A 108,359-nucleotide genomic window follows, 5' to 3' on the forward strand; every position below is an offset into this window, starting at 1 on the left:
ACAGAACAGGTACCCTGGGTCACCACATTCTTACTGAGGCATGAGTAGCAGTGCCAGTGAAAAGTCTCTTGTTCCAGCCATCCTTCAGAAATCTCTAGGATTTCGGTGCCCTCTGCATTGCCTTTCCTGCAGGTGCTGGGGGTGGTTAAAGTCTCCATGTTAACCTGGAATTGTCAAGTTTCATCTCATTCTTTAAAGGAGGCTTCCTGACTTCCTGCTTAGAGGTTCCATAACAGATACCCATGATGTCTCCCTTAGTGGGGACATCAGTTTGATCCCAGTGGCTCTCTAAATGCCTGGAAAATCCCAATTCCTCCTGCCTGTTTATCTCTGTGTATGACTTTGTGTTTTGCAACTTCTTGTTGTGAAATTGCAATGTCAGGTACAGCTACCAGAACTCAGTCTCATGTGGCACAGCATTCCACCCTCCCCATGGAAGGGAATCATGGGCAGGCTCTAACATGGATATCTTCCAAATTGTGGTATAAGCAAGCTGTGGGTGAGCTGCAGACGTTGGTGTTTGCTGTAAGCTGGTGGAGAATGTGTTGCTAAATCTCTGAGTGAGATCCATGGCAACGCTGCCAAGGAACAATTGGCTTCCAAACCAGAATTAGGGTCCGTGGGAGCGGATCTGGAAAAGCCTCATGAGGGCTGCGTGGCCAAAACTGAGTAATTGCATTTTGTTGTAACTAAGCTCCTTCTTAATCACAGTCAAGAGAAATCTGTGGAACCAATTTTCAGTTGTTTTTCAAATGAAGACCTGAAGTTTAGCCGTGTCCAGCCCAAACAATGGGTGCTGAGGATTGCACTGTGCCTCCTATAGACATGATTTGTTTTATCCATGAGGATTGTCATTTGTGTTTATGTGGTAGTAGCAATTACTACAGCTCTGTTCAGATGAGGTCTTGTACAAGTGCAGTGGGTGTAAAGAAGTGGGCAGTCAATGACAGCTACAGATTTCTGAATCATTTTGTTAAGGCCAGTAGTCTTCACAGAAGTAAACTGATAAAAGTGAGACATTAGAGATACCGCTGTGATGAAAGAAAGTTGTGGTAAAACTTGGTGTAGGATCCATTTCCAGAGCAATACCCTGCTAAAATAATGATTAGGATGGAAAAGTGCTTTTTTGAAAAAAATACCTTTCCTAGTTTTTAAAATGCTCCTAAGACTGTAATTTTAAAATATAAATCAGTCCCTAAGGGGATAGTCAGCTTTGGGCTTATAATTTTGTGATAACTAGAGCTTGTGTCTAGATTTGTGTTGGTTGAAAAGTTGACATAGTTGTTTGGGAATAAGAGTAAGATGCTCTTAGAAAACAGAGGAGGGTTCTTTGAGGATGCTTTAGTAGTATTCCCAGGTTTGGTAAGGTATTGGAGAACTGAAAATACAGCAGTAAAAAGAAATTGTGCAGCAGTACAAAACAATAAATAAGTCACAAGCTATTAAAAAAAAAGGCAAGTAAGGCAAGTATGCTGAGAGTATTTCAGAGATAACACAGTGGCCTCAAAAAAGAATATTTTGAGTAGCTGCCTTTTCGATCATCTTAGGCAAATGGTGTAATTGTAAATGGGATGGTATCAAAAATCAGGTTCAATAAATATTATTAGTTTGATTTATGAAGTGTGTTGGTGACTGTTAATACATGGTGTTTGTTGTGAGGACTCAGGTCTGTGAGGTCTGACTGCAGGTCAGAGTATAAAATTCCGTTGCTGCAACTGCATGTCATGATATGATGAGAGGAACACTTCTGCCTTGGGGAAAAGCCCAGTTTTAGGGTACTCTTAGAATTAAGTCCTTTCTAGAAGGAAAAGACTCAATTATGATGAAGTTATGCTGTTTATCAGAATAACCCATGTTCTTTGGTGCCTCTGGGCTCACAGTGATCATGAGTGGAATCCTGTGAGATTTGTGGTCCCACCCCACGGCGGGTGAGCAGCGCAGCGAGCAGAGAGCTCTGGCCAGCCAGCAGCCATGGAGGTAGGTGTCACCTACAGCAGCACAGCCATGGGCATTTTGCCCTGGACCAGCACCTAGGCTGAGCTTTCCCACATGACAGCAGCGTACAGTAGGCAGCTGAGCTCAGCCTGAAGGCATGTGTTTGACGTGCCTCCCGCTCCTCCGACCACCTGGCGCTGCAACCTGATACCATAATGCGTGACAGCCAGGTGTTCGCTCTGCTGCTTCGGGGATGGCAGCGCTGCCGGGTTGAGGGATAGCAACGGGGGAAAATGATGGGGAAAACGTTAGTAGGAGAGATGATTGCTGTTTGGAATCAGAATAAACCTCCTCTTCAAATGCACAGATGCTCAAGAGTAAAGAAAATCTTTGCTCTTCATGCTGCTTAAGAATGCCTAATTGGATGCCACAAAGTGCCCTGAAATAATGCTCAGTCCCTGATACTATGGCTTGGTTGGGAGAGCAGTTGCTCCTCTCCTAGGTGAAAAACTAATAAGGATTTCTGCAGAAAGAGTGCATGAATTGTGAGCCTTAACTGCAAGCTATTAGCCAAGTCATGAATAACCATATTTTGGATAGCTACATATTCAAATTATGATGCAACAGATTATACTTAAGTTATATTTGCTGTGAAACATCTTTTAATTTTGGCAAAGAGCAGACCTTTTCATGTTAAGCATTCTTAAGATAGAGGAGTAAAAGTTTAGCAAATGCCTTCAATATCATCCTGGATTTGGGAAGATAAAATCTTTCTTGCTGCCTTGGTTACATCCCTTAAATTATTTAACTGCTTTAAATTTCACTTTTTTTATTGTACTCAGCTCCTTGAAATACATAGAAGCAGACCACTGTTAGCACATGACTGCTTTACAATGACTGTTACACCTTACATGATTTCAGTATATTGTCCTGTCTGTGTTGCAGCTGTCTCCCAAACTGCTTTTTTTTTAAACTTAATGGAAGCTGTTTAGGATCCATAATGCTTTCCCAGGTATTCCTCCCTTACCATGATAACCTTTAAGTGCTTCTGGTAATTTTACTGGTGAAACATGAAACATAATGCCCAAACCAAGCCTTTTTATTCTTTCCTAAGTAGTTGCTAACAAGATCTCACCCAAGGCCATACAGGCTTCATCAGGAGTGACAGGAAAGGAAGTGCTGAGCCAGGGCTTGTTCCTCTGCCTTTCCACAGGTGGGATTCATTCAAGGTGAATGCTCTCAACTCTTGAGGGATTCTCTAGGACAGAGGTAGTATGATAAATATAGTGGAAAAGCTACAGTTTTGAAATCTTACTTGATTATTGACTTGTAGGTGAAAGGCATTTCTATGGGGAGAAATTGTTACAGCTTTTAGGACCACTGACTACTTTTGATTCATAATAAGGTTTAGAGCACAGAGTCTCTAAGTTAAGAGCACAAATTCAAGATCACAAGCTGACTCATGGACACTAAGCTATTTTGTATTTTCTGAAAGCACTGTTTTGAAAGCATGTACAGTGTGAGAGTTATGTCCACTTGTAAAAGAAGGAACAGTTTTTCCTGTAGCCTCAGAGAGCCTTAGTGGCTAAGGCTGGTGAGAATTAGCCAGACTTACACCCAAAATGCTGCAAGGCTTGTTGCTGATCTTGACACCTCATCTACAGAGGGCTTCATTACTTGTTCTCATCTATATTCTGGAGCAATATAAACAGGCACTTTTTTGGTTTATAGTCACTGTAGTAGTATTTCATCCCTCAAATTCACTGTCTAGCCACCAAAGAGAATAATTCTGTTTAATTTATCAATACACCTAGTAATTAATTGGAGTCATTCACTGGTAAATGAGCTGTACATTTGCACTTCTCCATTTTCTTTTTTGTTTTGCAAGATTGCTACAGCAGATGTTAGCACTATCACTTTTTTTTTTGAGATTATTTAGAAGTGGCCAAGAGTGAGCAGAGCTGTACTTCTTGCCTATTCAAATTCAGAAATTGGCCTGTAGCCCTTTTTCCTTTGAATTTTGTCAGGGCTTTTATAAACTAAATGGGAGAATTGGAGCTTTAGTGTTTCCAGAGTTTGTTAACATTTTATTTTTTATGGATTCAAACATGTTACACTTGCATTTCAAGCCAGAGTTTGTAGTCTTACTTCTTGCAGGGGAAGCCTTGACAGAAAAGCAGATGCAGTTGCATTACTGGTTTCATTGCTGGTGTTAAGTCAATGTATAGATACCTACTTGCTGCAGTTAACCTTGTTGGGAGCAAGCTCAAGTGGAAGCACAGAGCTAACCTGAGTCAGTTAAAACACATCCCTAAGGTTCTTCCTGACAATTTTGCTGAGTTACATAGGTGCAGCATTGTTTGTAAAGCTCTAGCTTGTGCCTCCCATAATGTACTTATTCCTAACTTATTTTTATTGAAAGGTACTAACTTTTTACGTTGAGGTAGGATATTTTGCTTTTGAAGTGTGTCCATCAGTGCTTCAGATTATAATAACCTGCTTTGTTATACTGCAGCTTTAACAAAATCTATCTGCCTGGACTGAGCTGTCCAAACCTAATCTCAAGCAGATTTATTTTTTGAGACGTTTAGCCAAAATAGGTCATTCGCATCCAAGGTCTGATTAAAAAAGAAACCACACATAAAAACCTTCAAAAACCCCCAATTTCCCAATGAACAACCACAAACCCCAAACCTAAACTCCACAGAATTGAGGAAAAGCTACCTAAAGCTATGAATGGATTTGGCCTTTAGTTCTTCCTTTGAAATCTGCTCATATTTAGCTAAACAGTCCATCTGTGAAAAATTGCAGTGCATTTATGCTTAGTGGTGATGACTTCTGTGTTCAGCTGTTAAATTCCCCACAGGCTCTGTTGAGCACATTGGAAGCTTTCTCCCCTAACCACAGCTTCCAGCAGGAGCAGGATGCACTGGATCTGCTTAAGGGACAGGAGGGCAGTGCTGCTGGGGGCTGTTCCCCCTGCAAAAGGGGCTGCAGGGCAAGAGTCTGGGGAGGGATGGGATGGGATGGGAGATGCTGTGTGAAATGGGAGGGGAACTGCTACTCGAGTTACACTGTAACTGAAGCTGGGTAGGAGGTAGGAATCAAACGGCACTGGAAAAGGACTGGCTCATGTTGGGAGGGAAAGGGCTGGGCAGTAGAGCCAAGAGGAAGAACTGGAGCAGTATAGAGATGAGGAACTGCCCTGTTTCAGGTGTGCACGTGCATCTTGGGGCACTTGGACACTGGGCACTTGGACACTGCTGGACTCTACCTGGTTCATTCCTGTTGGGATTCTTGGCATGCCAAGGAAATGATGCTGTTCCTCACACATCATCCCTCACTGGATATTTTCATTATTCTGAATATACAGCTTAACAGTGAGGTTTGAGAGCTGTACAAAGTATTCAGAAAAGCTGCTGAAGTCTCTCAGACCTGAGCCTTGCAAATAAAATGATGTAACAATAAGAACAGAAGGAATCATTGAGATCTTAAATTGATTGTCAATAAACACATTGATAATTAACTATTCAGCAGCTAAAATAAAGATCAAAGCATGTTCCATGAGGAGCCACTTATCTCTAAGGTCAATATTAAATCACAGGAGCCATAATTGCTCTATGATCGTTTCAAGTTTGGCAAAATATAAAAGATGCATACTGCATAAAATTTGCAAGGCATTAAATTTGTCTGAGTGTCAAGATGGGATGCTGGTTGGAGTAGATGCTTTCTGGAATTCATGCTACTTATTTTCTTGCTTTAATTTTGCTTTCATTGATTCCAAGAATAAAAAAATTCCATCACTTCTGTACTGCCTTTGTGCAGGGTACAGTTATTACCAGGCAGCCAATGGTGTCACTTGTGTGGAGATAAATGAATTGACATTAGCTTTACCTATCATGAGTAAAAACAATCCTGCAGGTGTTGTAACTGGACGTTGGTGGAGACTGGGAATATATTTTGTTCCCTATCTGCAGAATCCATGGTGCTGCATCTCTGCAGCTGTTGCTATATGAACTGGCCCAATTAAAGCAGTGAATGTTTAGCTACAGGGTATATGGAAGTTAATTGGAAGTCTCTGAATGGTTTAAGAGCCTCATGCAAGGAGATGCTATTGATAGTTCACATGAGCAGGATGGCACTGCTTGGTGCCTGAATGTCACGAGTTAAAAGTCAGAGGGCAAAAGGTTGGTGAAAGCCAGTGGTCTGTGAAAGCCAGTGGAGGTTTTGCCATTGACTTTAACAAACAGAGGATTTCTCCCTTAATTCTGTGACTTTGTTTAGGAGGGGGAATTGTGTTGTACTTCTAATTCTTTTGGCTTCACTGAGAGTCTGTATTCCAAAAGCTTTCAGATTTTTTATTTAGTCTGATGGTGTTTTGTGGGAAACTAAATTGAAAGTGTATTTAAGGGCCCCAGGGACCTGCTCTGGTGAACTGTAGCGGGAGAAGCTGAACATCTGCTTGATGCCTGGATACAGCTTTAGCAGAACTCCTAATCATTCAAAAGAAATTGCAGAAAATCTGTTTGCTTTTAAATTTCAAACCTCATCACTCAAACTTTAAGTTTTAATGTCCTTACATACAAATTTTTTAAAAAAGTAAAAAAAGAATCAGTACAAAATATTTACCACCGAGGCAGAAAACATATAAAAGAGGAAGGGAAGAAAATCAAGCAGTTTTGCAATTTAAGGGTGGTTTTACACAAAGGAAAATTCAAAACTGATTTCTGAAATATAACAAAAACGTGCATAATACTAACATGAAGATGTTTTAACAGTGATTGTGTTGTCTTAAACACCTGGTTTATCAGTTCTATTTCACATGTGAAATAAAATGGACTTTATAGTAAATAGATCTTTTTAATTTCAATTAACAATTTTTTACTATAAGGAAAATGTACAGAATTTGTGTGAAAATCCATGTACTATGTTTACTCAAATACAGGAAATACTTTGCTGCAAACTTTTAAATATAATAAAATGCATTTAATAGCAATCTTTTGTGATATCATTATTATTTATGAACATAACATTCAAAATATGGAAATTCAGTTGTGGATCAAAATGACCATAAAAACAGTAACCCAAAGAACCTTATAAACATGTCAACAGCCATCATTTATGCTAGATGGCTCATACCAATGTAAAAAACATACAAAATGTAGAATAATTCTCAACATATGGTTTACTTTGTTGCATTGTTCCTACATATTATTTGTGTTAAAATCCAGAAAATTTATTATGAAGAGAATATTGGGGTTTGTTTATTAAACTAAAGTACAGGTTAAAGCCATTCTTTTTTGTGATGAACATATACCAACAGTGATTAAAAAATAAACATTTATTTACAAAATATTGATGCATACATATTACACAAGTCAGTTATATCAAAGTGGTTTTTAAACAATATCTGTAGCAACCAACTATTTGCATTGGTTTACCATAGTGCAAACGGTAATGTTGCAAAGGCAGGTTAAAATGTGGGATTGCAATTTGAATGTTGGATTTCTTTGCTGCCTTCTGTTTTTCTATGTCTAGAAAACTATTTCTTTTCATTTAAAAAATATCTATTTCTTGAGAATGTTGAATAGTGTACCTGAGGATAGGGCAAATTCATTATTAAGCCTAAATTCCTTCACTTATATAACTATCTTTCTATTTACTCAGCCTGCTTACGTAGCACCATTGCCATTGATTACTAACATACTAATGAGAAAAAGGAATGGAAACACGCTAAATACACTATGCCATCCCTAATTTCAGGGTTTGTCCATTTATGTGGAATTTCATCTGATACGTTTCACAAGTCTGCACTATATATTCAAGTGTTTAAGGAAGATTCTGGTGGTATTGTGTAGTGGTATATATGTTCCTGTAAATATGATATTAAGTGAAGCTGTGAAGAAAGGAACCTAAAAGCCTGCTCCTTCTGTCCTCAGGTGAGAAGGAGCTTGCTTTTGATTACCAATGTGTACTGAAACCTGCATATAAATTTGCATCCAAATGACTGAATATTGATTCCCTCATAATGTAAGAACTTTGTGGATTAAATCCAGTGATTTTGATTGTAGCTTTTCTCTTTTACTGGCTCACAAGCAGCCATCAGGTATATTGTCCTTTAGTTCATGTTCTGTAACTGCTGCTGGTAGCACGCAGGAGGTCAGCAATGCCTTGTGTACGTAACTTCACAGTTTGAGAGACTGGTGAGGGGGTATAACTTTTTCTGGTTTTTCTTTTTTTTTTTTCCTTATTTTTTTTTTATTTTTTCTTTTGGTAGCTTCCACGACGTGTGAAGTGGTGGATCCAGCGAGGATCTCAGGAGCACCCACAGCGATCCACAACCATGGCTGGTATCTTGCCGTAGATGATTTGTTCTTTGCCGTTGAAGTACAGCATGTTGATGGGGGACATCTTGGTGGGTGTGCAGCAGGGGCCTGCCGAGCCCCTGGGGTTGGCTTGGTGCACCAGGTGGGTGTGGGGGTACTTTTGTAAAAACACAAATTCACATTCTCCGGAGCAGTAGTTGGCTTTGTATCGTTTAGGAGCGATAATCCAATCCCAGCCGAAAGCCTCGAAATCCACCGTCAGCGGGTAGCGGCAACACCGGGATTCTGTCGAGTGCTCGTCGCAGTCGAGACCGAAATCTCTGCGGGACCGTTTTGGTGTGTCTGTAACTCTGACCTCTAAAAATGGGTTCTGTGAGAAGAGGAGAAGCAGTTGGAATAATTTCTGAGGTAAGCCCAAGTTCACTAAAAACATGCAAACAATATTTCAGATGTAGATGTATCAAATTGATATTCTGAAGTGATGGTTGCAAACAAACTTTGACCTGCAATTCTGTTATAGTTCTCTGCATTTCCCTGCTGTTTCTCTATACAGAGCTTTAATACCTGAGTATTTGTCCCTGAAATCACCACTGTCTCAGTGCTAACATTCTTTAACTGCTGTAAGAACATTTCAGAAATTTGGAGGATGCTAGATTTTTACTTTTGATGTGGATTTTTTTTTACTTTGTTTTAAACTCCATAATAAGAGCTTTTGTGAGTCCTTCTGAAATTCCCTTCCTGAAAATCGTATTGAATTCAGGCTTTCTGGATATCAAGGAAAGTTTTTGTCCAGACCAAGGAGGACAAAAGTTGCTCCTCTCTTGCTGCCATACTTGAATGACTCTATGACTGAATGAGTTTGGAGGGGCAGCTAAATATTTTTACTCTTGGAAGAGTCCTGTGGCCAGGAATGTACTTTTGGCAGATCCCTGAGCCACATGCCTCCTACGGAAGGTGTGTTTCCACAGTCACCAACTGGGACTAGAAGGAAATTGCAGCCCCCACAATTGCGACTTCAGTTCCCAAAGTTGCTGCCTTCCACACAATGATTTCTGCCCTGTGAGTTGGTTTGGCACTGATGGGGCCATCCCATGGAGATCATTCCTCAGGAATAACAGCCCAGCTAACTTTGTTATGCAGGTTTCCCTCTCAAGCTGTTTTCCTGCAAGCTGTGGAGCTGCTGGAAGGGCCCTTTCCAAAGGTAAATTATATGGGGAGGTGTTTGGTAAGAGGAGCACCCCTATACTGGGAGCTGGGGGAAGAGAGATTTCCTCTCCCATTATTAGATTGCCTCTAACCCTGCTCTGCCATTGAAATGTTCACTTATAAATGATGATAGCCATGGGTTATCTGTATGTATCATCATTTGTATGGATGGAGGTGGTGAGGACATTCCTGATCATGATATCCAGCTGGCCTATTTCAAATACAGGAGATCCACATTTATACTGGATGTACAATTAGGATATCTCAAGAGTTTTTCTTTTAAACACTTATTATATTATACTGCTGTGAAGTTAAATGTTGCATAAATATAGTTGGAGACCATGGTCTTCTCCAACCTAAATTTTTCTGTTTCTATGATCAACAGATTCATCTACTACATAGAAGTAAAAGTAGAATAATATTCTTCATACTTTATGCAAAAGAAGGTATCACTTGGTTGTGGTAAGTATAGAAATTTGTATAGGTTGTAAATGAATAGTGATTACAGAAATGAAAAGCAATGGAAATGCTGTAGTTTCACTTCAGGTTTATTTCAGGTGTACTTGTAGGTACATTTCAGATTTAATTTGTTCATATCTTCTTATAAAAACAAACCAGTTACTTTGTGCACTTTCTTATCATGACTCAATAATTGTATCAAGCAGAATTTTTCTATTCAGATGCTTCTAATTGGTAGAATGATACACTCTACCAAATACTGAAAGGTAAAGAACTTAATATTATGAAGAAGATATGTTCTCACCTTCATAAAGAGATATTTTTTGTTGCTAATAGAAAATACATGCATAGAGTGTATGTAGGAACTCCCTTGCCTCTCAGCAATATTGGAGGCACTTTCCTAACCAGTGAAAGACTCTAAAGACTTTTCTTTATGTGAAATAGCTGCTCATCAAGCTGTATTTGCTCTCAAAATTGGAAACAATGTTACTTTGATAGCATCATCTATCAGTAATTGCCAAAACCTTTTCTAGTTAATGCTTTGCAATGTCTCTCTGAAATACTGCAATTCTCTCAATTTTTTAGATAGGGAAATGGAGGCAGAGGAAAGCTATTGATTTGTTGGCATGATCAGAGAGCAAAGAATGAAAGAATTGGATACACAGAACTTTTATCTTCCATTCACTAAACAATGCATCCATTTTATCTTTAAAACAGAGCTTAAATGCTTTTCAATGAAATGGGATTTTTCTAAATAGACTTACCAATCCATCTTCCCCCGGTCCTGGGAAAGTTACAGCAAGATTCCGTCCGTTCTCATCAAAAGCTTTTATTTCGATGCCTAAATTGGATTCAGGCTGTTTGAGCCAATTTTGCAACACTGTCTTCACATCAATACTCTGCCAAATACCGGTGCCTGGGTTCATGTCAAGTTTCAAAGATCGAATTCCAGTATATCTTGTGCCATCTTTCATGGGCTTAATAAGTCTCAGGATCTGCACAAACACCGTTGTAGGTTTTTGGACTTGCCTCAAGTATATCCACAATTGTGCCTTTACTACTTTGTTATATTGTATTTTAGAGCTAAACTTAAAGAAGCAACATTTTGGTTTTCCCTCCATTTGTACAAGAAAATCAGCTATAAATGAATGGAAAGAACAGATTACTGAACAGGGAACAAGAAAAAACGCGTATATAAACCTGACTATTTTTTCAGACTGTATAAAAAATATTACAATATGTTATAAAGATTACCAGTAACAAAGTGGATTTAAGTTAATTCATTTTCTATGGTTTACACTCTACAGCAACTTTAGTGGATGTCAACAAAAATACTCTAGCACCTACTACCAATTCACTTCTGCTGGTCACCTCCCGAGGACCCGCATAAAGCATGCAGAATAGCAATTTTGCATAAGCTGACTCAACACGTGTGTGGTGATCCAGCTATTTCTAATTTACTCCAAAGCCTCAGCCTGCTGCAGACCATACAGCCCTGGGCAAACTGCACAAACACTTGCATTTCTTTTCTCAGTGGGAAGAAAATAATTGAGGGGATTAATATAAGGATCATTTTGTTTTGATTTGAGTATTATTAGAGGAAAGTCACGTGCAGTGCTGCGTTCCTCCTTCCTGTAGCCTACGATGCAGCTGTCATACCTAGTCATGGCAAGATCTTTCCATGCCAGGATAAAATGGGTAGTACTAATCCTAAATGGTACAGGACTTTAACGTTCATAAATCTCATCACTTAAGATACCTGTCTCTTTAGTGCATTTAAAATAGCTCAAGGGCTTTTTATAAGTAGGAAATGAACTCAGAGCAGTGAAATACAATGACTTTTCTTCAGTCACTGTAAACGTGTAGCAGTTTGATTAAAAATAGTTATAAACTCTTGAACATAAAAGTCTGGAATGAAAATGCAGGCAGACCTCATCTTTGTTATAAGGCTGCAGTAAAATAATGGTATTAAGTGCCCATCTTAGTAATTATTAAGTTGAAACATTTCACTGAAATTTTTTTTTTTAATCTGTGGGTTCATTTTTAGCTGGTGAGAGCAGCAGATATTATTCTAGTCTGCATATCATAATGATATCTCTAACTGCTAACATGCCTTATATGTCCTGTCATATTTTTCCTTTTTGATGACATATTCATAAGTGTTATTTAAAAAAACAGCTGCCATAGTCGAATAACTTAAGCTGATGAAGAACATAAGATACTACAGTATTAGCTGTGCAAAAGATACTTGATAGGAGGCATAGCAGATGTTTAGCTCTCAGAAGATAACTCAGAATCTGCTCATTCAGTAAATGCCTTCATTCTTCCTTGGCACGATTACATGAGCTGATTGCTGTGGGACGGACATTTTTACATTTAATCTGTTACACACATATTTGCTTTAAATATATAGTTTTAACTCCGAGGTGGGTGGTGCTAGTTTATGGGATCAGCAAAGAGGCAAGAATTTAACTCTCTGCTTGCACTTGCTGTAGCATGTTGCAGTTAGGTAGGTGTAGTGCTCTAAGCTGCATTTCTGTTGATTTCTATTCCTTCTGAAAATACTGGCCACTGAAACTTCCCTCACAAAAATTTAGTTATCTCGTTATCTGCACTTGTACTTTATATTTGTGAGAGGAAATGCCCCGAGTGCTGCAGATAACGAAGTTGACTGAACTGCAGATCTCCCTTTGCTTTCTAAGGCAATGGGCAAATCCTAAGTGCTACAGGGCACACACATTATAAGGAGCTGAAAACCGAACAGTAAAACAAAGGATCGCCACACAGTCATCTGAACCTGGCTCAAATTCTTTAGAAATAACGCTCTCCTCCCTCCCTCCAGCAGACTTCAGCCAGCAGCCTGTTGGGAGAGCCTGAGGAGCAGTTGTGTGGCTCTACAGCAGGGAGACAACTCTCTCAGAGGGGCAGTGGGAGGCGAAAGAAGCAGGGTTACTTACACTCTGTAGGCATTGTGATAATCGTTTCGGTGGTGGCATGATAGTCATCATCTTCCAAAGAGCCATCGCTACTGTCATCTCTCTGCACATCGTACTGATCAATCAGTTCCTGCAGCGGAGGAGCCTTGGGTAAAAGTTGTTTAATAACATCCCTGCTAATGTTAGGAGCTTGTTCCAGACGCAGTTTGCTGAGGATTTGAATTTTTATGGCTTCTATTCTGGAAGATTTTGTATTCTGTCTCCACGTACAAGCATTGCACAGTCCGTCCTTTTCAGCGTTCTCTGTGGGCTGACTACTGTCATCAAGAGCCACCGGATCAACTGCAATCAGCATGAACAGGTAAATAGAAGCATAGAGCACTAGCTTTTGCATGATCTCACATTCAGTGCAGCACTTTTGTCTTCTTTTTTTTTTCCCCCTCCCCCTTTCCCTTTCAGTACTAAACAGATCCGTGAAAGCAAATGCAATCTGAGAGACAGCTTGCCACACTGGTGTACCTTATATATTCCAAGGGGGCTTTTTATACTCCAACTTTGATTAGGCTCATGTCGTCAAACCCGACGATTGGTTGCTGTCCCAACAATGAATCTGGCTGTCAGAGGGTAAAGCCCTGTCGATCACAAGTCACTAGACAGCGTTTAGTTACAGCCAAGGGTGAACTGATTTATCTGGGTACTTCGCAGAGGATATGCCTTCACATTCTGAAAGGATATATTTCCAAGTATTGTGGGCAGCAGTACTGAAAGACAGCACTGTCATTCTTAAATATTATACTAACTGTGTACTTATACTATGAATCAAGAGTAACCTTGCTCTAAACTTGCTTTAGGCTTCTACCAATCTTTCTAAGTTGAAAGTTTGTTCTATTTACAAGGAAATCCTGAGGTTACTTTTAGCAGGCAGCAAAATTATACTTCAGAAATGGATTGCAGTGAGTACTAATTTATGTAGTTCAACAACTGAGATATATTCAGCAGTTCCTATTTCAGAAAACCTTACTAGGACGCTTTCCAGGACACTAGCTAAAGCAATATTGGAAGTTTTGTGCATATGTGACACTATGCAAATGTCTGTCTTATTTGTTTACCCCTTTAGCATATATCAAAACCCACAGAACAAATCCTTTACTGAATTAACAGTCAGTAATGAAAAATCATTCTGTCTCCTCCTCATGCTGTCACCAGAATTCTGGGCAGTAAATTAAGTATCTTTAGTAGCAAAGGTATTTTTAAGGAATATCTTTAGCTACTCACTCTAATATTACATGGGAATAGTTTGACTTGTTTTTTTCATTATTAGTGAAAGTATTAAAAGGCTTAAAATATTTAAATCCCTACTGGTTATTTATCTTCTTTTTCCATGTAACCTTTTATTTCTCTTCAAAATGTCTCTGTATTATGTCAGCTTAAGTGATATCTCTGTGATTTATTACTTTCTACTCAAATACTTAGAAATTCTCTTATATCCTGCTTAGATGTTAAAAAATACAGTTTTAATATGCTTTCTGCATAAGAGACATATATCTCTGTGTGATTGCATATGTTACGGCTTACAAAATCTTAGATTTGATGTTAAAATCAAATGTAACTCACATTTGATGAGCTGTTAGCAATAATTATGGAACTCACACTTAGTGAGGGGGGGTTAGGGGGTTACTGCTCAACGCAGGCTGCATGTCCCAGCCAACAGAAACCCTGGAATTGGTATGTATTGTATATATTGGAATATTTGGAATCTGTATTACAGCAAAGGGAAATCCTGGAATTTCATGCAATATGCCAAAGTTTGCCTAAGTTAGGACTGAATTTTCAGTTTCTCACAGAGTTTCTTTCCTATTCTGAGTACTCCTAAAAATATGTCAGACAATGGGTTTTGCAGGTGTTCATATAGGAAAAATATTGGTACAAGTAAAGATGTGGACAGAACTCTTGAAAAATTTTTTTTCTGCCTGGTCATTCATACTCTTTGTATCACCTCTCCAGGGCATGCAAGTTCACTGTATACCACAGAACTGAGCCTAATATTCAGCTTATAACCAGTGCTATAAATCACAAATATTCAATTAAAATTGGTTGTCCTGCCCTGATGTAAAGTTGATGCAAGTGATCTGTGTGTCATGCTCACACGTGGCAGGCACATAGCTTTAGGGTCAGACTCTGATATTCTGATTTTAAACAAAACTCACGTTTAAAGCAAGCAGTTTGCTGTCTTAGCTCCTGAGCATTTGGTTTTTACACAGAGACAAGGCAGCTACTTTAAGCATGTGGTAACACAAATGGGCCACGGTTCACTGGAACAAGAAACTGCCTGCCATGTCTATAACATCTTTAAAACACTCTTACTGCATTTCAAGTGATGGAAATGTGTTTTTGTGAAAGAAGCATAGGATGATTTACACTAAGAATCTTTCTGAAAAGCGCTGAATTTGGGGGGGGAGATTTAAGTTGGGAATTGTTTACTATTTCTACAGTTAATGTCATAATGAAATTATTTTTAATTATTTCTGTATTTTAAAATTAACCATATGGCTATAGAAGGGAAGCTACCCCAAGTGGAAAGTTTGACAGGTACCAGGTTTCACACCAGAAACAGTTTAAGATATGATCCATCAATAATGATGGAAATAATGATGCAGTCATTGATATGAAAGTAATTCAATGTTCTGGCAGACCATGGCTAAAAAATCATGGCTAAAAACCTTTCTTGCCCTTCTCATGAGGGAGAGGGGCAAGAGAGGTGCTCAGCAAAGCAGTGCCTCAGCACTGTGACCCTCTCGGGCTGTGCTCTGCAGCCACACTGGGACTTTGCCTGCTCTGGCTGGCCAGCATGAACATGCAGAGCTTCGAGGTTCTTTTCCCAGCAGAGTCCATTAATCTGCAAGCAAGAGTGCCTTTGCTCCTTTCTGTGCAGCATTTAGTTATGGCTGCAGGGCCAAGGCCCTCTCCTGTAAGCCCAAATCCCCAGGGAGCTCAGAGCAAGGGCTCAGGTGACACGTGGTGACAAACAGACCCTGCTGAGCACCGCTGTTTAGGAGGCAGCAATAGCAGCTGGAGTGGTGGCACAGGGACTGGGGGTGACAAAAGCACCCCAGAATTCCCCAGCAGCTGCATAACAGAGAGCAATATTTCCATCTCCCTCATAAAATGCATTTCATATTTACTCTGAATAACTGTAGGCTGTTAGTAAAATATTTTTCATCTTTTTTGGTTGCTGGCTTATTCTTTTTTTCTCTGAAATTTTGAGAATTTAGGAAAGAGCATAAAGAGTTGCACTTGATCAGGAGCTATTGAAGGATCTTATTTATTTGATGATAATAATAATAGAATGTGTGATTTATCTTTCTGTCTGACTGGCATTGTAGTGGTTTTGGAAAAACTTTGATGACTACAAGTGATGAAAAGTGATGACTACAGAAGTAGGTGATAGAAGGGAAAAAAAAATAAGTGATGAAAAGACCAGGTAAAAGTTGTTCTAAAATTAATTAGGCAAAAAAATTTTTTTAAAAACCCCATCAACGAAACCCTAAGACATTTCACTAGCAAAACTAAAGAAGAGTTAAAAATGAAATGCACATCTTACTGAACTTTATGGCATTTTAATATTATCTTTGGGATTTGTGTCATTCTACCCGTTGTGCCTGCCAATAGTGAATAGTATTCCCAATCCTGACTATGCGAAGATCATGGCTCAGGCCCCCAAAATCAAGCACTGCAAGAATGTTCCTTTGTAAAGGAAAAAGGCATACATCTGTCTACCTGGCAACTTCTCCTCTACTTTCCCCATTCCACCATGAGCTTTTGGAAAATCTTAAAAAAAAAAATTTAAAAAAAAGTTGAAAAAAGGGAAAAGAAACCAAACCCACCCCTACAAATTTGATAAAGAGGTTTCAAAGACATGCTGTAACTGCAAGTTATGTGGAAAAACAGTGACTGTGCAGAGGAAAAGGAGATTACTAATGGCCTCCCTGAGGAGAAGGCGAGCAGAGCCCAAGCATTACCCATCCTTTTTGGCAGGCTCTCGTTAGGCTGGGAGCTCGTGCTCCCCCGGCAGCGCTCAGCACGCTGCTCGCCAGCCCCGAGCATCCGCAGCCTGTCACCCCTGCCCGGCCAGCAGCGCCCAGGGACGGCCAGCTGAGAGCTCTGCTTGTTTTGGGGGAGGACCAAGCGGACATGGAAGGCAACCAGGACATTTCTGAGAAAAGGGAGACTTACAGGAGGACGAGCTGCTTTCCTGGCAGGGGAGGAAAGGGACATGTGTTATAACCCTGCCAGTAACTGGACGACTTCATCTTGCTATGGGCTACATTTTCAAACATTTCCTTACAGCCTGCAGGACCAGAAATTCACTTTTCTTTATTCTGCTGTTCAAGTTAAATGAAATAGTTCTCATAATTGATTCACCTCAGAAGGCAGAACTGGAAGAAACAAAGCAGGTGTTACAAAATGCACTGTTAATCTGTGATTGCTATTTACGTTGATGTCAAGTCCTACCTCTGAACCAGTTGGCTTCTCTCCCTGATTTGCTTATAAGGAAGAGATAACATTCCTCCTGAGCTGCTGAGGAAGGTACTAATTGAGTATGCTTTTCTCTCCCTTTTGTCAGCACAAAGCCTAAATTCAAGAATAGCAAAATGAAATAGATAGAAAACTCCATTTTAAATCTTATTGGACTCATCTCTCTCTTTGCTGCTAAAAGCTGGAAATAATGTTTGTGCAGTTATTTTGTTTGGAACAGTTAAATTTGAATAGAAAAATTCAGACATATCATAAAATATATTGGAGTTAGGGTATTTCAAGTGCTTAACTATGAATCCAGCTCACCAGGTGTTTTCTCTTTGCCCTCTGAATCACAAGATAAATGCATTATTTTGAACCAAAACAGAGACATAAGACCATGCCTATAAAACACCTAGAAAGAGCTCTTGCAATAACAAAATGCCTATGGAAACATCATCCCAATTACATTATGTAAATGCATCGTCTGTAAGGCAAACACAGCCACTTTTAAACTTATTACCATGAAGTGAAATACGAAAGCTGTAATTCATGTGAGTTCTTGCTCTGGAACAAATGGCCTGAAAGAGTTTGTCCTTTGCTATAGTTCTTTTTTTCCCCTAAAAAAGCAGTCATACATAACCTCCTAAACATTCTGCTGTATCAGCTACTGGAAGTCAACTTCACAGATGTTGATGGTATGAATATTTAACTCCCTCAGCTTACCAAGAAAGAAATCCACATTGGTTTTATCAGCTCTGAGTTTTAGATAGCTGTTTCACACAGGAGAAGAGCAGGTGTGGCTCAGGATATGGATGCCCAAGACATTCAGCGATTTGGGATTTTGAGTGGTCTCCCCTGAGGTGTACTTGGGTCCGTGGTTTGAGTACCAGGACAAAATGGCAGCTGATTTCCTCCACTCAAGAGCTGTGGGTGTTGCACTGGTGAGTCCTGCCTCCTAAGGAGTGTCTCACAAGCCATGGTATGCAATTGTGCCAGGGATAAAATGGGGGAAATAGGTAAAACTGGTGGCAAAGGGCTGCTGTGGCCATTCCAGCCCATGATGCACCTCTCAGTTTGCCCAAGAGATGCTGCTGAATGTAGGCTTTGGGGAAGTTGTACAGGGTTACCTTCAGCTTCTGGCCATCTCCCTCCTCCCTGCAGCTTTTGTGTTGCCATGCATAATTGTGCCTGTGGAATCAGGCCAAAAATGTCCTGTTGCTTTTTCCTCTCCTGTGTGTTCCAGTACACTTTGCTCCAGAACCAACCTGATACAATAGTTGAAATGAAACCTAGAAACAGATAGGGAAGTACATTAAGTTCATTCAAAGCTTTTAAGGGAGGATGCAGTTATAGTGAAAGCTTTGAGTTTTTCTGAATTCTTTTGTATTCAGGATTTTATTGTGCTTTCTTTACTATGGTGCCTATATATCTTATATCTTGTAAAAGAGCCCTGTCAAACATCTACTTAATTTTAAGGGTTCTGCCCTTTTTGAAGGATGCTGTCTTTTCTTGCTTTTCTTTACAGTTGTAGGTTTTCTGCTTTTACCCAAAATTCCTGACATTCATTCTGACTTTCATCTTCAATATCTTTTAAAATAGCTGCATCAGCCGCTGCATCGCTGATGGGAAACCTTGGATTCCTCTCCGGAGTTGTTACCGTGCTTGGAGAGGTTCCGCTTGTGCCTTTACACAATCAAAGTGCTTGAAATACCACAATACTTTGTCTCAGCATCACTAGCTACAAGAATGCTTGTATTTTCTCCGGGGCACAGCTCTTCAGAAGGGATTTTCACCGCAGGAGGTCAGTGATTTTGTGTGAGTGGCCTGTCCTCTGCTGGGTTCTTCTGGAACAGCAGCTCTGGGAAGCGAGGGCTGCTGCTCTGAAGTCTTTTTGCTTTTTCTGTTTCTTTTTCCTTTCCTGTTTTCTTTTTTTTTTTTTCTTTTTTAATACATAAGGGGTTTAAACTCTCTGGTGTTCCCATCCTCGCTCAAATCACCTCACAGTCCCCTGGCTCATCTCTGTAGATTTCAAGTGAGCTCCAGCACAGCCAGTGTGTCCTGTAGCCACCAACTCAAGGCTCTTCACTTGCATGCCAACCCTCTAACCCTGGCACGTCATCCCACAACTTGTTATTGCCAATCCTGATGTTATCCCCTCTCCCTTCAAGTCTAGTTCAAAGCTCCTTCAATCAGCCCTGCTGGCTTATTAGCAAAGACCTTTGAGGAAGGTGAATTCCATCAATAGGATGAAGTTAGGGCAGAATTAAGTTTCTTTCCTTTCTGCCATGTGCTGGTCTATGGTCAGCTTTAGACAGGCTAATTTGAGGCAAATGTCACTAGGATTGAATAAAAAGTTGTGGTAACATTCTCCAAGAAATCAAGCAACGTTCAGATCTGCAGTCATCCAAGAAGGCCTTTGAATTTGGCATACTCATCAGCAAAGGTCAAATTTGCAACTTAGAGCTGGCCTACCTGATTCAACCCTGGTAATGTAAATTTTTAATAACCTTGTAGAAAAAAATTAATCAGCTATTTTCTTATGAAATATAACATATTACAAACATATAACCCTACAAAGTCATTTAATGTCCTAAGTGTATCATGGGAAAAAGCAGGCACAAAAGGCTGTGGTTTCTGAGGAAGCTGCTTCTGTTAAAGTAGACCCCAAAGAATCAGGTATTTATGAAAACTCCTGTACAGAATAATGCAGAGACAGGAAATCACATAAGCTGCTTTAGGGTTTTTGAAGACAAAGAGCAGATCAGAGACTGCGTAAAATTTCTTGATGTATTTGATTCTCATTTGGAGGAAAAGAACATAAATGCTGAGGTTTTGAAATAAATTAGGTACCTTTGAAGGATTTTCACATGACTAGTACAACTGTTTAAAGGTATTGGGGCATCCAAGAAGAAACTCAGCTTTTCCTCCTCCTGATTTATATCTTTTTTTATTTGTTGTTCACTCTCTGCTGATGCAGTAAAGATGTTCCCATTTATGAGCTCCATTATGAAGCATCACATAAGAGTATCAACTGAAGGAAAGCTGCCCATACTGGCTAAAGCTTTTTCTTTGCTGCCCTTTTCTCTTGGGAATTGCCTCTGGCTGCTCTAGCAGATACTTCCAATTCCTAACAATTTTAAAGGCTGATGCTTTAAAAATTTATGAGTTTGCTTTTGGTTTTTGTTTTTTATCGTTGGGATTTCGGGTTTTTCTCTCCCACCAGCCTTTCAGTTGGCATCATTAACTAACAGGTTGATAGGAAACAAGGATAAACCACAAGGGAATTGCCTGTTGGGGGATTTTTTACCTTCAGTAACAGACTTTCAAACCCCCTCCACCATTCTGCAGAGATATAAAACAGCTTAAGAATTAACTCTTCACAGCAACTATTGCTGTATCCATGGCTATGTGCCCTACACTCGTGGAAATCATGTGAAGATTTTATACTGTGTTGATTATGCAAATCATTGAAAGGATGCTTAAAGATTGGAATTCACATAGGAAATCTGAAAGTGTTACAGTGGCTGTTGCTTCAAAGTTTAGTTTTAAGATGTCCCAGCATAATGAAGACTGGAGAATGGCTTTTAGTGAGTAGATCTGGAAGAGTTAATGGAGAAAAATATTCCATGGATACCCAGATTAACGGATACAGAGTTATTTGTTTGCTACTGACTTTGTGATAACTACACAAAGCTTTTTTTATGTTGAGTGAACTTTGTACCAGGGTTTTTCCAGTACATAAATCTGAGGAACTTCACAACTGCTTCTGAAGTTTTGAGAAGATAAAAAGACTTGCTGCATACAAAGCTGAGGTTATGATCAATTAAAAATACAACCCCTTGGCTAACCTTAAGGCTATCCAGAGCATACAAGTAAAAAAGATTGATGGTACAATTAGGAATGCAATGCAAAATGGAAATAAAATTGACTACATCAAATTACTTTCTACAATTTACTGAAGTAGCTCAACATTAAGAAATGGAAGCATTTTGTCATTTTGTCCAAAGCCTCTAGAACAAAGGAAAATTAATGAATAACTATTGAATTGTGCAGTTGCCTGCTTTGCTAATTCTAAACCTTAATTGATGTATCTAATGATTTATATTAATAACTCTGAGAAAGCAGTGTGGTAAATTTCAACATCCCTGTAATAACTTGGTAGAGAGAAATTGCTGCACTAGATCCTAAATTGTGTTAAAAGTTACTTGTTGGTGTACCTGTAGTTATAGGTTTGTGTGCATATATTCCACATAGATATGTTTAATTAGACATTCAGGGGAAAGAGCACTTTGTGCTCAAAAGCTTTCTCATTGCACTGGCTGGTTTGAGAAATGAGATTTCCTTTCTGTACAGCCCTTTCTTCACATCAGTCAATCAGGCATTAGCTAGGGGATCATAATGGCCCAAAATATTTTCCACAGCTGTGCTACCTGACAAATTCTGTATGTTTCTTACAGAAACAAAATAATGTGAAGGAATTACTTATCTCATTATGGATATGGAATGACATTAAATGTTTATTTACAGTTCATAAAGGAATAATGCTGTGCTTAGAAACGCTAATTATTCAGTGATAGGAACATATTGCAGTTTGGGCTAACATTTAGAGTCAGCTGACATTGATATAAATTAATAATATTTAATAACAACTCAGATTAACAGGTTCTGTGGTTTTTTTTAAATTTCAACATCACTGTTGAAATAGGGCTAAATTTCATGTTCTTTCAGCTATTTAGAATTAATAAAGAGTAATAAGAAGAGGAAAGCTGGTAAGCAGTCTTGTAGCCTCTCCTGTGAGTAATTTTGAAACAAGCATATTACACGGGAAAGGATGTTAGTTTTGCATTATGATGTGCTGTGTTTCAAGAAGCTCTTTGAATGCCCCCAAGCTGTTAGCCCAGAGTGAAACAGAATAGCAGCAAATCCCACTGCATAGCACAGAATTTAATTTTTATTTTCTTGAGAGAATCTAACTGAAAAGTGTTTTTCACTATAATGGTGCAATTTGTGGTTTGCAGACAGTGAGAAAGTCACATGTGTCAGTAATTTCTCCATACAGCAAGGTATGAGGTGTGTTCTTTTTAGTTAGCTTATAAATTATTAGAGCCCCAGAATGCTCTGAGTGTTTGCAGCATTTGGAAAGGGTTTTAATGCCTGAAAACAGCCATCTTCCTGAGCTGGAGCATTGGAGCCAGGCATTGGGGCTGAGCTGCTCTTTGGGAGCTGGCATTAGAATGCAGTTGCTACAACACACCCGTCATGCTTTATGCACCTCTTCCCTCTCAAATGAGTGTGTTTGCCATCTGCAGTGTATCAATCACAGTCAACCTTTCCCATATCCTTCTTCCTTGGGAAAATACCAGGCACTGGGAGCAGAACGTGGCTGGCTGGATGCTTGTGCTGGAAAGAAGGCCAATCAGGGAACGCACACCCTTACCAGAAACACACCAAAGGATCACCCCACACAAGAAGGGTTGTGGTGGCCTTGCCAAAACTTTCTTCTTTCTGTGCAGAATAAGAAAAATCAGCCTATGGTGCAGGGGGGTGTTTCCACCTCAGTTTTCTCACAGAACTGCCTCCATGGAGTTTCTCTTTCAGTATAAAAACAGACAGCCCAAGAAAACACAGCACAAGCATTCCCAGGCCTGGTTTGTGAAGTAACAGCTATGGAGCATGGGAATAGTGGCTCCCCTTCTCCCAGCTGCAGGTTGTGGTGATGCTAGACAAATATTTTTCCATCTTCCAGCAGTGAATGGAGCTTGGAGTGTATTATTTGGGCTTTAATTTGGAGGAAGTCAGTTTTTATTGAAGGACAAGTACATTTTCCAGCTTTGCCTTGAGAGACACTTCCTCACATTTTTTTTATTCCTGAGAAGTGCCAAGAAGGGAACCAAAGGCAAGGGCAAAAATGAGGACCTGGAACCAGCTTGCCCAAATACACTGGCACTGGCTCATCTCAGCTGGTGATGAAGGCTGATCTGAGACATGGCTAAAGAACTGAAATAATTTTTGTCTTACCTACGCTGATTCATTTGACCCTCACAGCACAGGGGAAATATCCATGACCATTTCCATCCAAGTACTCCATTCTCAAATTTCCAGTAGCCATTATAAAATAGAGTGGATTTGGTTTGGGGTTCTCCTGGAAAATCACTTTTGGCACTCTACAAAAGAGTAAGAGCAGGTGTTTAAATAGAGAACCACAATAAAACACAAATCTTCTTAATGAGTTGTACTCAAACAAAAAGCTAATGGGGCTGGGGCAGTTCTTGCGAGTGTCTGTGGAGTCTCAGGCCTGCAGAGCAGTCTTTGCATCCACATGATAAAATCCTTGGGAGCCAGGAATTCAGATTGCTTTCATTCTCCTTCAGACAAGCCTGGTAGGGTTTCTCTGCTTTTGTAATGATATGCTGCAAACATCTTTTCAGTATTTCATTGCTGACTCTCAGGGTTGTATTCTTTGATCTAATTCAGCCATTTAGAGTCCTAAGCATTAACATTCAGTTGATTTATATTTCTGTGCTTACTAATTGCTAATTCCCTAAAATTTATAGGCTTCTTTTTCATCACATTTAAGAGGCCTTATCCAGATGTATGAAGGGAAACATGGCTACAGGGAATGTAGACTTTGTTACTTGAGCTGCTGTTCCCCCTTCACCTTTCCATTCTCTCTTCTGGTTTTCACCAGTGTCTTTTGTTTTCCATGGAAACTGTCTTTAAGCTGTATGTTCTAAGAGATATGTACTTTTCTGTTTTCTGCTGTTTAGTTAATACCTCATGAGTTTTGGCTGAAGCTGTGAAATCAGAGATAACCTGTGCTTGTTTGAGTATAACCAGGTCCTTTTTTATATTACCAAAACCATGGGTGCTAGGAAACTGCACAATCCTCAAGGAATCTCAGCAAGCCTGCACAAGAATCTGCCACCTCACACCTTGAGCTCTGCTAAAGGCTGGCTTTAGTGTCAAAGCATGAGATCAAAACCCCTTTCCAAGCTCTGAGGTGTACACTGCAGTAAATCTGGGTGCTCTAAATCCATTATAATGGTGGCATCTCCTATGAGCTCATTATGTATTAGGTATTGTTTTTTTAACCCCTAGAGAGTTTCTTTTCTTTCTATTCCATTATATGGTCTATTATACCCTTTTTAAAAATTTACTTATTTTTATGAGAAATCAGTGATTTTTTTATATCCTCCTTCTCTGCATAACTTTAGATAATTTATTTTGTTGGGTTTTTTTTTCTGTAGTAAATAGCTCTGCTTTTTAGGTATTGGTGCTTCAGCTCTGTATCATTTTTGTCTCCCTTGTCTAGGGTTACACTGCAAGGAGTTTCTTTCTCTGAAGATGGAGTAATCAACAATATTCTGCAAAAGTCTACAGTATTTCTGGCAAGGTAAGATAGGTTATACAGATGTAGATAAACCAGAGCTGTCCTATATTTACTCATTCTACACACCACTATTTGGAAGTTAAAAAAAAAAGCACCTGCATGTTGAAGAGAAGTTTTTAATTAAGCTATCCACAGTGGTATGCTCATGAAATAATAACGGTTTTTTAAAAGAATTATTAACACGAAACCCTGTAAGCTTTGCAGGTAGTTCAGTTGTTCCTTTGGCTGACTGAGTACTCCCAGCTGAGCAGTTTGCTCCACAGGTTTGTCTGACTGGAAGGCAGAATGAAAGCATTTTTCTGAAAGTGCTTCCCATTTAGCTATGGCCAAACTTCATGAGAACTGTGGCTCTTAAAAAGCAGCACTAAATTATTCCACTTTGGGTGGTTCTGGCTACTTCTGTAACATGGACATGTCTTGAATGTGAAACCAGATTTGCATAGGTTAGATTCATGCAAACAATGTAATACTAATTTTTTTTAAGTCATGTAATAGTTTTAAATGCTGCACTTAAGTTTACTGGGGTGATAATTAGAATTCTAAATACTTCTATCAGTGACATCCCTTAAATGTAATTTAACAGCTGATAAGAACGAAAAATTTTTCAGAGACAAGATTTTATTTTCTCTAGAAGATCTGAAATGTACTTTTCCTCATGGGGTAAAAGTAAAATGTAACATTATTTTTACTACTACCCAGTGGTGTATCATGCAGCCAGTGTATACTCCACCACCTGTGATTTTGCCTGCTGCATGCTCAGTGTTCAGGAAATAAGCCAGAATAAATTTATTTTCCATCTGCTGTATGCTTGAGTGTAGGAGCAGCATGGCTATATTTAAAGGAAATTCATGAGGAAAAAGAAGTGTGTCAGAGCTTAAATAAACAGACTTTGTTCACTTGACTGATGCACAGTGATGACTTCTGGAATTGGCTGAGAATCTTCCAAAATGGGTTTTCATGGCTGTAGGACTGAGCTTGGAGGAGTTTGATTTTGGGGAGAATTGTAGGGCATGGATACAATTGCAGTGCAATGGTGTCACCATCAATGTGCCTATGTAAACATTTCCAACACCATCAAATTCACTGCAGGGGGGAGCACAGAACCTTGCTTGAAGTTTTCTGCTAGGGAGAACTGAGAAACTGTATCAATACACAAAAGGATGCAGACAGCTTTTCACTAAATTCTTTATTCATTCTTATAATACAGACAGAGTCCAAGACAGAGGTGTAACAACATGAAGTGGCTCTCTTCTTTCTAAAGATGAAATAACAGTACATTTGAAGCATGGTAAAGGTACAAGAAAGTCACAATGTTGGTTGTAGAGATCAAGTCTTGTGTGCAGTTCTGTTCTTTAAGAAGCACATACACAAAGCCATGAGTAAATACCAATGAAACCTGGCAAAATATCACAGAGGACAAAATATTCCAAAGGCGATGTTATCAAAATCCTTTGAAACTTAATTAAAAGATCACATGGACTTGCAAAAGCTGTGTGGATCAGGGCCCAAGAGAAGTCAACTCTAGACTTTAGTTTCCAGTGTCCTTTGCCCTTTTGCATCAAGCAGGAGCTTCTTCCAAAAATAATTTCCTGAATGCAAATGACCTGTTATAGCACTTATTACTTGGGGTATAATGTTCGAAGCAGGAGTGACCCTTAAATTAGTTGAGGAACACATATGAAACTTGCAACTTCTAATAATAGTGAGGCAAGTCTCCCATATGTTGTTATAAATTTCAGTCCAAGATGATTAACGTGGCTCACAGGCTACTCTTGTAAGATGATAGAAGAGATATTTTTGCTGCCTCTCCTGAGAGGGCTAGTGTTTCAAATTATTTCCAAACAAGCTTCTTCCAAGTGAGAGATGGTTCTCATTTTTTTGTCACCTTAATAAAAAGGTGATGAACACTCTCTTCTTAACTGTGCCCTTATATGAACATCAAACAAATATTATGACAGTATGATGTGATAACAGCATGTATGTGCCAGCCATGAAATAATGTCATATTCATAAATACAAGTCATTAATTTATTGTGCCTGTCATTTTCTTTGGAGTGGAGTGCCTGTATTGTAAGCCTACAGGGAATCTCAGAAGTGAATTCAGCAGCGACATCTTTGTTCAAAATTATTTTTACTTATAGCAGGTCTTTATCTAATATATTTTACATCAATTCTGTCCAAAGACTTCAGAAGAAAAAAATCTTGTGAACTCCTTTATTAATTAAAATCAAGGCAATAATAAATAGGTAAGAAATTGTTCACAGCCATAAACAAGATGGAGTGGCCTAGGATCTTTTTTTTTTTGGTATAGAAAAAGGTGACTGATGAAGCTCAAAGGATCATATTTGGTCATTTATTTATTTATTTATTTGTGGATTAGTTATTTATTTATTTACTTGTACTATGTGATGCTGTTCCTAGTTGAGATACATAAAACCTCTAAATGTTCTTGTTTGCCTGGAACTGTTCATCCTGATTCATCCTCTGTGATTCAGAAGAAGTGAGGCTTGAAATGCCTGTCTGTCTGTGGATACTGTTGACGCTGGCTGAAAAGAATTTGTCAGACTGTGTGTGTTTGTGAGCTCTTAGCTGTGCCACTGAACAACTCCTTTAGTTCACTAAATGCAGGCTTGTTTTGAAGCTAAGTGACACAAGTTTTGCTGTGGAAACTGCATCCAATTGTTGGCCTCTCATCACAAAGCCTGTATTTGAGTAAAGTTTTCCAGCTAGTAAGAGGTCATGCCACAGACAAGCGGGATCTTGAACATTGAACTGTGTTGAGATGAACAATCTTTCATTCAGACATCAAAAAGCAGGCTTCTGACTTGAGGGAAAGGGGAGAAAGGGACAGCCAGAAGGAGAAGGAGAAATTATTCAAGTTAATATTAAGCTATAGGGTTGTTGAGAGATTACCTGGGATCTAATGGTCTTCCTGGAGTTTTTGTAAATTTGTCTCTCAGAGATTACTTTATTTTCTTACGTTAACTACTTTATTAAAACATAACTATATAATCATGCTGAAAACCCCTGCAAGGTATGTTCTAGTTTTAGGAGCTACTGGATTATAGATTATTAGGGAACAAAACTCCGTGTGTGTGTATGTGTTTGTCTGTGCATATCTGCCCTTGTTAAAACTTAGAGCCACATTCCAAACCAAATTGATACAGGATATCTGCACCCTAAAACAGCCAGAGGCTTATCCAAAGAGATTTAATTCTCATGTAATACTCATGACATTTTTCTCACGTACACTTCTGCTTGGATAACAAAACCAGGCATCAGTTCATACTGCCCAAGGTATGCTCTTTTGTAAGCCAGACATGGCAGGAAAATGGATGGATGTTGGAGCTCCTGCCATTCAACTTCCATGGATAAATTTTGTAACCTTGGTGGTTTTTGGCAGGCTTCTATAAACAAGATTTTGCCTTAGATCCAAGTTTCCTTCCAGCCTAAACCCTATTTGTCTTTGCCCAACCCAATGCTTAGGCATCACTTCTCTGGGCACACTGGCAGTGTACTTGTGGATGTTTATTTTTGCTGTAGGTCTGACCTGCCCCAAGCTCCAGCCCTGGCTTAGCTCAGCAGCCTCTGCCAGTCCCAAAGCTATAGGTGCACCCACCACCTGTCAAAGGTGAGCACTGGATCTCCATTAACACTGAAACTGAGGTACTCATCCTGGTGTTATTCCATCCCAAAGCTTATTCTGCAAACCCTTTACTATTCAATCATGCTTTCTCAATTTTTAGATCTTTTTAGCAATAGATGATCTTAAGCTTCAATGGCCTGTTTAGAATGATGCATATTAACAGATCAAATACTTGGAGTCTTTTTAGTCATAAATTTTTTTTACATGCACTCAAGATTAGCTTTTCTTCAAAGCCCTGACTTAATGAAGTAAATGTGTAGCAATCTTTTGCCATCTAGCTCCATATTCCAACTGAAATAGTCTTTCCACTGCTGTACTTGAGGTAGGAATAGACATCATAAAATTAACGAGAAATTGGGAAAAACAAGACTTGAAGCAGAACTCCTGTCCAAAAGGTCTCCTGAAATGTAAACTCATGTTCTATTGAATCTCTGTTGAACATTGAGTAAGTGTCCATAACTAACATTATTTCAGCAGAGTTGTTCTACTTGCTTATGTTGTCCTCAAGATAGTTTTGTTACCCTAAATAAATTACTTTACCCCTGTTAAAAGTTATTTTTTTCTCTTGAAATAAGATTGCAAAGTTATGTGTATAGGCATCTACCTATGATGCATTGTTATTTTCTTCTTTGCCATTATGTGGTTATAGGTAATATTTCTAGTTATGACCTCCAACAACAATTATTGCACCTTTCTATTTGATTTATATAACGTCATAAATTTCCCTGTGTACAAGAGCTCTGATATGAAGATGATGCAGCTGAAAAACCTCATGATAGAGAGGAAAGGACATTTAATATTAGATGGTATCTCAGATAAGATAATTAGATCAGTTGGGTATTGAATAATGTGTAGAGATATCAAAATATTTATTATGTGAGGTAATCATTATGACATTGTTGGTAAATTAGACTCTTCTGAAAATTAATTTCAAATTTATCTTCTCATTTCAGTGACAGTTTAAGTAATTTTGTGACTTTATAAAGGAATTTATTTGCCATTAGCACTGCAAAAGGTGGTGTTGGTGTATGAGAAAAAGTACAGAGGGCTTGAGTTCAGCCTGCAAGGCAATTTAAGGAAATGGAAGTTTTCAGCAGCAGCAGCAGCAATAGCTCAGATTCAGTCACCCATAAATCTCCCCAAGGGATGCAATTCCTCAGCATCTGTATCCTTGAGTCCCCTGTCTTTGCTTTAATGTATCCTCTGAGAGAGTCACTACCCCAGCTTCTTTCTAAGGCATCCTCTGGCTCATTTCTTCTGGCTCATTGGAAAATCCATTTGCCCTGTGCTCAAAGGGAGCCAGTTTTATTTTATTGCCCACCTCCTGAGCACACTGCCCACTTCTGCATGGCAGAACAGTCTTTGGTGCTCCCTCCACGGGCTGCCTGTGATATGATATCCCTGAGAGCCAGGGGGGATGCAGGCCTGCCCTGCAGGAGCATTGACAGAAGTGGGCCAGGCTCTTAAAGCAGCAAAAGCCATCCCCACTGCTCTCATGGCAGTGAAACCCTTCCACATGTTTGTAATCTTTCAAGATGGAGAAACTGATGTGATAGAGAAAGGTGGTTTGGGGACTTAATGTAGGTACTAGGAAAAACTCTGCCTTTCACCCATTCATCATCTTTGGCCTTGTCCTTAAAAACACTTGAAGAACTAGTTCTTAGGGGCAGGATGCCTTACTCTGAGCCAAGCTGGGATAAAATAATGTGGTGGGTTAAGCTCAGTTAACAGCCACACACCCACCTGGCTGCTCATGCCCTCCCCTCTCCTGCTGGATCTGAAGGAAGGAGGAGGAAGGAAAGATTTATGGATGGACAAAAAGATAGGCAGGTGCAGCCAAAGCAAGCTGTGAAAGCAAAGCAGAGGAGGAGGAAAAGGAAGGAGTTGTTGCTCATAATAATGTTGATCTCAGTGTGAAAATTGGAGATGCAGACGTGGGTACAACATTGCTCTGAAACACATGGCTTCCCTACATTAAGTACATTAATGTCCACAGATGTCACAAAATTGGTAGGAGCAGGGTTTTAGTGTCACTGCTCTGCTGATCCACAACCTCGCCTGCAGTGATGTCTGTCTTTATCTCTGCTGGGAGGCCATTTCCTGTTTAATAATTAATTTTAGTATCATTTTGGAGTGGGAACACCAACAGTGATTTTTATTTTGGAGAAGGAATTGTTATGGCAAGATTAAGCCTTAAGTTCCTCTTACTTCTCTGTATTGTTTCCTTTTGTATGGCAGTTTTGGTTCAGCTACTGCTTTGTTGCTGCCCTCAGGGCTCTTTGTTTTAGGCATGCCAGCGACCATATTTCAGTGTGATTCTTGCCTTTTTCCAGTTAATATCTGACTGTCACAAAGCTCTGATTTTCAGTGCAGAAAGAAGGGGGCTTTGTTTGCAGCTCCCTGTTGCAGGGGAGCCTGATCTGGTGTTGTATTGCAGTGCACATCCTAAAGTTTAAGTTTATTCTAGGAGACATCTAAATGCAAAACATTTACCCACTTTCTCTCAGACCAGCTTCTCAGCTGACTGTAATTCTGGTGGGTGGCTTTTCAGTCACAAATCTCTTTTGATCCTCTTTGCAATATTCTAATGCCTCATGTTTGGTTAATCCTCTTGCTGTGCTGCTGCCTAGGTTTTCCAGGGCTGCAGTTTGCATGTCTGCCTAGGCTTCATGCCTTAGTGCTGTTAGGTACTGATAAAAAATGAAGTAAAAGAGGACTTGCATATAAATTAGGAATATTCTGTGGCTGATATACTTCCTTATTTGAAAAAAAAAAAAAAGTGAATAAGATTTGGTATTTATTCTATCTATTTCTGTTTTCCAGCCCTGCCCATGGGATAGGGATGGTCTCTGCTGAGCCGGAGGTAAGTGCCTGAGTTTGTACCACAGGCTGGTGCAAAGCACAGCATGGCTGCTGCTGGGCCCTGGGTGTGCACTTTGCCTCTCATAGCCACTGCATGCTCAGGCTCACTGCTGACCTCCTGCCAAACACAATCTGCAGCTCCAGAAACAGACTGAACAAAAGCTGTAGCTGCCTCTTCCCCAGACAGAGCTCCCAGGGAGGGAGGTTATTGCTGCTCTTTCTGTTTTGCTCCACAATGAAGGTGCAGGGCTGCTGTGGTGATTTAGCACCTGGTTTCTGTGGACAGCACAGAAGGAGCCATCATGCAGAAAGGTTTCTTAGGGAAAAACAACCCCAGTTCTTGCTGTGGCCTCGAGATCAGCCCTGGACTCGAGGCCAGTGTGAGCACGGGAGCAGGCTGCACTCCTCTGGTAGGGCAGAGCCCAGGTCACTGCAATCTCCCCCTGCTGGAAGAAATTCCCTTCTTCTGGAAAACTGTCATCTCCAGTCAGAATTAATTCCCAATTTCTTGTCTGCTTCTGGATTCCTTGGGTGTCTTTGCTCTGGGTTTACTCAGAGACACTGACCTCACTGCCCTTGGGGAGAGTTTGGAGAGTCCCACTGAGTCAGCACCACTATCCATTCCAGGACACAAAATCTTGAAAGCCCCAAGAGCAAAAATTTCATTTTAAAGATTCCTAAATTTGCCCAAGTAGATTTCCATTAAAAATTTTCTAAGAATTTCTAGATTAATTACACAAATTGAAGCAACGGGATCTAACAACTATTACATTCAGTTGGATAAACATTTGTGCTGTGTAGAAATGTGTCATTTATTTTAATCCTCTTCTTGATTAGCTTAGAAGCTTCCCAGCCTAAATCATTCTGTGATTCTGGTTTCTTCTTTTTTACTTTGATGCTAATTATAGGTTATTCTATGGGAGAATATGTGGGCATTTTTTTCTATCTCATTTTTTTGAGCAGAGTGCCTTTATAGTGCAACTTTGCCATAATTCTCTTCTTAGCACATTTTTAAGCATCTAAGCATCTGAGATAAATTCTAAGTAGATAATGTTGGGGTTTTTTTCCTGGAAAATTTTGCAAATGTGGTGACTTAAGCAGTTCTAAATATCTTTGTACAGGTGTTGCTGACTGGATGAAATTAATTTCTGCAACTCAGCCCCTATCCAATGAAGTTTTGCAGGACACACTGAAGTGTAAGTACATGAGTGAAACTGAGCATGTTCTTCAAATTCTGCTGCTAAATGAGGTATTTTATCATTAAAAAAAAACAAAACAAAAGCAAACAAAGTCCTTCCCCAAATGACTCATTGTGATAATCACAAAGTACTGGTAGTTCTTTAATGGGTACAGAGTTCAGTGCACACACTGATTTTGTGTTTTTCCTTTGAGTTATAGCAGTATATGCACATCCAGCTAACACCCAAAGAAGTAAAACTAATAGCAAATGTGTTAAACCTATTTTAAATATTCAGGATCTCTTCATACAAGAAAGTGTAATTAGACTTTACCTTTATATTCTATTGTATTTTAACTTAAATGTAAAAGCTATCAAACCTTTTTTGAGAGCAGGAGGAGCAGACATTCCAAAAATAACCATGATCTAGAAATCAATGTTGTGCCCTAAGGTTTGGAGCAGTCGTGCAATCCCCACTGTCATGTACTTTTGGTAGTAACAGAGTTGAAAACTAGGGCAGCACTGAGGGACTGCCATGGCATGTGCTGGGACTTCCTGCAATCATATTTGTCCTTACTTTTCATCAACCTGGTTGCAAGGAAATATTTAAGAGAATAAAAGCTCTGAGAAAAGGCTTTGGTAAACCTTGGTTGTGTGTGGAACAGCAAGAGCAGCTGAGAGTGGTGTATAATGAAAGAAGAATTAGGCAACAAAAGACAAATCCATAGCTGAGGAAAAGAACACCTTTCCCATGCACAAAGTTTTTGAAAATAGAGCCTTTATTTACATAGTGGTTCCTTAGTCTATAATGCTGTGTTGCAGTGACCTTCTTTGCATCATGGGCTTGATTCTGAAACTCTACCAAAGTGCTTATTAGAAGGTATTCACAGCACATCAGGTACAACTTCAAGACTTTTGGATTATTAGGAGGTTTTAGTCAATAACAAAAATTTTCAGGGCTTTATACCTCTTTATACTTTACATTGATTCTTGTCAGACTGTGCAACATTTTCCAACCCATGCAGTTAGTGGATTACTGCATGTAAAAATAGATTGGGTAAAGTCACCACGTGGGATGCTGTGGGCATGCTGGGGGAGCTCCTGGGGCAGAGTGTGCTTGTCATGGCTTCCTTTAACTCCTCATCTGAATTAGAAATATGTGCCTCAGTAGTTAAAAAATGAACTGAGAAACAGAGCAAGTGCTTCAACCAGTGACCTCTGACTAAGGATTGAATTGGTGGTTGGATTTGGATGAATTCATGGAGTTTTGTAGTCCTTTTTTGAATGCCACATCAGTGGGCTGTCAGTGGGTTCTTAAATGAACTTAAGCACTGCTTGGGAAAAATGATTGTGTTTTCTCTGATTTCTGTTGGAAAGGCAGGGAGAATCTGACCCAGCATCTATGGTGAGCAGGACTGATGGACTGAGCATCTCAGCAGCACCTTAGCAAAACCTGAGCAGGTGCTACTGCTGCCAACCACACAGCTCAGGTCAGAAGGTGTGGAAGAAAGCTGGGGTTACTGGAAATTGGGCACAATTTACAGGTGATATGGGAGGGAGATGAGGCAGAAGTGCATGTGAGTAGTCCAGAAATCAGAGTAGGGTATTGTGGGTGTGTGAGACAGAGAAGAGGAATTGAAGGCTTGGAGAGGGTTTCACAGATGTGGAGGAACTGTGAAGGGTAGCAAGGGCAGGAACTGTGAAATTGTGTCAGAGGGATGGAGAAACCAGATTTCATTTATCCTGTTACCCTTGGACAAACTCATTAAAACGTTGCCATCTGGTGCAGAGGTTGTTAAGTGACAAATTTTGACCCAAAAGAAGTAGGTTAGCAGTTTCTTACCCAGGTTCCTCTGAAGCTTCAGCACAGCTGAACCATTCAGTCTGGGTACCATTGCAGCAGTTCCAGTGCTAACACCATTCCCTGACTTCTGTGGTTCAGTTTGCACCAGTTTCCCTCATTGCAGCTGGATTGGTGCTGCATCCACATCACTCTGGGGTGAACATGTGCACACAGAGCAGGGCATGCCAAGAATTTAGAGGGTTTGGGCAATATTATAGGAAAAACTAGCAAACTTCAATAAGCAAATAACGAATAAAAATAGCTAATAAAATAAATACCAGGTCTTATGACAGCGAAAAGTCAAACTTGCTTTAAAACTATTTCTTCTGAAGGGGAGAGTGCCTTCCTAACCCCTACAGGAAAATGCTTCCACTGGACTTTGGGAGAAGGGTGCAAGAGGCAGCATTATCTGGCAAGTTGTGTTGCAGGAAAGGCTTTGATGCCTGTGCCCTCCCAAGCCTAATCCATGCCCAGCAGGGATTCCTGCACCCTGGTGCAGGGTGGGGACCTTGAAGCCACATAGCCCCACTCCCTGGGCAACTGCTGCACCTCTGAGGCTCCATCTTGAGGGCTGGGGCACCTCAGATTTGGGTATTGTGGTTTTCACCATCACAGCACCCATGTCTAGCCTCAGCCTTGCACACTGAAATGTTTTACCAGCTAAATATTTCATTGACTGCCTAGCCTGTGCCTGGCTGTAGTCATTTCAAATGGATGCTCTGCATTTAAAAACACTGACTGCTTTGCCTCAGCCCAACATAATCAGCTGTCTTGCAAACTCCACAGCTAATGAAATATTAAATCTGTTTTGGCACCCAGAAATAAATATGGGCTTGAGATTCTTGTCACATGTATCTCCCTCTCCTTAGGTCCCTGTCCCTGCCACATGACACTGAGGTGCTGCTGCTCAGGCCAAGGCTTGTTGTTGGGTGGTGGCACAGGAGATGAGCAGTGCTCTAGACCAGACTGTTATCTACTGGGATGCAGTGAAGTGATCCAGGCAGGCAGCAGCTGTGCCTGCAGCCTGTGGAATGTCTGCCCCACGGCACCAAGTTGCTCAGTGGGAGCTGCATTCATTTAAAAGCTGAAGATAAAAGTAGAAACTTGCATTAGAAACCAGGCTAGAATAATAAAGAGCACAGTAGGCATAAGCCTATACAAAGATATTTATAATTTAGTTACAAAATTCTTGTTTAAAAAACAGGATGTAGTTTAAAAGTCAGTGTTGTAGCAATACCACTGTGTTAATGCAAGGTGACCGTGCCTTTCCAGTACTTGGTCTTGTTTTAATTCTCATGGCCAGGAGTTTGATTTTCTCCTCTGGCCACCTGTAGATGAGCTAAAACAGTAATAAAACATTTGCACAAGATCTGCCCAGGTCCCAAGTCAATGCTCCTTGAAATGAGAGGGCACAGTGTCACCAAATTTAACAGATTTTGGGTCGAGCTCCTCAGACCTGCCCCTGCAAACCCTTGCAGCCCCTGCTGAGTGCCCAAGGGGCTTAATCCTGTCTGGGGAACTTGTCACTTAAAAATCACACCTCTGAGGACCTGGGGTTTCCTGCCCTGGGAACTGCTGCTAAGGGTTGAGCTTTGGTCTTCTGTTGCACCCCAGCCCCAGAAACTCTGGTCTCTGAGGGAGCAGGGCTCCCATTAAAACTGGATGAAATGACGCAGCACACACAGTGTGTACAAACCCTGTACCCAGCACTTGGCAGCACAACGCTTTCTCCAGGCCCCAAGGCAGTAATTAGTGAAAGATGAGGGGTTTTTAATTCACAGGTGGACTGTTTGCAAGTAATGAGTGCAATATTGTGTGCTGTTGTTGGGTGGTCACAACAGCTGCAGCAGCAGTGCTTTTGTACAAGGAGCTGCTGGATCTTGTGGTGTGTGCAGGGGTGGCTGCCTGCTCCTTGTCCCCCAGCTTTCCGGGCTAGGGAGGGTTTCCCAGCCACTGGAGGAGCAGAGGGATGATGTTCTTATTTTTGTGTACCTGCCCATCCCCTGGCTCTGCCTGCCCTGCACAGCCCCTCCAGCATGCAATGGATAATCTGTGAGCAGCAGCTACAGTTACAGTGGTGCTTCTCTTGATGAATGTTACCAGTGCAGTGTTTTCTTTGGCTTTGAAAGCACTGCAAGAAATTCCTTGGCAAGGCAATGACTGACTGGAAATGTGTTAGAAACCTACTTGACAGCTGGAGAGCTGCTTGGCAATGATCATTGAGGTGCTGCAGTGTGCCCAGGAGCAGGCAACAGAGCTGGGTGAAGGGGCTGAGGGTCAGTCATGTGAGGAGGGGCTGAGGGAGCTGGGGGTGTCCAGCCTGGAGAAAAACAGGCTCAGAGGAGATCTTATTGCTCCCTAGAACTACCTGAAAGTAGGGTGTAGTGAGATGGCTTGGCCTCTTCTCCCAAATAACAGCAACAGATCCAGGGGAAATGGCCTCAGGTTGTGCCAGGAGAGGTTTAGGTTGGATATTAGAAAAAAATTCTTCATCAAAGGGATGGCCAAGCATTGTAACAATCTGCCCAGGGCAGTGGTGGAGGCACCATCCCTGGAGGTATTGAAAAGCTGCATAGGTGTGGCACTAAGGGACATGTTTTAGTGGTGTAGTGGACTTGGCAGTGCCAGTTATCAGTTGGACTTGATGACCCTGGAGGTCTTTTCCAATCTAAATGATTCCCTGATTCTCTAAAACCTGCCTAAATAGATGGGAGACCTAGCCAGAGCCCAGCACAGGCACTGAAAGTGAATGCTGACTGCAGTGAGGGCTCGAGCACAGTGCCCAGCCCTGCAGCACCCCTGGCTTTTAGCTTGTTGCTGTAGCACAAGCCAGGCCCAGCATAAGCCTTGTGTCCCCAGGCTTGTCCCCATGAGGGCCAGGGGGGACTCCTGTGAGTCCTGGGGTGCTGTTTGCCAGCCCCAGCCACGTGTGAGCTCTGTGACAGCCTCCCAGAGGGGATGCCCAGGCATGCTCGTGTGTATTGTACAGTAGTTTGGGTGTCAAGAACTCCCCCAAAGCAGGAATGCATTACCCAGGGTGTCTGTGCGCAGCCTCTCTTACGAAACAGTTTTCATTTTTAGCATAGCTTTTATTTTTGAAAAATTGAAAATGCTATTTTAGTTTGCTCAGCTTTCATTCTGGAAGCTTTCCTTTGGAATGGGGGTGTTTCCTAAAAAACTTTGGTATAATTATTACTTCTCTGTGGTGGTACATGATTTGATGCTGCCTGACAGGATAAAATCAGAGAAGCATTACCCAGGCCTCTCCCCCAGTCTTTTCCACTGTTTTCTTTGCTTTAAATCTCGCCAGTCCTTGGTGCTCAGTGTGTTCTGGCACCTCAGAGCTGTCCCAGGGCTGAGGGGAACACACAGTGGTGATGGCCCCAACTTTCTATATGGCAACTCCATTCTTTGAACATCTTTTCCACAGAACTGTTAGGGTTGTTGGAAGGGGCCTCTGGAGAGCACCCAGCCTCCTGCCAAGGCAGGGTCACCTGGAGCAGGGGCACAGGAATGCACGCAGATGGGTTTGGAATGTCTCTGGAGAAGCAGACTCTGCAGCCTCGCTGGGAAACTGTTCCAGTGCTCTGACACCCTCAGTATAAAGTTCTCCCTCATGTTGAGGTGGAACTTGTTGTGTTTTAGTTTGTGGCCACTGCTTCTCACCCTGTTGCTGGGCATCACTGGAAAGAGTCTGGCACCATCCTCTTGGCACCTGCCTTTGAGTTATTTATATGCATTAATGAGATCCCCTCTCCATCTCTTCTCCTCTAGACTAAACTGGTCCAGCTCCCGCGGTCTCTCCTTGTAAGAGAGTGCTCCAGATCCCTCATCGTCTCTGTGCCCTCTGCTGGACCCTCTCCAGCAGCTCCTGGTGTTTTCTGTACCGAGGAGCCCAGACCTGGACACAGCGCTCCAGATGTGCCTCACTAGGGCCGAGTAGAGAGGGAGGAGGATTTAAAGGAGGAGAAGCCAATGAGCGGCGCCTTTCCTGCCTGGGTGATTTTCCCCTTTTCCCTTATTCTAAATGGCAGGGCCGGTGCCGGCGCTGGGGCGGGGCGGCAGCTCCGAGGCCGGGGGCGCTCGGGGGCTGCGGGCCGGGCTCAGGTGCCGGCGGGGGCCGGGTCGGGGCCGCGGCACCGCCGCTCCGGGCTCGGCTGCGCTCCCGCCCCCGGCCCCGCCCGGCCCCGCCGCCGCCGCCCCGGGGAGGGCGGGGAGCGCCCGGCGGAGCGGCGGGAGCGGCGGCGGGCGCGGGGCCCTCCCGGCGCTACCTGTGCGAGCGCCGCGGGGCCGGGCGGGGCCGGGCGGGGCCGGGAGCGCTCCAGCATGGACTTTGACGGTGGGTTTGCGTCTTTGCCGCGCAGGAGCCCGCAGGAGGCGGCGGCGTCGGTGGGACGAGGGCCGGATCCCGCGGGCACCGCCGGAGGAAGGGGCAGCCCGGCGGCCGGGGACCGTGCGCGGCGGGGCCACGCTTCCAGCACGCTGCTCGCACGGACACCGCCCCGCCGCGCCGGTATGTGCCCGGCTCCATCGGCCCGAGCCGCGCCGGGGCCGGGAGGGAGGGAGGGAGCGGGGATGCGCGGCCGCACCGCGGGGCCGTGGGCAGCGCTGGCCTCGGGGAGCGGGGAGGGAGACAGAGCCGGGCTCTGAGCCGGGGTCTGCCAGGACAGCCGGCGGTGCTGCTGCCCTGCTCCTCCCGTCCTCTCGCTGCGAGCAGCCGCCCGCCGACTCCTCCGAACTGGGCAAAGCGGAGGTGCCGCTCCCGCTGGGCACCCTGAGGAAAGGTGGTGCTACGGACAGCGGTGAGAGATGCGGAGTGGGAAGGTGAACGGCGTGCCTGGTTCTCTCCAAGCGCTGTTCCGGCTGCTGTGTTTGCCGGCCGAGGTGATGTGAGGGTCTGTCAGCCCCTGCTTTGCCACGAGCATCTTTCCAGGCTTCCACACTGACTCTTATACAGAGCAGGTTACGTTCGTCTGGCGTGTTATAAAATACAGATTTAATAATGCAAGACCCATCATGGCAAAAATTCTTAAACGTTTAGAAATATTTTATGCTTTCTCATAGTTCAGTAAGTAGCAGTCCAAATTAGGTTTCTAAATATAGTCATTTTAAAAAAGGAAGAAATGCAGAGATTTATCCTGTAGGCTTAACAAAGTGGCATTTTTAACCTTTTAGTACATACAAATTAGTTTTCTTGTGAACATCACGTTCTGCTGGGCACATTCTTGCTTTAAAATCACCTTGGTTGGTACAAGTTGCCCGAGGGGTTGGGCAGAGCCTCGGGACGCTCCTGTCCCTGGGGACAAGGCGTTTCCGTGGGCAGGGTCCGGGGGACAGGGCTGGCAGCGGTGCCAGGCTGTGCGGGCACGGCTGCCTCGCCTGGCTCCCGGCCCTTCCCGCTGCCAGGCGCGAAGGCGGCAATGCTGGGAGCAGGAGCTGGCACATCAGGAGGGGTGGAATTCAAGGAAACAAATACCGGGGGAGAGCCGTGAGACAGAGTGGTTTTTAAGGCTGACATAGTTCTTTGTTGCAATTCGGGGCAGCTTTTGTGCAGCTGGAGCATCTGGTTGTTTGCTCCTCACTTTGTCCTCTTACTCCTTAGTTTGTGTGAGTCAGTGGTAACATAGTTGTGATTTAAAATGTGGGGCTGTGTTTTCCTGTGCCTTCCTATGTGAGATGTGGAAAGATGGCTTTCCTGGTGCTTTACTAATTCCCATTTCCCTTTTAATAATGGGCTTCTGGAGATTAAAGAACAGAATGGGCTTGTGTGCTGCCTTTATTGTGCTCTTCTGTGGTTCATCATTCTGTGGGCAGATCTTGACCGTCTCCTTCCTTCTGACTTTCATTTGTGTTACTCCAGTGGAGCCTTCAGCTTCCTGAGGCTGTCACAAAGGCAGGCAGTGTCCCTCATTCATACCTTATGCTCTGCAGCTCCATATGTTGGTGGTTGAATCTTGTGACAGCCACTACAATAAAGCCCGACCCTGTCAGCCTGAGACACCGATCGGCTGCTCTCGCTGCTGCTGCTGCTCCTCAGCTCCTGCTGGCAGGATCCCCAGGCTGGGCAGCAGCCAGCAAGAGCTGCAGGAGGGGCTTTTCTTGCCCGTAAGGATTTGTGCATCCCTTTTCATTGTCTGCAGCTCTGGCTCTGCCAGGCACCTGTGGAGGACAGTAATGCACCTTTACAAACCAGGCTGGATCCTGAGCCTTAGTCTCGGAGTTAGCAGCTCAATGTCTCAATGTGGTCCTGAAGAGGACTGTTGGTAGGGAGGCTGTGACTGCATAATGGAGTTGTTGGGATGAAGTTTTGTGGTATATGTAGGAAAATTCCTGTTTCCACTCTAGTTGGTTACAGTGTTGCAGCATTGTAATAAACCAAGAGGCTGCTCTGCCTGGGCCCAGGGCTGTGCCTTACAGCAGTCTGCCCTCAGTGTAGGACTTGGCCAGTGTCTCTGACACCTTTGCTGGTGTGCTTTGTGTTTTCCCCTGCCGTGGGGATGGTCTCTAGACCGTGGATTTGCAGCTAGAACAGATAGGAAGGGCTGATAATTACAAGAGCTGTGGGCTTTGCTGAAAGAAATGTTGGACCTGCATCGTTTGGTGTGATGCAGGGCAAGGAAAAAGCTGTACATATAGATCAAAAACTTTGTTTCTGGTATTTTTTTCTGTTCACTTACCAGTTTTGAGCATTATTTTGTATTTGGGATCTTGGAGAACTTTGGATCTCCTCTATCACTATTAGCTTTCCCTTCCAAAGGCATTCCTCTATAGTTTCTGTAGTTGGGTTCCTTAAACCTTGACTTAATTTCCTGCAGATGGAGTTTCTGAGAAGCCTTGAATCTTCTTCATACCCTTTCTTCTCCAGCCTCACTCCAAGGCCTTTCTTGCTAAGGAAATCCATTGGTTCACTGTTGCCCATCTAGAAAACAGGCTTCCATCAATGGTAGGCATCCTTCTCCTGCTCCTGTGGGGGTAGTTAAATTAATGTTCCCTCTTGTCCATGGCAGAGTCTGTACTGGTACATGCACGTGTTCTGAGACATTGGGGGAAATCCATCCATACATTGTAAGCATTTCTGTCCAAATTTGGACTAACAGCAGCCTATACAGCTGTTTGGACAAGCAGCTGAGGTAAAATATGAACAGAACCTGTAAGAGGTTTTTAGCATCTGCTCTCCCATGGCCTTTGGGCTGCCCCCTGAGCTGTGTTGTTGGGCAGGGGCACTCACACAGTGTGTGCAGCTCTGGTGAATAAACTGCTGCACTGGAGGGAGGATTTCAGGACAGGCCGACTGGGTACAGTTTTACTTTCATGAAATTAGACAGCTACCAAGCACACAGTGTTCTTTGCTTTTAACAAGACTTCTTCTTCCTGCATGAGGAATAACACTGTGGCTGCTGAGGGCTGTACCTACTGGCATTGCTGTTCTCTGAACTACTGGTATTTTCACTCAAAGGCTTCTTCTGGTATTTCATCTTGGTTTGCTGCTTCCCAAAGCTTGGGTAAGATTTCTAGAACAGTGCAGAAAGCACTTGTTTTTGTTCCTGCTTTCTGTGGTTGTGTGTCTTGGGGACGGGTCAGACTGTTTCTTGATTTTATGGGGGCTTTTGCCTTTTTTAATTTTTATTTTAAGTCAGTGCTACTTTTAGAGTTCCAGAGTTTGTCAACATAAAAACTCACATTGACACAGCTGTACTATTTAGCAGCAAAAACACCTCACTTGCGCTGTGCATGTAAATCATAAAGTGAAATAAAAAGAAACATTTTATTCTCTCTTGTTTTTCCCTCTAGTTTGAAGATTTTCATGTTCCTTAACTGCATTGCTAAAGTGCTTGAGAGATGAAATTTGACATGGAAATTGCTTCCATTAAATAACTCAGTACTCTGACAAAGGAGGTTGTAGGCAGGTGGGGCTCAGTCTCTTCTCTCAGGTAACAAGCAATAGATCCAGACAAAATTACCTCAGGTTGTGCCAGGAGATGTTTAGGTTGGGTATTAGCAAAGATTCTTCACTGAGAGGATGCCCAGGATGTGCAGATGTGGCCCTTAGGGACGAGTTTTAGCTGTGGATGTGGCACTGCTGGGATAATGATAGGACTTGATCTGAAAGGCCTTTTCCAACCAAACCAAATTTATGATTCTGTGATCAGCTGTGCTCTTATTGAAAAACCTGTTAAAGTAAATTAGACGTCTGCCTGATTTGGAAAAGCAAATGTATTATTCTCCCATTCATTTAGAAACTGGCTTAGAAGCCTGGAAAGGCTTTATCAATTCTGGCCATGGAGAGGGAAAAACCCAAGCCTTTGAAATTCCAGGACTTTCCTTGAGATAACCAGGAGACTTTCCCTTCCATGCTAATCCTGCACAGCAGTTGTTTGCAGTTGCTGCATGCAGCCTTTTCCAATCTGTAGCTCTTATCTCTAGTTGGCACTAAGCGACAGGAGAGGGAGGGGATGGCTCTGAGAGCAGTGAGAGCTCCATTTGTGCTTTTCATGTCCTGAGCTGTTTTGGGATATTTGGGTATCAGTGATTGCCTGAGGCAGCAGAATCTTTGGTATTGTGCTTGTCTTAAAGCAACTGTAGCTGTTTAAAACTTCCTTTTCCTATGATGAGTTGTTCTAATAAATGTCAGGCAGTGCATCTCCTGTGTAGGATTTGCAGGAAGCTGGATGTTCAGGAGAGAAGAACTGAAGGCCTGGTGGGTTGGACTGCTCTGGGAGCCTCTGCCTGGGGCTGCTTTGCACAGGGAGCTCAGAGTCCTGCAGGGATGGAGGGGATGCTGAGCCCTGAGTGAATGATTCATGCCTTTGCCAGTTATGAGCTGCTGCTCTGCTCACAGCTGAGAGGATCCAAGGGCCAGTGCCACGAGTGCTCCTGAGCCCACCTTGGTAGGGAGAAGGGGTGTTCTGGGTTCCCTCTCTGTTATACATGGAGAGTGTGAATATTTATAGTGTTTGGGTGCAGTTCAGAGGTGCAGATGCCCGAGTGCTGTTTGGTTATCTCTGCAGGTAGGTCACCTGCCCAAACTCCAGGTTTGAATACCTTCATTCTAGAGTTTATTGTTTCCATGCTAATGGCAGCACTGGCATTGTCTGACTGTTCTCCCTGAGTCCTTGGATGATCCAGGTCTCAGTAGAAACTTTGAGAGGGAGAAGGGAAAACAAGAGAGAACTTTTGAGGTTAGGCAACAGATGGGGCACAATACCCTTCCCATATCCTTGCTGAAATCCCCCTGACCTGGCCTTGCTGTGGGCAGAGGTTGGCGTCCTAGATATGGTCAGGAGCCACTTGCCCAAGCAGTGGCCCCACTCTGAGCCCAGCATTAGGTGCTGTGTATAAATTGTTGCAGCCTGTCATTCAATCTAATTTATTAAGTGCTGTATCATCCTTTTACCTTTGTCAAAGTCAAGTTCTGAGTTCTGGGAGAAAAGGCAGGCAGCCTTGTGCAAGGCCAGCACTACAGATTCATCACCTTGCTGGTGGATATTGTGCACCCCTGACACCCTGGAGGGTGCTAAGCTCTGTTCCTGGGTTCCCTTTGCAGAGTCCCAGAGGTGAAGCTGTCTGTGCTCTCCTGGGGACGAGGGGACAACCTGTTAGAAGCAGACGTGGTTCTGGTAAGTGGCACTCTGAGCTTCTCCTGCAGGTACCCAGGGGAAAGCTGAAAGGCTCCCTGCTGGAGGAGGAATCATATTTGAACCAAAAAGTTTGGCTCTGTCACAGCAGGAATTACTTGCTGCCTTCAGCTGGGTAAGGCTGCACATTTTGAAGCTGTTTTGAAAACTTTGGCTTATTTTTAATCTGGTGACTGCTGTGATATAAGGTGTTGTAGAAAGCAGTTTCTTATAGCGTTATATTGAACTTCAAGGTTTTTTCCTGAGGTTCTCATGGATGGAAAACGTGTAGATGATAGCAGGAACTTACCTGCTTATGATGGCTACAGATGTTGCATAACAGCAAAATGCTTGCTCTTCTGCCTGTTTTCATCTTATGCTGGTGAATTCCAGAGGCCAGTGAAACCCTTAATTTTTGATATTGCACATTTACCTTTTTGCAGTTATTTTTATTGAGAATTTTAATGCTTTAAAAAATCCTATTTGTTTTTTTTTTAATGGCAGTTATGTGATTAATACTTTCTTCCTCTATTTCATATTGTCTAATAGTGAATTGCAGGCATCCTTTCACCATTTTTTTTGTTTCCTTCAGTAGTTAGAAATGAATTTACCTTGGCAGGAAACACTTTGCCAGGCTGGCAAAGAGACTGCTTAACCCTAGTGTGCCTGCTGAGTTCAGCTACCACCCCCTCCAAATTTTCTCTCTCCTAGTATTACCACAGTAAATAAAGTATTAGGTGAAAAAACATCTGAACTTATCCTTGGGAACTTCCAATTCCAATATGGAATTGATTGTTTTCAAGACTTCCGTTAAAGTCATGCACAGTGTTGTGCTGAAGTTAAATGAAGCATTTAAAAACATTTTGACTGTGCATCCAGTAAAATGGAGCACAACTAGTAGCCTATATTTTTCAGATGAATAAATCAGTATTTCACCTACTGTAAAATCTGTCTCTAAAAGGAGAAGATGAGTTCTGGTTTCTGATGGTGCTGCTGTAGCTCCTGCTTGAGGGTGAGCAGAGCAAGCAGAGCTCGCTGACCCTGGCTCCAGCTGAGCCCAGCGGCTTTGGCACATGAGGAACTGCAGAGCCCTTGGCCTGAGCCCCAAACCATCCATGCAGGGATGTCTGAGGCACAACTGGGCACAGAGCAGGGCTTGGGCACTGACAGAAGCGGGCTCCTGTCACACAGCTTGGCCTTGTGCAGTTACAGGATGCAGCAGGGAGTAAAATGAGCTGCTCTGATTTGTTGGGTTTTTCCCTCTCCGGGTATGAGCGTTGTGAGGAAAGGTAGAGATGTTAAAATCTGCCAGAACTTAACACTCTGGAGATGAGTTAGGCAGAGAGGATTTAAACTGCATTTCACCATGTGTGTGCAGGCAAGGGCTGTCAGCAAAACAAGGAAGCAGCCAGAAGGTTGAGGGCAGCTTCATTTGCAATTATTTCTGTGCCAACAATTATTAACTCCAGTAGACCAGGCACTGTAACACTCACTGCAGTGACTTGGAAAGTACTGAGCTGTGTAAAGAATGAAATGAGCAACAGGCAAGAATTTAAACTAGGGTCCATAACTTGGCTTTGAAGCTCAGCTGATTTGGAACACTTGAATTGTATTGTGAATTGCCTTGCTGTCTGCAAGCTTCAGAGCCACCTGTCCTCTGTGTAGAACAGTCCCAGGAACGTTTGGCTTGGCCCAGGTGAAGAGGCAGAGGTGATGAGTTCTGCAGAGGAAGATGCTCACATTAGGGAATTTCTCCCTACCTGCTTTAAGGAGAAGTTTATCCTCCCTCTACTCCATTCTGTCCTTTCCATTAGACACTAACTCATCTGCTGCTGTCCCCTAACAGAAATCTCCACCTGCACATGGGAAACATTAAAGCAATGATAAAATCCTAACTAAAGATAGCTTCTATTTAACAGACCTCCATTAAAAAAACTTAAAAAAAAAAAAAAAAGGAAAACTATAGCTCCAGACTTGGATAAAAACATCCAAATCTGAAAAGTCTATTTTAAGGAAAGTGTCAAGGATAAACTCTGATAAAAATACACTGCAGCTGTGTATTACCTTGGCTGGATCAAGACTGCAGCTTTCAGGCATCAGCAGTGCTGGGTGGTACCTGCTGCCAGTGATTCTTTACCATGTTCTTGGATCTACAGATTTGTCCAGAAAAGCAAGTGGAAGTGATTAGTATTAATGTTTTATTGATGGTAAATATGGAAATTAGGCATGCACAAGATATTACTATTAAAGCTTTGAATTATTCAGCTGCCTGAATTGCTTTCAGGCCTCTCCTTGGCCTCTGGTCTGGAGGCATGGTAAGTTTGATCAGTGTATGCTATGGACAGACATGGGTATAGACATAGGGATAAATGTACTTTTTTGTGTAATAAGGGAATCCTGCTGTTAACTCATCTAATAACAAGTTATCCATCCAGTCTTTACACATTTAATGATGAGATATTGAAATAAAAATCTGATAGCTTGGCTCTCCTCTGTGTTGGGTAAAACTGCAGGTAGAGGTCAGCCCTTGGCAGCAGGGTTTGTGTTCCAGGCCTGTGGACTACAGTGCCTGTCCCAGAGCACGGGGCACGTGCTGCACAGGTCAGTGTGCACAAAGAGACTCACTGAACTGCACTGAGCTGGTCTGCAAACCTTCCTCTACAGTGCTGAAATGTCCTGCTACACAGCCAGAGGAGTGGCACTGTTTGTGTGGACTTGGTGGTTTCTGGAGCCCTTTTGGGCTGACTTCCCGCCAGGAGTGCCAGCCACTCCTTCTGTGCTGCACTTCAGCCCTACAAACAGGTAGCAGTGATTTTTATGAAGCAGCAAAGAGAGGACAGGAGCTTGTCCCAGGGATCTGGTTCTCCTGAGGCGACTGCTAGACTGGGGAAGTCCCATCCTACCTGTGAAGCACCATTTGCCTTCAAATGGGATTGACTTCCTCTGCAAATATTTGACTGTGATCAGGTTACTGGATTGGAGCCCCTATTTCCTCCAGTGTATAAAGGAAATAAATAAGGCTTAACATCTTTGCCATGATTGTGTTTTCAAAGGCTATTTACAAAAATCTTTAACTTTGGCTGACCTTAGTACAACGTCATTGGGTGAAGCTGCAGGGAACAGTTGGTTTCTGTGCTGTGCAGTCTTTATTTTGGCTGGCAGTCTGTTAACTCTGATAAGTGGGTAAGCGCATGCCAGGCAAAGTCAGGCGTAGCGTGAGATTCTGCTTTGCCTGAGAGGAAGTAGCCCCAGAAACAGCTTTGTAGGCCAGTAAACAAAAACCCATATTTGGAGTTGACCAATTCTGGATCTTGAGGGCTTGAAGAGGACTCTGCCAGGTGGTTTGTTGGTCACTTTCCCTTCTCTGGGTGTAAAGTCGTCCTGCTCTAGTGAGAATGGTGCTCTGGCTCTGTTGGAACTGCCTTGATCACAGCAGGCTGCTGCTGGTTTGCCTACCCTCTCCAGGGAAAAAAAAAAAAAACAGCTCTTGTTCCTTGTGAATACCTTCTGGTGGCTGCCCTGCTCCAGCCTCCTTCAGCAACAGCAGAATGACACTGGGAATTAGTGTCATTGTGCCCAGAGGGCGTGTGACAGCCATGACATTGGACTCTGGCTATGGTGGTTGTGTGGTGCTGCTCTGGGGTGGTTTTGGTGTTTATTTCCAGCAGCACCAGTCCCTGGAGAGAAACAGCACTTGTTTGCAGTTTCAGGAGAAAGGTAACGCATTGTCAGCTTGGAAGAAACAGACTTTATCTTTTTTATAAGATTTTACATTCCTAGATGGCCTACATCCCGTACTGGGAATTGCATTCAAAGGCAGCATGAATTCAGGTCAAACTTTGCCTACTTGTAGTAGATGGATGTTACCGATAAAAACATTTTACGCACGCTGGGCAGAGATTTACTTAAGCCGCTTCTCCAAGCGCCTGTAGTGAATTTACGTTTCCTTTGAGCTCACTGAGAACGGTAACGTATTTATTGCCTTTATATGAAACACTGTTTTGACAGATTTCCTCAGAAGAAGCACAAAAGGAGATGTCCTGTTCTTTGAAAATAACTGGAGCCACCGGCAAGAAGCAGCGACGCCACACCGAACAAGGGAACCACTTCCAGGTTATCCAAGCATGCTGCTGAACTGACTTTTGCAGCTGCGTTTTCCAATGTACCATGGGATGCATCAAATCCAAGGCTGCCTTCCAAGGTTCCAACGCCGTGCAGGATGAGCGGATCGGGGCAGGCGGCGAGGGCTGTGCCGGGGAGAAGTCGTCGCTGCTGGCGGTGCAGGCGGAGGAGAAGGGCCCCTCGAGCGCCGCCGTGCTGGACTACGCGCAGCGGCTCTCCCGGGAGATCCTGGAGCAGGCGGTCAAGCAGTGGGCGGTAACCGAGAGCAAGTACAGCGACATCCCCTTCATCGAGAGCGACGTGCCCTGAGCCTCTGCCAGCACAGCCCCTGCTGTCCCCTGGGCACCGCCGTGGGGAGGTGTCTGCAGGGAGAGCCTGAGAAATCTGCCTTTCAGCCTAGATTGCTAACAAACCACCTGGATCGCAGTAGAACCTGTCCATCGAGTGTCACTCCTTGTCAGCCGTGTGTTGAGTGTACTCTGTCTTCGTATGTGTTGGATGTGAGCAAAATCAGCATTAAAAGGAGGATGAAAAGACTGTGGCTGCCCTGCGCCTCTGCAAGCACTGCCACAGAGGACAAAACGTGGATTATTTCTGTGTTCTGCATAAAAGATCAGTGGTCTGTCTGTAGGTGAGATGAACTCTCTGTGCTTGGTGATTTGTCTGCGTTTTGCTAAAGTGAAATCAAGGTGTGCATGTAGCAAAGGTTACTGCTATCATAAATTTTACTTTTGATTCTGTGACCTAACCAAATCTGTAAAATCACAAAATGATGAAGGTGATGGGAGGTGCTTTGCAAACCCCAGTAGTATTTAGGGAGCCTTTTGGATGATGATGCTCTTCACCTTCCATTGAAGTGAACCAGTGAGAAACGTGCCAGTGTCGATAAGCAGTGCATTATCATTAACAGATGCTTCTGTAAATGCTTGAGAGCTTGTCTCTAAAACCCTGCAGTAAGATAGGTTAATGACATCTGGTGCTGTGTTCAGACCAAAGCTGTTTGGTTTTTTGGTTTTGTTTGGGGGTTTTTTGTGTTAGGGTGCCAGTTTGGAAGGCTTTGGTTTTGTTGTTTTACTGTAGCCCAGAGAGATGTGCAAACACTACTGCTGGTAACCAGTGAAAGGAACCTTCAGAGGTGTGGCAGTGCTTTAGGACAGTTTGCTCCACAGCAGCTCTGCCTGCATTACACTGCAATTCCACTCTGTAGCACCACCCTTGGGATAGGACACCTTCCTTCAGCTTCTGCAGGCTGCTGCTTCCCCATGGGAAAACCTGTCCATGGCAGTGCCGGCAGGAGCCACAGGAGCCCCAGCCCTGAGCAGTGCCCTGAGTGCAGAGTTGGGGACCAAGCCTCAGGCCCAAAGCTCAGGGGCTGCATTTCTCCCCAGGGCGTCCCCACACAGCTCCCTGCTGGCCCAGGGCTCACAGCCTGAGCCACTGCACTCACAGTGCACCACACATCAGGACACCGATGGATTGCTGCATTCATCCCAAAGGTACAATGTTGCTGATGTTTTATACAAAGTGAAGGCCTTCTAACAGCTTGGCTTTTACCACTTGTTTGTTCCTTTCTCTGTGATGCCCAGTAGAAAAGACATAGTTCTTTTTCCTAGATCAAAATGTTTTCCATTTTGTTTTCATTTTATAGAGAAATGCTTTCCATACTGGCTAAAGCTGTTACTATTTTTACAAGGTACACATAGTTCTAGTAAATGATCCAAAGCATGATTTTTTCAAGCAATGGGAAGCAAGCAGAAAGAGGACCATGTCTAATGCTGTAGAAAAACAGTCTATGATTTGAGCTGTTTTGCAAATGTTGTGACATAAACTTAGGTATTTGAAATTAACCTATATGGGGAAGTGGTTTTATCAGGAATGGAGGGTGGAAAATGCTTCTCTGTGACACAGCACAAGGCTGCCATTAAATCCCAGGGACCAGACTGGATTCCCAGTGACCTGCTATTAAGGCTGTTCTCAGGCTTTTGCTGGAAAAGGGAACAAAATCAGCTTATGCTGTAATGTCGTCCTCTTTGAAGTTACGTAGTTGTCTTCAAAGCCATTTGCAAAGTGGGACTAAGGTTTTATGGTTCACTTAAATTCTCCTGATAAGTGACACTCCTTCAAATTCTACAGCACAGATTTGATCATACTGTTTACTCTAAAATACCTCCATATATTAGTGGGAGTTAAAAAGCAAAGCCAAAACACTAATCAAGTCAGTACATATCAATTGGATATTGCTTAACCTCAGTATTAAAAAATATTAATATTCTTATTAGAGCTAAAATAAAGCTTTATTACAAAAAATAAAAAAAAGGGCCAAACTTTCTAACACGAGTGTGGGCTTGAGAATGTGAACACTGCTAACCATAGTAAATAAAATTAAAAAGCCAAAGCTGCACAGCCATTGTTGGGCAGGCAGAAAGCTGCACTCGCTGTCAGAGCACCCACCCTGAGGTGGGTCTGCCCTGGCCCTTGTACAAGGCACCCACAGGCAGTGAGGTGCTGCAGTGCTTCCTGTTGCCACGTCTCAAATCCTTCTCTGGGTGTAGCCTTAGCACCTGCCACTCTTCAGGAACATCAGATGCCCTTTTGAGAGCAGCTCCCAGCTGGCAGGCTGCCACTGCACAGTCCAACAGCAGGCAGAGAGAGTTTCAGCACAGCTGAGGTTCCACCAGAGCATCCCCTGTGACCATCACTCGGCATTTCCCAGAGGAGGGGTCACCCAGGCACCCTGAATGTGCCCCTGGGACTGCTGCCCTGCCCTGTGGGGTGGCTGCTGCCCTGAGGGGTGGCTGCTGCCCTGCCTGCCCCACAGCTGCCCCCAGGGTGACTCAGCACCAGCTGCTTGGTGGCCCAGCCACTCCCTCACCTGCAGCCACCAACCTCGGCCCTCGCTGGTGCCTGAAGATTCCAGCAGCTCCAGAGTGGCCCAAGTGCAATTCCAGCTGCTTTAGGATGCTTTCCACGACACTGGCACTCCAATTCCAGCTGCTTTAGGATGCTTTCCACGACACTGGCACTCCAATTCCAGCTGCTTTAGGATGCTTTCCACGACACTGGCACTTCAATTCCAGCTGCTTTAGGATGCTTTCCATGACACTGGCACTCCAATTCCAGCTGCTTTAGGATGCTTTCCACGACACTGGCACTCCAATTCCAGCTGCTTTAGGATGCTTTCCACGACACTGGCACTTCAGGGAAGGCACGCAGCAAATGGAAAGCAAACAACAGGGAGACGGCTTCTCACCAGGAAAATCATCTCTTTTACAGGATGCTGTCCTTATAAATAATGCACTTACCCTTAATAGAAAATAAATCTGTGCAGTGCTACAGTGTGGTAAGAGATGGAGGGAGATAACTCCCCAGAGCTCTGCTGTATGTACATTTAATAGGCACAATACTAATACATTGTAAAAATAAAGACTTCTTCACCAAAATAAATTTATGCTAAGCTGTGCTAGAGTTTTAGAGCCACTGACAGTGGGTTTCCAGCTAAGTTACCTTTGATTCTTTGACTTCATTTTGTGTAATAAAGGCATTCCAGTTTGGGACTGGCATACTCTGCAAAACTGTTTACTTCTATTTAGGAGTTAAAAATACATTTGCTTTATATTTTCTCCAGGAAACAAGATTAATCTGAGTGGGTATGATGTGACTGACTTGATATGCTAATAATGGTTCAAAAAATTAACTGCAGCACAACTTTGTACAGTTGACATTTCCGGACTAAGGCACATCAGTATTCCCAAATAAAACACACTACAATATATTTTTACAATATTTTTTGTGGAAAATATTTTCTTGTGGACCAAATAAAATTCAACTTACCATCTGCTTGTATGCCTTTTATTTGAAAAAAAACACAGGATTGCAAAGATTGGACAGGATCTTGTTACCTTGAGCTTGGGCTAATTCCTGTTCACATGAATTCTGGAAGCATTTGAACATGCAAGTCAAAGTTTATTAACTCAAAAGTATCTTCTTCCTAAGATCTTGTACAATCAGAGGAGCCATGATCCCTGCTCCCTGGGAATTACTGTGGTTTTCATTTAATATAGTTGGCTGAATATTGCTCCTTTTATACAAAAATAATGGAATTATTAAGATAACCAATCTTTAAAAAATAAATTAAAAATAGCAATTGTTTATGAATGTAAAACATATAAAATTTTTAAATAATACAGGGGGAGCACTTCTTATGGGACCAGCTTGAGGTAGAAAGTCTTGTGACACTTTCAGACTTATCTAGAGGTTTTAATGAAATCTCAATTACTCTTGGAACTAAACTCAAGGACAGTCCCATAACAAGTATGTCCACAGTAACATAAACTCACAGCTGAAATTTTAATAATTTTATCTTACGAGACTCTAGTGCCAAAGCAAGGTGCCATTTTTTTTTCATTTAGCTCTCCATTTGCTCACCTCTGATTTTTTGAAAGTCACTTTTGGCAGTTGAATTTCCTGGACTTGGTTTCCAGGCACCAGCTCCTAGAAAGGAAGGAGCCTTAAGCCATTGCAGACCATTGTTGGTCATAAAAACTGCCAATGTTGAAAACTCCACAATGGTTCTGCTGCAGCTCTGACTTTTTCATTCCCCACTGCTGACTATGGCATTTGAACAGAAGTTTTCTTTCTTTCTTCAGAGAGGCCAGAATTTGTACTTGTGACCTGCCTGTAAGTGTAGAAGTAAGCAGGAAGAAACACTGCTATGTGCTCTGATGAAGCATAAAAAAGAAGGTGTAATGTTGAAGAAAGATTAGTAGCTGTCTGCATACAATAGAAAAAATGATTTCCCTCCCACAAATACTTGTATCAAGGGGTTCTGGTTCTGTTGTGTAACTTCATGTCTTATCAGCATCAGAACCCCACCACCTTTAATGCACTGGAAATTGCTGCTTGGTGTTCATAGCAAGGTCTGAGGCACTTGTTTCTTCTCCACTGTAAGACCAAGAAAAACCAGCAATTTTCTGAAATGGTGAAATACTGATTATGCAGTTGAATCAGACATAATGACATTTTAAAAAGTGGGCTATGCAAGCAAAGAGAAGTTTGCTTCAGGCTCTGGCAAGACTATTGCATTTGAAACAATGTTTACATCACACAGCAAGGCTGAAAAATTACAAGTGTTTAATCAATAGAACAATTTCTTGTTCTCAGACTAATAGTATATCAGTCTGAGCTTTTATTTAAAAGGATATTTAACACCATGGATTCTGTCTTGCATTTTCCTTTGTAGCTCTGACTGCATTAAAGGTTTAACCATATTTTGTTTTCATTGTACACAGAAGAATCTGTGGCACAATCCCAATTTACCAGATCAGTGACAAAGCAAAGAACACAAAAGGTCTCTTTACTCTTTGCTTATTAGGTCACCCCTTAAACTGTGCTCTTTTGCCCAAGGGCTCTTCCTAAACTAAGAGTTGATGCAAAAAATTAAATGTTAATCACTCTGTAAAGCAGTAAAAATAACAATTTGCCTTGAAGTGATTTTTCCCATTATTAACCAGAGATACAATTATTTTCTCATTACAGAGAATGTTCCTGAACGCAAAAAAAAAAAAAAAAAAAAAAAAAAAGAAAGAAAGAAAAATAGACTTGTGAATCTCAGCTAGCTAAAAAGTTTTGTCCAAACTGATCACACTGCAGTGAATTTTGGTATCACAGAACTAAGCAGATAGGTAAGATGTCAACAGGTTTGTTCTTTACAGCTTGAGATCATCGTTTCCCAGTGGTTTAAAACAATTGTCCACAAATTCATCGCTGACTTCTTCTAGAGCAGCTGGCTTCCATTTGGGGGACTGGTCCTTGTCAATCAGTACTGCCAGGGGAACAGGGAAACACCAAAGTTACTCATGAACTTCCTCCAATTCCAATTTAAGTGACTTCAGATTGCAGCAAGACAGATCACTGCAGTGATTCCATGGGGGAGACAAATGTGTGTGCTCTGGAGAGGGCAGAGCTCCTGTAACACAGATGTTTCTACTCCAATCAAAGTTCCTGAGTTGTGACCTGCCCAGAGATGTCCCTGTCACAAGGAACAGTGAATCCCTTCAGAGCAGCCCAAGATTTGAAGGAACAGCCCTGAAATGAGTGGTTTAGTCAGACCTGCCACTCGTGGCTGACTTGCACTTCATGGGAGCCTGCAAATGGCACTTCACAGGGCTGCTTTTGGACAAGGCTTTCACACCTCTGTGCAAAATCTGACTCTGGGGAGAGTACAGGAGATGACTCAGTGGTGCTAAGTGCCTAAAGCTAATTTAAACACATCACATTAATAATGAAATAACTCACGAGGAGAGAGTAAAGCAGGGTGTCTTTGTGGGAACTGAGGGTGTTTATTTGTAAATACTGACAGCTGCTGAGGCCTGGGTACATTTAACTGTGACAATCTGTATCACCTCAGTACACAGACTTTATGCTGCAGCCTGGGAAATACAGCACTGGAGATAAAAACCATCACTGAGTGAATCACATGTAAAAGGCTAACAAGAAAATGCCAATTCCCAAAGAACATTTCCTGTGTCACAGGAATGCTGAAGGCATGTCAGCAATGGCTGCATTAGCAAACAGTAAAACAAGAGGGAGTTAATTTGTGTGTAAAAATTACTAGTATTAATGGAATTCCAGGGCATCCTTCCAAGTACCTTTCAGGCTTAAAGAAACCCATAAAGGTGCTACTGAAAATGTGACATTTTTATCATTTAAAGAAGAACAGCTGTAAGAACTGTGGCTCCCAAGGATGTACTGATTACCAATTCCCTTCAGATGAGTGAGATCAGCACCTGATTTGGAGATGCACCTGTGGCCTGGGGCGGGGGCTTCTGACCAATACAGCCCACAGCATATAAGAGAGGATGGGCAGGAAGAGGGGGCACATTTCCAATTTCTTTTCTGAGAGTGGCTTTTATTTGTTTGCTTTTTGATAAAGAGTTTAGAAGAGGCTGGTTCTAAAGGCAGGTGAATTAGGATACTCACAGACATTTCCAAGAATAACAACTATTTTTGGGTAAGTTGCTATGCTTTTCTAAATTAGTTTGTTCTTACTGAGTGAACTAGAAATATCCAAGATGAGGAATGTGTAAGGGGGTGGAATGTTGTGTTCAGTTAAAAGAATACCTACCTAGAGACTGTGCTTATCAAAAAAACAGGCCTTGTGGTCTGCCCACCAACTTGTAGTAAAAACAAATATGACCTGAAAACTTCTCTTTAACTTTTCTGTCTTTAACCAATGGTTGAAAACGGCTAGAAAATACACACAATTCAAATGACAATGGCACTAATTACTATTTCTGTAGCTGAAGATACACAGGCATACATCCCCACAGAGAAAGGCAAATCAGAGCCCTGCACCTATTTACTTGTAAACAGGGAACTAAGGACTCCTTAGAAACAAATTGTAAAAGGTAATCCATTATATGGGAAACTGCAATTCCACTGAAAACAGAATCCATGAGGACAATTCTTTAGAAGAAGAGTCTTGTAAAAGAGTGCTTTTACTGTGATGTTCAACTGGGTAACTTACTGAAAAGCTGTGATCTTGCAGGGTATTTCTGAACACTGAAAACACTGATTGGCTTGGGTGAAAAGATGTAATTATCCCAAATCAACTATGTTTATTCCATTAGAATAAAAATTATCTACAGTTTTTCTTCAATTTTAGTTGAAGTTCACAGTCTAAATGTTATCCACAAGAGTCAACATTGACTAGAGATGGTTTAGAGAGGAAAAAGTGTCCATGTGTTTGTTAGTACAGCTTCCCCTCTGCCATGCTGCACTACGTGCTGCCAGTTCTCCACTCCAGGGTACTGCTGTCTATTCAAGTCCATCTTTTTGTTTGGATCTGTGGCCAGTTTTACTCTGGAGGATAAATTCAATGCTCCTAGCGGTCTCTCTAGTGGAGTCTTTAATCTTGCATGAGTCAAAATATTTATTTTCTAGTAGAACCATGAAAATATTCCCTTTCTGCACTGACTTCTTTACATTTTGTATCTCTCCAGCCTGAGATCAATCATTAAGAAAACAGAAATTCTGAAGACTTCTAAGGTAGGCTAAGAGAATTCATTATGATAAAAGTAACTAAGCACAGACATTAAGGGTTTGATCTTGTGTTTCACCTTTCTAAACCAAAACCCCAAACCTCTATTCAGCAGCAGTGACTTTACCAGACTTCAGGTAGTGCTCTGTTGCCGGGCTTCCTCCAGCACAGTCTAAACTCTGCTATTTCCAAGGCCCTGACATTCTGTTTGCTGCCATAAAATCTCTCAGCTCGTGCAGGGCCCTGGGGTGCCCAGGGTACAGCTCACATCTGCCAGCCCTGCAGGGGAGGTGGCAGAAGCTGCACACAAATATCATCTTTGCAGCATCAGCAAGATGTGGGAGACCTTTACAGCTCCATTTCAAGTGCACATTCCTGCACAAAGAGTTAGGAGGGTGAATTAACAGATATTTGTCCCTGAGATTTGCTGCTGAGATTGTATCCTACCTGGATGTGTTTGAGCACTGACTCCAAAAGTGACCACTTTTCTTAGGCAGTAAGATTTGAAAAACAACTCTTGGCAACTACCCAGACCTATGCATTTCTTAGTTGACATATTGTTCTATTAATCAAGGTGAAAAATTGATACCTAATGTGTTCCAAGTCCACAATTACCATTTTATAGGTAAATGCTGATGAAATATGATCCATGTGTTTTACAGTTTAGGAGTTTTGGCTTTTCTTTATGATTCTTGTGATTGGAGTGATTAAACAGGGAAGACTGCCACAGCAGATTTTCAGGTTGAAAGAAAACTGGCTAAAAATAAAAAAGAAATTTTGACCTCAGGTCAAAGCAGGTTTAAAAAGCTTTAAAACTACTCCCTAGAAAGCCTTTTAAAATTATGGTTTGAAGCAGATGAAAGGTATTAGTAAAACCTGACCTGTGGCCATTGGCTGCCGAGAAACATTCTTCAACTAAAATCTGATTGTTGTAACTCAACTTCTGTTGATGGTAGATCTTTTTGTGGTACAGAGGGGTCAAGAACTGGCTCTTAAATGCTTGTAATGTAAGGCTTTAGGAAAGAGAAAGCTGATACCTAACACTTTTATTAATTTTATTCACAATGGTTGGTCCTGTGAGGTACTTAATAATCTCCCTTCCTGTTAAAAAGGATGCTCAACACATTGATGGATAATGATTTTTATGGAATTAGACCAAACTACAAAAGTGATCTTGAGTCAGATTCTACACTCCTCTGCAACAAGAGAAACAATGCTAAGAGTGAAAATCTGAGAACAAGATCTATGCAGTAAGCAGAGAACAAAAGTGCTTCAGGAACAAATTATCATTATGAGCAATCCCCTCAGTGCAGTTAGATCTTTGATGGGTTTGTTTTTTTCCTTCTCCTGATATAGTTAAACTTTTGCTACATCATCCTGTAGAAAAGAGAAGTTTCCCAGCTGCTGTTCTTGCAGCCTCTCTCTTTACAAGCAGTCTGTGCATTTCCTGGCCATACTGACAAGGGATTTGCCTTTGTACTGTACTGCAGTCCCAGATGGTTTCCTGACCTTGTGCCTTGCAAGGAGAAATTCAGTTTGTGTTCCTCTGACTCTCAGACCTGGAGTTTGTCACTTCCTGAATAACTACATTTCAGCAGCTTATTTGCTGATGTAGAATATATCCCAGGAACAGTATTTTTAGGGTACCCTTGTCCCCATTACCAACATAATGAAAACCATTTCTCAACATGTGTGGTAAATTCTTCAAAGGAGTGTCTGCTAATGAGTGCTAAAGACTAATTAATTAAAGTCAGAAACTTTCCCCATGCTGTATGAATAAATTTTGCATCTCTCACCCCAGGCTATCTTTAGTACAGTGTTACTAATAGCAGCCATTCTAACTAATATCCATTCCTCAAGTGGAATTCAAGCTGCTTTATAAAGACAGATATAAAACAATGAGGAGGAGGTGATAATACTTGAGGATGTAACATGTGTGAATTAAAAGTCCAACCAAAAGTTATCCATCCCAATGCCTTGTACTGTAAGCTCCTTGGAAAAAGCCTGTGCTGTATTTCATCTCGTGATGAACAGTACATAAATAATTGCTACAGCTCCCAACAGATGTGACTTTGGGTTTGAAAAACTGCACAGTGAATCAGCAATAGGATCAAGGACAGGCTTCAAGTCTGTCCCATGGATGAATTTGCTGAGCCACTGCTCTGCTTTTACCTCTACCTCTCTTGACCAATGGTTAAAATGCTGAATTAGTTTTTGTTAAGTTTACATATAATTGTTTAGTAGTAAGACACTTCCATTCAGAGATATTTTGGACAGGAGGGAAAGTAAATCTTTGTTCTAACAGTTTTCTATACAAACAGTTGTTTTTGATTTTGAGTCTCAAAGCATTGTGTAGCTGGCTGAACCAGCTCTGTGGCAACATTAAACCTGGACACAAGTGATGCATGGAGCTACTCACTAATGTCAATGTTAAAGGTGAAAGAAATGGTGCAACCAGGTGGATAAACAACGTTAGGGAACTGAGATTGCACAAAGGAAACAACACTGCTCTTGTGCTTTGGAACAATAACAAATTTTGGCCACACAGAAGTCCAATAAGCAAAACCTATGGAAAGCTGGAAGTTTTTCTGGGCTGTTGCTGCATGCACTTGTAGTAATTTCCAAAGAAGCACCACAATTGTGAATGTGTGTGCTATCAGCTTGAGGAGTGTTTCTGGTGTGGGAACTTACCTGCTCGAACCCCTTCATAGAAGTCATGGCCCTTCTGAAAGATTATAAAAAAGAAAGCTGTAACATGACAGGTTCTATTTATCCCATCTTTCCCTATCCTTTCTGCTTGAAATGCAAGTTCTCAAGATTCAGTGAAATCCCACTTGTACTGTTCTTTTCTAGGCCTACTTTGTCTTTACTTATTAAAGAGCTGTGTATCTTCTTGCTTAAATGCAGCCACATCTCTTAAAATCAGTCTGCTGACCTGTAGCTGTGTCACAGTCAAGTTTTCTTGTGTAACACCTCAGATCCTTTTCTAAAGAGGTTCACATAATGAGGCTAAGGTGTGTAGTACCAGAAATTCTTTTGAGAAAGGCCAGTCTTCAGGAATTGTGATGTATTCTGCCTATGTGGAACACTTTACAGGGAAATGGAATCCTGTAAACATCCAATTCTTTTTTAAAGAAGCGTAATGTAACACTTAAATCCCTAAGCATGCTTCATTAGTAATGGAGCAACAATCTTAGTTTTAGTCAGGCATTAGAACATCAGGATTAGACAGATTTTCACTTCTTTAAGTACTTACTTTGACTGTCACAAATAATTTAATTGGACACATAAAAGCCTTATTTTAAAATGTGCCAAAACTAATATAATAAGGATGCCATGGCAAACCCTGTAAGGCATTTTTTCAGGTAATTCAGTTAGCAGCTCTGTTCCACTGCAAGGATCACTTTCTCATATGCTATCCAAGTCCTCAGCACTTAGTACAAATAGCACTAAAATCTCTTGCTGTGATAAATTTTTCATAGACAACACTCTTCAAAGGCAGTGATAAACAACTATTTGCACCCTGCTGCTGGGAACTGTGGCACTGAGGGCTAAGTAATTTGAAGAGAAAACCTGTTCAAGAACACCAGTTTTAAAATTACAATCCAAATATGAAAATATCTATATATTAATGCTTCATGTTTTTTAACTGAAGTCTTCTACACTCCCACCTGGCCATCATTAATGTAGTGTCCTTTGCATTCCATATAATAACATGAATCAAAAAACTGACAGCCTCACCAACACACCAAGATAATATTGAAAATTAAAACCTATAAACTCTTGATGAAATCTACATAAAATTTTTAGTCTCTGATAAACCCTTTTCCCCCCTGTGGCTGGGAAGGAACAAGGGGCTCAGCTGTTGCTCACCATGCATGCCTGGCTCAGTCTGTATTCCATCCGGAGCACCTCCTGCAAGCTCATGGAACTTCCTTCTCTCAGCTGTCTGAGAGTCAGCTTTAAAGACGTGGGTGACATCTTGTTAATAGTCTGGGGAAGACAGTAACATTGTTTTTATTTTCTTCAATTTGGACACTTTTTGAGAGTCTCTTTCGTGCATTTTAAACTTTGTGAAGTAAATGATGGCTCTCTTGTCCCTGAGCTCCCTCTGTGACACCTATTCCTCCTGCTCCCTCCCACCAAGCTGTCACATTAAATGAACTTTCCTGCATAAGCTTTGATCAGCAAGATCTCTGGGATGTGTGCCATCACTTGTGGAAAACCTAGAACTCCTAAGGTCCCATCATTTGAGATAAAATTACTACTAGCCAGAGAAATTACTGTAGTTTGAAAGACCTTTTCAAGGAGAATCCTTTGATAAGTGAAGGCAAGTGTTACAAGCAATTATACTTTGGTTTTGAATATCATATATATATTTAGTGTGAATTACTCCCAGATTTATTAGGTGTAGGTGATATTAGTATTGCTTAGCATGTAAGTTTTAGTTGGTACAACACAGTAGTAAGGTATAATAGAGAGGTTGGCAACCAACTTTAAGTCATTGCTTCACCATCATTGGCAAAGACCAAACGATATGCAAAGAAGAAATCTGTGGAAAAAAATGTTAGAATAAACCAAACATATTTATCCAGGTTTCTTGTATAGGATTAACAGATACTGAAGTAGTTCAGCCTTAAATTACTCTGCTGATAAGAAGCTTGGAGGTCTTGCCTTTTTTTTGACTGAACACAGGCTATAAATATTGTGCCACAGACAGGATTCTTGTAAAGCACACAAACAAATGCTGTAAATCTGGCTCTCAGGAGTGTCCTTTGGTGAACTGCACACCAGTAAACAGCAGGGGAAAGTGGGGAGAAAGACAAAAATCCTAGTTAAGAGAAAAGAACTGAGCTTTAAAGCTTCATGGGGTTATGGGGAAAAGGAGCTGAATCTTATTGTTGCTTATCACTGTTTTCTTACTCTAAACACAACCCTCCCTTCTCTGTAAAGCCAAATAAAAGATATGTATCATTCATGGTACAACAGACACTTCCTGATAATTAGGACATTTTCATCACTATTAAAAAGCAGCAGATGGTATGATGTGCCTCTTTACATTATTTTCATTGCAGACATTAGGCTCCTTACCACAGCCAGAAATGGCAGGTTTCCAGTCATCAGCAGCAACATTTTTTTTCTAGCTCCCAATTACTCTTCATCCCTCCAGACACCAGCTGATACAGCACTGACCCATTTTGCCTAGTTAAGCTGGAAAACATGTGATTGCTACACAAGCAGGAGTGTGTGGAATTGTGCCTTCAAAGCACTGGCTCTGTCGTTCTGTGATCACTGTGCTTGAGAGAGGCTGGCAAAGAATGAGCCAACACTGGCTCCAAGTGCCAACAGTTCCTCAGTTCTGGTCAAGCTCTCCAACAATGAGAGACTCAGCAGATTAAGAGATCTGCTGTACCTCCAACTACATCACTGTGTAGATTCTAGATGGGTGGCAGCTTTTAACTTTGACCCCTTATTTGCTGCATGATGCTCTTGCTGGCCTCGTCTTTGAGCTGGACCTTTCCTCCTCTCAGTTCCACATTCTGTCATTTAGATTAGGAAGTCTTTGCTCAGACCAGGTTAAATGCCATGCATGGTATGGCCAGATGGCTCCAGAGGTGAAATGGTCATGGCAAGCTCTGGTCAAAGCAAGCACTGGAATGGGGAAGATCTGCAAACAGCACTTAAGGCAGCTGCTAGATGCACTAGACTGGTTATCTTGGCATATCAATGAGGCTGAAGGTGGAGGAGGTACTGACAGAAATCAAGCTGGAGGAAGAGGAACACGGCAGGAAAATGGGTAGGTGTAATTGCAGAAAAATGAGTCACCAGTGTAGCTATAAATACATTCCCTGTACAAAGAGGAGGGGATTGGTGCTAGGGAACAAGCCTAAAAAGAGACAGGATAGGCTGGAGTGGGGAGTACTAAAATGCAAAGAAGTCTTCATAGTGGTATTTGACATCTATTCCAGTATCTTTCAAACCATCTTGATTTTGACACAATGATCCCAAAAGCTCTAAGCTGAATTTGCAGTAGACTGAACACCAACAAAATGCTAACAGAAGGTGACTGAATTAAGTGGCACTGACACAGCAGATTCCCTTACAAGCATAAAAGTGGGAATAGTGACTTTCCTTCACTAAAAACCCCAAAACCTCACAGAGGTCCATGACTCCCCTTGCAATAGATAAAGACATCTATCACTTACTTATGTGAAAACCAAGTCAAGTATCTGATGCCTTTCAGGTTAAGACCTTGCATTTACTTCCTCCCACTAGAAATGGCACACCTGCCCCTCAGACTAAAGCTTTTTGGCTCATGTAAAGCCTGAAAACAAACTAGCACTACAAAGTTAAAGGTTTGAAAACTACTGAGTTCTAAGTGTAAATTCTCTAGCTTTCTACCTGTTGGTAGCTGGGTTCAAAGTGTGATGCAAATCACTAATTTTGGTTCAAAGTGTGATGCAAATCACAAATCATTCTCAAGTAGAATTTTAACAACTTTATATTCTTCTTCACACAATATTTCAGTATCAGGTATGTGACAGCCTGCCAAGCAGGCATGTTTTGAAAGTAAAAAGCAGGAGTACTGTAGGTCAATGAGAACAGGGTACTTGGGATAGCATGGCTCACAGCATAATTGGATTATTGTGGAACTAGGAGTTCCATTTTATTAACCTTGTTGATCCAAGGTACAAGGTGGGTGCACCAAGGGGGACCTCCAAATTAGGATATTTGTATTAAAATTTCAGGGCTTATTCCATAGGCTTGCTTATACATATAATAAATACAAGAACAAACAAGGAGGATAGCCATAGATATTGCTGTTACTGAATCAGCTGATATGATATTTATCAGGTGGATTTGCTGTTGTTCCTGGACACTAAAGTGAAACCTTGGTTTCACAACCTTGCCCAATCCTACTGCTTAGCACAGCATGTCTGCTGTCAGAAACTCCTCTGAAATTTAAGTATTTGTTCACACTAAGTCTTGCATCTGCTAGAAAATGTGGGATTTGTTTCATGGGGCTTTTCCCACGAATTTCTGCATGGACTGAAGCAAGTCATACCAGCACAGTCTTATCTCATGAACAGAACAGACAATTGTTCTGAAACTCTGGTCAACTCCAAGGACATTTATTTGTGAACCACATGAAAGAAAAAAGTTGTTATAAAGTCCTATTAAAGACATATGAGAACTGAAGAAGCAACAAAATAGCCCTGGTTGTTGTTGTTGTTGTTTGGGAATTTAAGAAATCAGTTACACAGAATCCTAACTTTGAAGTAGATGACCCAATTTAGTCATCAATAGATAACTTAAGTTTTAAGCTCTGAATTAAAACTCTTAAAGAAATGTACTATCATAATAACGAAAAAGAACAAATAATTCTTTGTTGTTTTCAACACCCACTGAACCTAATCAATATAATATGAACAGATAACATTTTTATTCTGGTACCAATTCATTTGATTGCTTTATCTGATGAAATTTGTAGTAGTAGGAGAAAAAAACAGCTTTCCCTTGTATTCAATTTTGCTATTATAAGACATATGCTAAACTTCTTGCAGTGTACTAGATGTACTGGTTGGCACAAAAATAGTCTTAGAACTTCCTTTCTCACAAACTGTTTGATAGTTCCAGTGACAATGTGTTACATTTTGAATTAATTTTTTTAAAGTGACAGGGTGCCTAATGTGAATACTACCTTATAAAATTCCTTCTGCTCATATCAAAGTCAGAGATGATGGATGTTTTATTTTACTATGAAAGGAGGATTTCTTCTGTGAGCTGTAACTAAAGTTAAAACAACCCTTTTGCTGGAGGAATACTTCAGTTCTGTCCAACTGGAATATTTCACTAGCTCCATACAAAACTTTTACAAGTCATCTGAACAAAGATATTTCAAAGGAAAAAAAGAAAATATACACATTATTTATACATTAATATAAGTTGCTTCTTGCCCTTGAGGCTGAAGTAGGAATTATGTGTGTAGCACTGCTGCATGTTTTTTAAGTAGTGACTACATCCAACACTCAGAAATGCATAAGAAAGATCAAAAAATACTTTGTGATTATAAATTTCTTTTGCTGTTTATCCAAATGAGATATCTGGAATGGAAGAAAACCAACAACACTGTTCTGGCACTGTTTTATTCCAAGCCTTGGCAATATAATGAGAAGCTATAAAGGGAACACTTGCTCCCAACAGCCCCCTGACTGTGGGGAGGGGAAAAGATAAATTACAATTTTATACACCACATGATGGTGCTCACATTGTGTGATCTTAGAGGAATACCCTTGTCTGAGTAGAACTACTGAGAATCCCTCAGGACTGTGAGTGAGAACCTGAGGCTCTCAGTCCAAAGCCCTATAGGGTAACTAAAATCTGCCCTATGATAAGAAAAAAAGGGTAAAACCATAAAACCAGACTTAAAATCTCTAACAGAAATGACATAGACTTTACCTCTAGCTGCTTCATGGCAAAAGGAGAACCATCTTGCTTTAACTTTTTAACAATTTCTTCCATACTATTTGCTGAAAAAAGACTAGAAGAAAAATCAGTTAACAAGCTGCTTCAGTTTCTGTTTTACCTTTGAAGGGATGTTAGAAACAGAGCATAATCAGCTGATATGGCTTTTCTTAGCAATGTCTTCCATGTTGCCCAGTTTCAAGTAATTCAGGCATCTCCTTTTCCTTTACAAATCTCTAGTATTTCAATAAAACTTACTAAGAAACTCTGGTATTTATTTACAAACTTCAATTACTACCATCAGTCTTAGCTGTGCTTTTATAACACAGTAAATCTTTAGCTATCAGCTCCATTCTGCTGGTTTGCTGTCAGCATCTTTTATCTCTAAATGTAGTTACTGCCATCCTTCTTGCAGAGATTTAGCTCTTTCTTATCACTCTCATTTATTTCTCCTTTCCTTAAGTTCCAAGCTATCATTGGCCTTTACCCAATGAGCACTGTAAATGTGTCAGGTTACATTTCCTGTGCAATGGAACAGTTACTCTCACAAATTCCCATCCAATATCTACAGAAAATGTTCATTTCAATGTGCCACTGGCTATGAATCAGGTTACTTTGCCCAAGTATTTAATGTACTGATGGGTGAAATGTTTAATTAGCTCCAGATAAAGCTCCCTAAAGACAAAATGCTATTTAAACTTGGAGGTGATTTCTCTCACCTTATCTGTGAAATAAAGTAACTAGATTTAACTTCATGTTCTCTACACACAAGAATAAAAGAATTTGAAAAATTACTGAATACCTGTTAATCTTCTCCATATGTTCATCAAGTGAAAACTCCTTTTCTTGATCAATTGTGCACTATTTAAAAAGCAAATACGTATTTTACTTGGTTATTTTAGAATGAAAAGTATATCAGTACAAAAAATTTCAGTGACTTGTGTTCCAGAAATATTGTATCATAAATGAACACCTAATGTTCATAAGACAGTGCAATTTTTAACGAATTAAAATTTTGCAGTGTGTATATATGAACTGGGCACTATCCTGTGAATGTTAAATATGTTGCCTCATACTGCAGTGCTTTGTCTGAGCTACAATGGATGCACATTTGTCAGGGTGGTTATCTTGTACACAAGTAATTCTGATTATTCTATCAAAACACTTCTGTGCAATGCACAGAAGAAATTCAGTGCAGATAAATCTACTCAAGAATCAGAGATCGTTTTCAAAAACAACCTTTCGTTTTCTTTAAAAATATACAGGCCTATGTTTAGGCTTTTTTAATGACCAAGGGAAAAAAGGCATTTCCCTTCCTTCTCTTTTCTGTATCATTTAACAAAATTTTATTTAGACATACAAAGTGTGTGATAGATCCATTGGCCTTCTGTGGGAAGGCTGTCAAATGTTTCACATCTTCTGGCATTAAGGGGTTTGGGACATAAGCAGATGTTCAGGAACAGCAGCTGAAGCTGAAAAGGTTCCCTGGCATTTCAGCTCTGATAACTAAAAATACAGTTTCCTTTTCCATTCAGTGTAGTCTTGTAAAGCAGGATACTGCAACATATAATCACTCCTATTGCACATCATTCTGTTTTGTCAAAATAATCAGTGCTATGATGTAAATTAGCTTATCCCATTTATTTTTCCAATTAATCTTATTTATGAACTTAGTAATTACTAAACAGAAATAACAAGAGTAGACACAGCTCATTTTAAAGCTGAACAACAGCAGAGTAATTGACTGAGTAACACTGAATACTGGTTTGACTCTAAAGGTTTCTTTTGAAAGAGAACTGCAATGCACATCAAAAGAGTTAAAATAGCCACTGATTGGGAAGGCAAAACCTTTTATTTTCATGCCCATTGTTACATGGGGCCAACACAAGTATTATGGAGAGAGTGCAATGAGTTTGCAAACTCATTCTTTTCAAACATAGAAAAAGATAATCAGTAACATGGATAAAAAAATAATATCTACATTTATTTAACAATTTTGCTTGATTTCAGTAATTTCAGATTACCTTCATGTGGTAAGAGTTCAATAAATCTGCAATTTTTTCTTTTGAAGGAGATTTCAGTGCTATCAGGTCTTTCTCCAAGGCAGGTAGCTGTTAAAAATAAGATTTAATTACAAGTAAGTAAAACAAAACACACTGCTTGGGTTATTACTGTGGTAATAGTAGGATATACATATATAAACTCTCCCTCATCCTCCCCAACTTTCTGACAGACCCTAAAGAAGCACAAAGCAAACAACACAAGGAGACAGAGTTCATGTGTCAGTGTTGAACTACCCCAACTTAATTATGTCTGCAGTGACCAGCAAAGAACTCCATTTTAATGGAGTGTCACCTTCACAGCAAACTTTGCAGTTGTATAAACCTCTAGTTTCATACACTGCTGTTTAAACTGCACAATTTTTTAAGCAGCTCCATTCTGCTGAGTAGCTCATGCCCTTCCAAGAGTGGAATTGTAAAAACAGCACCATTTGCTCCTTCCTTCAAGCAAAGCTGTCACCAGCTGGCAAGTGTTAGAAGGACAGCTTGAGAGTGTCCCACCATGCCTGTTTGCAGGGCACAGGCAGCTGATGGGAGTGCACCTCTGCAGACAGGGGTGTTGGTACCAGGTGCTGGGGTGCAAAAACCCCAAAGCTCTCATGTGGCTGTGGGCTGTGCCCTGGCCAGCACTGCTGGCACCTTACCTTTTCAGATTCCACAAAATGTGTAGCAATGCCAGCCTTTAGCACATCTCTTCCTTTCAGCCTGCAGCCTGTCAGTGCGAGGTAATAGCCAATCTTTCCTGAGAGCCTTGGCAGGAAATATCCTCCACCTACATCAGGGAAAAGGCCTGAAATAAACAACACAAAACAAAAGTGAAGGGAGATCTTGTACTAATCATCACTAGCAGCAATTTTTTCTTGTCTCGTTTTCATCTTCCTTACATAGGCACAGCAACCTTGTCCAAATTTCTCCTTGACTTGGCTTGACATTTCTGGCATCAAAATCCTTCCTAAAAGCAAACTCTTGAACACTTTCCAAACTTCATCTCTTCCACTGGCACATACTTCACAAACATATACCAAAGAAGAATATTTATTCTATTTGCCAACAACTTGAGACAATTTTAGGTGCTTGAAATATCAAGTGTGTTCTCAGCAAGGAAATAGAAGTGACCCAAAGAATTGTGAAATAATTTGTGCAAGCTCAAACTGCATGCTGCTTTTTCAATGAAATATTTTATTATGATCAAAATATTAAACACTGATTAAGTGCCTCTTGCACAGCTTAGTTTGAACAAATTTTGGGGCTAAGAATTCAATAATAGATTGACAATATTGATAGGGTCTTCCTGAAGGTGGAGGCACAAGATGCTGACTTAGTACTTGGCTCTTTGACAGGATTGTGACTAAGCTAATTTTAAAAAATAATATTAAACTCTCCAGTTTAGTAACACTCTTATATACTTTTTTAAAATCTACAGATTAGGGTAATTTTTTTAAAGAATTTAAAGCTGTGACTAGAATTCTAAATAATTTTAAAAGTTGCATTGGAAAGTATCTACCTTCTGCTATATAAATTGCTCACAAAAATAAATTTAGACATATTTTTAAACGTACTTAAACTTGAAAAAAGTTTAGTTTAGCTATTGATTTCAGTATTGAGATTGGTTTCAGTATTTAGTCTTGGTTTCAGAAATCTGAATGCATAAAAGCAGGGTCCAGTTACTACCTTGAAATCATGCCAATGGTGCATTCATGAAACTGTAGTCTTCTGAAGAAATTAAAGGTGTGGTGGACTTAGTTTTTTTTTGCATTTCAGAGAATGAATCAAATGACTCATGAAAACACATAAAACAGAATACAAATGAGCAATAAGAAGCTTGTAAGGCTGTTGCCAAAGAGATATTAACTGGGAAAATTCAGATGTACCTAAGGAGTTTAAATGGGGTTCTGATAGAAGATGGTAATTTTTCACTTACATGTAATTGCTTTTGTTCACAACAGTCAATGTATGTATTATAGAAAGACCCTGTTCCAAGTATTTTGAGACATGGGGAATTAGTGGTCCCTGAACAGTTCTCCCTCCTGGAAGCAACAAGGGGAGGTTTCTTTCAGACAGCTGCTCTTCAGTGTTTCCCAGTTAACAATCTGAATATCTAACCCATCTCAGCTTTTTTACTCTGGTTCCCTCCTGGTTTTCTTTTTGTTCTGCTGCTTCTACTACATCAAAAGGTTGGGTTTAGGAGTCACTGCCTATCAGTTACAGCTGTAGTGTTCTATTCCCACTGCTGTGTCTGCTGTCATTAATTGATTTATCCCTCATCTCCCAGGCCACTGAGACATACAACTCTTCTGAAATGCTGAATGCCTTGCTGATACCCTTTAAAAGCCCTAAGCTGTATTAACTCCAATTCATCACTTACCTTTTTTTATCTGTACTCACATTCTCAAATAGTCTATTCTACATTTTACCTTCTCAGCTTGAGCTATCACAACAGTGATGCCAAGACTTCTATTTAGTTTTATGTTTCTATTCATCTGTCTCCCCTTGGATATCCTTCTACTGCAATAAAAAAACCAAATCCAACCTCATTTAAAAGCAAAACCTATCTTAAAAATGCCCTCTAAAGCAAAAAGGCAATTACATTATTCTCTCCATCCACCAGAACAACAATAGCAACAATATTTTTTTCTTTCTGCTATCCTTCAAATAATACTGATGGTGGACTACTGCTTCCCCCACACTCCAGCACATTTCCAGAGGAAAAACATCTCTCTACTGGGATCCATAGTGTCCTTCCACTTGGCCATACACAGGAAATCAGTTCTAAATAAACTGTGAAGTTGATTAGCCTTAAGTAGCTTTAGAGGCAAATAAACCTAAATTGAATGAAGGTTTCTTTAATTAAGGAATTTACAAACAGGATTATTGAAGGTCTACCTAATCCACTTTAAACTTACTTGGTTGCATAGTCTGCTATAGCTTCTACTGTATCCTTTTCAATGTTCCTGTCTTCCTTTTCCTCTTATAATTTTACTCCTGTTGTCCATGTTCCACATATTGCTCTTCTCTCAGTAAAACTTCACATGCTTCTCTTTGCTGCTGAGGTTCTCTTAATGTATTCCATACCTGATTTTTGGGTTTTTTTGTTAGCATTTAGCAATCATTTTTCAATTAGTGAAGTTAGAGAAGAGCTGCTGGGCTGCCCAGGCCATGAGCCTGTGCCTGTACTGCTGACTTGCAGTCTGCTCTCACACAGATGGAACAGGCTCTGCTGTAGTCCCAAAGGTGCAACTCTGCATTTCCCAGGCAGGAGAAAGGCAGTGCTGCTACATTCTTATCTTGTCTGGCAGAGAGGGTTGGGAATTTATTAGTACTGACTTCTAGAAAGCTAAAAACTTAGCAGGGATATGCAAGGAAGTATCCATTATAAGTGTAACCTCACCCCAAAGCCCATACCTTATACTTCCATCCTTTGTTCTCCCCACCAGGTTTTCTACACCTCCCTACTTCTGCGCTGCTTTCCAGGGCTTTATCTTATCTATGGCAAACTCCTACAGTCTAGAACAGCCTTTTCTTTCGATTTGCTAAGTGGCATATTTATCTATATCCCTTTATTTATGGTGCTGTACAAATGCAGAATAATTGTGTGAAAACAGAGCAGCTGGATGAATGCTTTGTTTTCATTTCACAGCAAAGGTGTCATGCCTACTGAAATAAATGAACACATGAAAAAAACAATACAGTATCTAGAGAGCCAGATATTTTAAACATACCCCACAGAGATCAAAACAGCTAAGCCTTTAAATCCAAACAGATTTCAGTGGTTTTACTTCTAAGTGATCCTAAAAGGGGTTTAATTACTTTATTTCCTAAGCAAGTTCTAAGCTTTTCCTTCACGTCTTCACAGCCTATTTTTGTTTAAATAAGTCCTTGTCAACACAATAAATCTGTGTAAAGTACATAGTTCTTGTTAATATAAAACTACTCATATCTTTCCCTTTGAAGAAGAAAGGGAAGGTGCTTTTATTATTACAATAATTTCATACACCAATGAACCTCTGTTTAGTTAAAAAAAATACAAATTGTTAAGATCAAAAGGTTTTCATATACATCAACTGATTATTAACTTCAGAGCTTAGAAAACTCATGTTGTATTAAAGCTTAAGTTTAGCTTACTAAGCTTTTCTTCAGCAATAAAACAATACTTGGAGGGCTGAAGTAGTTTTTGGTTTTTTCATCCCAACTTTACCTGTTCAGAAAAATTACATTACATTTATCAGCTAGCAGGAATTGCTCTCATATTTCTCTCAGGAATTAAAATGGTAACGAGCTTGCTTGCATTTGGGTGGTTTATTATGCTTTATTGTGTTTGACAGCTGCATCAGGAGAGTTTCCTTTAATCTGACTCATTTTTCTTGAGCCATACCTGCATCTTTATGTAGCTCTGGGATACATTTATTTTTTGAAAGAAATTTTGTCAGAATTGACAAAGAAACTGTAGGATCAAACATCAGAAAACACAAGGTACATGTTGCTGTTTAAAACAAAAAAAAAAGGTGACACTGAAGACACTGTGATCTTACCTAAGCACAATCTCTGCACAGTTGTAATGGGTCTACATTAATAATCTACAAGAAAAGCTGGAATTCCAAAATCTGTTTCTATGAAATTGCAGAGCAGCTTGTGGTACACCCAGTTTGACTCATACTGAGTTCCTAAAGTAAAGCTGGTGTACCTGCACTGGGAGCTTCAGACTTATCTGCCCCCATCTGTAGCAAGACTTTAGTTCTTTTTAAAAAATGGTTTTATCCTGCCAGCCTTTGTGTCAGTCTACACAGTTAAGAGGCTCAATGATCAACTCCCAGAACACAGAGAAGTTTCTGGTAATTTAGCAGAAAATACTTTCCATGTATGGTCATCTCCAATTCCCTGTTAAAATTCCTTCCCTACCATCAAAGCATTCAAAGACATTTCACCCTGATGACACCCTGATGAAGCTCTAAACATGTTAACATGTGATAATTTCTTAAAACACTTACCTATTGCTGTTTCTGGCATGGCAAAAACAGTCTTTTCTGTAGCAACTCGAAAATGTCCATGGACTGAGACACCAACTCCCTACACAGGTAAAGGACACAGTTATAAAATTACTGGTAAAAATAATCATAACCACAATGATGGTAATGATTAATCATAAAAATAACCATAAAAATAATAATTCTATGTAGCATACCTCTTGCTTTGCTTTACAATTTAAATAATACTAGATTTACCATGTGCAGCCCAACAAAATATTAAAAGGCCTTTTATGGTTCAAACACTAATCATATTATCTTCATCATTTGGCTGAAATAGCTTTTTCTGTGCCTTGAAAGATGGGTGAGTCATACAGAGAATAACTTCAAAAAGCCATGAGTGACTCTGTTATTTCCACTGGACTACTAAGGGAGTTGACATCCTTTTGCTAATGTTACTCCATCTAAAATTTTTGCACCTACTTCAAATCACCACCAAAAAAACCCAATACTTTTGAAAAATACATAAATTTCACAAAGTTGTCGTCCTAATACTTTCAAAATAATTAATAATTAACTATTCTTCTAATGTGATAATTACCTACATTATAAACATAGAAATATTTCAAGCAGAAAAAGCCTTCAGCATTATTGATTCAAATTCAAAATCCATGGTTAGAAACTAATTTTTTATACTGGGCTGGCGTGCTCACCAAGTCAGTAACAGAACTCACATTTCTGAGTATCTAGCACAATTCTCTAGCAGCCTGTCATGATGAAACCCTTCCCTCAAAAGCAGAAGAGTTTCTGGTGTTGTCTATGCCATATTTTTGGATTTAGGTAGTAAGCAGCAGCAAGTCCCAAATTAAAAAAAAATCATTTTGCATAAAATAAATTTAATTTAGATAAATCTGCAAGAGGCAGACTGATAAATAAAATATTCAATGTAATCTAAGAATGATTAGATTATAGAGTACAACCACAACATACATATTGAGGTCTCAATTCTCAAAGGTTACCTACATTATTCTTGTCAATAGAAATGTGTGTTTGATCCTATCTGGAGACAAGACCCTCTGCTGAATAATTCACAAGTAGTTACTTCACACAAATATTCTCTCTTTCATCCTTTCCACCATTTCAGTTTAATTCCCTTCCTCACTGTTAATTTTCCCTTTACTCAGACCTTCCAGCCATCCATGTTTCATGTTAAAACTAAAATATCTTAAAAATCATTGGCCAAAATAAGCCAGTGTCTGATGAGGATATAATACATTTTAAATAAAAATTTTAATTGTTCAAATACTAGAAAAAGGGCACTTGACCCAACTAAGGCTATTAGTCTTCACAAATATCTTCACAGTATTTCATACTTCCCATGAAAAACAGTGAGATTAACTGGATTATACTCCCTGGGACAAGCAGTATATATTTAAGGTTTTTAAGGTGAGAGTAGAACTTTATTTCTTTTGCTTATCTACAGAGATCTTTGGTTGGGTTTTATGTCAATTTTTTTTAAAAGCTTTCTCAATTTAATATAAAGTAAATTTCTTCTCACCCTTCCCTGGCCTCTCTTCCAATTCTGCCCAAGAAGAAATAATTTATTCCATTATGGTGATACACCTAAATCTGAAAACATTTTCACATTTCCTTTGTGTAATGACTACCTGCCACTCTCAGGTTCTAATATAGATGTATGAAGTTTTTAAGATTCCAGTTTAATTTCCTGAGAAATGCACCCATAGGGTGAGTGGTTACCAAACTCAATTTTATATTCAGGAACTAGGCCAAATGTATGCACACGAAGCACTGCTGTTCCAGGGAGGCAAATGGGATCTGAGCAAACATCTGAATCTTATTTGCACAGGGCAAAACCCTGTGTCTCACCCCTTATCTGTCCTTTAGCCCTTTCTCTGAGCACTGATCAGATCTCATCTGTGCAGCAGCAAGAGCAATGGGCCTGTGTTTAGTTGTCCTGAAAATGCAAAGCTGCCTTCACTCCTAAAACAGCTCCAGAACTCTTTAATGAAATGGAAATGTGATTTCATCGCTTCCAACTTCTTTAATGTCATAACAGCATATTTTCACTGCATTAAGTAAAGCCTGCTGTTATTTTGATGCATGTTCAGCAATAACTCTGCCTGTTTTCTAAAGCTAATGAAATAACAATCATGTCCATTTTGGTCTTTCTAATGCTTAAATTAGTATTTTCTTATCCCATATCTAAAAATACAAATACCATCTATCTCAAAGCGTTTTTTCTGGCTTGTTTTCTTGACAATCAGAATTTTGTTTAAGGATTCAAATTTTTGGCTTGAGTATTAAGTACCAAAGATTTGAGTGTGAATTCCATGAAGGGAGCTTCTCTTCCAAGCTTGTTCTTTTTTTGGAGTGATAAAAATAAATGGCGGGTTCTAATAATAGAAAGTTGAAAGATGTAATTTTCTGTTGAAAGAAGTAATTAAATCAGATTTCACTTTCTCAAGTGCTTTAGCCATAATTGGATTTGTTTCTAGATAGCCTCCAAGTTTTGTACAGCCTTATTTCTGATGTATATTTAAGAGACTTAAACTGTATTTTCTTTTTATTCATTATAAAGAAAGAGGTGCAAATATGTTCTTGCTTCTTTGAAGATCGTTTCTAAATAATCCAGTACTGAGATAAGATTTTGAAAGAAAAATTAGTTAATGATGAAAATCCCAGTAATTTCTTTACTGGTGTTCATGTGCTTTTTTGTTTATTTGTAACTTCCCAAGTGGTTGGCATACCACTGCATGTTTAACCTTCTAGATCTAACACAAAGGACAAATACTCATTAGTTTAATACATCCTGTGTAAAGAACAAAGGTCTAAATGCATTCCTCTTTCATTTCTGGATTTTCTATTTTTATTTTGTTTTCATTTAGCTGAACTCTTACATAGCTGGAGTTCCCCCTAGGAAGGCCCTTCACACCATTAAAAAATATTTTGTGTTCACTTCACCAGGTACTGCCAGCATTTACACATACAAGTCTTAAAACTATAATATCTTTATTAAAATACACTTTATTCTGCACTTCCAAGGTTCTACTTTTCATGATCTTATATACTAAAGCCGATTTCTTCCTTCAGACTTCTCCAGGGTAATACACTCCCTGATGGTCAAACAGGCTTTTACTGCTAGAATTTTTTTTTTCCACTGACAGCTGAATTTTGTAAAGGGTACTTACAGAATGAGACTAGGAGTTAAGGAGAATAAAGAAATTAACAAGCAACCGATTTAAACAACTGGGCTGGTTTTGGCTGAAATAGAGTTGATTTTTTCTTCACAGTAGCTTCTTCATAGCATGGGGCTGTGTTGTGTTAGTCTCAGCATACTTCAGGGAGGCACCTCATTTTACAGGCAGTTCAGCTGGAGTTCATCAACAAACTTATAAAAAAGAGTGCAGAATATCTGAATTTTATTTCCACACAAGACTGCCCATTCAATGCTGTATTTCAGAAGTCATGTGACTGTGTATAGAAACTTCATCACTGATTTCCATTTCTTTTCTCATGATGGATACAGAACCTTATTACAAGTATTTTTCTAATGAAAAACAACATGACCAGCAGATGCAGAAATGAAATACAACTACTGTGGCCCTTTTGTGTCCCAAAGGCTGTATTATCTTAAATTGAGAACGACCCACATTTTGAAAATCAGAGAATTTAGAGAAGTTATTCAGAAATTGAGGGCCACCACAACAGAGAACTACACAGAGAGAAATAAATACTCCCTGCTCACATATAGAAAAGCAGACCTGTGTCACAGCAAAACCACACATTACACTTGGCTATTTACTAAATAATCCATCTCACACTGTAAAGGAATCACTGCCTAGGAATGCTTAGGCAACACAATAAAAGAAACATAAATAGAAAAGGTCTTGAGGGATGTTACTTGTGTCACTTTCACCAGGCTGGTAAATAATTTTTAGCTGTTTGAGTAAGCAGTGTTATGATAATGCCAATACTGACTGCAGTGAAAGTCCTTTTGTAACAGCTCCCATCAGTGACTTAATTTCCTACATTTTTAACTGCATGAGAACAGCTTCTGGTAGAGCTGGAACCAAAAAGAAATGTAGCAATCAACTGAGCAGAACACAACAAAGGGCAAATATGTCTGCAAAAAAATGTGCAAAAATAGCCAGCAAAAATGTTTTCAAAGGCAGAGGGAGTGAGTGGAATTGATTCAGGAAGCAGCAGGAGCTTATAGCTATGGTGGATCAAAAATCATGGATGTAAGAGCATTACCCCCTGCATCCAGACACAATGAATCTTAAACTGAATCAAAATTAATCTTTGTTTATCATTAATGTTATGGCCCACTCCAAAGAGTATAATCCATTTTCATCTGTAGATACTACCAGACAAGATGACATGGTGAGCCAGAGCAATGCAGTGTGACAGATCAATCTGGACACAGAATATCACCTTCTTTGGCTGCTGACATAAAAATCAACTCTCTACAAGTGTTTTAAAAATATCATTAAAACAGTGGGTATTGTGAATGTTTTAATAATTTACTGTGGCATTTTCAAACATAAAATATTGATGTTATATAATTTAAATATAAAAGATTTATTTCCATATACTGATTATGTATTAGAGAGTCTCAGTCCAAACTGCTACAGAGACACAAAAGCACAACAAGCTGACTGGAGACAGATCATCTCTACTAATATCTGATGTCTGAGTTGTTCCTCTGACCCCTAAGTATTTAAACAAATTGAGCCAACTACATAAAGAGTAATCATTTAGGTCAGGTTCTTCTCAAAATGGAACTTGGGGAAAAAGACACATAGGCCATTCTATGCAGCAATGCTGCTACAGTGAGTGTCCTTTATCAACCAGATTTAAATTGACTTCTTAAGAGCCCCAGTTTTCAGTCACCACAAACAATTTTTCCTGGGGCAGCTATCATAATCTGCACAATTTTTTATGGACACAAGACCTGTGCTGCAACAGAGAGAAATGAGAAAATGTAAGAAGACCTGGATCTGAAAAGCCTATAGTTCTCAATTGGTAAGAAGTGCAACTTTTTCTAGTTTCACATTTGAAAGTATTCTTTTTATCCCAGTTTTGTTTCTTTATACATAACTGGCCATGTGTAGTCAGAAGAAAAGATAGCAAATGCAGCTTTTTTATTGTTCCTAAAATTCTGGAAGAATTGTCCCTCTGTATCACCTAAAAAAGTAGCTACTGCAAGAAATCCCTGTGTCCAGCTCATCAAGTCTTGATGTCTGCAGGCAGGGCAGGCAAGTGGGAGGGAACCTGTTCCAGCAGGTTCAGTGCATAACTGAGCTTCTAGGTTTTATCTTAAAATGGAAGAAACACTTTTTGTTGTTCAAGACAGGTACGTGCATCAGAACTTTATTTAAATAGTGGCACAGTTACTTGGGACAGCAGGAGTGAATCCAGAGGATTTTTGTAATGATGTTCTATTCAGCTGAAAGATGTGCTTGGAAAGTGTAAGGCTGATTGAAAGTCTTACAACTCAAGGAGGAAATGAACACTCAAATTCCTCAGGAACTGAGGAAAATGAGCAGAAATATGAAAGGATGGAGAAGCAGGCAAAGATAATTCCCTTTAGAAGATTTAACTCTTTGATCTATAATAAAGGGAAGGGGAGGGAAGTAATGAGATAACTCTCAATATGAGGCTAGGTAGGTACACAAAGGCCTAGAATTAGAGAAAAAAAGAGAGACTTTCAGCATGCAAGAGTCTGGTGTTAAATGGAAAGAACAAATCTGTGCAGAAGCCAGCAAAAATCTCAGTCACTGTAGAGCAAAGAGAGGGAGAGAAAAGGAGTTTGACTTACTGTACCAGAACTGAGCTATAATTTAAAATACTTGTATTCAAGACAGCGCTTTATGATTGCTTTGGGGAATAACATCATGTGAAAATGATTAACAGAAAGAAGCACTGAATGCTCAATGTGAAGAGCTGCTGCCATTCCAGTCTGATTAGCCACAGAATGAAGAGCACCATTTATCCCAGGGATCACACACCAGAGCCAAGCAGGCACAGCAGCGTGGCCAGATGGCAGAGGGACTGCAACAGCAGCAAGGAGTGAACCCTTCCTTAGGCTTGCCTCAGCATTTTCAGTTTTCAACACCCCATATTGCAGGAGGTAAGTGGTGCACAAGGCAATCTCAAAACTATTTGTTTGTACTTGCAAAATCTGTGTTCTATTTCACAGTAAAAGCTGCCTTCAGCTTTGAAGCACTGGCAGTAAAACAGGCCACAAGCTTCTCTGTGGTACACAGGCACGAGGGGGGAGGAGGACAGGCAGAGAGAGGACAGGAAAGCAGCTTATCTAGGTTTAGTATGACAATTACTCTTACTCCAGGGCAGATTTTAGAGTGTAAATTAAAACAAAACCAAAGATGTTCCAGAGCGTGATGGCTGACAAGAGGCATGACATGCTTACAAAAAGGAAGAAAAAGAATAAGAATCAGGACAAGTCCCAAGAAGTACTGACATAGATTCCAGTTTCCTAGCTTTACAAAGGCCTAAAGGGGTGATTATGGATTATGTCCATTACAGTAGAGAAGTACTATGTAAAATCATAATATTTTGTGAGGTTTCATATGCTGCAGCTAGTCAGCCCAAGCCCCATATATATACATCTATATAGATATAGATAAATATTAAGCAGTATTTCCATGACGTGCAATAAAATTTACACCCCAAATTACACCACAAATGAATAGCTTTGTTCTGTGGGCAATATCCACTTGTAAATGCACATTCCTGTAATTAAAAATTGCATCACAGTTGGCAAAAGAAGTGAGACTTTATAGATTGTTTAATCCTAATGTTTCCTAGTTTTTGAATGTTAGTGTCAAATGCTGTTATCTACACTTCTGAGTAGAAGTTGCATGCATGCACACAACTTATATGACTAGATATGTGTTGGTAGTGAAAGAAACATTCCTGAAGAGTTACAGCTGCACAACCTGGATAAAAATGGGACAGGATAAAGACAGTTATTGGTCAACTCCAGCTCCTTTGTGTACTAAAATTCTGTAGACAAAAATGGATAACATACAAGCTGCTTATGACATCACTACCAATTTACTTGATAACAAATATTAGTTTAATAAGGATTGTTGACCAAATCCTGCTGAAGTGTAAATGTAGATGTTTGTAACTACTGGTAGATGTGCCATCAGGTCCTGAGATCTGACTTACAAGGAAAGGCAGATTCCTCTAGCAATGTCAGAATCTGGAATGTTTTGCTAAAATGAAATGGCATTAATGTGAAAAAGAGCTAAAGCTAAATATTAGGTACTGAGTTTATTCTTCTACTGCAATATGGATTCAGTAATTCTGACACTGTATTCCAGAAGAGAAAATGCACAGGTAGATGCACAATAGATTTAGTATTTCCAAACCATGGAGTAGGTTCAGGAATTTGGCTGCATGTGTTTCTCTGCAGGAACACCTGCATTACCCCTTGATTAAAATGACATCACTCATTAGGCATTCTGAGATGGCTTCATATTTTAAATTGCAATGTTTGTGATGTCTCCCCATCATTGCATTGCTTCCTCTCACAAATTAGCCAGGGAAGCACAACCTAGATGTAATCTGGGAAGTGGAGGGCACCATCCTCTGAAACAATATAAAGTGTTAGCAGCAGTTGGCAATAAAACTGAGCCAATCATCAATGAAACTTCATTTGACAGCTTCATTATCTGCTTGGATGATGAAGTAACCAGGATTTCTATAATTCACAGTTGACTTCTGGGGAAGGCAAACACTCTGAAGGGCAAGATTCAAAACCATCTCACTTTGGAGGAACTAACAAAATGAAAATAACTACACTTAGGAAGGTGTAATCAAACACAGAGATGGTAAGTGTGCTTCCCATGGAATAAATGCCTTGATGCTTTCAGGAGTTTACACCAACCATGCAATAAGTGCAAATAAGGCAGTGCTGCTGTGAAAGGAACTACTGAAGGTATCACACTGCAGCAGAGCAGAGGGGAGAACACTCAGCCTGGATTCCCCACACCTGGGCAGCCTCATCAGCACAGGGCCACCTCAAAAGGCACTCAGGGTCCTGGAATTCAGAGAAAAGGAGTACTTTCTTTTCCTTTGCAGTCTTTGAAGAAAAGGGTGGCTCTGCAAAACTGACTCTTTGACAAATGAGTTCAGTTCAAGGAAGAAGATTTAAAATTGGTAAAAGGTAAGCAATAAAGAAATACACTGTGATGGAAGTTTATGTTGGGCAATGAGGAAAGAGGTGACAGTAAAAATTTTGGGAGTAAGTAGAAGTGGTGGCCTCCTAGGACTGGATGCTCAAAACTGCTATTTACATGGATTATTTGTGACAGAATATCTCTGTAATATAGGGAGGATAATTATTCTGCTCTACTTGGTGCTGATGAATCCTCCAGCTAAAATATTGTCTGGTCTCTGGCAATAAACTGTAAAGTACACAAATGGGAGAGATTCCAGGGATTGCAAGAGGACTAAAAGACTTAATCTATAAGAAAGGCTGAATAGCTGTCCTTATCACTTTTAAAGAGAGAGGACTAGGAGCAAGGAGTGCAAGTATCTCAAAATGTCCACAGGGAGCTGTGACTAAGACTGGAATGTGTTGATTATACACACTGAAGACTTACATTAGACACCAGGGAAACCAAGCTTGAAAGAATAACTAAGCACTCAGGTGGCATATCTAGAAAGAACCAGCATTCCTGCTGTTGGAGAGTTCTGAGTGCACCAGGTGAAAATCAGCTAGGCAGTCATCTAGTTGTACTTGCTTAACCCTAATGCAAAGGAATAATACTGATGTTCCTCCCAGCTCTACACATCTGTGTAGTCTAAAGCTTAACTTATTTCATATTACACAAGAGAGTAACACTCAAACAGTTCTTAAGAAAATTCTACTGTCCAACAGTCACCCTAAAGAAACTAAGTAAATAACTTAGATGTTGATTCAGTGTAAGTAAGAGACCTTGCCTAAAAACCCAGGTGTGGTGACAAAACTCAAGAAAAGCCACTCATGAACCCAAAGACCCAGCCACAGGTTGCTATTTTCTTCTCCCAGGCTGTACTCCTGAGGTCCTCCTCTGAGGGAAGATTAGAGGAGTCAGTCCTGTGTACTGATACTGCCCTCACAAACTGGGCCCCACAATCTGAGGGAGTCAGAGATGGAAATTTGATCAGACTGCAAACTATATTAAAGAAAAACCTTCCCATTAATCTTCCTAAATGTAATGACTGGAAAATAAGATGTTTGGAATAACTCGAAGTACAGTGCTTTGCAAAGGATTTAAGAAAGTTAGCAATTCTACCAAACTTATTTCTGCACTGAAAATGTTGTTTAAATGTAAGTTAAAACCTACTTCCCCCACAGGAAGATTTTTTTCATCCTAAAACTAAAAGCCTAAATTTTCAAAGCAAGGTTAAAACAAACTTAGCAAATATGTTGCATAAAAGACCAGACTAAAGGATTAAATCCTGTAGAAAGTTGTCCAAAGCCAAGAATTCTCATGTTTGAGCAACAGTCTCTTTACTAATCAGTAAAAAAATAAGCATTAGACAACAGGCCTGAAAGAGCAACAAGCTGCTTTTCACAAAGCACAACATTCAGCTTTGAAATGTGAGGCCTTTCTGAACAGCAAGCCTACTTATTGTCAAAAGTATGAGAGGTACAGAGAGGTGAGCGTGACCACTGATGGTTACTTAGCACTGTGGCTCTGAAATACAGCCTGGCTCAGCAAGTTTCTAAATCCTGAATGCTCTAGAATATGATATTACAAAAAAGGGTTCTTCATGCTGTTACAGATTCTTCTGTAAACTGCAAGTAATGGCCTTTCCTCCTGAAAATGTACTTCTCATTTTGCAAAGCTACTGAAGATTTTACAGATTTTTGAATTGTATTAAGTTATTCCAGTGACCTTGACCATCTTCAACAACTTCCAAAGTCAATGCCCACTTTTTCTTTTTTTTTTCCCCTCTGTCAAATATTCTCCTTGAATTCCAAGCCAAATCACTGAACAGCCACCACTCAGTCTGTCTAGTGTGCTTTATTTGGCTCTGAAACAGGTCTCAAAACAATTTTATGAATCTTTTTGTCTGTCAGAGAGAGTATCTGACGCAGTAATTTACTTTGTGCCAAAGCCTTTTTTAAAACCACAGCTTAGGCCTGATCTTATAAATCATCTATATTCATCTCCAGAGAACTTAAGACTGTGACTTTTCTAAAACCAGAAGACCAAACTTAGGATGTCATTTGCAGACAATAATATTTTTTAAAGCCCCAAACATCTGAATTTCTTGCCAACTGTTTGGGTACTTAATTTCAAGAAAAAGAAAATTTACAGATAGAAATCAGCTAAATCTGAACTAGTTTTTAGCAATGTGAGAGTGTGTGCCCAGTGTTCCTTTCAACAGAGCCCATCCTTTAGCAGTAAATGTGGTATTTATACCTCATTTCACTATTTTTCAGTAAACTGCAGTCACCTTTGCTTCTAACAAATTTGTCTTACAAATCTGAACTTACTGTTCCAAATAAGTACAAAAAGATGAAAAGATATATTTATATTGAATATCATCAATTTTTGATGAACTACAGGAGAACAGACAAGAAGGTGCTGAGAACAAGCTCCATAGCCCCATCTGTTGGCTAATGAAGCTCCCAAAACCATCTACCAGCCCCTAGCCAATAATGGAAGTAGAACCAGTTCATTTTTTGGATAAAATTCCAGGTTTCACTATCACAGATCTATGGCATCTGTGCACCAATAGCAACCTTTACTATCCAAGCACATAGTAACTGATCTTCTAAGACACTTCTGTGATTTTTTTACTTATTTTCACTAAATTAGGCTGCGTATTTTCTGAGTTAAAATCTAATTCCCTGAAGTGAAGATGCTACTTCTAGGATATGATAAGCAAATTAATTTATGATTCAGACCCAATGGCAGTTAAATTGTGTCACAGTCCCACTGAAATTTGGGTATCCTGCACTAAAATTTGGTTTATCCTGCACTAAAATACAGTTTCAGACTAACTGCTGTCTTTTAAAAGCTCATCAGAGGAAAGAGAATTCATAAAGAATCTTAGTAATGCAGGATCATCTGACTCCATTATGTTCTTTTCAGTCCAAAAATACATTTTCCTTTCAAAGGACAAAATTCTATTCCTGCTCAGGCCACAGTCATAACAAGCCATCTGCAGGACCTTTTAAAAGATATTGGCTGCTGGGCAGTTTTGCTCATTCATAGCTTTCCATCCTATTATTCAAAAGTCCATAAAATAAATGGACTCCCTATCTCTTATCTACGAACCTTCAGGACTGCTATGGTCAATGAAGCAGTTTTTCTGCAAGAAGGGCTACAGAACAAGTGCCCTTTATGCTGGAAACAATGGATGTATGCTAGGCTGGGGGGAATGGCTCTCTAGCTGAGATCTTTGGGACTTGGTAGCAAAGAAGCAAAGGGAAAGAGAGCTGCTGTGTGTTTAGATCAAAAGCTGAGAAGAGCAAAACAGACAAATGAAATGTGTAAGGAAAGATGAAAAGAGTCATGACAGGTCATGGATCATGTAGTGTTCCACTTCTCATATTTATCTCTGACAAACTTTATTTAAATAGATTCTACACCCATATCATAGGGACATGCCAGAGAACAATACAAATCTAAGCAGGGACATGGCAGACAGGCTTCATCGTTAAACTCAGTGTTAAAAATAACTGAAGATTATTTTAATCCACTCTCTGATGTGCTGCAAATATATCCTACAGATGTGAAACTCACTAGAACAGTATTTTAGCATGTAAAAAAAGCATGGCATTGCTCTTTTATCTACTTATGGTGCTTACAGACAGTAACTGCTGAAAAATTATTAACATTGAGTATAACTAGCAATATGATGGAGTCTTCTCTGTGATGCTTTAGTAATAAGGTGCAGCCCTGTGTGGAATCAGTACCCCACAAATTATTATTTAAAAGTACTACAGAGGTGAGAAAGTAAATGCATTTCCAGATTATTTGCTGGAAAAATATAGAAACTCATGAATGTCTGTTAAGGTGTAGCTTAGGATTCTCAATTTCTCAAAGAGCTGCTCTTTAAATGTATTTTTATATAATTCTGTTTTTAATGCACTTAGAATGGAGAACTGTTCTCAGATTTTTGTATAGTATATGAACTCCCCCTGGGGATTCTGAGAACCTTTGAGAGGGGATTCTGCTCCTTTCCCAGAGGAAGCACTTGCACTAGCTACCAAGGAACAGCAGAGGTCCTACAAGGGCAGCAGAGTACCCAGACTAGCAAGAGACAAAGGTTCAGATTCTGGTGTTTGTTCTTCAATCCATAGGTTGGAAATGCCTTGTGTGTGCTTCATTCAACTCAGACACAACATGAGATGCCTTTAAAACAATCAATCAATCAATCAGGTAAGGTCCTTAACTTACCCCTCCCATTGTAATGCCATCAATAAGTGCCACATATGGCTTCTTGCAGGTGCCTGTAAAAAATGTAAAGGAAACAATCATTCATCTTTTTCAAGAGTGGACCTGTGCCTAGCTGCCGCATGACAGGTTTCCCTACATCTTACTTCAGCAAGAGCAGCAGAAAATAAATGGGAATTTAAGCAGTAATCATATTATCTTACAATGAAGGTAGCTAATGTAATTCTTAAGTAATGAAAAGAAACAGTAGTTTCTGATTTACTGGATTGTGAGTGTTGTAAGAGAACATTGTACAACTATCAAACATTGGATTGCTTGTTATGTGAGTACCTGACAGTTCAGCCAGCACAAATAGCTCTGTCTGATGTTGGGACACAGCAGATGCCCTTTCACCCCCTCTCACAGCCTGGATTAGGAGCACAGGGTGTGTTCCAGCCCTTCAGTGCTTATTACAAAGCCAGAAGGATGGGTGGGTTCAGCCACAATGTGACTGTAAATTCTGCAATGCAGGCGTGTTCTGTCATGGCAGCTCTTGCACACAGCCCTGAACATGGTGCAGGCAGGTTCAGTGACAATGTCCTGAATTGCCAACTTCATCTCTTGGCCCCTTTAGAAGGCAGAAAACTAAATCCCAATGCTTTCAATTACCATTCATGGAAAGACTCAGAACTTGACTGTGAATGAAACAGCTGCCCTGCATTCAGTGTTTTCAGGTCAGAATTACTGCTGATACAGGTATCCCCTGCAACCATGTTGTGAGTTTTTCTGTAACAACTATACAGAGCCTTGTTCTTAAAATAAACTATTTTAAAAGGCAGTTCAATCCTTCAAATCAGTAGTTACAAAATGGTAAGAGAATTGTATTTTGAACTTTGTTCTTACATAAACATCCAAGCTAATGCATGGGCTGTAGATGCTACTCCCTGAACCAAATTTCTACAGCAGCAAGCCTTTCCCATTGCAATGCTGTGACAGTAGCTCCGTGCTGTATTTTTTAGTTATGAAATATAAGATATAAATAAATATTTTTAGCAGAAATCTCAGGCTTAAAGGAATACATTCATACTAAAGCCAGCAAAAATCTAGGTTTTGTAATTACATGCATTAGAGATATTAAACAGCTAATTATTAAAAAAAATTAAAATATGAAAACAGACTTTTAAATTACATACCCTTGCAACAGAATCATCATCAAGTTCAACTGGCAAGGTAATACTATTGTTTCCCCAACTATTTGAAACCTAAAACTATTTTTCTGCTTTGTATTGGTGAAGGAAAGAAAGGCACATGACAAGCATGCTCAGTCCTGAAACTCTGTCAAACAAAGCAAAAGTAACTTTTCAAGAATTACTCTATTAGCTGTGCTCTTCTGTCAATGCAAGCAACAGCAACCCTCCTCCTGTAGTGACTAAGACAGGATACCATATTTTAAAACTAAAACTGTATTCAATTAAAATATGTTTGGAGTAGTTTCTTCTCATCAAAACCTTCAACTCTTCACTTTTACCCTAAAGAATTAATATCTTTCTTTAATATACTTCACCCAGTGTCTCTGCAATAAACTAAGGCAGCTCACTCCTGAGTTATGCAGCCCTAGTCCTTCATGCAGTCTATTTAAATGGAAAGCATTCATATAATTTAATCTTTTGCTTTTTAACTGAATATTAATGATTTTCCACACATCTATTTTTACCTCAGGTCTTCTTTGAAGCAGATCAATGATACTTAGGGCAGAATTGCAGCATCTACAGCTAAAACTAATTCTCCCACAGAGGAAAGAGAATTAACCAGAACAATGGGATGGGATAAAGTAGCTGTCACAATAACTCAAACAAATGAAACACGTTCTGCATGCACGGTGTAAAAATGGGATATGTTATATTACTGCTATTGAACTTGGAAAAAAAAAATTACTACTTCTCTGATGTTACCACAGTCTTTAATAGATTATCAAAGAGATACATTTACATTTGAAGCCAATGTTATGAGAACTGTACTGTTTCAGACATTGCTGTTAACATACCAATGGCATTGTTCAGCCTGTATTCTCCTATGAAGAAATCTTGTATCAGTTTACCTCCAACTTTTCCCGCTTCTGTGATGGCTTAAGAGAAACAAAAATTCCAAAGATAACTGTAAGTTTAACAGAAAATACAAGTAAAAGAAAATAATGCCTCATAAGTTGGGTCTTTTCCTACAGCAAAGAGAGACCTACTTAATCCTGCTTTATTATATTTGAGAAAATTTGCTCAAAATTAAATATGTACATAAGTCTCAGATTTTATTTAACTGTATTTTGCTGGACACTGTCACATACTTGTGAGAGTATGGTCCATTTTCCAACCCTTCCTAATGTCTAGTACTCAATTGTGATATTTTTCATACCAACATTTAGAACAGTCACTTAAAACTGACTATTCTGAAGACTCTAAATACTAAAAATGAGAAGCCAATTAGAGCATAAAAATATCTTTTCATATATTGTAATAACAATAACCTGTGCTGCTTGTTTACCTACAGTTTACAACAATTTTGATAATTTTGACACTTTGGAGATTTCCTGCAGTACACTGCTAAAAAATAATCACAGATACATTGATCACCCTTGTCAGATCTCTATCTAGCCATCTAAAACACTAGACACAAATTACCCAATATTATCAGAGCTACCTGTAGGGCCCTTTCTTGGAAAGAGACTGTCAGCAATGAAAATTTGGGAAGAGAAAAGTAGAGACAAGAACCCTCTCCTCCCAGAATGACTGGCTGGTATAATAATTTATTAATAAAAATGTAATTTTTACTCTTTTATACACTGTCCTGACAGTTGTCTCCTGACAAACACCCTGAATAGCATCTGCAAATCAAGGTGTCCTAAGAGTCAGCACAACTGATCTCTTACTCTTGTGTAGCAAGATTTTGCTTACCCAAGACACAGTAAACAAAGGAAATCATCACAAAGTAGTGACTGGGAAAGACATCAAATGTAAAAGCGAGAATAGTCCTTACCTCGGATGTCACCCCCAGCACAAAAAGCTTTTCCTCCAGTTCCCTTTATAATTATTAGAAAAGTTTCAGGATCTTGCTCCCATGTCTAAAAAATAAGTAAATATTTCCACATAAGACTAAAATCTGTTTAGTGTCTCTAACACACAATTCATTTTTTCAAAAAGCAGATCAAACCATACTTTAAAATAGATTGTCTTAAACTGAAGTTTGAAATCTAAATGTCTTTCTGCCACTTCTGCATCCTATTCAACCCTGAGAGCAGAGAATAGCAAAGCTGCCTTTCCTATTTCAGAAAAACACCTGAGCACAGCTCTCAGCCTCTGGAGAAAGGCAGCACCCACAAAACAGGGCCTGACAGAAATCAAAAATTGACACCTTTTCAGGCTGTGCTTCAAAAATATTTAATAAACACCAAAAGGCATCAGACAATTATCCAAAAAATATTGGTATCTACTGAATTTGACTCTGTGCATATGATAAATAGCATTATTAAATTAAAAGAGACTATTTTCATGCTTAAAATCACATGGTACTTCACTAGCTTGTAGAAACAGTGCCTGCAAATCCATGAGTTCTCATTTAAGGAACAACACTGAAAGCCCCCTGCTTCCTAGGGGCTGGTATCTTATTTTCAATCATGAAAATGGTACTGCACTCCTGATGGAAAATGGTGAGCACTGCTTGCTCTAAATTCAGTCCTGGCATTATCATGTGTGTGCATTTACCTGTGAAGATGCTAAATTTAACTCTGTCTGACAGCCTGATCTTTGATGTGTCTTCTCTTTCTAACTTGCTTGACTCTGCCTGGTTTTTCCCATGCTATAAATCTGAGCTCACTGTACTCACACAAACTTTCATGCTTTAAATCACTACACTAAGAAGTGTCAAAGTGCATTTTAAAACTGGTTTCAAATAGCACATGTATAGTGGATGGGTAGAAGTGGAGCTACTAACCTTTAGTTGAGGATAGATTTTTTGGATCATAGGCAGATTTAGTGCATTGAGAGCCTTGGGTCTATTCAAAGTTATTACTCCTGCACCTCCTTTCTTTTCCAGCAACACTTCTGCTGCTGAGTCTGCCTGCTTAGACATTTTCTGTTCATGCAAAAACAAATAAATAAAGCAAATGTCATCAGTTAGGTAGCTCGAGTACATAGTTACAAAGTGTTTATGGAAATATATTCTCAAAAAACACATTACCTAGGATCACAAAACATGCATTCTGGAATTGTATGCTAACTTTTTCCCTCTGTACTTCTATTTGCATTTCCTAAACAGTTCTTTGGAAATGACTTTGAGTCTTTCAGAGTAATAGAACTTAGGCAAGTTTTTGGACCACACATTCTTTTACAGTAACATTTTGAGTTCAGTTAAATAAAATTTGCAACAGAGACACACACACAAACACAAAAAAAACCCAAATAAAACAAAAAATTCCTCACCCTACTAATAAAACACAAATCCATGGTTCCTTAAAACTGACATTCTGAAAATACTTGCAAAAATTAGAACAGCATATCCTTCTTGGTAGTTTGACACTGCAAACCCAAATGTACACCCTGCTTTGTCTTCAAGTAACTTTTAACAGTAGAAAAGATCTCAACTATTTTCACACTCACAGTGGGATGATATTTAAGGAATTTACAGAAGCTAACAGAGAAACTATTTATAAATTAAAGAAATATCTATAAAGTAAAGCCAAAAAATTAAGCTTTAATTTACAGTATAATAGACACCTGTAAGCAAGTGCTCAGAGATGTGGGCAATAAATTGCCTGAGCAATAAATGTCAGAGTTGAGAACCACTGGGTGCAGACACATTAGAAGTTGCATGTGCTGTGTGCCTCAGGGGAGTTAAAGAGTCCTGAAAGCTTCCAACTCAGTCAAACATGATGCTGTCCTTACCAAATGTTGAAATATTACTTGCAGTCTGTTGAGTGCCCTCAGCCTGAAAAAAAAAAAAATTAAAAAACTAGTTATAACCATAAACCTGCCACATGATTCCCCAAATATCTGACTGCCACGTTAAGCAAAGCAGTGGCAGAAAAATTTGGAAACACAAGTGCTTGACATTCGCCTCATAAGAATCAATTAAATGAGGGCAAAATTTTGTTATTGAAACAGTTGGAAATTCTTTGCTTACTAGTAAATAAATAGCAGATACCAGTGTCAGCTGCTCATGTTTTCAAGTTAGGTCAAGTTAGGAGAACCTGAAAAATACCAGGACAGAGGGGTAGGGGATACAATTGACACTGTATGTGACAGCCTTTTTGCGAGCATGATTAAACTTAAACATTAAAAAAAAAACAAAACAAAAAAAAGTCAAAACCAAAAAACCTCATGTCAAAACCTTCGTCTATTTCCAAAAGCTTCAATGACACAACCTCGCCCTCGTGCGTACACATTTCACATACGTTTACACAAGGTTTGCGTAAGAGCTTTTGCTTCTGTGGGTGACAGTAGAGATCCAGGCTGTCAAACTTGGTGAACACGCCACTGGTTTTGAGCAGTAATTGGTTAATTTTGAGGCTGTAATTTATTAATGACCACTGAGGAAGCAGAGCTGGAGTGAGAAACTTCACCTTTCAGCCACTTCAGCGCACAAACCCAGCCCACTCCAGTTAGTGTCATGTTAGTGCCGCGGTACACTACGCTGGTTTTTAATCGCACGCTTGTTTTTGAAGGTGAAAGTTAGCGAAGGCCTGGCTGATCTAGGCCCGACCTACAGCTCGCAGCAGCTGCGGGGCTGCGATCCCCGGCCGGCTCGGCCGGCGCTCCCCTCGCTCCCCGCGGCCGCCGCTGCCGCCCCTCAGGGCGGCCCCCGTTACCTGGGCAGCGCCTGCAGCGCCCGGCCCGCCATGGCGGCACCGCTCCCTCACCGGCTCCGCCGCACGGCACAGCGCGGGGGGGCGCATGCGCGGCGCTCTCCGGGGCACCGGGAGCGGCTCCTGAGGGGCGGCCGCCCGCTCGCCACCACGAGCAGCCCTTTTGCACTAAGCAAGGCAGATTCCTTACCGGAGCAGGGAAAGGGAGCTGCTCCCCGTGCTGGATACGGCCGGCTGGTCTGAGGGCATCTGGAGGTGCAGCTGCTTTGCGGGTGAAGCGAGCAATGCCGCGTGTGGCGGCAGTAACATCAGCCGTGGGGCTGGCTGCTCAAGGTGGGGAAAGCTCGCATTGCCAAACTGCCTTCGTGCACCGCAGCTGCATGCAGGCTGATTATTATTTCCAGCTGCAAGACTGGTTTCTTAATTTCTGCCCTCCCGGCTTCTCTTCACCCTTTGCACCTGAAGCACCAGGCACACCTGTACTGCCCCCGCAGCTGCTCACACACGGGCAGCGGGTGAGGTGGGATTAAGAATTAACATCCCACCAAGAACTGCTTATCCGTGAAGGTATATACATGGAGAACATGTATTTGTGTAAATGTAAATACATGGAGAACGTGTATTTACATTTACATTTAGAGCTAGCACGTTTACTGCCCCAACAGTAGCTACAGACGACGGTGAGCCCAAACACAGCCTGTGCTTCCAGCATAAATAGACCCAGAAACTGCAACTGTGAAAATTGCCTTTAAAAAAAAAATATTAAGGCACTTGAGAATTTTTCACGCTAGGAGTCAATAATGCAAAATTCACTTAGATTTCAGCAACTAAGACCATTCCGTGACTGGTTTTTTAGGCTGACACATGAGACTGCTATTGAAAAGACACAATGAACCACGGGGTAAATGATAATACAGTGCATTAGGCTGAAATGTAGCTTCATCACATCTTGGTGTAACAAGTTCTTAGCATCAGCTGCCTTGACTCATATTTGAATTTAAAAGAAAGAAAAAAAGAATCTTAAAATCTTTTAGCACATTTATTTTGCTGGAAGAAAAAAAAAAAAAAAAAAAAAAAAAAAAAAAAAAAAAACCAAAAGTCCTAGCTCTCAGAAGCACTTCTAGAGAAGTCTCCAGAGGGCAACCTTGCTCTTTATTTCTAAAATGATTCAGCCCCTGCTTACATCAGCGTCATCTGTGTTGGCATTTCCGTTGCAGTGACTCTCAGAGTATATTAAATCTGGTTGTAAAAATTTTAATCAAGCTAAATAGGCACAAAAAAAAAAAAAAAGAATACAGAACATTTCTGTATTAACACAGTCTCAGTTTTCAGTCTTGTACAATGTGAACAAAAAATAACTGGGAACAGGACAAGAGGTGCTTTTCCAGGCACGCGGAGACTGTCTATGCAAACTGATTAATTGCAAGAATTCATTAGGTGATTCTGACTATTCAAACTTTCACCTACAGGTTATATGATAATCAATGATGCAGTTTGTTGGTGTCATTTTGTGTGCACTATATCAAGTGCCATGCAATTAAATCTAAACCAGGCTAAATGACACCAAATTATCACAGTTGGCAAACCTGAACCCTGACTTAAATAATTATTTTTAAATTTGTTTTTGACGATAACTCTGCAGCTCTCATCCAGGCATTACTAATTAGAGGGTTTGATAAGCAGGTAACATTTTTGTTTCTCATTTCCTGTGACTGAAAGTCTCTACATTTTACAGACAAATACAAAAAGAACTTTTCTGTGGGATAATCTCTTTGTTAGCGATGTTGTGAAAATGAAGAGATGGGTGTGTGGAAGCTAACCTTGGGTAAGAGCAGGTGGAGGCTATTTGGGAGCCCTGGAAATCTCCTAATAAATTCCACCTGCACATGGGTAAGGCTGTGATCAGGAATGACTGTATGGGATGTCTGCTTCTGGGGGTCCAAAACAGAAGCTGGTGATCTGATTCATCTTTCACTTATGCTGATTTTGATCTCTTTTCCTCCTGTCCTCAGTGTAAGTAATGGTGTAAACCCTTTGTATTCTTCCAGCTGTAGGTCTGATTTAGGACACAAGTGGGCCTCCTCCTTTGTAAACAATGAAGTAACAACAAGCCTTGCCTTGAGACAACTACTGATTTCTCTCCACGGTGCTGATATTGAATTTATATTTAATGTTTTCTTTAAAGTATTTCCCTTTTTTTTTTTAAGTAGTTTTTAAGAAGAATGGGTGGTAGCATAAGAGGCATCTTCCTTGAGGCTTCATTTTTAAACCTGCTTGAATTTGATGGCCTGAATTTACCTACAGTTTTTTTAGGGGCAGAGGATTCCTAAGTGTTAGAAAATTGGCATTTTTCACAGCCATTTAGCTGACTGCAATCCTGTCCAAAAAGCAACTCAGATATCATCTTATTTTTCAACAGTCCTCCTGCACACCCCATTTTTTCAGAATATCAAAGTGAAAATGCTTTCTAAAATGTAAATAAAAGACTTTTCTAAGTAGGATGTGGCAAAAGAGTGGAAATAATGGAGTTGCCTGAGAACGAGTAGAATGAGATGATCTTTGACCTGGGAGTTTATGGATTATTTTGCTGTTGGCAAAGAGGGCTGCACAATACTGGACCAAGCCAGGAACTGAGAGTGTGTAAGTGCAATAGCCAGAAGGATAAGCAGGTTGTAATTCCTCCCCCTGGAGAAGTTTCCTGGCAGCACCTTCAGCAGGTTTGAAAAGAGAAAACAATTTGCAGACTGTAGGAGGTCTGCAGAGTTGAGCAGATGTTTTCAGGTTTTGTTTCTGGTTTGGGTGGGTTTTTCTGGGATTTTTTTGTTTCTTTTCCAGAAAAACATGTAACTTTAGCATGTGGGAGCTCTTGCTCTCAAGGAGGATTCCAGGAGCAGCTCAGCTGCATTCTGTGTGCCACCTGTTCAGCCCTAGTTAAACATTAATTTGTGCCTCACATTTGCCTCTGAGAGCTCCCAGAGTAGCTGACCAAGACCAGATAATAAATGGCACAAGTACTTAATCATGTCCCATGCTGCTGTTTCCAGGTTTGCTGTAAATCCAGTCTTTTCCTCTGCTGCTCTGACAGCTGGCATCTCATTTCTGTAAGTGTGGGGAGTGAGTGCATCCTTACAGCCTGTGAAGGTTAAGGGAAAACGAGTCTGTGAAGGTTTGAGGAACAGAATGGGGAAAATTCCAGTTCATGCCTGCTAACTGGTTATTACTGTGCTGACAAACAATCCTCACATTGTTATTTCTCAGGCCAGGCTCAGCTGACAGCCCTTGAAAACAAGTGACACAGGCTGAAATTTCCTCGTGCCAGCTTCGGTACATCATAGTAAAGGCTCAGGTCTGCAGTAGAGTCTTCCAGGGACATCACTGAGAGCAGAAATAGACTTGAAATAAGCAGAAAGCAAATCTGTTTCTTCACTCTCAAACAGCAGGCAAACCCAGAGAAGGACTGAAACACCTATGTAATATGGAGAAACAATTTTTTGCTTTTGTCTGTAACCTGAGTCATTTCATGTGAACAGCCTGCCTTCCCCAGGGCTTTTGGTCAGAGACCTTTCAGATCATGCATTCACACAACAACTGCAATCAGAGATTTGGGATGAGGGCATGCAGCAGTGAATTACTCCTGTAACAAGAGAGTGTGAGGGAGGGGAAAAAAAAAATCAACTTTTCTTTTGCATCTTATCAGTGGGGAACTAGAAAGTGTTTGGAAAAGGCTGGAAGCAAATCCACAATGAAACTGTGTGAGCGAAACACTTTTCCTTTTCTTTTGGCCTCAGAGAGCACCGGGGGCGGCGTGGGAGTGGCTGTGTGCTGCTGCAGATGCTGCCGTGCCGAGGAGAGGATCCAGGCGATGTCCGTCCATCTGTCTGTCCGTCCATCCATCCATCCAGCAGTGAGTTCCTCTCCTCCCACCAGCCCGGCTCAGACACAGCACTCGTGCTGCAGCCGCCCTGCCAGAGCCCCCTGGGTGAGACGGGACCCTGGGCAAGCACCCTCCCACAGCTTTCTTCCCTGCTGCCACCAGCAATCTGTCACTCCTCTCCCCGAACCACCCTCCACCTACGTGCCGAGCCATAACTGTAAGGAACGCCCTCTTCCCTCCTCCTTTTCCTCCCCACGAGCCTGCTCTCCGTGGGTGAAAAATGCTGTCTTCCCGGAGATCTGGTCACCCCCGACTTTGGCTTTGAGACCCGAGCTGTTTGATACCTTTCAGGACCACAGCTTGGAAAGCCCTGCTTGCAGGTCTATTGTGTGCGTTTTTCAATTGCATATAATTGCACATGTGCAGGTGGGAAGGGGCTATTTGCTTCCCACTCGCTTCGATACGCCTCCCTTCCTAAGAGGACGGCTTCCTTCCCTTTCTGCTCTCAGCCTCCCACGCGTTTAGCAATGAGAAATGCTGCAGAAAACTGACCAGCTACCAACCCGCCCACCTGAGGAGGAGGAGCACCAGCAGCAGCAGCGCATTTCTCTCGCTCTCAGCTTTTTAAACACGGTTAAAAAGAGCTGTGGCGTGGGTGGAAATAGCTGTAGGGAGTGTGTGTGGGAATGGGGCTAGAGGAAAGTGCATTTTTTCTTGGTAGGACAGTTAACTTCTAGTGGACCAAAAAAATACCCCTAAGATATCTCGCTCCTGAGGGTGTCTTTGGGTGTATAATAGTTCTTGAGTCTCCCAGGTCTGGAAAGGATGAAGCAGGGAATGAAGCAAGTGATGGCAGGGAAGCTTGCCTTCCAGCCTTCAGGAGTCTGTTAGGAAATGAGATCTGTATTGCATCTCGTTGTGTGATCACGTCTGCTGTTCTGCTCTCAATGTGTGTGTGCTTGATTCTGTGAGAGTCAGAGCTGCCTGTATGTAGGAAGAGAAAAAGGCATGTGGTTTTCACACCATGTGGGTCTGTATTTCAAAATACTGTCCCTGTTGGACCTCTTGAAATAGCACTGTCCCAGAATATCAGTTAATTCAGTATTTACTCAGTGGGCTTCTCCACAAAATTAAAATCAAGCTTATTTGTGTTAACTGGTTGTTATTTGAGGTGCTTTGCTTGTATTACATGAAAATAGCAGTGGAACTAGTAAGGAACTATACACTGGTATGGAGTGCAAAGTGGTAGTGCTGTTTCTTAAGGAATCTTTGATAGACTCCAAGAACCAAGGGTCCTCAACAGCTGTGGGTTTCTGACTTGGTTTGACTTAGCTATCTGAAACACAGATTTTACAATATATAATCCCCCTCAGCATTGTCCTCACAGGAGTAACCTGCACACATTCTTCTCAAGCCAAAACTCTACCCATGCATTGGTTTTGACTAGATTTCTCACAGCATCAGGCCTTCCATATATGTTACTGATGCAGAATCTCATATCAGGATGTGGTCTTTAATGATTCACAATAACAGCCAAATAATGAATTTGACTCTGAAAATACTGGAGATACCTGGAAAAAATTATTGTGCAGAGCATGTAATTTTCTCCTAGTGAGGAGAAGCCTCAAGCCTGGGAACTGGGCTCACTGACTTCAGTGCCTTCCTCCACAGCCTGTCTCCTGTAGCTCTGAAAATTCTACCTTAGCATTGGAAGGCAAATGTAGGCATGACTTTTAGGCTCTGAAACAAAGAAAGTTATGAATAAGCCTAATTAACACATTTCTATGTGACACAACAGACAGATCAGCTGATGGACTTGTGCTAGCAAGAGGTGGAGCCCTATCAATGGAGATGTAACTTTAATAGAACTAATTATCCTGGTGTTTTAAAAGTCTTATTTATGACTAGTGAATAATATTTTAAATGTATCCTTCTAACCTTCCACTGAATCTTATGTAGCTCATAATTATAATCCACTGGAATTACATACCCAGCCTGAGGAGGAACAATATTCCAAATATTAAGTTCATGTCACTTGACTCATTTACTTTAAAACATTGCAGCAATTCCTTTGTCAGCAGCATTTTGAAGCACTGTTGGCTTGCTTGTAATTCTACCTCATATTTAGCATTGGTTCAGTTAACTTTGGAGGTAGTGCTTTTCCTACCTTTTATATCAATGAATGTACATCAGATTTTAAATGCAGATTATATGCTTATCTTGCCAACTACCATTAGCCTGAATTTCTTCTTTTATGATCTATCTGTTGTGGTAGAATTATATTACTCGAGAAGCAGGGAAAAAAAAAAAGGAACAATCACCCAAACATTTAAAATAATTGAAAATCTATTTTAGGAGCTCAGTCCTGTATATGATTCCTCTTGGCCTCCCTGTTCTGTCTGTTGTTCAGCTGGATTGTCACACACTTTGGTCTTGAACCATCTGCTTCCTTCTCAGGGGTCACAGTAAATGACTAGTTACCTATTTTGTCTCCATCAGAATCATAGTGAATTAAGGACAAAAGCATTTCATGCAAATTAGTAGCTTTCTGGCACACCAGGGAATTGAGCACCTCAGATGTTTATTTCAAGAATTTGTTACTCTAAATTAAAGTGAGGCTCTTCAGCAGAGCAGTTTGGCTGACAGTGTGACAGTAAGTATCTTATTAAATGGATGTGGTGTATTCAAACCTTTGTGTTTCTAGTCTGGCTCCTCACACAAGAATTATTTTCACTTTAAAATAACTGCATTTTGTTTTAAAAGTCAATATTAAGAATATATTTCAAAATTTCTTTGTTTTGTTTCATCCTGGAGTACAGTGAAAACTGTTTGTAAAAGAATGACTTGAACATTGCCTAGGGAAAGATATCTCAATGCCACAAATGATGCAAAGGACAGCAGAGCAGAATGGAAAAACTTAATAATAAGAGAAAAAATGGGTCAGTAGAATAAACAGAGGCCTTTAAGCTATCAAATAAGCATCTATCACTCACTGCTGCAGATATATTCTGTTCAAAGTATAAATTATTAGTGTCCAATATGGGGTAATCATGAGTTTCAATGCAACTCAATTTATCAGCTCTGTGTGTAATGATTAACCTGACAGAAGGTTGTGTAGCCAGTCAGAAGGAGAAGTGTTTGTCTTTGGGGTTTTTTTGTTTTGTTTTGTTTTTTCAAGGAAGAAATATGGTCACCCTGGATCATAAACAAACTTGCAATGGCAGTGACAGGGACAGAGTACTTGGTTCCTTAAGCCCTTATTGATTGGATATACTTCCCTAGGGATTTAGTGCTCAGTGAAGAAAGGCAGTGCAGCTGTGGCAGGGCACAGCTTAGATTTAAATTGTTCCAAAGGAAATACATGATTTCTAGTCTCCTTAGCTCCTCTCTGTAATGTCAGTCTTGCATCTGCTCCATGGGTTTCATGGTGCCACTGGTTCTCCTGTCCAGACCCAGACAGTCCATCACTCTGTGTCTCTGCAGTAGCAGGCTCATGCTGCTAGCAGCTCTGCATGGGAACATATACAATTATTTCAGAAATAACATGGAACTCAAGGTGATTGAGTCATACTTTGACACACCTCTGTCTGCCAAGAAAAATGCAGGCACTCCCTCATAGAGCTGTTGCTAAGAGCACTTCTTCAGGCTCTAGGAGTGAGAAGGTGCTTCATTGTACAGTTAACTGCAGGAGTTAACAGCAGGGTTTCAATCTGGGACCTGCACATAATAAAAGCATGTAATTAAAGGCTGTGCTTCTGCCCAGGAGAAGTTGCACCATGTAGAATTAGTCTGAGACACTATTCTGTAAATGTAAGGCCTTTGAAAAGTGATTTTATTGGCATTTATAGCTTAAAAATAAAGAACAGGAAGCTCTAGCCAGTGCTAAGGCAAAGCATATTCTGTTTGTTTTATGCTAAATTTAAATAATTTTGTAAGAAAGCAGAGACTTTATGTAAAATAAAAAAAAATGAGAGAGAGCAAGTAATTTTCAGTTTGAAATGTTAATAGATTTTTTTCCCCATGACTGAGCAGGAGAATGATGAAACACACTTGAACTGTGCATTTCCTTTCCTGTGTCACCACTAGCATCCCTTAGCTTTTGTGAGCCTTTTGGAATATTCACCATTGACCAGTTCCCTTCCTTGTAAGAGACTGCTGAATTTTGCAGGTACAGCTCTCTGTCACCTCAATTACAACAGCAACATACAACTTTCAGCATGTTTTGAATAGTCTGAAGAAGCAGGCAATGAGAAATTCCTTTGTTGCTTTTTCACTCTTCTGTTTTAGTTCTCCCTTCTGTGAAGTAAAGAAAGTCATCTGTTTCATTGTAATAACAACATTAACCTTTTAGATGACACAGTAGGACACCATACACTGGTGATAACAAATGGCATCTTGTCATTGCTCCTATTGGTGAGCTAAAACATAAATATAGTTTATCTGTATGTTTGCAGTGCATGTACCAGTAAAAAGCCACATAGCACAATGACCCAGGATCATGGGATCCAGAGGAAGAAGGTTCAGATGCTTTGAATTTCTGTGCTGCTTTACAAATCAACACATGGAATATATTTTCCAGTTATATCTTAAAGAAAACTGTTATAAACTGATATTTAAAAGGCTCTGTGTCACAAGGGATGTATGTTTTTGCTTTCCAAGCAAATAATTTGACCATGGCTTCACTTGTGAGCCTGTAACTCTGCCACCTGTTACCCAGTTCTGCAGAAGGCAATGAGCCTATTTTTTTAGCACAGGACAAACAAATCCTCCATGTCCTAAAATGTGCTCACTCAGCCACACTCCTTTCCACAGGAGTCTCTCAATTTATCTTTTCTTCTGAGGAAATTTCCCACCTAAGAATTTCCCACCTTCTTTACTTTTTAAGTAAAGAAAATAACTTAGTATTTATATTTACAGAAGTAAATATAAATACTCCAAACTCCGTCATGTTCCCCAGTATGTCATTTCAGGTGGTTGTAGGGTATTTGCAATCATCTGTCTGTTTCCCAGGGACTCATTTGCTTTTGTTAGTTATTCACAGCAATCAGTCACAGCGCTTGTAGGTACCATAATTACTCACCACAGAATGACTGCAGCAAGGGGCTGTGACTTTGTCACTGCAGAGTAACAACCAGAGCAGCTCTCTCTGGAATATGTGTCATCATTCTGGGAGGTGAAGGAAAACATTCTCCCTTCAAGACATGACTTCAGCGCCCAGAAACCTGACTGCAGTGACCCCCCCCGTGTAACCTTCACTCTTCCAGGAGGAGGAACTCTTTGCAGATCTGTTAGAATCTTTCACACCTATCTAAGACTTAGAATGTGAGTACTGTAGACTTATCTCACAAAAAAACTATAGTTCAGATGTGTTTCTAAAAAGATTTAGCTCAGGAAACAGCTAAATTGAAACTGTAGTTTTGCTCAATTTCTCTCTCCCTTTGCCAAACAGGCCTGGGTTAATTAGTAACCAACTTTCCAATATCCATTTCCTCCTCTTGCACCTTCTCTGTATGAACCGCGTATATTAGTTCAGCCACTGTTGTTGCAGGATCACCCTCACCCTGCTCAAGTCCAAAGGTTTGCCAGTTTTGTTTAGCTCATAAACTTAAAGATGAGTAAGATAAGTCAGGTTTTGTAAACTAATTGCTGCATTGACTTAAAATTTGTTGCTGCTGAACCAGAATTTAAAATATATTGCAGTCTGAAGTATTTGAAATTCTTTTCCACTATTTGAAACACTAGTTTATGCTTAAGTGACTAATTTAGGAAGTGAAACATACGAGGTAGACAGACAACCTATGTGTCATGTACATTTGTGTCTATCTACATTTTCATTTTTGCCAATGAAAATTATAAATAACACAGTTTCCTGGAGAATTTTCAAGACAGAAGTCTTACTTGTGAGAGTGCTGTCTGAAGGGTTTTTAGGCATCAGGAGGGCTGATTCACAATTGTACTCCACAGTGTTTAGTTTAACTGTTTAACTTTTTTATTCCACTTCAACCTGAAGAACAAAACCCCCCTACAGTTTAGAGCTGATGGCATTTGCACTCTCTGTAGTTATGTTATTCATCACACATGCTACAAAGAAAGAAGGAACTGAGACCTTGGGCTTTCCTTAACACTCCCTGCTGTTCCTGCTATCAGTGGCCAAGGCTATGGAAGACAAGGAACATTTGAGTTCTGCTTTTATGACTTGGATACAGCTGATGACAAGGAGGGGCCAGCTGCTGATAGCTTGCTCTGGCTTCTCCTTCTGTCACTCAGGTAGGAAATGCTGCTACTTTAAATAAATAAGAATGGCTCTGCCATTCTGGAATAGCAAAAATTCTTTCCCAACTCTACATCTGCAAACAATTTTTTAGGCAAAACATGAGGATTAGTGATATTTACTACCTGGAGGCCATCAGAACTCATGGGCTCATGAAACCACCTGTGGCCCAAAGGAGAGTTGCAAAACCTTTAAACATTTCATCGTAAGAATGTAAGATATTTTGAAAAACTGAAGGGGAAATAAATTGTGATACAAAATTGTTGAGAACTATTAATTTATTGTTATTCTAGTATCTTTTAGTTGTTCCCCAGAATATTGCAGGTCTTGGAAACAAAAAATCCAGTAACCTGGGGATTTCTCTTCTGTGCACGTTCCTTTGCTGATATTTGACAAACCTTTAGCATCCACAGTATCTTTACAAGTTTTGGACAGGTCTCCTTGTAGCTTCATTTGATGTTTCATTTTCCATGTATGAGAAGAAAGATTAAATGAATTTGCCTTCTCCTAATTCAGGACTTTTTAGATCTGTTATATCCCTGCTAATTAGCTTCTTTATCTGACTAATGAATACTGGACTACTCAGCTGCTCCAGGCAGAGAACTCAGTCCAAAGTTCTGAGCATCCTTCCTGGAACCTTTCTAACACTAACATATTCCTTTTGAAAAGAGGAGAACATCCTGATTTTTTTCCCTGTAAATCTTACAAAATCTATTTCAGAATTTCTCTCTGTGTGAAAAAAATCAAACCATATATTATGCTAAAATAGAATTATTCCTTACTTTGCAATTGGTTTTGCACGTATAATTAATGTTTTTTCCTCCCTCACAGGTGCTTTGACAGTTTTGAACCTTCTGGTAACAAAGAGTTAACAGCACGCTGTAGCAATACAAGAAGTCCTCAGGGAGCTAGGTGGTACATCTGAAAAGCAGATAAAATCGTCTAACTCTGCAGGCAACAGGCCTTTACTCAACTATTTATAGAGCTATTTATAGGGGGAGAGAAGGGAAGGAAGAAAAGGAATTAGTAAATGACTTTAAAAAGTACAGGTACTTAGAATTCATAGTTGATGTGCTGATTTAGGAAGTCGGGAGATACAGAAAAAGGGTAAGGAGTGTTAATAGTGTTACATAGACAAAGACTATTTTTTTTCCTACTTTTGTTGCCTTCCTGTGTTTTGGATTTTTTTTTTCTTTTCCCACCCAGCCATTTCAAAGGCATATCCTTGCAGTGACGCATCAATTTTCTGTCTGCTTGAGGTTTAGAAATAGCTGAGCTGTTATAAATAGATCACAATCTGCAGGAGACTAAGACAATGGAAATCTGTAAAAGCCTCACTGAAAAATTTAGAGGTGGATTGAGATTCCAGCTGTCTCCTAGAGCAGAAGTGCTCCGTTTGGAATGCTTTATCAGCCAGCGCAGAGGAGCCGTGCTCCCTGTGCAGCAGGGGGGAACAGCCAGGTGCAGTCAGGTGGCGCTTTTGGTCATGGTGCCGAGCACAGAGCCACGTCCAGCCCCTGGGAGCTCCCACCTCAACGACGGGAGGAGGAGGCACTTTGCTGTTCCTCAGTGCAAAGCTAAAACACCGCAGGCAGTTACTCTTTTATGCACCGTAGAGACACTAAATCACAATGTTTAACTTTTCCACCACTTTCCACTGCTTTTCTGGCAGTACTTGTGTACTCCGAGTTGATAGCATTCGTCAAGTTTGCTCCCTTTTTCCACTTTGCCTCCAAAACACCTTTAGTGAGGTGCCATAGCATATGGTAGAAAGCTTGACCTTGTCTAATAAGGCAGTGCAAAATTCAGAACTGGGAAGCAGTTCAATATCTCTTTGTTTCTGTTTGAGAAATTCCTTTGTAAGGTCATTTAGATCCTGCCAACACTTCCAGACAGACTTTGGAAAAATGAGTAGCTGTCCTGCACTGAAACCTGATACCTGGGAGTGGGGTTGTCCCCCAGCCATATACAAATACCTGAGGTCCATTTTCTTATGCTTGACTATATAATTCTCTTAAAAAACCCGAGAAAGATGCTTTGGTAACTATGGGTAAAATAAGACATTAAGTGGAAGGAGCAAACTTTCTCAAAGGTATGTTTCAGCCTTAAAGAGGAGCTGCTTCTTTAAACCAGGCTATATCACAGTAGCTATATCATGGCAACTAGATTAAATAAGCCGTCCATTCTCAATCCTTGCCAAACACAAACCACTAATGTAGTTCCTGGTCTTTGCCTGAAGTCTGACCCCAGTTGTTGAAATAGAACTTTAGGCCATAACACACTGCACAGTCAGGTCCTTCAGACCTAAATTAGCATTCTGTTGAAAACTAAGCACTTTTTTTTTCACTGTCAATAATTTTGTTTCCAGGTGAGGAAAAGAAACACTGCTGTGGAAGAATCCAATGAATTTATTAATGAGCTTGGTAAGTACGTAGCTATTAATATCTTCTGAGATTTTGTTTGTCTTATTTTTATCTTCAGTTCCAGACTCTGAAATAAACAGATGTTCTGAAGCTTTCCACTGAGAATACTACAATATGCTGATTTAAATACATTGTGATAACTGGGATATTGTAGGAAACAAGTAAATAGCTGTGTACATTATTTCTGAAACAATTTGTACCTTTACATTAAGTACTTTATCTAATTTATATCTCTCTAAAAAGAAAACATCTAAAATATTTCTTGGATGTTATTAAAGATTTTTCTTTGCAACCAGAAAAGAGAATATAAAAATTGAAAAAAATACATAACTTTGTCCTCTAATAATATTAGAGAGCATTAAATATGCTATTATTATTCCATGGCATGACTGGCAATATAGTTTACCTGTCCTAAGCACATTTTCATAACTGAGTCCTTCAATTTGTCAAAAAGTTTCTATTTATTTCACAATCACTTTTGATCAGAGATACTGCTTTCAGTGCCAGTGTAACTGAAGTCTTTGGCAATCCTCTTACTGAGACTTAAGTATTCAGGTCCTTTTTTCTTTGCAGTGAGGATATCATCTCGAATTTGAGAAGGGCATCAGTAAATTCCTCATTGTTTTTACACTTTGAAGGGAGGGACCCATTTGAAATGCATCTAGAAACTAAATTCAACTACTAGTATTGTTTGGATGTTCTCCTGTTAACCAAGAAATTAAGAGATCAACCCATCAGTTATGTTGGAGGTCCTGAGAGGAAATGCAGAACAAAAAGATCAATATGCTTTCTGGGAAAAGAGGCTAGATGGCTTGGCTAACTGTGACTCCCTTCTGTATGAAATATGACATTTACTGCTTTTATTTATACTGAGGCAAATTCAGCTCTAGAGAGATTCAGATGTGAGGCCTCTGAAATCAGCAGCTAGCCTCGGTCTGAATTTGGTGCAGTGTGTTCCTCAGTACAAAAGATTATTTCCCTGCTTGTGTCAGTTAAATTTACAAGTACTAAACAAAAATACCTTAGTCTTGGTTCAGGTTTACAAAGCTACATTGTAGAAAATAGGAATTTAAGCAGGGAGATAAGACTACATGGCTGCACTTGCATCTGATTCAAACAAAGAAACAAAAACCAGTTCAAATGAAAAGTGCTCTGACTTATCACCATTTTTTTGAAGCCATATAAATTGTGAGAGCTCGTCCTTTTATTAAAAGAGAAGAATATGTAGTTCTATATAAAATCAGAAGTAATTTTCTTGAATAGTCTTTCCATATGTAGAAAAATGGAACTTCAATTTAAATTTCTTTTGGTCAGGGAATATTTTGCCATGCAATGGTGTGGTGTTTCCTTTAAAAGTTATTGTCAGAAATATAATGTTTTTAAGAGCTGAGAACTCAAATTCTCATTGTTTTTGCTCATAAGCCTCATAAGTTATTGCTTATTAATTAGGAAAGCAGAGATATCTGGCCCTATATGCATTTCTTTTGTGGATGTAAAGGACAATAACAGTGAAGAATTTCTTGCTGCAATGCTGGTGTTCAACCACTTGCTCTCAGAGGGGATAGAAGTAGTTCTGGGGATCAGAGAGAAGTGGTCAGTTTGCTGTCCCTTGGTCACATACCTGCAGTCATCAAACACATGAGGCTCAGGAGGTACTTGGCACACTCAGAACACAGCAGCATAAGAACCATACACTTGTTTTACTGAAGTCATGTAGAAGTAAGGACTCATTGTGCAAGGACATAGTAGGCAGAGGAGGTAGGAGGATGTGTCACATTTTAAACTGCTTTGCCTGCCCTACTCATTTTGCATTTTAATTTTAACATTTCCAGTGTTTATTTAGAATAAGATGTACAAGTATGTGGGAGCTACCCTTTAAAGTTTTAAAAGTTGGATTTTTTTCTTGGGACCCCAGAGGGTCTAAATAGATCCATCTCTAAGCTCTGGCCTGTTAAGCTTCCTTCCCTCTGTGAAGACAGGCCAATGCAGAATTCATTGCAGGTTCAGTGGATAAATTGCATAAATTGTCTCTAGATTTTGCCTGGGCTATGGGGTCAGCAGGGCTTTGCATGTTTCCCAGTCTGGAGGGTCATGACAGGATCAAGGACATCATATTTTTGCACCTATTCAATGGCACTAATGTCATCAGCAGCCCAACTTAAACATTTATTCAGTGGACAGCAAAACCAATGAAGTTCTGTTTCCTATGGGTTTGTGTATTTGTATTTTTACAAATGCAAATTCCTTGCACTCCCTTGTGTCACCACTTTAAATGTCTCACCTGTTTCCTCCCCTTCTTCTCCAGTTCCCTCCTCTATTCCCTTACCTGCCTCCAAATTCTTCACTGCTGCTCAGGCACAAGGAGTGATTCACAAAGAGTGATTAACTGAGCAAATGGACACTGGACACTGTGGAGTTTCTGCCCTGGAATTTCCTCCCATGGAGGACACTGTCCTGCCTTTCTTTTCTGAACTATGTTGTAGGAACACACTATGCTGTAGGAATTTAATATTTGTGCCCACCAAATTTAATATCTGCCAGTGGGTTCAAAGGTCTTGAGTTGAGGAAAGGTTCATTACTGTATAAGCAGACACCATGCAAAGACAAATCTGAATTCAAGGGGAAAAAAAGGCCTATCTAGTAGGAAAAAATTGGTGTATACACACCGAGTAAAGATAGTCACAGTATGCACAGTTTCTGTCTTTGCCTTTGTGCATTGCTCTCCCTTAGCTAATGAATGTAATGCTTTAAAAGTGTTAGATTAAAATTCAGAGGAAGTGAATACCCTGTTTGCCTGCCAAACCAGACAGACCACTGCACTGGTTGTCTTGCTGGCTGTGAATATTTTGTCCTTGGTTACCATAAACATTGCTGCAGCTGTGCCTGATTTGCTGATTCACTTTGGTGACTGTTTCTCAGTTCCTCTGTTGGGATTTTTCTCTAACTGGTAACATAACTGCTTTTAGTCTTTGAAGAAGTAAGGAAAAGTCACACTGTTCCTCATACTAATTTAAAATCTTCTCAGATTTACCCTGGGATATGTACAAACTGTTGTATTATAAAGAATTTCCACAAGAGGAAGAAAGGAATGTCATAGCTGCCTTAATACAATGCCTCTCCTAGCAAAGGATTGACTATAAAAGTAGTTTTCATCTTATGCAAAATATATTAAAGGTCTCATGGAAGGAAAAGCTTTTCTGTTGGCTTAATTGTATTCTGGAGCAAGTCCTAGCAGCATAAATCTGACCTTCACCTTATCTTTCTAATCTGACTGATGTAAATGATTGATTGTTTTTTGGCTGAGAGTTAAAAGCTGCCAAAGGACAGTAGAATATTTTATATCAACCAGAAATTCTTGATTTCAAAGTACAGTTCCAGCTCATTAAAGAAACCAGTAAGTTTTTCTAATCATGAAAATTTAAGCTCCTAGAAACTATATTTGCTTTATTTCCTCTCTAACCTAAGGAACAAATCATGGAGTCAGCTGACACCACCTTGTCCTTTTCAAGCAAAGTCTCCTATAAGTCTGCATAGTCTGCTGGTGTAGCTATGTGCCATCCTAGCAGGTATTTGTAATTAATTTTGTTTATTTTACTTTTAAAAGATAACTACTTTGCTTTTTCAGTTTATTTGGCGCTTTCTTTCAGACCTTAAATTTGGTTCTTTTGTTTTTAAGCCATTAAACATTTGTAACAAATTCTGGCAAGCATTCTCACCATAATATATGGTAAAGTTGTATGGAGAACACAAATCAAAATCTTTATAAAATAACATGTGCATTGAAATAAAATCCCACAGAAATCCAAAGGCATGGATAAGTTAACCCAGGTGAGTGTTTGTAGTACAGAGGTTTTATATGGCATGTTTATGTACAATTTATATTAATTTTTGAAAGTATTAATTCTGAATTTTCGAATAGCCAGTGGTCATGTACATATTTCGTAGTGTCACTGTCTTAGCTAAGAGAAAAAGATTCTATTTTGGTATATCACATTTTTATATCCCATTTTACTGTCATTCAGAGCTTGAGGTTTTTGAAAAAGAGGTATTTCAAGAATTTGAATGTATTTTACACCTGACTCAGCTTTTTGTTTTGTTTCATACTAGCAACTATTTAAAGAAAAAACCCAACTTTATACTTCAAGTAACTTAAAATGACATTTCCTTTTCTCTGAAGACTGCTTTGACTAGCAATATTTGTGATAGATACATTAGGACAGTTTGTGAGCAGTGCAGCAGTTTGGCCATTTTTCCTAATCCTCATTTTCACAGCTGAAAAAACTCTCTGAGCAAGTGTAGTAATTTGTAACAGGCTGCAATCCAGCTGTTTACACACAGCCTGGCTGAAAGAAATAACCATGCAGAGCCCCTGCTATGTTCAGTTCTGCCCAGGCTAGAGCAGCTTGTCAGGCTGGAATAATCCTGTTCTGTGCTCAGAACAGCAACACTCACCTCACCATACTTAAATGAGGATGGATTGGGCTTTTAAACTCAGTAAGAAACCATTTTTATGTATATAAACATTGTACATCACTCTTTATTGGTCATATTCTATTCTCTGGTCCTCAATTGTAATATCTTGTTCACCTAGCAGGTTATGCAGCAGCCTACAAAGAAATGATATGTGTTTGGTCTTGATTCCTCTATTCAAAGAGTGTTTAAATATTTCATTTTTTAAAAATTCTATTTAGGAAATGACCCTGGCACCTATGAGACCAAGAAGGAAGGGGGATGATTACAATGCAAGTGTTTAAAAACACAGCTACAATGAAAGGAAAAACACAGCTGCAAACAAGGCTGCAGAAGATGGTCACATTCCTAGTGTGATGGGCAACAGTGACGCTATCAGAGATTAGAGAAAAACTGCTTTTAAGACCTCAGTAAATGTAGTCTGTGACTACAAAGATCTGCTTTTCCTTTTCAGTTGACAAACAATGACTGCAAATTATTTGAATTACATGTTCTCCCTAAAAGCTTTTCTAGTAATTTGCCAGAATAGTCTCCATCAAGACGAAATAATTTTGTTTGGAGCTTAGATCTGGTTTATTTACAGTGCCATTTTGTAGTAAAAGCCCCACTACATGAGCTGATAATTGTCTGTCTCTGAATTCTGCAAGATTACAGGAGGCCTGCACTCCTGGTCCCAGACGTGGTTTCTCTTTGTGGTTAATTAGCCGTGGGGGAGATTCTCAGAGATGATGAGTTCTGAAAATCCTGCCAGAGACAGATGATAAACAAGCCTTCTCCTGCCCCAGGTCACCTCCCCTAGGAAATTCAGCTTCTGTCTCCTGCCTCCTTCAGGAGAAGCCTTTACTGTGGAGGTAAGCAGGATGTTAATGGGACGCTGTCACACACACAGACCGTGCCCCGTTGGTGTGTCGCCGTGGCAGGGGAACAACCTGGAGAGAGCATTGCCTTCCACCTGCAATCCCTGCACTTCGGTGAGAACTAAATTAAGTGGGTCAAATGCCTGTCGTGTTTCTGTTCCTGTTTGTCTGCCTCAATCATGCAAACTTGTAGTTTTCTCTCAATTTCTTCCCCTGGGCAAAATAATGCAAATTATGTTTTATTCTTTGAAAAAAGGGAGATCCTCCCTCAGAAAAGGGAGGTGCGAAATAAGATGCAAGTAGTGATGTGTTTGTTCTGTAGTATCTCAGTTAACGATGTCTGCAATCTGTCCTGGGCAGGAGCTGCCGTGCTGTGCCACTGGGAGGGCTGGCCAGTGGAGCTTGTTCATTTTATCAACCTGCTTGGAATAGGGCCCAATGTGAACTCTTGTGTAAAGAGCACCATCATTTAATCCTCAAACAGCTTCAAGACCTCCTGTTCGGTTCACGGCTGATGAACACCCAAAATCTCTGGCTGGCCTTTCACTTCGTGACTATTCTCCTTCTTTCGTTTAACATCGCTGACCTTTTATATTGCAGCACGACTCAGCTGTTGCTCAGGA

At 40.5% G+C, this 108,359-nt stretch overlaps 3 protein-coding genes across 7 annotated transcripts; 1 reads left to right on the forward strand and 2 right to left on the reverse strand.

Moving 5' to 3' along the window:
* Nucleotides 1-8,167: 8,167 nt before the first annotated feature.
* Nucleotides 8,168-13,351, reverse strand: MSTN (myostatin). Its single transcript, XM_058027455.1, has 3 exons — nucleotides 12,884-13,351; nucleotides 10,691-11,064; nucleotides 8,168-8,631 (listed from the first exon to the last, which is right to left on the reverse strand). The coding sequence occupies exons 1-3, from the start codon at nucleotides 13,254-13,256 to the stop codon at nucleotides 8,251-8,253; spliced, it is 1,128 nt and encodes a 375-aa protein (XP_057883438.1). The 5' UTR covers nucleotides 13,257-13,351; the 3' UTR covers nucleotides 8,168-8,250.
* A 15,012-nt stretch (nucleotides 13,352-28,363) lies between these two features.
* Nucleotides 28,364-50,818, forward strand: C7H2orf88 (chromosome 7 C2orf88 homolog). 5 transcript variants are annotated; one of them, XM_058027456.1, is made up of 5 exons: nucleotides 28,364-28,401; nucleotides 31,240-31,279; nucleotides 32,400-32,474; nucleotides 43,843-43,915; nucleotides 47,921-50,818. In XM_058027456.1, exon 5 carries the CDS (start codon nucleotides 48,080-48,082, stop codon nucleotides 48,341-48,343), a length of 264 nt encoding a protein of 87 aa, XP_057883439.1. In that variant the 5' UTR covers nucleotides 28,364-28,401; nucleotides 31,240-31,279; nucleotides 32,400-32,474; nucleotides 43,843-43,915; nucleotides 47,921-48,079; the 3' UTR covers nucleotides 48,344-50,818. The 5 variants fall into 5 exon arrangements, with proteins under 5 accessions (XP_057883439.1, XP_057883441.1, XP_057883442.1 ...); XM_058027458.1 differs by lacking the exons at nucleotides 28,364-28,401; nucleotides 31,240-31,279; nucleotides 32,400-32,474 and adding an exon at nucleotides 38,560-38,637; XM_058027457.1 differs by lacking the exons at nucleotides 28,364-28,401; nucleotides 31,240-31,279; nucleotides 32,400-32,474 and adding an exon at nucleotides 38,663-38,811.
* Nucleotides 50,819-51,867: 1,049 nt separating this feature from the next.
* HIBCH (3-hydroxyisobutyryl-CoA hydrolase) lies at nucleotides 51,868-89,920 on the reverse strand. The gene is made up of 14 exons (XM_058027454.1): nucleotides 89,845-89,920; nucleotides 88,922-88,964; nucleotides 87,972-88,112; nucleotides 87,018-87,102; nucleotides 86,035-86,115; nucleotides 84,015-84,067; nucleotides 71,584-71,662; nucleotides 67,243-67,388; nucleotides 66,563-66,649; nucleotides 65,341-65,399; nucleotides 64,533-64,614; nucleotides 59,946-60,065; nucleotides 58,764-58,797; nucleotides 51,868-53,855 (listed from the first exon to the last, which is right to left on the reverse strand). Exons 1-14 carry the CDS (start codon nucleotides 89,874-89,876, stop codon nucleotides 53,740-53,742), a joined length of 1,158 nt encoding a protein of 385 aa, XP_057883437.1. The 5' UTR covers nucleotides 89,877-89,920; the 3' UTR covers nucleotides 51,868-53,739.
* Nucleotides 89,921-108,359: the final 18,439 nt, after the last annotated feature.

This window comes from Melospiza georgiana, chromosome 7 (assembly GCF_028018845.1).
Source record: "Melospiza georgiana isolate bMelGeo1 chromosome 7, bMelGeo1.pri, whole genome shotgun sequence".
NCBI lineage: Eukaryota > Metazoa > Chordata > Aves > Passeriformes > Passerellidae > Melospiza > Melospiza georgiana.

What these genes read in the sequence shown, in the direction of transcription:
- MSTN (XM_058027455.1), bottom strand. Translation starts at nt 13,256, where the DNA reads ATGCAAAAGCTAGTGCTCTATGCTTCTATTTACCTGTTCATGCTGATT. An exon ending in TATCACAATGCCTACAGAGT is followed by an intron (nt 11,065 to 12,883) that starts GTAAGTAACCCT and finishes ATTCATTTATAG; the next exon opens with CTGATTTTCTTGTACAAATG. An exon ending in GACCGGGGGAAGATGGATTG is followed by an intron (nt 8,632 to 10,690) that starts GTAAGTCTATTT and finishes CTCTTCTCACAG; the next exon opens with AACCCATTTTTAGAGGTCAG.
- C7H2orf88 (XM_058027456.1), top strand. Translation starts at nt 48,080, where the DNA reads ATGGGATGCATCAAATCCAAGGCTGCCTTCCAAGGTTCCAACGCCGTG.
- HIBCH (XM_058027454.1), bottom strand. Translation starts at nt 89,876, where the DNA reads ATGGCGGGCCGGGCGCTGCAGGCGCTGCCCAG. An exon ending in AAATCTATCCTCAACTAAAG is followed by an intron (nt 87,103 to 87,971) that starts GTTAGTAGCTCC and finishes CTTATTTTTTAG; the next exon opens with ACATGGGAGCAAGATCCTGA. An exon ending in TGAACTCTTACCACATGAAG is followed by an intron (nt 65,400 to 66,562) that starts GTAATCTGAAAT and finishes CTTTTTAAATAG; the next exon opens with TGCACAATTGATCAAGAAAA.